The sequence below is a fragment of the Chenopodium quinoa genome, unplaced genomic scaffold (genome assembly GCF_001683475.1).
Source record: "Chenopodium quinoa cultivar QQ74 unplaced genomic scaffold, ASM168347v1, whole genome shotgun sequence".
In the NCBI taxonomy this organism is placed as follows: Eukaryota; Viridiplantae; Streptophyta; class Magnoliopsida; order Caryophyllales; family Amaranthaceae; genus Chenopodium; species Chenopodium quinoa.
Window position 1 is genome coordinate 6,523,517 of NW_018744633.1, and position 127,700 is coordinate 6,651,216.

At 35.2% G+C, this 127,700-nt stretch overlaps 15 protein-coding genes and 2 pseudogenes across 18 annotated transcripts; 8 read left to right on the forward strand and 9 right to left on the reverse strand.

The window, feature by feature from the left end:
• Positions 1-2,232: 2,232 nt before the first annotated feature.
• LOC110701340 (cyclin-dependent kinase G-2-like) lies at positions 2,233-5,993 on the reverse strand. Its single transcript, XM_021878988.1, has 2 exons — positions 2,815-5,993; positions 2,233-2,534 (listed from the first exon to the last, which is right to left on the reverse strand). Exon 1 carries the CDS (start codon positions 5,614-5,616, stop codon positions 4,090-4,092), a length of 1,527 nt encoding a protein of 508 aa, XP_021734680.1. The 5' UTR covers positions 5,617-5,993; the 3' UTR covers positions 2,233-2,534; positions 2,815-4,089.
• A 1,879-nt stretch (positions 5,994-7,872) lies between these two features.
• LOC110701341 (ubiquitin receptor RAD23c-like) lies at positions 7,873-9,979 on the reverse strand. Its single transcript, XM_021878989.1, has 5 exons — positions 9,804-9,979; positions 9,212-9,382; positions 8,643-8,683; positions 8,498-8,548; positions 7,873-8,373 (listed from the first exon to the last, which is right to left on the reverse strand). The coding sequence occupies exons 1-4, from the start codon at positions 9,867-9,869 to the stop codon at positions 8,500-8,502; spliced, it is 327 nt and encodes a 108-aa protein (XP_021734681.1). The 5' UTR covers positions 9,870-9,979; the 3' UTR covers positions 7,873-8,373; positions 8,498-8,499.
• A 4,436-nt stretch (positions 9,980-14,415) lies between these two features.
• On the forward strand, positions 14,416-23,151 carry LOC110701342 (T-complex protein 1 subunit gamma-like). The gene is made up of 13 exons (XM_021878990.1): positions 14,416-14,623; positions 15,642-15,703; positions 16,192-16,264; positions 16,861-16,928; positions 17,190-17,259; positions 17,635-17,703; positions 17,797-17,868; positions 17,983-18,056; positions 20,550-21,212; positions 21,292-21,417; positions 21,849-21,953; positions 22,039-22,113; positions 22,536-23,151. Exons 1-13 carry the CDS (start codon positions 14,599-14,601, stop codon positions 22,722-22,724), a joined length of 1,671 nt encoding a protein of 556 aa, XP_021734682.1. The 5' UTR covers positions 14,416-14,598; the 3' UTR covers positions 22,725-23,151.
• Positions 23,152-37,881: 14,730 nt separating this feature from the next.
• Positions 37,882-39,464, forward strand: LOC110701344. The gene is made up of 2 exons (XM_021878994.1): positions 37,882-38,692; positions 38,781-39,464. Exons 1-2 carry the CDS (start codon positions 37,900-37,902, stop codon positions 39,401-39,403), a joined length of 1,416 nt encoding a protein of 471 aa, XP_021734686.1. The 5' UTR covers positions 37,882-37,899; the 3' UTR covers positions 39,404-39,464.
• A 91-nt stretch (positions 39,465-39,555) lies between these two features.
• LOC110701345 (protein MAIN-LIKE 1-like) lies at positions 39,556-41,546 on the reverse strand. The gene is made up of 3 exons (XM_021878995.1): positions 40,400-41,546; positions 39,894-40,319; positions 39,556-39,798 (listed from the first exon to the last, which is right to left on the reverse strand). The coding sequence occupies exons 1-3, from the start codon at positions 41,150-41,152 to the stop codon at positions 39,658-39,660; spliced, it is 1,320 nt and encodes a 439-aa protein (XP_021734687.1). The 5' UTR covers positions 41,153-41,546; the 3' UTR covers positions 39,556-39,657.
• Positions 41,547-42,742: 1,196 nt separating this feature from the next.
• Positions 42,743-49,150, forward strand: LOC110701343 (chloride channel protein CLC-c-like). Of its 3 annotated transcripts, XM_021878993.1 has the most exons (9): positions 42,743-43,080; positions 43,847-44,131; positions 44,541-44,741; positions 44,958-45,135; positions 45,787-46,049; positions 46,310-46,579; positions 46,941-47,653; positions 47,741-48,069; positions 48,462-49,150. In XM_021878993.1, exons 2-9 carry the CDS (start codon positions 43,917-43,919, stop codon positions 48,549-48,551), a joined length of 2,259 nt encoding a protein of 752 aa, XP_021734685.1. In that variant the 5' UTR covers positions 42,743-43,080; positions 43,847-43,916; the 3' UTR covers positions 48,552-49,150. The 3 variants fall into 3 exon arrangements, with proteins under 3 accessions (XP_021734685.1, XP_021734683.1, XP_021734684.1); XM_021878991.1 differs by having other exon boundaries at positions 46,941-48,069; XM_021878992.1 differs by lacking the exon at positions 42,743-43,080 and adding an exon at positions 43,541-43,659 and having other exon boundaries at positions 46,941-48,069.
• A 490-nt stretch (positions 49,151-49,640) lies between these two features.
• LOC110701347 lies at positions 49,641-53,816 on the reverse strand. Of its 2 annotated transcripts, XM_021878997.1 has the most exons (6): positions 53,591-53,816; positions 53,212-53,381; positions 51,229-52,144; positions 50,210-50,619; positions 50,035-50,104; positions 49,719-49,953 (listed from the first exon to the last, which is right to left on the reverse strand). In XM_021878997.1, exons 3-6 carry the CDS (start codon positions 52,014-52,016, stop codon positions 49,890-49,892), a joined length of 1,332 nt encoding a protein of 443 aa, XP_021734689.1. In that variant the 5' UTR covers positions 52,017-52,144; positions 53,212-53,381; positions 53,591-53,816; the 3' UTR covers positions 49,719-49,889. The 2 variants fall into 2 exon arrangements, with proteins under 2 accessions (XP_021734688.1, XP_021734689.1); XM_021878996.1 differs by having other exon boundaries at positions 49,641-49,953; positions 53,212-53,816.
• A 6,492-nt stretch (positions 53,817-60,308) lies between these two features.
• On the reverse strand, positions 60,309-63,192 carry LOC110701348 (putative pentatricopeptide repeat-containing protein At1g12700, mitochondrial). Its single transcript, XM_021878998.1, has one exon. The coding sequence runs from the start codon at positions 62,934-62,936 to the stop codon at positions 61,065-61,067; it is 1,872 nt and encodes a 623-aa protein (XP_021734690.1). The 5' UTR covers positions 62,937-63,192; the 3' UTR covers positions 60,309-61,064.
• Positions 63,193-68,124: 4,932 nt separating this feature from the next.
• On the reverse strand, positions 68,125-69,726 carry LOC110701349 (probable carboxylesterase 18). Its single transcript, XM_021879000.1, has one exon. It carries the CDS (start codon positions 69,411-69,413, stop codon positions 68,364-68,366), a length of 1,050 nt encoding a protein of 349 aa, XP_021734692.1. The 5' UTR covers positions 69,414-69,726; the 3' UTR covers positions 68,125-68,363.
• Positions 69,727-72,619: 2,893 nt separating this feature from the next.
• Positions 72,620-75,381, forward strand: LOC110701351 (putative pentatricopeptide repeat-containing protein At1g12700, mitochondrial). Its single transcript, XM_021879001.1, has one exon. It carries the CDS (start codon positions 73,200-73,202, stop codon positions 74,994-74,996), a length of 1,797 nt encoding a protein of 598 aa, XP_021734693.1. The 5' UTR covers positions 72,620-73,199; the 3' UTR covers positions 74,997-75,381.
• A 12-nt stretch (positions 75,382-75,393) lies between these two features.
• Positions 75,394-79,197, reverse strand: LOC110701350 (annotated as a pseudogene).
• A 2,623-nt stretch (positions 79,198-81,820) lies between these two features.
• LOC110701352 (putative pentatricopeptide repeat-containing protein At1g12700, mitochondrial) lies at positions 81,821-84,105 on the forward strand. Its single transcript, XM_021879002.1, has one exon. The coding sequence runs from the start codon at positions 81,933-81,935 to the stop codon at positions 83,718-83,720; it is 1,788 nt and encodes a 595-aa protein (XP_021734694.1). The 5' UTR covers positions 81,821-81,932; the 3' UTR covers positions 83,721-84,105.
• Positions 84,106-84,200: 95 nt separating this feature from the next.
• On the reverse strand, positions 84,201-94,697 carry LOC110701355 (annotated as a pseudogene).
• On the forward strand, positions 90,082-91,675 carry LOC110701353 (mediator of RNA polymerase II transcription subunit 15-like). The gene is made up of 2 exons (XM_021879003.1): positions 90,082-91,082; positions 91,171-91,675. The coding sequence occupies exons 1-2, from the start codon at positions 90,210-90,212 to the stop codon at positions 91,444-91,446; spliced, it is 1,149 nt and encodes a 382-aa protein (XP_021734695.1). The 5' UTR covers positions 90,082-90,209; the 3' UTR covers positions 91,447-91,675.
• Positions 91,792-93,614, reverse strand: LOC110701354. The gene is made up of 2 exons (XM_021879004.1): positions 92,434-93,614; positions 91,792-92,335 (listed from the first exon to the last, which is right to left on the reverse strand). The coding sequence occupies exons 1-2, from the start codon at positions 92,816-92,818 to the stop codon at positions 91,860-91,862; spliced, it is 861 nt and encodes a 286-aa protein (XP_021734696.1). The 5' UTR covers positions 92,819-93,614; the 3' UTR covers positions 91,792-91,859.
• Positions 94,698-97,317: 2,620 nt separating the features above from the next.
• On the forward strand, positions 97,318-99,415 carry LOC110701357 (putative pentatricopeptide repeat-containing protein At1g12700, mitochondrial). The gene has a single exon (XM_021879005.1). The coding sequence runs from the start codon at positions 97,430-97,432 to the stop codon at positions 99,167-99,169; it is 1,740 nt and encodes a 579-aa protein (XP_021734697.1). The 5' UTR covers positions 97,318-97,429; the 3' UTR covers positions 99,170-99,415.
• A 2,834-nt stretch (positions 99,416-102,249) lies between these two features.
• On the forward strand, positions 102,250-111,449 carry LOC110701358 (CCR4-NOT transcription complex subunit 11-like). The gene is made up of 12 exons (XM_021879006.1): positions 102,250-102,525; positions 103,581-103,691; positions 105,321-105,407; positions 105,565-105,618; positions 105,794-105,939; positions 106,046-106,196; positions 106,276-106,413; positions 106,998-107,069; positions 107,155-107,228; positions 107,333-107,474; positions 109,601-109,679; positions 110,931-111,449. Exons 1-12 carry the CDS (start codon positions 102,379-102,381, stop codon positions 111,026-111,028), a joined length of 1,299 nt encoding a protein of 432 aa, XP_021734698.1. The 5' UTR covers positions 102,250-102,378; the 3' UTR covers positions 111,029-111,449.
• Positions 111,450-127,700: the final 16,251 nt, after the last annotated feature.

Genomic DNA, 127,700 nt, shown 5'->3' on the forward strand with positions numbered 1-127,700 from the left:
TCTTGCGAAAACCGGATGCTCGAAAGTCTTGAAAGAAGCAGCCGGTATCAGAGCTTCTCAGGAAATTTTTGAAAATAAAAAGTGCGGAGGAAAGAGGTAGCCACCCTACTTATAGAAAGAGGCAGAAGGCGAACAGTCACTTGCACGAAAATTTGAAATTCAAGAGGGGGAAGGCAGACGAGCCGTCACTTACCCCGTGCACCCTACGTCTGTCACAGATGACACGTGAGTTTGCCACATCTCATCTGTGAGGGGCAGATGTTTAGGGTGAAAATACCTAAGACACGTGGCCCAATAAATGCTTGACACGTGTCAATCTTTCAGCAGTCTGCAAAGGCCCATTTCCTTTGCAGACACGTGTCTCTTATACCCTTATTGAGGTACAGTTCTCCCTTACTATAAATAGTAAGGGTAGACCTCATTTATGAGGGACGGACATTAATTGCAACCACAACAAACCAAACAAAGCCTAAACCTACTGAAACGCTCTCGAACCGAGAAGCTTTTACAGTTCTTATTCCACTTCGAAAAGATACTAACTTAATCTTCGGAGGCGGAACTCCCACCCCCCATCCGGAGTCTCCGTTACTTGTGCAGGTACAGGTGCAAGAAGGAAGTCGGCTAGGTGCAGGTACAGGCGTAAGAAGGAAGTCTGCTAGGAAATTGTAACTCTCCCGAAGGACACAGAAAACCCCCAAACAGGGGGTAAAATGAGAACGAGGGGTGGGTAAAAAAGAAAAAGGAGGAGAGAGAAATTACTTTCCCCTCTTTGTTGTTTCCTGTGAAAAAATGACCGGCGCCGGACCGGAGCAGCAAATTTTGTGGTTGATAAAAGGTAGTATAATTGGAGGGCGGAGAAGGATTTTCAAGCTCTTTAAACATCTTGTTTTGGTCACGAGAGACGATGAATTCACCACCGGTGTGCAAATTTACGACTTTCTCCATGAAAAATGGTGAGTTCTTTGTTTGGTGTTGTCGAAGTTCGAAACAATTTGGATGTGAAGGAGTTGAAGATGACGACATTAATTGTTTGTCGGTGCTCTGTTATCATTAACGTGTATACTGTTATTTTATTTTGTATACTATTAATTCTTATTTGTATACGTTATTGTTGAATTGGTTTGTATACTTTTTGGGTATATGATTATTGTAGGTTTGACTATACTGTTGTTATTGATTTTTATACTACTATGGTTGATTTATATACTGTTATCATATGATTTTATACTGTTATTGTAGCTCTGGATATTATTATTACATATTCGATAGCGGTGGTGGTGAGGACGATGTAGTAACCCACCGGCATTGTTGTTGATGAAGACGAAGATGATGATGGTGATGGTGATTTCTCTCTCCTCTCACTTAAAGGTTTTCAAATTGATTTTCCGGTGAAAATTCTGGTCGAGATACAAACTAGCCTTGAGGTCTTCGAATTACAAAGGAAAAGAGGTGAGAATTTTTTTTTAAAAAAAAAAGGTTTCCGGTGGAGAAAGAGGAGCGAGAGGGGGAAAGAGGAGAGAGAAGGGAAAAGAGGAGAGAGAGTATTTTTTTACAGCTGGTAACAAAATAATTACTGTCTAAATATTTACTTGAAAGTACATTTTTGCCCCTAAGTATGAACCAAAGGAGTCCATACCTGGTAGTGGTCTATCATGCCTCATCTTAACATTTGGTTGGTTTAGATTTGTCCTTCATTGCCCCTGTACATTCTTGCTCTCTCACATAAAGAGGCATAAAGATTAAGCAACTCTTCTTTGGCCTGGGAATATTCTTGAAATTATTCTCACTTGCATAAAATAAAATGTAAAATGTATTGAACACTCATTTAATGTTCTTCTTTTGAAATTTCTTCAGATCTTTGTTTTCTATCAATCCAATTTCCTTTTGCCTAAAATTTTCAGAATTTTAAGCACTTTTCGATGTACTTATTTAATCCACATAACGTATGATATCTCCAATTTTTTTCTTGAGATTTTAAGTCATTGCCTTATGTTGCATTTGATTGAGATTTTTTAGAGCATTACTCCGTAGTAAACAATTATCACTACGACAAATGAAGGCATTTTTATACATGCGTTAAATTAATTTGGTTTGTTAAATTATCTATAAAACGAATAAAAAAGGAAATAGTTTAGGCAGGAATGCGGGCTACTAAAAGTTTAAGAGGAAAAAATATAATGTAGGTTATTGCTTTATACGAATAATAATATAGATGGATAGATTTCAACAAAATGCAAGTGTACCCTAATTGTCATGCTGTTGTGTTGATACATCTTCTGACAATTTTCACTAAACAAATAAATGGATGATTATTAATCTACATCTCAGATCAAATCATGCTTTCCATGTTCTTATAGAAGATTCATACAACACATGATCACTCGATAACACTACACCGGCACATGAAATTGATTCAAAAACATTGTTGATTTAACACGAAATTGATCATCAGGTTGCCGCAGCAAAGATGAATTTGGTGAAGATGATTCGATTGAGTGGTGTCAAAAACGGACCAGCATCGTATGCTTAAGCACCTACAAGATAGTTGATCTCAGAGATAAAATAAGTTGAATTCCAAAATATTTAGGTCAAGTCGAAACTTGAAAATTGGAGCAGGCAAGGATAGCAAACAATGTTGTATTCATCTGTCACCATGGACATGTGAACTTATTTAGCAACTAGAAACAAATACTAGTATACTACCTACATCCGAAAATAATAATCATGTACTTTAGAATTAGTAAAATCCTTGCATTATTAAAGGTTAAGGCAATGTGAATACAGAGTATTATACTGCATGTTTTTAATACTCACAATTCTTCGGTCTTTCCGGCTCATGCTAACAGTTTCCTCAGTCTTTCAGGCTCACTCTAACACAGTTCCTTCAGTCTTACTTGCACATTCAGAACTGCCAGTGACTTCAGACCCCTAAACATCTGATACAACAGAAGTTACCACTCAAAAGAAGAAATCATCATACCAAAGTTAATACATCGTACACACGTCTAAAGCGTGGTTAAAGATCACATCCTTAAGGACATTATCTCTGCTCAGATGATCATGTACTAGTAGCAGATTACATATGACATGTTACAACAATCTAAATTATGCTCTTTTTTATATTGAGCATCAATACTAACATCTTGCATCTAAAAATCAAGTTTCACAACCAATAAATCAGATAAAAGTTCAACCTTGACCACCTGTAAGATTGAGCATGAAGCCAACTGCAATACACTATGTAAAATGGCACACCGTTGCTAGGACATCTGTACCCCAGAAAAAGTATAATCTTCTCACAAATGCAAAATATTTATTTATCAACCACCAAAGCTACATGAAGTACTTAAAAAGCAAAGGAAAGAGATGAAGTACATGAAGTACTCCCTCACCAACGACCATAAATGAAGTACCGAGTATTAACTCATTCTATAGCTTTTCAATGTCTCGTAAAGCTCCAATACAGCAGCAGAGATATGATCAAACTTCAAACACATACAAGGACAGCCAGTTATGATTGTAAGACAGGACCACAATACACAAAAAAGTAGAAGAGAAACAATATACCCCAACTCCACAAAAAAAACATGAATACTAAAAAGATGTTTCTCCACCGAGGCATGAAGAAAATTGTTTCCAGTATAGTTGATTTGAGTGCAGTAATTCCTTGCTAAAATAAGTGCACTAAACAATAAAAATAAGCAAGATGGCTTAAGAAAATAATCACCGTAAAATGACAATCTTCATGATAATGTACATGGAAATAATAAAATAGATACAAAAGTTTCTCCAAATCACAAGCCAATGAAAGAAAGAAGGAAAACAAAGATATGATCAAATAAAGAATTGTTACTTCACACCTTTGTTATTAATTCAGCCATGCAACTCAACTTTACTTCATGAATTGCTTCACAAAAGTCATATAACCCTACAAGGTGGAAAAATATTATATCCAAACTCAAAAATTAATCACATACATCAACAGGTTCCACACAAATGTAACAGCAAATTAGATAAGATAAGAGTACTGCTGCAGTCCCTTAAACGAAGCTCTGCCCGACATAATCTGATTACTACTTGTGTAGAAGCCTACAATACCGGTGGGAAAGTAGGCATGAACTCCTTGGAATTGGGAAGAGGAACTTCCTGAAACCAGCAATGATTAAGGGCCTCTTTCGCTGTTATCCTCTTCTCAGGGTCATATGTTAATAGCCTGCTCAACAAGTCAAGCCCCGAGTTAGACAGTGTTGGAGAGCCAATAAAAGATGCACAGGGAAACTTTTTATGCAATAGATTGTATGGTTGGTGAACAGAGTTGAGCTTAACCCCAGGCAACTTTGAGTAGCCTTCCCAAATATTGTCATTAGGTGTGCCCAACAAATTGAATATCTTACCAATCTGCTCAAACTCAGTTTTTCCCTCAAATAATGGTTTGCCAGTCAGTAGTTCAGCTATTATGCAACCCACTGACCACATATCCACAGCTGTTGAGTATTCTTTGGCTCCCAGCAGAAGCTCGGGAGCCCTGTACCAAAGCGTTACCACCATAGAAGTATACGGTTTCAATGGACTACCATACTGGCATGACAATCCAAAATCACAAATTTTTACCTCTCCCATATTATTAAACAAGATATTTGCAGTCTTTAAATCTCTATGAAACACCCAATTATCATGAAGATATTCAACACCCTCCAAAAGTTGAAGCATCAAGCACTTCACTTCACTCTGACTAAAAGGCCGCCTCCTTGACTTAACCAATGCCCTAAGATCATGTTCCACATAGTCCATCACCAAATAAACATTATCAAACCCATCAATGCCATCATCCACCACAACTTCTCGAACATTCACAATGGAAGGATGGTTCAATAACATATGTATTTTAATCTCCCTCAAATAACAAACAGGAAATCCCTCATTTCCCTTCCCCAACTTCATCTTCTTTAAAACAACTATCTCTCCACTCTTCTTATCCCTTGCTTTATACACAACCCCATAACTTCCCTCATTAATCTTACCAAGGTTCTCATACTCAACCACACTTCTACAACCTCGAGGCACAATCCCCCTCCCTCCCCTAGACACTCCACCCTCGACACCCTCATCGAAATCATCCAAATCCAATGTAACACATTCCTTAACATGATCACTTACACCAAATTTCATACAATCATCACCATTTACTCTCATCACACACTCACCAGCTAACTCCTCCTTTTGAATCACCCCGCTCGCACGACTCCACCTCCTCTCCTTCACTCCCTCCGCTTTAATAACAACTCCACCCTTCTGTACCCAACCACACTCATCAAAATCATGATCAAACACCCACCGAGACTTCGATAATTTCGGTACACGACTAATAATAATACCCTCTTCATCAAGATCATTACATAATTTCGGCCTTCGAGGAGCAAACTTCCTCCTCTTTCGAAGCGAAGAAAGCACAACTCCATTACCAATTTCCTCACTATAATCGGTTTCAAAGTTACCCCTTTTTCGGCCATACTTATAATGAACCCCATTATTCTGAGAACTAATGTTACCCCCATAACCAAAACCTTGACAACAATTAGAAACTTTCCTCAAACTACTAGCTTTTCTTGCCGACATGATTACAAGCAAAAAAAGCTCTTAATTATGAAATTGTAAATTGTATGATAATAATTTGCTTATACAATGAAATTGATCAACAAAAGTCACAAATTTGGAAAATAATACAGAAAAAATAAGGCATAAAACCCTTAGAAATTTACAATATTTGGAATTCCTGGAATTCTTACCAGAAGGCGTTCGTGAGTTCAGCAGAGATTGATTGAGGAGAACGCAGAAGCCGACCAAGCCGTATTTATATAGTTTTTGCCCCCCAAAAAAACATGGGTCGGTGAAATTAAATGCCTTGGTGATCAAGTCAAATTGATTTTAACTTAGGCCCCTCTAATTTCATCTTATTTTTTTGCGCATTAAAATTATTTTTATTTTTATTTATCTTTTACTACAATGAAATTATTTTTACTGATTTTTTTAAGTTATTGATTTTAAAATAGAAATTAATTTTACTAAATTGAAATTATTTTAACTAAACTGAAATTATTTTTATTGAATATTATTTTTACTGAACTGAAATTATCTTTTAAGGTGAAATGAACAGGGTTTTAGTCTATTAAACCCCAAAAAAATGATTAATAATATTTTAGCATGTATGTTGATGCAGATATTTGATCAGTATGGAGTAATATTTATAATTATCAATAAGTATAAATTATAGTAAGAAAATTAATAATCTATGTATTGAGAAGACTTCAACAAATACTAACAGATTATGTTTTTTTTTTCTTATGTATAGATAAGAACCATTGGTCAAAGTAGATAAAATGATCCGTACTAAAAGTATTAATGAAGCACTTATTAAAATGTGGAAGGAGTACTTTGTATTACCTATTTTAGGGTGTGCTTATTCATTTAATTTCAATTTATATATAAATAAAAAAAAACAAAAAAAAACAAGGTTTTAGTTTTAAATTAAACTTGAGTGACCTTGGAGTAAGACTAGAGACCGTAAGATTATCGTGAGTATGAGGGTGAGTTTGGAGTGGGTCTCAAGGGACATCCGGCATTTTTATGTCAAGTTCCTTTTTATATTAGTCTAAAAGGTGAGTTATTGATTGTCAAACTCCTAATCAACTTTTGCTTGAATATTATATGCATGTGAAAATACTGAAAATAGTAAGAGAAACATGCTCTTCTTTGATCCACCCACAGTACATGGTAACAAATCATCATTAATTTTTGAATTATACCCTTCAACAATGTAATTTAGTAGGGAATGAGCTTAGGTCTAGAGAGTTTTTTTGCGAATTTGAATTTTCATAAAAAAAAAAAAAAGAGGAGTACTTAAAAGGCATGATAGATGGCTTACATCAAGTATGCAATATTGGGTTATGTTAAATCTGAAGAGCAGGATCAGATAGACTGTGATGATTGGCCTCGTATTTTTGCAATTACATGTTGGTGGCTTTGGCGCAGAATAAATGAGCGTAGCTTTCGAAGAGAGGCTGATATTCCCATGGACCAACTGAGCTACATAATGGCTCGAGTTGGGGACATTCGTCGAGCTTATGAAGACAAACTAATGGGAATTCTTCTAGCAAAGAGAAAGAGGACTGAAGCTCTAATTAGATGGGAGTTCCCTAAGGAAGGTTAGGTTCTTCGTCTCAACCCGGATGGTGCGTCGAAAGGCAACCCGGGGCCAGCTGGTGCAGGTGTTTTTGATTCGTGGCCATCTAGGTGAGCTATATGAAGTGTTTGCTATGAATTGTGATGTATGTTCTTGCACCGAGATTTTTGCTGTTCTTCGTGGCCTTGCCATAGCGTGGAATGGAGGGCACCATAAAGTGCAGCTTACTGCTAATTCGGAAGTCATTTTCTGGATGTTGGGGATCTAATCCCAACCAACTCTCCTTTTATTCACTTGATTCGCAAATGTAAACTCTTGATTACTCGACGTGATTGGGAGATTACGATTGGACATAGCTTCAGAGAGGCCAACCAAGTTGCCGATTGGTTGGCTAATTTTGGGTTGACGCCTAGTCAAAAGTCGGTGATGTTCGTGGCGATCCCAAATTATCTTCACGCCATTTTATTGGAGAACCTTAGGGGTGTGTTAGATGAATGGTGTTAAGGTCTAGTAGTTGGTAGTTTGTTTGTTTCCTGCTTTCGTCTTTCTTTTTTGCTTTTCTTTGTTTGTTTTGTTCTTCTCTTTTGGGGCTTGCCCCTGGTATTCACAAAAAAAAAAAAAAAAAAAAAAAAAAAAAAAAAAAAAAAAAAAGGTATAAAGCTTATGTGATTATAAATGTACAAGTAAATCAATAGGAGCACGAAGTGGATTTTTCATTTTTGACAGCATACAAGTTGTAAATATACATAAGTGATTCTCCAAAATTACAGTCCTAGAGTGAGTGACCAAGATAAGCTGCCCAGATAGAGAAAATAGTAAGAGCAAACTTAATCATCTTCAGTAATCAGTACCCAAAATGACTTAGGCCAAGCAAAAAACCAAGTCTATACATCATTCATTTACAAAAAGCTCAGCATCCACATACAGAGTTGCCCTCAGTTTCGTACCAACCCAATCCACGTAACCCGGCTGTCCTATAAGCAAGATCATAACAAAAAACCAGCATATTCACCTAAAACAATCTCTTTACTTGACAATGGATTTCGTATTCACAAGCCTCCCATTCAAATTCTTCTTCCGAGTGTATACTTTAATGCCAAGTCTTGGGTCCTTGCACATAGAAAGACTAGTTCTTGCAACGAAATTCAAATCAGCCTTCCTAGCTAATAGCATTTAGTTTTGGCGGTTTTGGCCTGCACAATTACAGAATTCCACCAATCCAACCCTAGTTCAGTACTTACCAGAATTTCACATGATACAAGTCAATGATAAAAATGCATTCGAAGCTGAATAGAAAAAACAAGAGGGTAGACAGACATTCACACAACAGACGAGATGACCGGAGTAACTGGAGCCGGAGAAGACGAACTGCAAATTAAAAAATCACACACAGCAATAAGCAAGCTATTACATAACATGCATATTTTCAAACAACTAGACAACATACAAGAGTATAACTCACCCTGCTGCACACGCCCATACTTGTTTGGGCATCGAAATGCGCTACAAGCCAAAACATACAACCGTGTTAAAAAAACAGCAAAATATAAAAATTATGTTGTGAGGAACCCGAAATGAAAGATCAAGAAGCACAGCAAAAGCTATCAGACATTAGCAGCAAACACAAACAAAAGAACCTGATGCCAATACAAACATAATCCGGCTTTTATGAGGTGAACTAACAGCATCAACATTGTATAAGTAACCTATGGGAAAGAGGGACGTGAGGTTGATTGTCATTACATAGCTCGGGCTGTCTATTTGAAGTGTGCTCAAGGTTTAAAGGACAACTGCATCAAGGCTATATCAAACATTGCCATTTCACTATTTCGTTCTAACTTATTCAAAATGAGAATGTTTTACAATAACAATTGCTGCATTATGGCCTATGCGTATTTCATAGTATAAATCAGGCATGGACTAAGATAGTTCCCTATAACAAGCAAAGCACAGGCATAGAAACCATAAAATTTATGCAATTACTACCAATTAAACGTTACTACTATATCAGATTAATTGGTGAATACCCACCATTTTCGGAGCGGAAAAAACACCAATTTTTCCATCTTCCACAACGTTTAGTTCCCGCAAAGTGCTACGTTCACACATCAAATACTGTCCCCGGTTAACAAGAATTTGAGTTCCAACAGGGAAGTCATCTGCTCCAAGCACATCTTCAATTTTTTTCTTGAGATCGGGAATCTGAAACAAGTTATGGCCGGGTCAGAATCACAATTAAACTTGACAGAGATTGAAAGCACCATATTCCAATCAAACAATATGCATCGATGCAGAAACAAACAATATGTGATTAGAATTAGATGGTTTTATTATTCTAACTTGAATAGGATTGTCATTAGGATTATCATATAACTCAAGTAGTCCTTGAGATCAGATAGAGAATAAGATTCTATTTTGTTTTTTGGGTTTAGATTCTACTAACAACTACAAATTCCAAATTCAAATAAACTATCCATTCATCAAATTCAAAGTTGCGCCAATTTGCATTAAAAACAACTAATACACAATTTTGCTCAGATTCATCAAACAAAAAACACTAATTTCATCCACAAACAAATAAACATGAAATTTAATTCCACAATAAAACACTATAAAGGCAGACCTTATCATCAGGGTTGACTTCATTCTCCAATCGAGGTCTTCCTAACCCCTGGATTTTGATCTTCATTCTTTCTTTCTCTCTCTTCGGAAAACAAACCCTAATCACAAAGCCAAAGAGAAAAATTTCGTGGCGTTTGGAATGTGGAAATGGGAGTTTGAGGATTAAAACATGGGAATGAGATTTGGAATTGATTGTTGGGAATATATAAACGCAAGTACTAAATGCAGTACTGTAGACACCTAAAAATGTCTCCCCAAAATCAAACCCGATGATGAACAACCTTTCACCGCCATTGTTGGTCGGGTTGAGTATTTAATTTTTGGAGTGCTTAAATCCATATTTCCATTTCATAAATCAACCCAATTCCTAGCCCATTTCCCCAAACCATAACTTATTTTCCTCTTTTCGTGCCTTTAAACCCAAAATAATTCATTTCGTGTCCTTTAAAATCATTCATTTCGTGTTCTTTTTATAAAAATGTTTGATCCATTTTATTTTGGTCCATAATATGGGTCCAATGATTAAATATTTGGATGGGGTTTGAAAAGAGCTTTCCAAAGATATATTATAAGCCCAAATCCGAGTTATAACGAATAAGTTATGGCCAAAATATTAAACTGAGCCCAAACCGAACCTAAGCCCACCTTATCTACGACCCAATGATCATGTGGAGAGTCCAAATGATTTAATCCAATTCCTAAACCAATTAGGATTAATTTGGAAACTTCTATAAGTTTCTAAAATATCTTAGTTATCCTTTTTGAAAAGATAAGATTAAATATTTGAAATTGAATAAAACTCCTTTTTTTTAAAATCTTATTTGTATCCGAATTGAAAGACGTTCAAAGATAGACAGATATTATTTTCTTGTCTTATAGTTTTTATCCAAATTTTTTATGGTTGGATAACCCTTGAAATTATCTTTCCAATGATATATTATAATATCAATTCCGAGCTATAACGGAAAAGATATGAATTAAATGTCAAACTCAATCCAAAACTGACACTGTCTCACTATTTCGTCCATATCTTTTATTCTACAAAATATTTTAATCTGTATCTAATTGGGTTATAAAGTAGACTTCAATATCTTTCCAACAATATCTTATTCATTTTATTCCGATTTCTGGATCAAAAGATATGATAAAAACAAAAACCGCAAAAAGTGTTGTCTATCGCAAGAGTTTTAATCCGATTCGAACTCGATCTTTTCTTGATTTTGATTCTTCGACCCTCTTTTTTTCCCTATAAATAGAGGTCATATCACCCCTTTTCCAAAGATCAACAAGTTTGATCATCAAATAATTATTTTCTCCCTCTTTAGCCTAAATACTAGTCATCCTATTCTCTCATAATACTTCCCCTACGTACTCCAAGGAGTCCATACAACACCCAAAGTTCTATACTTAAACCAAGGTGTGAAAGGTACAAATAACTGAGGGTTTGGACCAAATTAACTCTACTTTTTATTTAATTTAATTTAATAATTTTAATTTGCATTATATTTTTATTAAAGTTACTAATAGTTTATTCATGATGTAGCAAATTAAAGGAACGCGCGGAATGTGAGTAATTAATTAATTTAATTACTCTTATTTTATTTTAATATTGCTAGCATCATGATTAGGTTATTTTATATTTGATTTAACTTACAATATTATTGTTAAATTGCTTCCAATATTAATGGTAATTCTATTATTTTTATGATCACCATATTGCATGTTAAAGGGAATATGTAATTGAAAATCACGCCTAATAAGATAATTTGGACGACCGGTTTAGGTTCCTTTTTAATCTTGTTATTAATTCAAGTGATCACTAATATTTTAGAATTTATGTTGCATTAATATTCAACCAATTTAGCTTAATAATAGTTTGGAACGAATTGAATATTTTGTTTGTATGCCTTTGAGATCGCTGGAATCACTTTTCACTATAAGAATCGAGTAGAGGCCAATACGGGCGAATGTGACTCCATGACTCACTTCGTACCATCATCCCCGATCCTCCTTTCGTGGTTCCGAACCATATGGAGTTAGTAATCTCATGGATTATAAATGGGGTGTAACCTTCACGAGTCAATCGTTGTTGCCTTCGTTGTCCCTTTATCGTGGTTGCCTTTTATGATCCGTGAACGGTTTACAAGTTCCTTAAAAACTTGTTGGCGGCTCCCTACTTTCCTTATCCCTAATCGTATTATGTCAATTCCCACTTCCTATGAGTGCCAAACATATTCACAACATGCTTTTACGTAGGCGCACTCTCGAGCGACGCCTACAAGTACAAAATAACCTAAATGTAGAAATTAATTAATAATATGAAAATAATAAAATGACTGAAATACCCTTTTCCAAAACGAAAAACTAATTTGCCATTTCACCCGGCTTTTTGTTTTTACATTTTTTATTTTGCAATTCATTATACTTGCCAATTTTTTTCATTTCATTCACCATTTTTTTTGCAATTAATTTCATTTCACCATTTCATTCCCTTAAAATTCTTCAATTTGAGCCCTAGAGACGAAAGAAGTCGTTCACCGCTCATAAACCATCCAGTCTTAAGTTTTTTTTCGTTTAATTTTTTTTGTTGAATTGTTATAATTTTTCATTATAAGTACCCCGACTTTGTTTTTCGGGGGTACTAGAGACCCCCGGAAATCTTAGCCGGGGGTACTGAAGACCCTCGGAAATCTTAGCTGGGGGGTATTGGAGACCCCCCGGAAATCCTAGCCGGGGGGTATTTGAGACCCCCGGAAATTGTATAAGAGGGATGCATGCTAGAGGCCTTCAAAAATCTTAGCCGTATAAGATGGAAATTTTATGTTGTTTGATTGTTCATCTATTACAGCACATAATTTTCATACCTCAAAAAAATATTGTAGTGCACTTCATTATTGTCTAGGAATTTGTATAGTATTGAATACTCCGTATTAAATTGGATACAAGATTGAATACGTTAGAATATGGTTGTAAATTAAACAGTTGAGATGATTATATAGTTAGGAGTGTAAGTGATTTAATTTTAATCATTTAAAAAAGTGTAAAGGATTAAGTTAAAACAAGGACAAAATTGGAATATAATATTTTTTTAAAAAATAACTTATTATGCATTTAGGTAAATTTGTCCTGCATTTAGTACTTATGACAATACTTTGTTTGGATAGTAGACGAGGAATAGATAACAAAAATACAAAATTACCCTTACTCATCTTTCTTCTCCATTCTTTTCATTAACGACAAAATTGTCATTTTCTACTTATTCCCATTCCCTCTCATTTATTACCTACCCTGTTTAGGTAATAAATTGGTGGGAATTCACCCCATTTATTCCCAATACCATTCCCTTCATTATTCCCAATCCCATTTAACAAACAAGAGATTTTTTTAAATTTGGAATTAAAAATCACATTTACACCCTCAATTCCCATTTACCAAACACCCCCTTTTTGTATAAGGTAACTTCAAATATAAATTTAGGTTCAAGGGATAAACCCATCATTTTTTTTATTCCCTTATTAGATTCATCTTGTTTGAACCTATTTTTCTTTAATAAGGTAAAGTTCTAAGAGCATCTTTAAGGGTGAACATTTTAATAGTTCACAATGAGTGAACAAATAAGGTGGTGGCTTAATGGCAAACTCTTTAATTGTTCATGTTGAGTGGTCATGGGTTCACTTGCATGAATTAATTCGCTGTGGGCCCCACCAATATTTTGGACTGATATTCATGCAAAACGACGTCGTTTTGCTGTTACATGTTGCAAAACGACGTCGTTTTGCTGTTAAAGGTCAGAAAAAAATAGAAATCAGCGTCTGGGAGCGCGCCACTTGGCCCAGCCGCTGCTTGACACGTGTGTACTGTTTTAAATATATCCGTTGTAATTTTACAACGGATATATTTTACAAAATACAAATAAAAAAAAAAATAAAATTACCAACGACTCTATTTTTTTCCCCCTCTATAAATAGACACCCATATTGATATACTTTTTTCAACTTTGAAAATTCATTTTTTTCTACTATATTTTTCTCTTCAAAAATCCCCTTTATAATTACCAATATTATTATTATTTATACCAATATTAATATTATTATTGTTATTATTATTTTTAATTAGTAATCACGATTAAAATATTAGTTTTTTAAAAAGCTGATAAAAAAATGCGATAATTTCTTAATTAGTAATCACGATTAAAATATTAAATACGTCAATTAATTACATTGACATCGGGTTAATAAATTATAATTATGAAACAAAAAAGATTATATTTACAAAAATAAAATAAGGTGGGGTAGGGAGTATTGATGATGAACCATTGTTTAGTGTTCATTGTTAAAGTGAATATTGTAAATGGTTTGTTGGGTTGATGTGGATGAGAGAGAAATGGTGATAGTGACCCATGAACCATTTTTTTGTGTTCACCAATAATAATGCTCTAAGATTCAAAGGACACGTAACGATATGCAAAAGAAATTTACAATTTAACCTATTTTTCTTAGATTCAAAGGACACGTAGCGATATTCAAAAGACATTTACGATTTTATTTACCCTAAATGAATGAAGTGTCCAAAGACCGTGAAGGGAGATCCAACATGACCTAAAACTCGTAAAAAGTTTAAACGACAAAACTTCGAGGGTTTTCCATTTCATAATTCATATAGAGAGAGGGAGGACACAACATTGAAGGACACAACATTGAAGAACACAACTCAACACTCTTCACACTCTCTCTATAAACCAAATCCTCTGTTTCTCCTCCCAAATTTCTGAATCTTTCTCTCTCTAATCAGAAATCATGCACGCACCAGTTGTCGTTCTCAGTAAGCATTCTCTTTCTCTCTCTTCCGATTGATTTCTTCGTTTTTCACTTTACAATGTTCGTTAAACCTAATTTCTTGACCAGATTTTTATTAGTTTTTGTGATTTTTTTTATGTTTAAATTAGTTCCTTGTTGCAGTGAATGTTGCTGAAAATGTGATATTTGAGTTTGTTTTGAATTAGGGTTTTGTTTAGGGTTTTTGTAATTTTGTAAAAGAAGCGGTTTTGTTGGATTGTTACAAGATCTGATCTCGTTTGTTTAATCATTCAGTTGATTGAATATGATTGTTACTGTGAATGTTGTTATTTTGCAGTATAGTATTTTATTTTGGTTGATTTCATGGTTCGTGGGAAGGGAGGCGGTTTATATGCTTTTACAATAAGGCTATGCTACTTATTTATTCATAATTGATTATAAGAGTTTAATTGGTGTGATTTTGCTTGAGTTAGTTGATGAAAGATGGGAGGTTTTGGTATTTTTTTAGTTTTAAAATTGGTTTCGAGATCTTGTATGTGGTTTATAATTTATGGTGTAATGTGAATTTGGGTTTTGTTTTTTGTTATGCGGGTTTTGTTGGGAATTGAATTTGGCAATGGATTTCTCTAATTCCACTGTCATGATATGGTGTGTATTGAAATTGCTTTGGATTTCACTGATAATTGCTCTTCCAAGGTCAAATGTAGTTGATAAGATTGTTTTGGACTGATAATATTGCATGGAAGTACTTAAGCCTGTGCATTTAGACGTTTGCTTGCTATATTAGCTATTAGGGATGGTGTTGTTAGTTTTGACGATGCTAGAGCTAAAGCTGTAGTAAGTAGTAAAACAGGCCATATCCCTCTGAAAAAGGAAGATAAACAAGTCAGATAATACCTAAAACCACTACCCAATGGATATATTAAAAAACATTGGATAAAGAGACTTGATTGTTAGGTTTGAGCATTATTGAATCTTGGTTATGTTTTAGTTTTCTTTATTTTCCTTCTGTTGATTTATTTTCATTTGCCCTTAAATTGCAGAGGATTCCACAAAACGTGAAAGTGGTACCAAGGTCCATCATGCTAATATTCGAGCAGCAAAGGTAACAATCAGACTCTTTTTTATGGTTATTGCTTTGTTTCCTTGATCCTTCACCACAAGGATTTCCGTTTTGTCTTGCTATGTTAGTACTTGTCCCTAGCTTTTTAAATATCCTCTGTTGTTTGAATTTTTATCACACTTCATTAATCCTATGATTATGTGTGTCAAAGTGAAATACATGCCAAATGCCCTGTTAACTTATGCGAGCTTTGAACTCATAATAAGAAACCCTATGTGATATATGTGGCCAATTTGGGCAATCTCTGTAGTAATCAATAGTGTAGCTCCTCTTAGTCTTGTGTCAGGTATAAAATAATTTCTTTCGAATGTTCAAACTTTGTGTTATCAAGTTTCCATAGGATCACTTTTTTGCTTCTTAAGGTTCTTGATGGTTTTGTTTGAAGGGTTTCAGTCATTATTATCTGATGTTCTGACTGTAAAAGTATGTTTCCTGACTTTTCAAAACATGTGATATGTTTATTGTGACAGGCTGTTGCTGAAGTGATTCGAACGACATTGGGTCCACGCTCAATGTTAAAAATGCTCCTTGATGCTGCTGGAGGTGATATATCTTTTCTGCTTTAGTACGGGTAGAAAAGTTGATGTTTTTTTTATCATTTAGATTGCCGTCATAGTTATTTGTTTCAAAATGTTGTTTCTGTATATTACCATTGCTAGCTTTGTATCTTTAAGATGAAAGCATAATTTTGACAGGGATTGAAGGTTGTGAAATGTTATTTACTTCAAATATTAAGAATTTGTTTCAGTAAACATCTTTTTATTCATTAACCAAAAGAAACATATTTTTTTATTCTTGGGGAGGAGGGAATTAAGGGAAGGGTGAGTATTGCTTGGTGTAAGGCTCTGCATTCTTCATATAATTAGGTCATATTCATTTATTGTATCTTTATAGAGAGATCAGCAATTAGGTCATCTGTCCTATATTATGTTGGAAGAAAGGTTGGAAAGAAGTTGAATCATTTGTTTGGTATGATTTTGTTGTTGCGCCTTCGTGTTGGTGGTAAAGGGTTTCAGACCAAAGATAACACCTTTTTTTTTTCCTTCTGCAAAGTTCAGATGGCGATGACCTGTGTAGTTTATTGACTCATTTTGGCCTTTGCATTTAATTTGCTCTTCATGCTATGTTGGTGATTGCAGGCATAGTCGTGACAAACGATGGGAATGCTATTTTACGTGAATTAGATCTTGCTCACCCAGCTGCCAAGGCATGTACTCTGTCTTTCATCTCTTCACCCCATTAAATAAAAGTAGAAACTGTTACGTACATTCCAAAGGACACACATGATTCTCATTGTGTGCTGGTTGAGTCTAGGGATAGCCATATGATGAATATCATTAGTCCACCATTTGTTTCCTTTGTCAATTTGGTTTATTCTAAAATCTGGCATCTTGTGAAATTTATGAATTTTCTCATGACGCTTTATTAGTTCCTCTCCACTAATATGTGTTTTCCATTGTAATAATAGTCAATGATCGAACTTAGCCGAACACAAGATGAAGAGGTAGGAGACGGAACAACTTCTGTTATTGTTCTTGGTAAGTAAAGATTACTCCTCACTTCATCGCTTAATTTGGGTTTGGGGTACTATAGGCAAACCAATGAAAGCAGTGGTTCTTATTTTCTGCTTGTGGGTCCAAGAATTATAAGCAGCGATTGAAGAATATTTATTATTACTTTAATTGTACTTGTTATATAGCAAGTAGAGGCTTGAAAGATCTGAGCTTGCATACTACCCTGTGCTTTCCTATAAACTTTGAATTGTCTCTACCTGATTCGCTCGAATTGATCCATGTTTTTTTGATGATTTGGAAACAATTTGGATGCACTTTTGCCTCCGCCCCTCCCCTGGTATTCCATGCATTCCCTATAATTATTGAAAATTCAATTCTTGGTTGAAATTTGTGTTACAGCTGGAGAGATGCTTCATGTAGCTGAAGATTTTATTGATAAGAATTTTCATCCTACTGTTATTTGCCGAGGTATTAATTTGCTGGTACTCTCATATATGCATTTTCTGATACACGATTATGTTGTGGAGCATTAAAATTAACTCTGAATTTGATGTTTCTTAGCCTACACCAAAGCTCTGGAAGATGCAATTGCAGTTATTGACAAGGTCGCAATGACCATTGATGTGAAGGATCGTATGTTCCTGTAACTCGTGATTTTGTCTCATTTTACATATCATCTATATGTGCTTTTACCTTTTCAATTGGTTATGGTGCTTTTATGCTATCTAAAAGCTTGGATTGATGCAGGTGCTACTATGTTGGGATTGGTCAAAAGCTGTATTGGCACAAAGTTCACCAGTCAGTTTGGTGATCTGATTGCGGTGAGTTATCTTCCTTTTGTATTATGTTCGTTTCTTTTGTTTCCTGGATTGAGGCAAAAACAGCTGGTTGTCTTAGCTGTTGCACATGACATTACAACTTTCCTTGTAACTCATGTCTCAACTATCGTTAGGGGGCCTGTGCCTGTGCCTGTGCCTGTGCCTGTGCCTGTGCATGGACATGAGACACCTAGCTTCTTGTACTTGTGTGTAGAGGTTTTAATGGGGCCAATTTTGCATTTCAATCATACTACCTTCATTCCTGAAAGTTTATTTGCTTCCGGTTTAGCCGTTCCTAAAAGTTGCTTACACTTTACTTTATTCCAATTTTGGAAAACATCTTTCCACTGATTCTTTTATATTTTTTTCTAACATTTTCTTGCTGTCACCCACCATTTAATGTTCTCTCTACTACTTTGTACACCATTTTCTAACTCTCACTAACCACATCAGCACTCTCTCACCGATCACATTTATTTGTGTGCACATAATAACCATGAAGAACTTTTGGGATCAGAGGTAGTATTATATTGTCTCTGAGTGCTAATAGTCTGCTGTGAGATACACTGATAGATGGTCAATTATGCCTTTTTTAAGGAGAGAGGGGGGGGGGGTGTTTGTAGCTTTTATAGCTGTTATTGGCAATTGTGCTCATTATCTGATCTATGTATTCGTTCTGTTTTTCTTTGTTACTGTAAGATATCTTCTTTTTGTCATCCTTGAATTGAATATTAGTACACTGTATTTTCTAGTAACTTCATTGTATACCTGTTTGTTTTGGAGGAGTTAGCCTCCAACATTGGATGATATCCTTTGTTTTGGGATGGTGCGAGGACAATCCTTGTTTAGGAAAGTTTGTGTGTATGCAGAGAAGCTGTTTATCCAGTTGCATTAGTTTTTTCTAATTATGGGATGGTTGAGGACCCGGAGTATTTTATACTTCCTATTTAATGATAATACCTGGCTACTTTTAATGATAATTGGGGTGCTTAGATGAGAGGGTTGAGACGCATTATATCTCCTTGAACTCCACTCTTACTGGACATTTGATTTCAGATATGCTGGCTTACTCTGTGAGAACCCCTACTGAAATGTAACTTATGTAAGTTAAGGACTAAACTTAAATTTGTATGATCTAACCTATTTGCAAACAAAGAGGAAGTATAAGCTACTCTCTCAAAGCTTCCCCCTTTTACCTTGCTATCTGAAAGTTGTCTCTTCTTCTTAGCAATCCGAGCCTTCGTCTGGAAATTGTTTCCTCTTTCTATTAATCCAAGACTTTGTTTGGTAATTGTCTCCTCTTCGTCCGAGTAATCTAAGACTTTGTCTTCTTGCTATCCCTTAATCCCTATAGTTGGTCATATTTTAGGACTTAATTGTTTAAAATAATAGATACTTCCCGTAAACATACTTTCTTGCTTTTCGTAAGTATTCCAGCTAGGGTCTTGAATCTTTATCTTTAGTATTAGAAGCCCAAGGGTTCATAAACTTTTGACTTAATTAGAGAATTTGGCCTTGTTTGTTAAAGAGCTTTTTAAAGAGGTTTTAGCTTATGTTGTCCAATTAGATGATTGACCAATTAGAAAAGCTGATTTGGGTGTTTGGTAAATAGCTTATCAAAAGAGCTTTTTGGGCTCAAAATGCTCTTTTAGAAAAAGCTCATTGTAAGAGCTTTTTAAAATTATCTTATTGAACAATTAGCTTTTTATCTATTAAATACGCTAAAACAGCTAACAATTAATAGCTATTTACTAAACACTTTTACACAATCATCTAATTATAACCAAATCAGATAGTCAAACCAGCTAGCTAGTCACCCAACAGGGCCTTTACCTAGTTTTTGCAACAATAACCTTATAATTTTTTTTTTTTTTTTTTTTTTTTTGGAAGAACAATAACTTTATGAATTGGAGATGTAGATCATGTAGCATGGCTATGAACTTTTATTTTTATCTTATTATTTTCTTTTTAAAATATTGTTCATAAAGTTGGCAAAATCGGTATTATAGGAGGGATTCTAACTAAATTTTGGAGTGTTAATAGTGTAAATAAAAGTTCAAATGTTGCAATATTTGTGGAACGTAGAGAGTAGTTTGTAGTAATTTACAAGAATGTTTGGAGATTGGTTGAACCGGTGAAGAAGTTAACACTATACAGCTATTATTAGCTGGTGGTAAACAATTTTGTAAGTATAAAAGTAGTTTTTGTTTATTTTGTCTGGATTTTTTATTAAAAGAAATTTCACTTTTTTTTTTTTGATGAGTTTGGGTCTACCATATCCATATGAATTCATACTCTCATAGAGATCTCATCCAATCACCCTTTAACTTAAACAATCATAACAAGTTTTTTCTTTATTGATGTTATGGCTTGGCGTGAACTTGTCATTATTTAATTTTTTCATATGTTTTTGTTTCTATCCTTGAAGGAATAAGGACAAACCTCTTGATACTTTAGGCTTTTAATAATTTTAACTGTTCCTTACATGTGTTGTAGGATTTAGCAATTGAGGCCACAACAATAGTTGGTGTGGACCTTGGCCAAGGTCTGCGAGAGGTGGACATTAAGAAGTATATTAAAGTTGAGAAAGTGCCTGGAGGTCAATTGGAAGATTCCCAGGTGCTTAAAGGGGTGATGTTCAATAAGGATGTGGTTGCTCCTGGAAAAATGAGGCGGAAGATCCTCAACCCACGTGTCATTCTTCTTGATAGTCCTCTTGAATACAAGAAAGGTGAAAATCAAACAAATGCTGAGATAATGAAAGATGAAGACTGGGAAGTCTTGCTAAAAATGGAAGAAGAGTACATTCAGAATTTGTGTGGACAGATACTATTGCATAAACCAGATGTAGTGATCACTGAAAAAGGGCTAAGTGACTTGGCATGCCATTACTTAAGCAAGGCTGGTGTTACCGCAATTAGGAGAGTGAGAAAGACGGATAATAATAGAATTGCTAAGGCATGTGGGGCTGTCATTGTTAACAGGCCAGATGAATTGCAGGAGTCGGATGTAGGTACTGGTGCTGGGCTTTTTGAGGTCAAGAAAATTGGTGATGAGTTCTTTACATTTATTGTCGACTGCAAAGATCCAAAAGCTTGTACTGTGCTATTGAGAGGTGCTAGCAAAGATCTGCTAAACGAAGTGGAAAGAAATCTCCAGGTAACGCAATAGACTATTCTTTTAAAGGCTTAAGTTTGCATTAAGGTATAATAATAACTGAAACATTCCCTTAGTACAGGATGCAATGTGTGTGGCAAGAAATATCATAAAAAACCCAAAACTTGTTCCTGGAGGTGGTGGTACAGAGTTGACTGTATCAGCAGCCCTGAAGCAAAAGAGTGCATCCATCGAAGGCATAGAAAAGGTGACCCTCTCTTCCTGACTCTACTCCTCCCTCTTTTACTTGAACAATAAACATAAAAGTCTAAAATTGTATTCTACAGCCTCACTACTTCCTCTGTTCTTTTTTACTTGACCTGTTTCTTTTATCACGCTTGTCAATGCACAAGTTTAACCATCAATAATTTTAATACTCTATAAGTAAAAATTATAAAAGTTATATATTGTGATAGTACTTATTTAGATGATTCTAACAAGATCCTACATGAATATGTTTTTCTTTACGTATAATTCACAAAAGACGGTCAAAGGTGGGTCGGTGAATAGTGTAAAAGTCAAAGCGGGTCAAGTAAAAAAGAACGGAGGAAGTATGTGTTAAAGAAATTTATGACATTAACCTGGTGGCATAGTTTTGCTATAATTGTAATCTTTCTTTCTCTTTTTTTATTGCAACAGTGGCCATATGAAGCAGCTGCTTTAGCCTTTGAGGCTATACCCCGAACACTGGCCCAGAATTGTGGTGTAAATGTTATAAGGACTATGACTGCTTTGCGCGGAAAGGTCAGGATTCAATAATTTTTAAAAAATTGTCTGGATTGTAAGAGATATTAATGAATGTTGATTGATTTGATCTTTAATTGGGCAGCATGCAAATGGTGAAAATGCTTGGATTGGCATAGATGGAAACACTGGCGAAATTGCAGATATGAAAGAAAAGAAGGTATGTTTGTGTACGTTGTGGTGTAACATTTTGTGTATTTTATTATCTGTGTTTACTATCTTGTTATTTATTTTATGATTGAGCTATTTTGTTGTGGTATTGATTGTGTTAATTATTGTTGTGCCATTGATTTTATTTTAAAAATCATGTCAATGGTTCTTTTTACCATTTATCAGTTTCAGGAAAATGTGTTTTTTTTTTTTTTTTTTTTGAAGCCACGGGAAAATATGATTGTCAACTCTGAAGTTGGGTTTAGTTATTATTTCTGTTAAAAAAAAAAATCAGAACTGAATATCTTGGTCTTTTTTTTTCACCTAGTAAGAAGCTTGCTTTAGAACCAGACATTATTCAACTTACGGCTGAATAGGAAATTTTTTTACAGTTATTTATTCATGCTATTTCAAATGTATTTATTTTGTCAGATATGGGATTCATACTCAGTAAAGGCTCAGACTTTCAAGACCGCCATAGAAGCAGCCTGCATGCTTCTAAGGATAGATGATATTGTTAGTGGCATCAAGAAGCAGCAGGCTCCTGGAGCACAAGCTCCGTCTAAACCAACTGTTGAGCAGGCTGATGATGCAGACAATGAACAAATGATTCCAGAGTGATAGTTTTAGGATGAAGTGCTACTTTAATATCACTTTTGCCCCTGGGATCATGTCACCTGAGTATGGACTTTCTAACCAGAGTGATAATATTTCATATGATGCTCGGTGGAAGGTTCTTCGAACCTAGTGGGTGTAAACTGATCCCTCTTTGTATGTCTTTTGGTTTTTCATTTATTTTTGTTTTGAGTTTTTTTTTTTTTTTTTTTTTTTTTTTTTGTGCAACTTAGCCATGGATAGGTAGCCCATCTTCTTTTAACTACTGTATTATTTGTAGCGGAATTGTTTTCAGAATCAGTCTCTGCAAATCTTTTCATTAAATTTGCAAGAGCTTTCTCATACGGATGCCCAATATTGCTTATATGCAGCTTATGAGGCAAAGGTTTTGAATTAGTCAGATGTTTTTAAGAGATGATTTCTGTTTGTAGTCCATAAGACCATAACTTATGTCCTCACTTCTTATTTATCCGGGTTGGAAATTTTATTTACCGTAGTACAGTTTCTTTAATCCAGGCGTCTCCATTGTTGCAAACTTGCAATTAATTTGCAACTTTACTAAAAGGAATACGTTTCGATTAGAACAATTAACTAAGGAAATGTATTGAAACTTGAAAGGTATCTATCATTGCATGATATCCCCACCTCTTTGAATTCCATTCAAAAAGGCATCAAGCAACAAATCTCAACCGTATCTTATTTTTTATGGAAATAATATTGATCCATATCATGTAAATTTGAGTAACTGTTTTTGTACTTCTTTACACTTTAGATAACAGCCAAGTGATTCCATTTTGTTCTATACGACTATACGTCAATTTATGGCTGTTCTTATTGCAAATTTGCAATGCGATGTTTGCGGAGTCTTCAACAAATACATAATGAGAAAATGATGCATATTATTAATTTTACGGTATACTTTAAAATTTAGCTAAATCTTGACTCTTGAGTGGTTTTCCTGTACACTAACCCCTTATACTTTATGATTTGGCATTAACCGTTAGAGGTTTTATACATAGAACCGTTAATGCCGGTAGAGGTTCTTTTCAAAAATTAAAAAACGGAATTAGATTTTAAACCGAAACATATAAATTAGTTTATTTTTTTAATACTATTTGTTGAAATCACTCCTAATCTTAGATGAGTACATTGATGTTGAGAGAAATATAAATACCATGAGTACATACATATTAAAAACATGATACTCGTTTTAGAAATAAATAAATGTTCTTCTTAGCTAGACAATTTCTATTTTATACGCGTATTAATTGTCACATTAAAATTTCGATACATTATTGTCTGCGACTTTAGGTGTTCAAATAGGCTATATAAAACTATAAAAGGGGCTATTCAAAAAAAAAAAAAAAAACTATAAAAGGGTAGTATTGGTTAGATTTGAATATGTATACAATTAGGAATGGATTTATTCATTACCTTAAAAGGACATCCCGATATTTCAATGTATAATTTTTAGGTAATCTTTATTTGGGTCATTTAAAGTGTTTTGAATGAGTTTGATACGCCAATTCTAGCTATAGTTTGCGGAATTGTCAAATGTGTTTATAGAATTATAGTTAGCTAATCAGTGTGTACAATTTCAAAGTTATTGTTTCACCAAATTCTAAAAATGTTGGCTTATATTACCTTCATTAACTCAACCCTACCACGAACATTTATGACGGCATATAATGAATTAATGATCATTTATGGTTCCAAACGACATTATATGACCCCGAGGTGTTTCAATTTTTTTTTTATTTTTTTTACTTTTTTTCGCCCGGAAATAAAAATTGCCGAAATGTTTACCATGGTCCCTAATAGATGGGAGACCGATTGAGTTGTTGGAACCATCCTATTTGCCTTTACATGGCCAATTTACTGGCTTACAACTTGCACCGATTTAATTAACTTAAGCCTACTACGAACATTTATGACAACTTATAATGATCATATATGGTGTCAAACGAAATTATATGACCCCGAGATGTATCCCGTAAAATCTCAAAACTTTTCGACACCGTGCCTCGAAACATCCCAAATTTCTCAAAAAGCGTGGATTTCATTTTGGAGTTTTTTTTTACTTTTTTTCAACTGGAAATAAAAATTGCAGAAATGTTTACCATGGTGCCTAATATCCTCCGAGAGTCCAATTGGGTGGGTGTTGCCTTTAAACACCCAATGTACCAGTTTACAATGGTCATTAACTCAAGCCTACAACGAACATTTATAAAAACAAATAATGATCACAAATGGTTCCAAACGGCATTATATGGCCCCGAGATATATCTCCTAGATTTTCAAAAAATTTCAACACCGGGCCTCGAAACTTCCGAAATTTCTCAAAAAATGTGGATATTAGTCTTCAATTTTGGAATTTTTTGACTTTTTTTTCCTCGAAAATAAAAATTGATGAAATGTATACCAAGGTCCCTAATACCCTCTGGGAGTCCAATTGGTTGGGTGGAACCATCCAATTTGTCTTTAAATGGCCAATTTACCAATTTATAACTTACACCGATTTCATTAATTCAAGCAAACCACAAATATTTATGACAACATATAATATGATCATATATGGTTCCAAACGACATTATATGACTCTGAAATGTATTCCCTAAAATCTCAAGCCTTTTCGACACCTGTCCTCGAAACCTCCAAAATTTCTCAAAAAGCGTAGATATTAGCCTTTAATTTTGGAATTTTTTGACTTTTTTTCGCCCGGAAAAAAAAATTTGCCAAAATGTTTACCAGGGTCCCTAATACCCTCTGGGAGTCCAATTAGTTGGGTGGAACCATCCAATTTGTCTTAAACGACCAATTTACCAATTTACAACTTTTACTGATTTCATTAATTCAAGTCTACCACGAACATTTATGACAACATATAAAGATCATATAAGGTTCCAAACGACATTATTTGACCCCGAGATGTATCTCTTAAATCTCAAGCCTTTTCGACACCAGGACCCAAAACATCCAAAAATTTCTTAAAAAGCGTGGATAGCTTTCAATTTTAGAATTTTTTGACTTTTTTCGCCCGGAAATAAAAATTGATGAAATGTTTACCATAGTCCCTACTACCCGCTGTGAGACCAATTGGGTGGGTGGAACTATCCAATTTGCCTTTAAACGACCTATATTTACCGGTTTACAACTTGCGCCGATTTCATTAACTCAAGCCTACCATTAACATTTATGAAACCATATAATGATCATTTATGGTTCAAAACAGCATTATATGACCCCGAGATGTATCCTCTAAAATTTCATTTCTTTTCGACACCGGGCCCCGAAATTTTCGAAATTTCTAAAAAAGCATGGATATTAGCCTTCAATTTTGGAATTTTTTGACTTTTTTTTCGCGTGGAAATAAACATTGCCGAAATGTTTTCCATAGTCCCTAATACCCCCGGGAGTCCAATTGGGTGGGTGAAACCATCCAATTTGCCTTTAAACGATCAATTTACCGGTTTACAACTTGCACTGATTTCATTAATTCAAGCCTACCACGAACATTTATGACAACAAATAAAGATCATATATGGTTCCAAACTAAATTATATAACCCCAAGATGTATTCCTTACTATTTCAATACTTTTACACACCAGGCCCCGAAAACTCCAAATTTCTCAAAAAGCGTGGATATTCGCCTTCAATTTTTGAATTTTTTGACTTTTTTTCGCCGAATGTTTATCTTGAACCATAATACCCTCAAGGAGTCTAATTTGGTAGGTGGAACCATCCAATTTGCCTTAAAAACGACCAATTTATTGATTTACAACTTGCACCGATTTCATTAATTCAAGCCTACCACGAACATTTCTGACAACATATAATGATCATATATGGTTCCAAACGGCATTATATGACCCCGAGATGTATCCCCAAAATCTTAAGGCTTTTCGAAACCGGCCCCAAATCCTCCAAATTTTCTCAAAAAGCGTGAATATTAGCCTTCAATTTAGGAAATTTTTTTACTTATTTTCGCCCGGAAATAAAATGGATAAAATATTTACCATGGTCCCTAATACCCACTTGGATTCCCATTGGGTGGGTGGCACCATCCAATTTACCTTAAAACGACAAATTTACCGATTTACAACTTGCACCGATTTCATTAAATCAAGCCTACCACGAACATTTATGTCAAAATATAATCATATATGGTTCCAAACGGCATTATGTGACTCAAAGATGAATTCCCTAGAATTTCAAGACTTTTCGACACTAAGTCCCGAAACCTTAAAAATTTCGCAAAATACTTGGATATTAGTCTTCAATTTCTGGAAATTTTTGACTTTTTTTGCTCAGAAATAAAAATTGCCAAAATATTTACCATGGTCCATAGTACCCTCCGAGAGTCCACTTGGCTGGGTGAAACCATCCAATTTGTCTTTAAACGACCAATTTACCGGTGTACAACTTGCACCGATTTCATTAACTAAAGCCTACCTCGAACATTTATGACAACATATAATGATCATATATGGTTCCAAACGGCATTATATGACCCCGAGATGTATCCCTTAAAATTTCAAGGATTTTTGATATCACGCCTCGAAACCTTTAAAATTTCTCAAAAAGCGTGGATATTAGCCTTAAATTTTGGAAATTTTTTTTACTTTTTTTCGCCAGTAAGTAAAAATTACCGAAATGTTTACCATGATCCCTAACACGATCCGGGAGTCCAATTGGGTGGGTGGAACCATCCAATTTGCCTTTAAACAACCAATTTACTGGTTTACAACTTGCACCGATTTCATTAATTCAAGCCTACCACGAACATTTATGACAGCAAATAATGATCATATATGGTTCCAAACGACATTATATGACCATGAGATTTATCCTATAGAATTTCTAGACTTTTCGACACTGGGCCCCGAAACCTCAAAATTTATCAAAAACCGTGGATATTAGCATTCAATTTTGGAATTTTTTTACTTTTTTTTTTGCTCGTAAATAATAATCGCGGAAATGTTCACCATGGTTCCTAATACCCTCCGGTAGTCCAATTAGGTGGGTGGAATAACAATCCAATTTGCATTTAAACAACCAATTTACCGGTTTACAACTTGCACTTATTTCATTAACTCAAGCCTACCACGAACATTGATGACAACATATAATGGTCATTTATGGTTTCAAACGTCATTATATGATCTCGAGATATATCTAATAAAATCTCATTTCTTTTTGACACCTGGCTCCGAAACCTTCGAAATTTCTCAAAAAGCGTGGATACCATGATCCCTAATAACCTACGGGGGTCCAATTGGGTGGGTGAAACCATCCTATTTTCCTTTAAACGACCAATTTATCGGTTTACAACTTGCATCGATTTCATTAACTCAAGCCTACAACGAACATTTATGACAGCAAATAATGATCACATATGGTTCCAAACGACATTATATGACCCCGAGATGTATTACCTCGAATTTCGAGATTTTTAGACACCGGGCCCCGAAGACTCCAAAATTTCTTAAAAAGTGTGTATATTAGCCTTTAATTTTTGAATTTTTTGACTTTTTTTCGCCCGTAAATAATAATTGCCAAAATGTTTACCATGGTCCCTAATACCCTCCGGGAGTCCAATTGTGTGGGTTTGTGAACCATCCAATTTGCCTTTAAACGGTCAATTTACCGATTTACAACTTGCATCGATTTCATTAACTCAAGCCTACCACTAACATCTATGACAACATATAATGATCATATATGATTCCAAACGGCATTGTATGAACCCCAGATGTATTCCCTAATTTCTTAAGACTTTGCGACATCGGGCCCCAAAACCTCCAAAAATTTTTAAAAAGCATGGACATTAGCCTTCAATTTTGGAATTTTTTTACTTTTTTTGGCCAGAAAATAAAAATAGCCAATATGTTTACCATGGTCCCCAAAATTCTTCGGGCATCCAATTGGGTGGGTGAAACCATCCAATTTGCCTTTAAATGACTAATTTACCGGTTTACAACTTGCACCGATTTCATTAATTCAAGCCTACCATGAACATTTATGACAACAAATTATGATCATATATGGTTCAAACGCCATTATATGACCACAAGATGTATCGCATAGAATTTCAAGACTTTTCGACACCGGGCCCTAAAACCTCCAAAATTTCTCAAAAAGCGTGGATATTAGCCTTTAATTTTGGAATTTTTTGACTTTTTTTCACCCGAAAATAAAAATTGCCGAAATGTATACCGTGGTCTCTAATACCCTCCGGGAATCCAATTGGGTTTGTGGAACCATTCAATTTGCTTTTAAACGGCCAATTTACCGATTTACAACCTGCAATGATTTACCGATTTACAACGGTCAATTTAATTAACTTGCATCGAACCCGACTTGAACCGAATTCGACCCAAACTTGTTACTAACCTGACCTGAATTCAACCCGACCCGTTCCTAACCCGACACGAATTTAACCCAAATGTTACAAACTCAACCCGAAATGAACCCGATTTGTTATTGACCTGACGCAAATTCAACCTTACTTGTTATTGATCTGACCCGAATTTTACCATACCTATGACTCACCCAACCCAAAAATTCAACCCGATCTGTTACTAACCCGACTCGAAATTAACACGACTTGTTATGGACCCGACCTAAATTCAACCCGATCTATTACTAACCCGACTTAAAATTAACATGACTTGTTATTGACCCGACCTAAATTCAACCCAAATTGTTCCTGGCCCGATTTCAAATCACCTTAAATGCAATTTAGACCACCTTATTATTGTTGATCAAAGCATTTTGTCTAGGGAGACCAAGTCGGTCCAGGCCAGCAAAAGAAAGGAGCATCATCCTCAAATTTAAGAGTTAAATTTAGTATATATTTGTTGTATGGTCAAAGGAGATAATTATCTTCCTAAATTATAGACTATAGTTCCCTAGTATATTGCCATATATATTATAGTCAAAGAAAATAATTAGCTTGATAAAAATGATAATTATTTATTTATAGTTAGTTGAATCCGAATATGACCTGATTTGGAAATGACCCGGCTTGATTGTAACCTGCAAATTATTGACTTGAACATAACCCGAATTGAATCCGAGAATGACCCGACTTGGAAATGACCCAACTTGAAAATGAATCAACCTGATTATAACCCGCAAATTATTGACTTGAACCGAACTCGACTTGAACCCGAGAATGACCCGACTTGAAAATGATCCGACCTGATTATTATCCGCAAATTATTGACTTGAAACAAACCCGACTCAAACCCGAAAATGACTCGACCTGATTCTAACCTGCAAATTATTGACTTGAATCGAAGTCGACTCGAACCCGAGAATTACCCTAACCCGTGAAAACCCGAATCAAACCCAACCTATTGTTCACCCGACCCGAATGTAATCCGACCTGTTATTAACCTGACCTAAACCCGACCCAAACCCGGTAAGAAGTATGACCTGACTCAAGCATGACCCAACCCAAACCCGACCCGTATAGGTTATGGAATTAATCTGAGTTGACCCGACCCACTCTTACCCGACCCAAACCTCACCCGTTTAACCGAATTGAGAGCTCTAATGTTATCAAATACTCCATAATATCTTTGTCAAAAAAAAAAAACTCCATAATATCTAACTAGAACTGGCTCAATATTTAAAATTTTAACTTTCGATATAGTTTATACAATGCATAATTAAAGATAAATACTTCTGTTTATGATCAATCAACAAGTACACAAGAAAACGAAAAAAAAAAACAGAGAGATGTATCCACGTTCCACGAGCCACGACATATAGAAAAAGGCAATATTAAACGTTTAGTAATTTTTATACGTTGTAATGTTGTATATATACTTTAATTAACGAAGAAAGATATAGATAATCTTTCCAATTTAAATAAACATTTAGTTTATCTTGCACCATTTTTTAACACACTCGTACAAATTTATTTTGTTTAATTCTTAAAGCATTTTCTTCTGTAATGATCTGTATATATCGATTTGCTCTTGATAATGTTTGGAGGGATCTTGGAACGTAAGAATCTTGTATATCTGATCTTATTGTTAGTGGAATAATCAATAATGTTAAGGCAATACACATGTGCCAATACTTGTCATGTATCTATAAATATATATACTCACTCTTTTCTTGTTCGTCTCATATGAAATACATACTCCGCTTAAGGAGACCAAAAAACATATACTCACGTGATAGATGTCTTTTTAGATTCATCTCAATGTACTATTTTAAAATATTACCTTTATGTTTGAGATATTTAGGATAATGTTGATCAAAACATACGCTAGTAAATTCTCCGTCCGTTGTTAAGTTAATTATATTATTACTTATATATGAAGTGTTATGATTTATTTTGCAATTTACATACTACTCAAACTAGTTATTTCATCATACACATTTTATTTTGAAGTATTAAATATCTTTCTTTATTTAATACTCCTTATTACTTTAGAAAAGTATGATAAAATCACACGTAAATAAGTGTAATTAATAAATATATTTTATTAATACATTCCTCTTTTAGCATCTTATATATAGCCCTAAAGACTATATACGGGGTATAACATTTTTCTTTAATTAATTTATGCCATATTTGTTTTGCAAGGTCCACTACTGGCCGAGGTATCAACTACTAGCTAGTATGGGGATTGGGGAATACTAGATTTTAATTTTACACAATCAACACTAATTAATTCGGGTGTAATTTTATAGCTTTAATTTTTTGTATTTGTTAATTAGTGTTGCATGTACGTATACGTATCTTTAACTTAGAATTTTAATTTAATTTTTGTTAGCTTTTATTTTGTGAAGGATATCTCTAACTTAGCTTGAAGCTAGTGGCCTACGGTTTTTTTTTTTTTTTTGAAAGAAAGGCCAATGGCCTACCTAAAGCAACTCAGCAACTATTCGCAGAACAATAATCATCATTTGTAGCAAGATAGTAATAATAATAGTTTCTCCATTTTAACATTCAATTGTATGTATGTATTCATTATATTTCAAATATCTATTGTCGCGTGTTTGAACTATATAACTAAAACTCTTTGAAATCTCAATTAATTTAAAATTCAATGCATGGATATGTCACAACAGTTTATTATTTGTGTGCATATATATAGATTTCAATTTTCAACCGTATACTATAAACAAATAAAATAATGAAATGTTGCATAATTATTTCATGAAAATAGTAGTTTTAAAGTGACTATAGTCGTAGTAACGTGTACTATGTATTATTTCAAACAGGAGAGACGACTAAATAAGGAGAATCACTCAATTGAATACAACGTAGTATAAAAGATACGTGTAAAAGAGAAGTTATTACTACATACTTTGAATTGATATAAGTATACACTTATCGTTAAAAGATTGGTTTAATTAAGTAACTAGATTCTTAGATGATGCAATTATTAGTAAGACATATTGCTACTTTACATTACAGTCCAAAAAATGACCCTAATTTTTGGAGACATATTTGATGTTTTCAATTGAAAAATAGACATATTATACGTACTCCCCCTTTCAAAAAACAAAAAAAAATGTATAAAATAAAAACATCATTTAGTCAACATAAATGAAATTAAAGTTGGTTTAATGATAACCATCTCATGTGAAGCTGAAGGTTGCGTCCCAATCTATCTTACTATGAGTACTATAGAGTGTCTTTTTCCTTCCATAATTTCCAAAGTTTCTCCATAAATGCTTTTAATTTATATTTTTTCACGTCTAATATGCAAATTAAATAGAAGACCCTGTTCACTTCACTTTAAAATAATAATATTCAGTAAAAATAATTTCACTTCAGTAAAAACAAATCCTATTAAGCAGAAATAATTCCAGTTCAATAAAAATCAGTAACTTTAAAAAAGAAATAATATAAAGGAAAATCAATAAAAATAATTTCAGTTCAACAAAAATAAGTCAAAGTGAACGGGACCTTATACGGAGTATTTCTTACAGTTGCGGATTATTTTAGGTAGAGAAAAAGAGTTGATCAGACGGTTAATCAAGTATATCAAGTTCAAATTCAGATAAATTTAGAAAAGTGCAATTAAATTAGATTTTATTTAAGTTTTTACATAAATAAAACACGAGTGAATAAAACGCTCCTTATTAAAACCGACATAATTAATTTAAACTCGGGTAAATTTATACATTGACTTACACCTCGAAAGGAAAGTGACAGCCAAAATGGTGAGGGCAGTTCGTTTCTTGAAACAAACACAAAACAATAAGGCACATGAACTCATGTTCGTGAGATATCATCCACAAATAAGACATAGGCTGCCAGCTTAGTTCCTACAAACTATAATATTAATGCAATTATTACATTCTTTATTTTTAAATTTTATGGTACGGCCAAAACTTCAGGTCTTCTATTTAGATCAGATTAATTAACATAATCTACATGCTGGAAAAAGTATACGAGTATATAATTTAATCAAACTAGATAATGTCATTTTACGTCAAAAAAATAAAGTATCTAATGCCATTTGCATTCAAGTTAGGTTACAACTAAATCACCTGTAACGTGTGAGGCTAAGATCGAGTGAGCAATTTTTTATTTTTTATTTTAATTCAACTATATTATACTCGTATTTAGGTTGTGTTTTGTTCACCTTATGTTTACTCATTTAATAAGAGTCGGCCGGCCAGATGCTCAAGTTCAATTTATAACTGATATAATTTCTAATAAAATAAGAGTTAATAAAATTAGATAAGATAAGCTGATAAGTTAATGAATTCCGGCAATAACTAGGATCACCGGCTAATAAGTTCAATAATAATTATTTTTTTAGGGCGGTAAGTTTAGTCTACTTTATGTTATTCAGGTAATTATAAAAAAATAATTAGAATATTCAATTTTCCAAAATGAAACACATGAAGATGAAGGTGATGATGAACACATGGATAACGATTTGCAAGGGGCTCTCCTGTCTCCACGGCATGCACCCCTTCCCTTTTTCCAAAAGCCTAAACCTTTTTTCACATTATTCAAACACTCCACATACCTCACGAGTAAGATCAAACATTTTGAAATTTATAAATTATACTTACATTGTTTTTAGTGATTATTTCATTAAAAAAAACACATTTACTATCTCCGTTAAATATTAGTTGCAACTTTGGGTATTACTCCGTATTTGTGAGATAAAAAATATTCTAAACTTGCAACTAATATTTAACGGAGATAGTATGATTTTGTAAGACCTATTTCAATTTGTACTTTTCGAATATCAAATTTTTACTCCATAATTTTATGGATAAGTTTATCTTTGGACCAAATTAAATTATTTCTTCATTTTTTTTCCTAGATGTGGCATTTTACTGTACAAGTTTACCAACGTATAATCTTATTCAAATTAACCAAAAATTGTTTGAAATTATTTTTCTAAACTAAGACTTGTTCTCTTCAGCTTAATTTCAGTTCAGTTGTTAATTTTTTTCTCTCATAAACAATTAATTCGGTTTATTTCAATTCATCAAAATAGATCCTAAGTGAAAGGTGAACATGAACTGGAAAATTAACAATTAACCACCCTAGTTACTACTATGGAGCATGTATATTGCAAAATAATTTTTCCTCACTATTCTGCTTTGATAGTATACATGACTACGTTGCTAAACTTTGCTACAAATAGCAGGACCAAACCTTGTTACAAGACTTCCAACCAAAGCTTTTACTTTATTACATACCTTTTGTAAATATTCTACTTTATTTATTTATTTTCTTTAATTTTTAAAGTCCATTAATTAATTTTCAATTTCTCTTAATCTTTAAAATTAAATTTACAATTTTCCATCTTGTCATATTATTGTAATCAATAATAATGCAGCTTACATTATATTACAACAAGATAGAGTATAAAACATATTCATGGGTTTTAACCATCAGCTTAAGCTTTTGGTTAAGTTGGTCATCTAACATGGTATCAGAGCCAACATGACACAGAGTTCACGAGTTCGATCTCATCCACCCTCCACCTTTGAGTAGAATATTAAGTGCATCCACACTTTAAGCCGAACGGGTTTTTCGCATGAGAGGATACGATAGAGTATAAAACATATTCTTAGGTCTTAACCATTAAGTTAACCTTTTGATTGAGTTGCTTTTTAACATAATGCGAGCACTCAATTTGTTTTTAGTCATTGAAAATTTAAGCTCTAATTAATAATATTAGCTAATTTCTACTCCGTACAATTTATGTTTAATAAATAACTTTAGACCATCTTTATCTCAAATACGTATATTCTTAGCTTTGCCCTACGTGAAATTGCTTTCTTTGTACGCATATTAAGTTTTTTTTTTCATATATATATCCATGGTTTTAAATTTCTAGTTTTAAATATATTTTTGACTTGCCCCATCTTGGATATGAAACGATCAATTTACTAAAAGAATAAATTAGTATCAAAGTATTAAACTTATTCATTCAAAAGTCCAAATATCATACAAAAAAATTAATATATGTACATATCTATAATATACTTCATTCGTTGAAAAAAAAAAAAATCATAATTAAGCTAATAAGGTAGAAGAACAACAATAAAGTATAGACGCCCACCGACCAATATGTAGCATCAATGCATGATAATGAGGATATGTTTTATTAGGAAGAAAATTAATTTTGTGGAATTATTGTAATGTTTTAAGAGAAAAAAAAAAAGATGAAATCAGTAATTATTGTTCAAAAGATCCTATTCTACTACTTACTACGGAGTAATATTACATTGATATTAAATTCAATGTTAAAACAATATTCATTATAAAGGATTTAGATTATGATTGAACAATTCAAAAACAATATTCATTCATTTCAGTTCTATTCAGTTCAGTTCAGCTCAATTTAGTAGATATGAACAGACCCTTAAATTCCTTAATGGAAATAATAATGCAATTAAGGGATTGAGAAAATTAATTTAGTAGATATGAACAGACCCTTAAATTCCTTAATGGAAATAATAATGTAATTAAGGGACAGGGAAATAATAAAGTATAGACGCCCACCGACCAATATGTAGCATCAATGCATGATAATGAGGATATGTTTTATTAGGAAGAAAATTAGTTTTGTGGAATTATTGTAATGTTTTAAGAGGAAAAAAAAGAAGATAAAATCAGTAATTATTGTTCAAAAGATCCTATTCTACTACTTACTACGGAGTAATATTACATTGATATTAAATTCAATGTCAAAACAATATTCATTATAAAGGATTTAGATTGTGATTGAACAATTCAAAAACAATATTCATTTCAGCTCTATTTAGTCAGTTCAGCTCAATTCAGAAAATGTGAACATACCCTTAAATTCCTTAATGGAAATAATAATGTAATTAAGGGACAGAAAGTACGTATTAATTTAACCCTTTATCCTAATTTGGTGATGAGTTAATAGGATAACATTTTCATGTCCCATCTAATAAACATCCTCCAATTATTTATTAAAAAAAAAAGCATGGTATTAAGGCTCCCCATAATCACAAGTGATTTCCAACAAATTCACAAGCATCATGTTCTTCTAAACCTTGAATTACATGTTCTCTCAAATTTTAGGGATTTGTTAAACATCGCCCGCGTTTTTCTACATAAAGCCCACATTTTTTAAAAATGTTGACATTATTGCCCTTGTTTTAATTTTTACCGAAAATAAAATTTTTCACTCATAAAAAATGTGGAGCAGGACTGGATCGCCGAGTGAAACCGAAGAGCCCTCAACGTCGGGTAGATGCACCGGAGAGACGCCGTTGACGCCGGAAAAGGAGGTACGATGCCATCTAAAACCACGAATTGGCGGCTGGCGTCCTGCCGGGACGCCGTGACCGTAGTGGTGGCGCCTAGCCAGGACGCCGCCACCGTAACTCTGGCGCCTGGCCAGGACGCCGCCACCGTGGCCGTGGCGTCTGGCCAAGAAGCCGCCGCCACGGTGGTGGCGTCCTGGCCAGGCGCCACCGCCACGGTGGCGGCGTCCTGGCTAGACGCCACCGCCACGGTGGCGGCGTCCTGGCTAGGCGCCACCACTATTTTTTTTTTTTTTTTTTTTTAATTTAATTTAAAATTTGTTTATTTTTTTTTTTTTGTGTTACAATTTTTTTCTTTTTTTTTTGTTTTTTTTTTTTGTTTTGTTTTTAATTGTTTTAATTTGTTTTTGTTTTTAATTTATTTATTTTTTATTTTTTTTTTTACAATTTTTTTCGTTTTATGTTTTTTTTTTGTTTTTTTTTTTTGGTTTATTTTTATTTATTTAATCTAAAGTTTTGTTTATGTTTTTTATTTTTGTGTTTTGTTTTTTTTTTTTTTTTTGAATACTTTTTGTTTATTTCTTTGTTTGTTGTTTATAATTTATTATTGTTTTTGCTTTTGTGCTAATGTTGTGTCAAATGTATTAATTGAATCTACTCTTATGTGATTATATTTATATGTTATTGTTGCAGGATTATGGTGGAGACGGAAATGATTATAGTGGGATTTTTGTACACGATGGTCTGTTCGAAGATGCTCAACAAGCGGTTGATTGGGCGAAACAGGTTGCAATTAGATCAGGTTTTTGTTTAGTAGTAGCAACTCATAAATCTCAACGGGATGGTAGAATGGATCGCATTTTGAGATGCGACCGTTATCGCAAAAGGGAGGAACGAGATTTCAGTCAAGCGATTCGGTTTGATACAAAGCGGAAAGGTTGTGGGTGTCAGTTCAGAGTAAAGGTTCGACAACAGCAAAGGGGTGACGGTTGGGAAGTGAAGAGTTACGGTAAATGGGGGTATCACAACCATGAGATGATCGCATATGAAGTGGGTCATCGACAGTTAAGTGGCCTAAGTCCTGCTGCGAAACTAATTGTAAAAGAAATGAGTGATGCTCAAGTGAAGCCTGCTAAAATATTAGCATCTGTGTTGGAGAAATTTCCTGAAGACCAGCCAAACCGAAGACACATCTACAACGTCAGACATAAATTGAGGTTTGAACGGTCAGAGGGAAGGAACCCTATACAGCAGCTTCTACACCAGGCACAAGCACGTGGTTACCTGTACTGGTTTGAATCTGATGAAGACACATCGGAGGTGACTCATTTGTTCCTTGTGCATCCTGATTGTGCTGATATGATTTCGTCTTGGCCATCTGTGATTCTGATCGATTCAACGTACAAGACAAACAAGTATAAGTTTCCACTGGTTGAGATGGTTGGGATGACTCCAACGAACCAGAACTTTTTGATTGGTTATGCAGTTATGAAGGATGAGACGGTTGCGAGTTACCGTTGGGTGTTGGAGAAGTTGAGAAATTACATCGGCCCAAGTGTTCAGCCATCGGCCATCGTCAGCGATTGTGAGGGAGGTCTCTTTGCCCCTATTGATACTCAGAGGAACGGCATCAAGAACTCTCTCGAGGACTCCAGACGGCGACATGGCACGATGTATAGCCATTTCATATTTAAGATTCTCCATGGTCGTGTGTCACACTACTGCTTGGGGTTGATTCTGAGCGAGCACACCAGGATGAGGGAGTTGGGTGATGAAGTGGCTATTCGGTGCGGATGTGCTATATCGGTGACTCATGGACTACCTTGTGCATGCACCATTCACCGCGTAATTACGCAAGATAGGGCGTCGTTACATGTTGATCAGGTTCATCCATTCTGGCGGACGCTCGTTATCGGAGAGCATGCTGTTCCACAGACAGTCAACCGTGAACAGGAGGAGTTGGAGCAGTTTCGTTCGATGTTTGACCAAGTGTCCTCCAGCCACCCTTCAGTCATTCGTAGTGCTACCCACGTACTTCATGACATGTTCAACTCGTCGTGCTTGGATCATGAGGAACCTGAGGGGGTCGAGCGACCACGGGGCCGACAACCACGGCGGGAAAGGAGTGCGTTTGAGTACATTCGTGGTCGTGGTCGTGGTCGTGGCCGTGGTCGTACATCGTCATCAAGTGGTAGTCAAACATCTTCGTCGGTGAATATGCCCGGCACCGGTACGGTACTTTAGTTTAATTTACTTTTTAGAGTGTTTGTTTAGTTTTCTGCTAACTTGTTAATTGTGTTTTTTGATGTGTGCAACAGGCAGAATGGACATTGAACATTTTCCATATAAAGACAGGATCCCTAACATCATGATGCCGTTCCTGGACGGGTGGAATGATGTGGTTGCAGATGGTAACTGTGGATTTCGGGTTGTGGCTGATGTGTTTCAGATGGGTGAAGACAACTACGGTTTAGTGCGTCAGTTGATGTACAGTGAAATCGCCTCAAACCGAGCTGTTTATCGCCACGTGTACGGACAGGACTTGGATAGGTCTCTGCAGCGTATCCGGTGGGGAGGAGGACGTTGCGGTCAAAATCATTGGTTCGACGCGCCCCTTGATCTCTTCGCCGTTGCAAACATCTACAAGTGTGCAGTGATGCATTTCGGCCTTGGTTTGCATGGTCGAGCTTACTATCCGTGTACCACGGTTCTGCCTTGGTGTTCGCGTGAGACCGTCACCAGACCGGTAAGAGAGGTTGCTATTGGATTTCTGGGGCCGTCATACAGACATTTCATCCGACTGGACCTGTCACCCGATTTTCCGGTCCCACCGATTATACCAACGTGGTACACCATTCGTACAGCAAGCGTAGAGGGCTGGGATGCGTTATATCATGACCGGGTGCAGCAGTGGAACAATCTAGTTGCCTTTTCTATGTGACCTAATATTGCTATTGCTATGTTTTTCCCATTTATTTAATTTTCGGATTCTAATTTTCGTATTTAGTTTTCCCATTTAAATGTGAACCTGTATTTAGTTTTCGTATGCCCACTAATTACAACTTAAAATAAAAGTTATAAAAACTAAAAATATAATGTCAAATTCTAAGAACTTAAAATAATAATTATAAGAACAGATAATGTTAACTTTTACAAACAACTAGGAAAATGTTTTATAAATGCACTGCCGACATATCAATAATCTCTCTGTGACGCCCACTGCCACTGCTCAAGGGCCCGTTCCAGTTCATCAATAACAGCTCTGCCTGTTGCAGTCGTCATGTTGTCCCTCTCCTCAAAAAGTCTGTGTCCCAACTGCGTCATCTTTCCCATCCACTACACATAACAAAACACATAAAATTCAATAACGACGTATTATGAGACATATTATATGAAAAAAAACACAACTACAAATGTTTTATGAGACGTACCGCATCCACGGCAGTGGGCGGTGGCACATCATCATCATCGGCGTCGTCGCCGTGGTGGACGTCTCTGATCAACCTCGGGTGCGAGTGCCGGTTGTACCACTCCATGTAGTGCTGGTCACACATGGCAGCCACCCCAGTTGGCGGCCGCTGCAACTGCTCAATCCATATGCGGGCAACCATCGGAAACTGCTCCCACGTGCCAATCATGCTTGCCGGCCATTGGACGACGTACTCCTTCAACGACGCAGATCGGACGGCCTTACTGGGCCATGCTGGTGGAGGAGGAACAACTTGGACATATCCAAGCTGGCGAAGACAGCGCTGCGGCATGTACGCCTCTACGATCTCACGATACTGAATCAGTCCCGTGTAGAGGGTCCTGGGTACCCTATTACTAGGGTTCTGGCCGAAAGGCATCCAGTTCACCTGCACATTTTTTAAAATTAGTAAGATTCGTACAATAAACACATCAAACTATAAAAGTAGAAATAATTTAAACACTTTACCTCTAATGGGGACATCCTGTCAAGCAATAACCGTATCGATCGCAGGCGGTCAATGGACTTCTTCTCGACACGCGGACTCCACGCACAGGCACGTGGCTGGCCATCCCCAATAGGAACCGGGTCGCGGTGTGGTCGAAACGCCGGGAAATACTCGTATATCCACGTCTGTAACAACGTCATACATCCAGTGATACCTGCCGCATCAGCCCGGCTCGAGAATCCTAACTGGCGATACATGTACGCTAATGTAGCCGACCCCCAAGAAAACTGGCCTACTCTGTCGGGCTCACACGCGTCAACTATGTCGCGTGGCCTGAGCTTGTTTCCGCTCTTATCCGGAAACAAGGTACACCCGAGAAGAAGAAAAACATATGCAGCCAGCTGTGTGTCCTGCGTCCTACGTGAAGTGGGGTGCAAACATCGCTGCAAAACTGCTGCGATCTTAACACCGCCGTGATCCCACACACCAAGTGCCGCTGTGTACAGCGCAGCCCTATCCACCGCCAACAGCTCCGCCAATAAATCTGCCTGATCCGCATCTGTGACAACAGATGCTCGGTTTCCCTCTACGGGAATCCCAAGGATGGCCTCGACGTCATGCAACATGATCGTCATCTCACCGAACGGAAGGTGGAAAGAGTTCGTGTCCGGCTGCCATCGCTCAACGAAAGCCGTGATCAGCGTCGAGTCAATCCTCTCATGCATGGTGGCAGGAAGGTGGCTCACTCTAGTGGCCCTCAATCGGCCGACCATCTCGCTCTCCTCCGGCCAAGCCTCAGCCCAACTACACAAGAAGTTACAAGTCCTCTCCCGGGTTTGGCATTTCAAAATGCCGCTATCCAAAGCCCGCTCTTGGTCCTCCCAAATACGGGTAGCGATGTGTCCTAGAAAGCTAGGAATCACACTCCCGTCTATAGGTCCCCCAGCCACCTCGCCCCTCACCACCCAAGAATCATTAACGGCCCTCGACCGTTTTCTGCTAACCGCAGACACAGTGGACGCAGATGATGTGCCAGATCTACTAACAAATCTACCATCTCTACCCTTACGCACGTCTACCCTACGCGTCTCATACACATCATCAAGCCTCTGACTGAATGGACCGTAATCATCATATGGTCCACTCTGATCGTCCACATCCTCATCTACATCCTCCTCCTCCTCCTCCTCATCACCATCATCATCTTCATCATCCTCAGAATAGTGCACCCGTTCTCTACGAGCCGAGGCCGAAATACCACGGGATCTAACGTGTCTGGGCCCCGAGCTCTCCATTGAGTTCATCGTACTTCTCATAATGTCCATACTCTTCCCAGCCCCAGAACGAAAATACGATGCCTAACACAAAATAACAACACATGTAATATGCAATATAAACATGTAATATAAACATAAAAAAAGTAATTAAAATAAATAAATAAAACAATATACATATGATGGAAAATAAATTAAAAACATTACAAAATATTAACAACCTAAAAATAAAAAAATTAATAACCTAATAAATAAATAAATAAAAAATTGGAAAAAACAAAGCAAAAAAAAAAATTACCCAAAAAAAACAAATTGGAAAACACAAAGTGAAAAATATAAAATTATAAAAACTTAAAAAAAGAAGAACATCAAAATTTTAAAAAAAATTTATAACAAAAAAAAGGGAACATAAAATTTTTTTTAAGTAAAAAAACTAATTCAAAAAAAAAAAAAAACAAGAACAATAAACAAGAACATAAAATTAAAAAAAAGAAAAACAAATTTAAAAAAAAATCAAAAAAAAAATAATTATTTTCGAAAATTAAATTTCAAATTTAAAACCAAAAAAAAATTAAATAAAAAAAATAAAAAGGCGGCGGCGCCTAGGCCAGACGCCGTGACGGTGGCGGCGGCGTCTAGCCCAGACGCCACTACCACGGCGGCGGCGCCTAGGCCAGACGTCGGTGCCGTGGTTCTGGCGCCTGGGCCAGACGCCACCGCCACCGTCACGGCGTCTGGCCTAGGCGCCGCCGCCGTGGTAGTGGCGTCTGGGCTAGACGCCGCCGCCGTGGTGGTGGCGTCTGGCCTAGGCGCCGCCACCGCCTCCGACCTTTTTTTTTTTTTAATTTTTAAAACACAAAATTAATAAAAAATACCTTCTCGCCGGAAAACCGCTGTCCACCCGCCGCATGTGCCGCCACTTCCTTGCCGGGCCGCCTCGACATCGCTCGGAAAGTTTTTTAGAGAGAGAAAGTGGAAGTAGAGAATTGAGAGAAGAAATTGTGTTTTTTACTTTGAGGGCAAAAGTGACAATTCACTCTAATTTTGTGGGCTTTATGTGGAGATTCGCGGGCGATGATTAGCAATTTACAAATTTTATTACGGAGTACCCCACATTCTTCATTTGTTCTGCACAATCAAACAAGATTGTCTTCAGCTATTTAGGATTTACTATTCCCGAAATTTTCTCTCTCCAATCTCTAAATGCCAGCTTGTCTTCTATTTCTTCGTTAAATACCACATCTCTATTTTGAGTTGCCAATTTTTATTCTAAATCATCAATGATTTGCTTGTGAATTTTTCTTTTCAATTTCCTATAATTTCATCTTTTACAGTCATAATTGCTGGATTGGATTTGTTTTTCATTGGGGTTGCTTCAATATCACTCAACTTTTCTGGGTGTTCTGAATTCTGCTGATTGATCAGAGGTATGTTTAAATTTTCAGTTTTTTTTCCCTTCAAAATTCAATCTTTTTCATTTTTTATTAATGGGTTTTTGGTTAATTCAGAAAATCATTTCTGGGTTTTTTTTTTCTGATGAAGTTTTTATCTTCATTCTCCCTCCAAAACTCAAATCTTAATTAATTTGCTAATTTGTATTTATATTCTTGTTTATGGGTAATTTCATGTATTATTAGAATGTTTGGATTTATGTTATTAGTTTACTTGAAATATAAAGCAAGTAGAAGTTGACTTGTGATCGTCATCTAAGATTTTGTAGATGTTGGTATGATTTGATTTGGTGTTGTTCTTAAATTAATATGGTTGTTGACTTGTTGATGATAAAAAGCTTATGCACTTTAAGCAAGTTGCATATGATTACCTTACCTGCTAGAACTTTTTAGAGCATCTGTAAGCTCTTTAAAGTAATATAAATAAAAATTGATTAGTTTTTAAGTAATTTTGTTGCCTTGAATTTGGAGCCCATGTCTCAATTTTATGTATGTAGTCTTTTTTATAGTAATGAACTTGCCATCATGATCAACTATAATCTAATCAGTTTTATGGTATGTTTAATTCATTTAGAATGTATGATTACTTTCAATTTGAATTACCTATGCTGATTATGCATTGGTTTCTGGCTGTGTTTGACTATGAATGTGTTGCATGATGAACAAGTTACATTTGTTTTGCATTGGCCATTCTGTTTTCTTGTTTGTTAATTGAGCCTTGTAATCTGATGTATGTTCTCAGGAGGACTCTCAAATATAGGAACCGGGTTGTGGTAGGAAAGTGATCCTATACATACTATAGCTACTTGGGTATGGAGCCACATAATAATGATGTGAACCACAATGATGAAGAGAATGATGTGGAAAACCTTGGAGAATCGGATGGCCGGGAGGAAGAGAAATGGTCATCCTTGTCGGAGAGGAACATGTCAATGAGGATGCCACTTCTGAGAAAAAGGACAAATACTACCTCTCAGATTGCTGTTATCGGTGCCAATGCCTGTCCCATCGAGAGTCTTGACTATGAGTAAGTAAAATTCTTTGATTACATACTATAGTTACTACGGTATATACATGTAAGACACATAGTAATAACGCGCAGACAACCTTTACAATACCTAACAAGTCAAATCATTCAGTGGCTTGTGAAATGTATTGCTTGTTTTATTGCTTCTCCCCTCTTTATTTCCTTGGTATTACATGGCTAGTCATTCTTGTTGATCATGAGATGGAATGATGAGCAGAGTTTTTGAGGTTTATGGTTGACAACTACCAGACTGTTAATTCTTTAATCCTATGTTACTTGGACATGGAGACAAGGATCTGGTAATTCATCGGATTGTTGATTTACTATACAGTCCAGCGTTCAGACTAGCACTTGCTTTTGATTGCTGCTATATAGTTTCCTTATTTTCCATTTTTATCTGGCATTTCAGGATGATTGAAAATGAATTGTTTAAGCAAGATTGGAGAGGAAGAAAAAAGGTTCAAATATTTCAGTATGTGTTCCTAAAGTGGGGATTGGCTCTCCTCATTGGTCTTACTACTGGACTTATTGGCTTCTTCAACAACATTGCAGTTGAAAATATATCTGGTTTCAAATTGTTGCTCACTAACAAACTCATGCTTCAGGGAAGGTAAGTTTCATTAATACGCGTACGTGTCTAATATTTTTTTTTAAAGAAAATACATGTCTAATATTGAACAATAATGTTCCAGTTAGTTTAATACCTCAACTTTCTTGTGCTAAAATTGTTACCATTATTAAAAATGCTACATCAATTAGAGATTGAAAATTTTACTCTGGTTCTTATATATTGTTTATTGTTTTATGCATTATGGTTCTAGTACAGTTACTTCAAGGCTTTTCTTGCATTTGCTGGATTGAATATAACTTTTGCTGCTGCTGCCGGATCACTTTGTGCCTTTTTGGCTCCTGCTGCTGCGGGATCTGGTATCCCTGAGGTCAAAGCCTATCTTAACGGTGTTGATGCTCCCTCAATCTTGGCTCCTATCACACTCTTTGTAAAGGTAAATGACTCCCTCAATATCCTGAGGATTTTTAATTTTGGGGGGTGGGGTGAAGAGTGACTGAAGATATCTCACTTCTTTCATGATAAAGTCTGATGATTAGTGATCAAGAATTGCTTTTATGCTAACACTCCTTCCTCCAAAGACGGAGATCTTCGTTTTGATAATATTTCTATTTATGCAGTTTATATGATAAAATTCTTAATCTTTATCCATACCTGCAAAGAAAGAACGGTTCAATTATTTTTTCTGTAAGGCAATTTAATTATAAGTTGAGTGGTTATTACTCAGTCTCTCTAAAGAGGCTAACTAAAGAATTTTTAAGCATATGCTCTAAAATTTAGCCAACTGGATTATGATTTATGAATCATTACCAGAAGATTTTTTTAATTTTATGCATGAACAGTCAGGAGGTTTCTTTCATGTGATTGTTTATGAACTGACTAATACATTCCTGAACTTGAAGTGTTTATTCCCATCTGTATAAAGTAAATAAATTTCTAGTTTTCAGCTCTTATGCCTTTACTAGAGAAATTTTTCTTTGGTAATCAATGTTGTGAATATTTAAAAATACTAATAGTGAAAGTGAGTCAGTTTGGCATGAAGAGATACTAGTTATAATTGTTGATTCACTCAATGTTTCATGGTCAGATCTTTGGCTCTGTTCTTGGTGTTTCTGCTGGGTTTGTGGTTGGTAAGGAAGGCCCTATGGTTCATACTGGGGCTTGCATTGCCAATCTACTTGGTCAGGGTGGCTCTCGCAAGTATGGTTTGACTTGGAATTGGCTCAGATATTTCAAGAATGATAGAGATCGGCGAGATTTGATCACCTGTGGTGCTGCAGCTGGAGTGGCTGCTGCTTTTCGTGCTCCTGTTGGTGGTGTGCTTTTTGCCCTTGAAGAAGCAGCCTCCTGGTATGCTTACTCTTGTTTACCAGCAAAGTGATTTTTGTTCAATTTGAATCAGGAATTTGATGTATCATATAAGGTTTCATGTGATAGCTTAGCATAGAACAATGTATATAAAATGACTTAAAGCAGATAACTATAAGCAATGAAATGTTATGAAGTCTTTAAGAATCTATCAATGATATTTTGGTCTGTTACTCCAGAATTTTACAAAATTGGCTGTTTTATATATATTTTATTTACCCATTCATTTCGACATATTTCAGGTGGCGGAGTGCTCTTCTGTGGAGAACATTTTTTACCACAGCTGTAGTTGCCATAGTTTTGAGAAGCTTTATCCAATATTGTTGGAATGGAAAATGTGGTCTGTTTGGTCAGGGTGGGCTAATCATGTATGATGTTAGTAAAGAGGTATCAAGTTATGGTAGTTATGATATCCTGGCTGTTATATTTCTTGGAGTCATCGGAGGTGTTATGGGTAGCTTCTATAATTATCTTGTTGACAAGGTCCTCCGCACTTACAGTGTCATTAATGAGTAAGTTATTCTAATTGTCTGTCTACGAATATGCTTTATTTTAGGAATTAACCATTGTGGTATGTTTTAAATAGTGTAATGTTTTAATGTAGTAGGCCTTTATTCTATAGAAACTGGAAATCTTTAAAATTTTCCTTATGAAATTCATGGGGTTCTAAACTTCTAATGATTACTTAAACATGAAGCTCGAGTAATAGAGATTGCAAAACGCATATGATCATTTTAGTGAATTTAGTCTGTTGATATTTTGAAGGCACGAATATTACATGCACTATCATTGACAATGCATCTGTCTGTAGTATATTATGTAGTTTTTATATGATAGAAAACTTCTAATGCCCCCGTGTCTAATGCCTTGCAGAAAAGGTCCATCCTTCAGAGTTTTGCTTGTTATAATTATATCTGTCCTGACAACATGCTGTGCCTTCGGCCTTCCATGGCTCGTAAGTTGCACCCCATGTCCGACAGATTCAGCAAACGAGTGCCCAACTATTGGTGAAATTGGGCATTACAAAAGCTTTCAATGTCCTTCTGGATCCTACAATGATCTTGCTTCTCTCTTCCTCACCACAAGCGATGATGCTATACGCAATCTTTTCAGCAACACCATTATAAGAGAATTTCAGATGTCTTCACTCTTCATATTCTTTGTTACAATTTATTTCCTTGGGATCGTCACTTATGGGATTGCAGTACCCGCAGGACTATTCATACCTGTAATTTTAGCTGGAAGTGTTTATGGTCGTATTGTAGGTAGAGTCTTTCACTCTGTGTCAGTGCTTGATACGGGTCTATTCTCTCTACTGGGAGCTGCCTCATTTCTCGGGGGAACAATGAGAATGACAGTCTCTTTATGTGTGATACTGCTTGAGCTTACCAATAATCTATTACTGCTTCCCCTTGTGATGATAGTTCTCCTCATATCTAAATCAGTGGCTGATTGCTTCAACCGTGGTGTATATGACCAAATAGTGAAACTAAAAGGGTTGCCATATTTGGAAGCTCATGCAGAGCCTTATATGAAGCACTTGGTGGCCGGCGATGCTGTTTCTGGCCCATTAGTCACTTTTTCAGGTCTGGAGAAGGTGGAAACTGTTGTACATGCTTTGCAAAGTACAGGGCATAATGGTTTTCCAGTTATTGGTGAACCACCTTTTTCAGACTCACCCGAGTTGTGTGGATTGGTTCTGAGGTCACATCTGCTTGTTTTGCTGAAGGCAAAGTATTTCTCCAAAGAGAGGAGGCTTTCGGGTAGAGATATCTTGAAGAAGTTCTCTCCCTCTGACTTTGCTAAGCCTGGGACGGGGAAAGGGCTCAAGTTGGAGGATATATCTTTAACAGAGGAAGACATGGAAATGTGGATTGATCTTCATCCAATAACTAATGCATCTCCATATACTGTGCTTGAGACTATGTCGTTGGCCAAAGCTATGATTCTCTTCAGGCAACTTGGACTGAGACATATGTGTGTTGTACCAAAGAGTCAAGGGGTAAGTTATTACTCGTATAATTTTTATTTATTTTTATTTATGAGTTATTGAGTTCCGAATCCCCCCCCCCCCCTTCCCCTTTCTCTTCTCTTAACTAGTATAACTACTATTTTGAGCTTCATTGCTTGTTTAAAAGTATCTGTATGCTGTGCAATCTAACTGTGTATTAAGAGTATGTTGCTGATATTTTGACCTTTTTTGGAAATCAATTGTTGTTGGATCACTTGGCTTGTGTGACTAGCTCGCATTGTTATCAGTTTGTACAAGCTGCTTGAGTCAGCTTTTAGTATTGTCCTGACTTGTTAAACTTGTATTGTTATCCTACATTCCATAAATTACTAGTATAAAAAACCAAATTAAGTATGTGTCTGATGCTCCTTTTCTTAATGCAGAGACCCCCAATTGTTGGAATTTTAACGCGACATGATTTCATGTCTGAGCATATACTCGGACTCTACCCCCATATGAAGCAGCACAAGTAAAATTATCCATGGAGGGCTCAATGTCCGGTGGATATTCTGGTTTCTTATTTATACAGCTATTCTTTTTTCCCATCCCCCCCCCCCTTCTATTTGCTGAAGCATGTGAAGTCGCGACTTTTGAAGTTGGTTTGGAATTAGGAGACATCAAGTGTCTGCCCGGAATTTAGAAGGAATGCATTTTCATGCAAGGATGACGGTTGATTGGCGGCTCGCACTCCTATATCATGTGAATATTCATCATATTTCTGTTACTTCAACTTAGGAGTGTTAATATTTCATCAGAAAATAGGCTCCTATCATCATGCTTATGGCATTATATTAGTTGGGATTTTTTTTTTAGTTTTTTACATAAGACTGGAATGTTAATAATGAAGTTTTGTTTTCAATTTTCTGAGGGGTAGGGATGATTCATCCATATTCACAGAATTTATACCTGAAAATTTTACTTTGATATATTTTTTATATTTTATGTAAATTTCAAGACAGAATTGTCTAAAATAGTTAATTACTGGTATCTTAATGTCAGTGCCTTGTTATATACGGAGTAGATTGTTTTCGTGTTATGTTTATGGTATGTATGGCTTTCGAAGTTCAAATTATCATCAGTGGTTCTCCGGTTTAGTCTCTTTTGTTAGTTGTGTTCTTGATGCTTGTCGTTTGCTCTTGTTCTGGCAAAGAATACGGAGTACATTTGTTACAAGATCAGAGATTGCATGGTCAAATTTCTGTTAATATAATCAATTCATTAGCCCAACCTTCTCTAAGCAATCCTACTGTTTTGTACTGCAATGTTCTTAAATCCTTATGCAACATGAATCAGTCTACCTTATTGCCCTCAATCGTTTTCTTGCACCTTGATTCAATGGTTTCATGTACGTTCATCACTTCTCTATATTGGTCCTATTTCTTCACTAACCTCTCTTGTACCTGGTACAATATACAATACCTAAGAATCGCCCTTGTTGAAACTTGAATGTAGGAAATTTAACTCTATACTGCTGCTAAACTGCTAAGCGCGTTAATCAGTATGGGTCAGTATTCACCTTTCTGGCCCGAAATTAGAACTTTGAATACGGAAAAGGCAGAAAATTGAATTGAAGAATGAACTAGAAACTCAAATTATCAAAAGAATAAGGAATATACAAATTAGCTTTTACATTATGAGGGGGAACACATATAAATTAGCCTAACTAACTTACAAACAAAACAGAATTTTCAGGTATAAAAAATTTAAAATACTAGTATGCCATGTCACTGAATCCAAGTAACTGACATGAATGAAGGTGTTTATTGGAACACTGCAATCATTTAGGAGGCTGTTGTAAGATAGAGGACCCTTTAACTGAGACGGAATTTAGGTCGGACCATAATTGCTCCTGGCCTTGCTTCATCAAATCGATACCTGCAATGTCAAGCTGCCATTTTATTACAAAATACAAAAATTAGCATTGGGGTTGATATGCAACGAGACACGCAGACTCACCCATTGTCAGCAAGGAAGGTCCTCACGGCGGTTGGAAGTGCAGCCCCACCCCGGCTATGATTTCCTATGCCTGCCAATGAAGAGGCCAACTTTAGTAATGATGCAAAAGCAAAATTAATTTGAATTTGCAAGCTGTGGGATCCATACTATTTAGAGAGGTAATTGGCAGCTATACCTGTTATGATTTCCAACCATATTGGCTTCAGCCTATTTAATGCACGATTGTCTGGCTTTTCCAAATTATTGCAGCCATCAGGATATGAAGCACACCATTCTTCCGTTTTGGTCCTGAATCTGTTTGGAAGTTCTGAGGACCTTGAACCCTCAGACAGCATTTGGGTCTCAATCATATGCAGGCGTTCCTTCACTGCTTGGACTGCTTCTGACGCATGAAGACCATGCAAGTCCAGCCTCCAGATTCCATTATTCTCATTTCGTATGCTCAAAATATCACAAGCAGCCTTTGCGTTTAGACTTTGTGTAGCTTCCCATTCCTCCCGCGCTTTTAGAGAGAACTGTTGGGCAGAGATGTGATCACCTCTTAAAAACGAGTTAGTTGCTGCCTTGGAATGACGTGCAGCAGCCCTGTTGAGAGAAAAATGATTTACATTACATATAAGTAGAAGTATGATTGCTTATAATTAATATGCAAACACTAAGCTACATATAGATTTCCCTAATTGATACGGAAACAAGAATGACAAGTTATTAGATTGCAAATAAATGGTTTAAATCAAACCTAAAAAAAAGCCTTAACTTCCCTAACCCAATTGGTTAGTACAAGATGAAGCTCTACTACAGAGTAATGTAGATTTACTTGATTCGATTATCGGTAATGCATGCTATGACTCTCATAGTTATACAACTACACCCAACAACAGCAGATATTACTCTTAGACAGAAAATAAAACAACATTCCCCAGCCATTCTAATGTTGATCACGGGAGATTTTTTTCAAAAACTGAAGCCTATGACATCCAAATAATCAGAATTCAGAAAAAACTGCTTTAGAAAAGGACATGTTCAAAGCTATCTCAATTTTGAAGCTACTTTTTTTTTATATATATTATTATTAGTACACCTTATGTGACTTATCCTTTTAAAACGATTCAAATCAGAAAGCAGATACACATACTTTGCATACAAAATTAACTGAGCATTATTAATGTGAATAGCAAGTATAGAAACCCAAACCTCATCATCTTTATTGCATCTTTACGGCTGCTTAAGTACACATCATCCTCTTCCCACTCAGGCTCAACAGGCACAGATGTCAACTGACCCAGCATTGCATTGGATTCCATACAATCATCAAATAGCTTTCCAGCAGAAAGAGTAATATCATTCGTCACATTTTCGAAGTTATTACCAACACATGGCTTCAGAACAGACCACGTCGTGGCAGATTCAGACATATGTTTCAAGGAAGCATCTCTTTTTGCAGGTATCAATTTTCCATTGGTCACTGGTTCCATATTACTAAAGCTAGAACTTTTCATTACAACATTCTCATGTTCCGGTGAACTCTGGTCATAAACCATGGCTTTCAAAAAGGATGACGCTTTGTCAAAGTCACCATCTGCAGCAGCAATTATATCCTTAATCAAACTATCATCAGCCCAGTCGAATAGCTCTTTAAGCTGTCTAGAGACCAAATCGTTATTGTTGTTCAGAGAAATCTGACTGATCTGAGGCCCTACAGAGCTATTAATTCCAGAAGACTTGCCATTCAAGTCTTCTTTTAAAGGAGCTGGAAAATCTAGTGAAGGCAGTATAACTGATGAGAATGATTTCACTTGGCGTTGCTCGTTTCTTGAAAATGTTTTTTCAGGTTGAACTGTACCAGAAAGTGAAGGAAACGCCTCATTACTAGGCCGGTCATCAGGATTGTCGTTCTTCCTTTGCTGCTGGTCAAAAGCAGCCCAACCAGAAGTCTTCCCACGTCTCTGAGACATCTTCGGATCACCCTTGCTCGCAATCATATCAGTCAAACTCTCAAACCAAGTAGCAAGGATCTATCCGGGAGCTGATTTTCCCTCCACAAACTAAATAATACCCTTGAAATAAATAGCGCCTCTGATAAGTCTCCGCTTTCTACAACAATAAAAACCTGATATCCGACACACAACACACAAAAACGGACTTTAAAAACTTGCATTATGTTGTATAGACAGATATACGAATTCGACAGGTGCACTACCAAAATCACAGCATATGATCATTAGTTCTGGTAGGAAATCCCAACCATTCCCAATTGTCTATTTCCAACTTCAATAGAGTTTTTCAGTTGACATACACCCATTGTTACAAACTTGATTCATAAATCCATACCCGGTATTAGACAAACAAAACACGAACACTGAAACCGCTAACTCAATCAGTTTAGAGCAAAGCCAATGGTTGCCCAAATCAATGGTGGTCATCAACTTTTTTATTAATATCTCTCTCTTCCATCTCATCTATGCCCAATTATTTGCCCAATTATGCCCACATATACCCATTGGTTGCCCTCTAATTTTTTATGATCATAATATTCATCACTAACTAAGAAAATAATAATAAAAAAATATACTCCACTCATACCATGACAAGTGGCACACACATATTGTTTGCCCACCCTTTGCCAATGGTCATGGCCATGACCTGGTCATTAGATTTCTCTCTCCTAAAGTATCATCTTTTGAATTTTTAAATATTTTTTTTCTTTCTCTCTCTTGATGCCCACCTTAAATGGGCAACCATTGGCTTTGCTCTTATTAAGATGAAACCGCTAAACAACTAAGATAATTTAATAAGCTGTTGGTCGATTTTGAATTTTTGATAACCCAATTAACTGGAGACATATACAGCACTAAAAAAATAAAAATTGATACAAATAAACTAATCACACATATAATCAAGCTTAAAAGATGAACACGATTACACGAATCAACAAATTTTCTATAACTTTGATTAAATAAACAATAATTAAACTGACAAAAGATTAATATTCAAGAAATTAGCTCAAATTTGACCAATCAAACAATGATTAATCTCAGAATTAAACACCCCATCACCAATTTCCAATCAAACAAATTTAAAAAACTCATAAACAAAAACCCCAAGAATTGAAAACAAATTAAATTGAAAATTTGTAATAAAAATTAACAAAATTAAACATTGTGGATGGATAATTACCTAAAGGACGTCAAATAATCACCGGAAAATACTATTTCGGAGAACTAAACTGGAGGTAACGAAACCAAGGGGTAAATCTGGAAGAAAGAGAATTGTTGAAATCAGAAGCGTTGAAGATGGAAGGATCGGACGGCTGGGAAGCAATGGAAGAAGCTGACGAACATCTGAAGCTGTAAAAATCCATAAAAATCAAACCTTGAAATTGTTTGTTGAACTGATCAAAAAAATATAAAATTGTTTATTAAAAGATGAAGAGGAAGAAGAAGGAAGGAACCCAGAAAGAGGAAAGGAGGGTTTTTGAAGAAGTGAATTAGATTTGATTCGTTGGGTTATTTTCAAACACAAACTTTATTGGGAAAATGGAAAAGAAAAATTCAACCTTTCGCAGTTTTTCCTCACAAAATCCAACCTTCAATTTATTCCTTAAAAATCCAACCTTTATACCCCTACTTCTCCAATAGAGGTCTATTACCTGTTGATGACCGAATTTTTGTAAGTGCTATTAATAGGTTAATTATTTTTTTAATTATTAAAAAAAAAATCAGAAATCCCTTTCCACCACCACCACCTTCCCCTGCCACCACTCCTTCTCCCCCCTCCCTCCCCTGCGCGCCCACCAAAACCCAACGCACACCACCACCACCTTCCCCTACCACCGACACACACACCCAGCCACCAACTCCACCGCCCAGCCACCAACTCCAAACCCAAGCCCCGCAAACCGCCCAGCCGTAACTACACCTCCCTGAAACCTAGCCCCTAAAAACCCACCATCGATTCCCTGAAACCTAGCCCCTAAAAAACCCGAAACCCTCCCTGAAAACTATCCCCTAAAAACCCCGAAACCCTCCCTGAAACCTAGCCCCTAAAAACCTTCCTACCCGAAACCCTCCCTACCTGAAACATCCTCGAAAAACTACCCTTCAAAAGCCCTACCCCTCCACGAACCCATATGCGCCTCCCAAACCCTCGGATTTCTTGGATTCGCAAGCCCCCTGTAGCCGAGGGTGAGGGCTGATCCATGGAGGAAGAGGTGAGAGAGAGATAGAGAGGGAGGATGAGAGTGAGGGAGGGGAGGAGAGGTGAAACGGCGGTGATGAGTGGTGGTGGCGAAGGTGGGGTTGGTGGTTTCAGTGGATGAGGTGAGAGGAGTGAGAAAGAATAGGAGTGAGAAGGGAAAATGCAAAAATAAAAAAAAATATTAAAAAAAAAACTTTTTTAACCTGTTTATCAGGTCACAATTAAAATGGACCTGTTGAAGAAACAAGGATATAAAGGTTGGATTTTTGTAAGAAAAAAGTGCAAAGGTTGGATTTTTCTTTTCCATTTTTCCAACATTATTTTAATTTATTTTTATTTTTAAAAATTGCCTATTACTACTCTATTAGTCCCAACTCCCAAGTCTCCTAACCTAAGTCCTAAATATGTAGAGGTGATTAAAAAAAAGGGTCGGGTTTGTGCATAAAAACTTGTGCCCAAACCCGCAAAAAGTATCAAGTTTATCGGGTCAAAACGGACTTATCAAGCTTTTCCCAAATTGGGGTTGGACTTTGATTTAAAAATGTCTTTTAAGCCTTGTCCAAACCCACACAATTAACTTAGAGCACTCTCACTCATGGGCATTTTTTTGCCCATGAGGAGAATTTAATGAAAATAAATGAAATTTTGGCTTCCCACTCATGAGCATTAGAAAAAATGCCCATCAGGAAATCCTCAAATGTCCATAGCAATGGCAAAAATTCATTGCTACAGTAATGTGGGCCATGGTACCAAATCAGCCAAAAAAAAAAAAACTACACATATATTAAAGATAATGTAATGATAGTAATATTTTAGGAGAGAGAGTGGTGTGGGTTTTTTTTTTTTAGCCCATAAATGTGTGAAAAATGCCCATGAAAAAAAAAGTGGAAAAGAGGAGTGAGAAAGTGGGTAGAGAGATAATGTCATTTTTTTAGGGGAATTCTCTTTGATAACCACAAACTTTTATCTTTTCTCAGTGATAAAGTCAGAAACTTTTAATTATCAATGGTAATCACGAATTAATATTATTGAGCAAATGGTAACTTAAGTTAAATATTTATTAATTCTTTAACCATGGTTTAGCTACAAGATTGCAAAAAGACACAACTATCCCCAAAAACAACCACATCTCCCTTCCCCTGATTTTCTTCCTTTCTTCTTCCAACATCAATCAACAGAAGACCGACCATAATCAACAGAAGTAAACGCAACATCGGAGGAACCCTCACACTCAAGGCTAACCAAAGGAAACCGCCGCTGAACACGACGATGACTTCGACCGGAAAAGTTGATCAACAAGGAGAATAGTAGGACGAAATCATCTTCAACCTCCCTGTTCATTTTTCTGCAAAACCCAAATTTTTGTTTGATTTATTAATTTATGCAGATCTTAATCTTAAAGCTCGAAAAGAAAACACTGGATGATTCGAAAGTTCAGCAACTGAAGTAATTCGTTGATCTCTGCAAATCTTATCCTTCCATTCTCGAGCAGGCGACGACATTGATCCAAAAAGGATCGAAATTGCCGAATTGGGGTTGCTTGATTGTTTGCGAATTGGTGAAGAGTGGTGGCCGAAATTGAATAATGTTAAATAATTGTATAATTAATTTAAATTCAATGATTACGTTAATGTAGGTTTGCTCATTACTCGTTATTGGTGTGGCCGGAATTGGGAATTGGGTTCCCGTTCTATTGCTTTATTGTTTGCGTATTGTTCGTTAGTGGAGGCGGTTCAGGTGGTCTCTACAGCGGCGGTTCAGGTGGTCTCTACAGCGGTGGTTCAGGTGGGCGGCTGTGGTGGTAGTTGGGGCAGTGTAGAGGAGAAGAAATAAGGGGGAGAGAAAGAGGGGAAATAGGGGAAGGGGGTTTCTTCGGTGTGCAACAGCACAAGGCTGCGGTGGTCGGAGGTGGATTTCTCCGGCGGGGGATGTGGCTGAGACGCCATCTCCGGGACGGGGAAGGGGCTGGCGGTTGGCTGGTGGCTGTGTGGTTGGGGAGGGGTTTGGATTTTTTTTTTTGTTTTTAAATAATTTGAAGGGTACTAATGTAAATTTATTGTTACTTAACCAAGATTAACCTTGGTTAATCATTTAAAAATATTTTTTATTATTAATTTTACCATTTGTTTAGTAATATAAATTCGTGATTACTATTGATAATAAAAAATTTCACACTTTACCACTGAGAAAAAATAAAAGTTCATGATTACCAGAAAGAATTTCCCATTTTTTTATTTGCCCATGAATGAGAGTAGTCTTACGATGATCCTTTTCAAAAAGATCTTTAACATATTTTTAGCTAGTTTGACTTTTTAATAGTACCACGTGTCTATGTTTACATTAGGTAGCATGAAAACCTAGGTACGGAGTACATCGTTGGCTACATATGGTGTGATGGTTGTAGTGGTGGAAAGAGAAGGGGGGGGGGGGGGGAGAGAGGAGAGATTATGTATATATTTTAAACAAATCACTAATGTTCAACACGTTGCAATTTTAACCGGATTAATATTATGGGCCCAATTATTAAGCAAACAACGATCTTTTTTTTTTATTTTTTTTTTAAGACAACAAACAATGTTCTTGTTCGTCATAGCTTTTATGTTCCATCCCAATATATGTTGGTCCCAAATTCGAACCATTATACAAGAGCGCCTACGTAGGAACGCAATTTGGTCCAAAATAATAAAAGGAAATTTTGAATTTTAACACCAGAAAAAACAAGAATTTGATTTTTAACACTACTACCAAAAAAAAAAAAAAAAAAAAAAAAAAAAAAAAAAAAAAAAAAACTTTATTTTAACACCACCAAGATTTTAAAAAATTGGCTTTCACCACCACATAACTGATTCATGGATGGAATCTGTTAATAGGGCTCACGATGTCTACATGTCAACATATAATTGGTCCAAAATAATTAAAAAAAAATTAAAAAGACAAAAACCCTAAAATTACCCTAGCCAAATCAAAATATATTCCATCTCTTCCAAGTTTCATTGTACATGAGTACATGACACTAAAATCACAGGATGTTTCTACAGTTTAATGGTCTTCTTTTCCCATCAGAGTAAGGAGGAAGAGTAGTATCCTTCACGACTCTCACCCCTTCCTCCTTCCTTCCACTGGCTTTTGCAATATTTTTAGTCTGTTCTACCAGTATAATAACTCGATATCTCCTAAAGTCCTTCATGGCCGTTGCTACTTTCACCCTTGTCTGCACATCATCAGTTCTACAGTTTTTAATCACATTGCTCAAAACCTATTCACAAACACAATTAAACACATGTCAAAAAGACCAATAATTTAAAGAACAAAACAGTCAACTAATAAAAGATTTTTAGACCAGGAGGAGAAATTAATTGCTCCAGGTACTTTTGAGTGGACTTGAAGCATATTGGATGGCACTACAGCAGTTGGAAGTACAGTTGATCAAGGCCGCATCATACCCCATATCCACCTCCACCACCTCCAAGAGCCTCTTCTTCATTTCAATCTAGCTTTTTTCCATTGTGGATCTGTGCCAATTGCTCTCTCTCAGCTACATACTTCTCGTTTTCTCAATTTCTTGGTCCTGCATCTTCTTAAACTTGGCTGCCTCCTCAACCCTGCAATGAAAGGGAAAAGAAAGTTGCTTCTTCCCATTGTGGATCTGTGCCAATTGCATCCTCTCAGCTACATACTTCTTGTTTTCTCAATTTCTTAGTCCTGCATCTTCTTAAACTTGGCTGCCGCCTCAACCCTGAAATGAAAGGGAAAAGAAAGCTGAAAAGTGTATGCTAGTGATGCTACTACATAATTGCAATATGCATGTCAGCAAAAATTTGTTACAAGCCAAACTTTACATAAAAGATAGACAGGCTTCAAACTTTTTCTTACAAATTACAACATTATGAATAACCAGGACAGATAATTGAGGAAAGAACAATGTAATCACCTGAGTCTTTTGAGTGAAATAGACACATCTCAGATAGCACCACAGCTACAAGGTCCTTGCACAAACAAACGAGATTTAAACCATTAGGTGCTTCGGAATATAGACCTCTACTTTGTTAATGCTGTCATGTGAATCATGCTTTACCTTAGTGATGAGAGTGTTGTAGACTTGCAGGAAAAAAGGCAGCAGAGAATTGAGCTTTGCTCATGGCCAGGATTCTTTTGGTTTATTCATGGTTATAAGCCTTTTAACCTCTGCCTCCACCAGTTTTGGCTCAGACATGTCAGTTGGGTGCCAATAAGGCTATACACACCAGCCAACAGAAGCAATGGCTGCAATATAATCACATTCTATATACTGTGCTTTGTATTACATACAAGGAGAGAATAGAGTCAGAAAAAGGTGCCGTATCATTTATCAATGCACTTACATTACTTTGCCAAAAAAACAAAATGTACTTAAATTATGTTGATGCAACTATGCAAGGGATTCTAGTAAGAAGAATTTAGCTACAAGGAAACCAACAAATCTTACAAAATAAAAGAAGTCTCACATATTTAGCAACCCTTACAAATCAACAGTAAGCACTAAGCAGTATATTCATTGTATAATTGTACAGAGAAATCAGAACAAACAACAAAAATCTATAACGCAAGTAACTCACTCAAATTGGCCTAAATAAGCATGTGTTGATGAGAAGAATAGACATTCAAGCATTTAGATGATTGGATATACTAACATTTCAAGTAAAAGGAAATGTGGCAATTAGATAACAATATCAGCCGAACAATTTTACTTCAATTCTACCAAGTTTTAATACATCTTCTAACTGCAAGATAATACGAAAAATTCTCATTGCATTCTTTTTAGCAATATAACTGATTGATCAATACTCGGCAAAAAAGAAGTCATCCTGTACTTATCATGGCATTAGCATGAGACTACAGAATTTGCCTTCCGTAACATGCAAGCATTTTTAACCTTAGCCACTTGGAGTCAGTTGCTAAGTGTGCCGTCTCTAAGTTTAGAATTCATTTCTGAAAGGATCACAATGGTAATGGAATAAACATATTAATACTCTAGAAGGGGGGGGGGGGGGGGTTGAATAGAGTATGGGCGTTTTTCGCAAAACAGAAAATGTCAAGGCCTTGAGATCAGTTACAGGGCGGAATAAACTGATCTCTGTTTTACAAATCAAGACTTTGAAAACTATTTAAAGTAAAACAGTTAGTAAGCAGAAGGTTATAAACGTTTGTTTTGGATTTTGTTAAAACTGTTTAAAACAAAGAACGAAAGCAAGAATAAGGCAAAAATAAAAACAGAAATAAACACAAGGAATTGTTACGAAGTTCAGCACAAAGGCCTACGTCTCCGCCTAGGGTTGTCCAACCCGTAGGATTTTAACCAACTTTTATTTCTTCCCTTAGAGTTCTAAAGCAACCTAGAAGATCTCACTATCTTCTCTCCGTAGTACTTCCCACTACACCTTAAACACTCAAATCCTAGAAATAAAAGCTAACACACTCAAACAACTTCGAGTATTATAATTTTACTACGAAGTGTATCACTCAAGTATTACAAAGTTTAGCACAAGTGAACACTCGTATTTTTCCCTCACTTTTAAGTAATGAAAAGTAGTAAACAATGAGAGAATTAAAGCTCTTAGAATAGCACAAGACTTCTTGAAAAACTTGGATAATGAAACCGGCTGATCTTCATGCTATTTATAAGGCTTTGAAGCTGACTTTAAAACGTTGCCAGCAGTCTCTGGGTCTTCAACAAACTCCAGAAATTTCGAAGCTTTCAAATTCAAACTTCAAAGCTGCTTTTAAATTCAACGTTTATCTTCCAGCTAGAAATCTGTTACAGCATACTTAGCTTCCTAAAAACCAGGTCAGCAAGCACAAGTAACAGCAATATTTATCTTAAACAGAAATCTTATCATATTCAGAAAAATTCAACAACCAAATAAGATAAATAATAAGCTAGATAAATAAATACATTTGACAGAAAATATTATCTTAGAAACATAAAGATAAAATAAAATCAGTTACTTAAAGAATAATAAAAACATAAACATGCTTATAGCAGAATATACGAATAGGTTAGCATACTTAGCAGGATATATTCGAATATAACTTGACAGAATCATAAAATAAGCTAAGATAAATAAACTAAACATATTAGCATATTAAATAAACATTGACTATTCATTTTGACTTCCATCATCCAATATAAAACTAAGTAGGAATATAAACGAAACAACAAGGGAAACAACAAGATGGAGTCATCAATTTCCATTAACAAGTTATAGCTTTCATACTCTGCAATATCATTAACTATCAAACCATCAATAATATTCCTAAAGATATCCACACAACAAAGAAAATTTCCAGCTGAGAGTATCAAACTATCAATAATATAAGTAATACTCCCTCCATCCCTAAATTAGAAGTCTCTTTCCAATTATTATGTGAATAATAAATGCTAGAAAGAGGCTTTGTATTAAGGGACGAAGAGAGGATTGAATTTCAATTCAGGGGTTACATACATAAAGCTTTCATCCATCTGCAAGAGAGTTAAAATGATGGGTAATGTGGTTAAAAACCCATCGTAGCTGAGATTATACACTTCATAGGACAGAAGGCAAATGAGAGAATGTCAATTTTGAGGATAATTGCCAACAAAGCCATAAAGTTTAAAGGCCTCAAACTATATATAATGAAAAGAGAACAATACAGTTGGTACAAAGAATATTAAAATCAAGATGAAGCTTCTTATAATTTTTATTACTTTCAAGTGATACAAAAGTAATGGTCAACTGTAGAACAGCCACATACCTGATGCACAAATTTTTCCAAAATCTCATGGTTGTAAGTATTGAAACCATCTCAAATTCAACTCAATTGATGAACTTTCGCAGCAACTCCTTATCACGAAACAAAAGGCCGGTGAACAACGAGAATGTGTCGGCGTCAGCTTCAAATCCGTTGCTAACCATAATATCTCGATAGTGTAAGGCATTTGGAAAGTCATTGTGTTGAATAAATCCTTTTATAACCGTGTTATAGGTTATACCATCTGGAAAGCAGCTCTTTTCTTCCATATTAGTGAGAAGTTGAACAGCTTCACTCATGAGCCCTTTCTTGCAGAAGGCTTTGACCATTATATTGTATGTTTTAACATTAGGTTGCAGACCTTTTGTTACAAGATCTGAAAAGAACTTTGCTGCATCTTCAAGTTGTCCAGCCTCACACAAGTTGTCTATTAGGATATTGTAGATGACAACATTTGGCTTAACACCATTATCCTCCATTTCTTCAAGCAATTTCACTGCCTCATCAAGTTGCGCACTTTTGCAAAGGCTGTCAAGCAAGGAGGCATAGGTGACAACATTTGGAGTAACTCCGGCAGCTAGCATTTCCTTGAACAATTTACGTGCATTTAGGATTCTATTGGCTTTGCACAGTCCATCAATAAGAGTGCTATAGGTAACAACATTAGGTGTGATATCTTTCCGAAACATCTCTTGGAAAATGTTAAGGGCCTTGTCAATGTTTTTAGCCTTGCAATATCCATTAATCATAGTGTTGTAACTGAAAAGGTCAGGCTCACAGCCATTTTTTGTTATGAGATCAAGTAGGTTCTCTGCATCTTCCATCTGACCACGCAGACAATATCCATCCAGTAAGGCAGTATAAGTAATGATGTCAGGAGTCACACCTTTCTCAATCATGTGCTTTAGAATGGACTGAGCTTGATCAACACAACCATCTTTACAAAACATGTCAACCAGCATGCTGTAGGTCTGAACATTTGGTGCTATGTTGCTGTCTAACATCTCGGTCAGCACACGCTTAGCCTCATCCCCACAACCGGAATTGTAGAGGCCTCGAACCAAGGAAGTAAAAGTGACAACATCGGGTTTAATGCCCTGAGTTTTCATGGAGGAGAACAGGTCCAGGGCCTGTTGTAACAACCTGTCCTTACAAAGACTATCGATGATAGTGCTGTATATAACAATGTCAGGCTTAAAATGAGATCGAGATTGCATTTTGTTGAGCAAAGTGAGAGCAGACACATTGTCGCCAATCCTACAAAGTCCTTTGACAATAGTACTATACGTAATTAAGTTGGGTTGGAAACCAAGCTTGAGAATTTGATTCAACAAATGAGCAGCTTGGGGAAGCTTATCAGAGTGAATATTGCCATTAATTAAGGTGTTAAAAATGACAGAATCAAGGGGATGACCAAGCTTAATGATTTTACCAAGTAGAGAAAAGCCGAAATCAATTCTGCCCAGATGACAGTAGCAATTGGCAAGAATACCAATGGAATGCATATTGGGTTTAATACCAAACAATTCAAGCTGCCGGAAGAGAGAGATAATGGTGGAATGTGGATTAAAGCGCTTCAATTTAACAATAGCAGTAAATAACTGATTGAAATACATGACAGAAGGAAGAGGGCGCAAATTAATCATTTGATTATATAGAAAAAGGGGGGTTTTAAGATCGGAAAACCCTAATTTGGATTGTTGAGTAATTGAAGTTAGAAACAACTGACGATTTTGGAAAGAAGAGAAAAGTCGAAAATGGGAAAGAAAAGAAGGGGAAAGAGAAATACCGGCATTAAAGAAGAAAGCAGAAGCTTTAGAAGGAATCATCATCATCATCATCATCCCTGAGTTTCTCGCAATCTTGGGTCTCCTACTCCACTTTGTTGCTTTTGAGTCTTTGACAGCCTTCGGTGTAAAATGGGTGGGAAATCTCATTTTGACTGTACGAAATAAATTATTCGTAGTATTTGGATGAGTTCTTAAAAAAAAAAAAATAAAAAAAAAAAATAAAAAAAAATTACTTAGTAAATACGGTTGCTACAAACATTCCTAATACTCCATCGGTTTTAAAATACTGGTTCCATTTCTCCGTGTGCAGAGATCTAAGAAAAACTGAAGAAATAATAAAATATGGAGGTAATGGGGTAGGGAAAATAATAAAAAAAACTCAAAAAAAAAAAATAAAACAAAAATAATGGAGAAAATTAGAGGAGAGAGAATATGGAATTAATAAATACGGAGTAAATATTTATGTTGGGTCCACTAGATGAGAAAGATTGATTGAATATTTTACCAAATAAGGAAATATAATAAGAATGTAAAAATGGCTGAGAAAGGAAAAATGAGCAAGTATTTAAAAACAAAACGACTGTAAAATATGTGTGAAAATTTTAAGGTCGGCTGGATGTACCTTGCTTGGTATAGACAAAAAAAATGTGTAAAGAACATATACGTGTTTTGGTAAGAACATAAAACTATTTTGTAAAGAACATCCAATTTTATAATTTTTATTTTTATACTCCATCCGTCCTATAATATAGTTCTTGTTTGTATTTTTCCACAGTATTTAAGAAACAGGAGGAAAAGGCGAATAATATACATTAATAAAAGTAAAAATACAATCGTAAACAAAATTTAGGGAGAGAAAGTATAATACATGTGCAAAATTTAAGGGTAAATTAAGAAGTACAATAAATAAAGTTAAAAAATTTAAAGGTATAATAGACGTTACATATTATCCAAAAAATAGAAACAAGAACAAAATTTTAATTCTCCTAGATAGGAAAACAGGAATTATATTATGGGACAAGTGAGTATCTACTGTGGCGGACCCACGAAAGCACAAGCGTATCTAAAAAAAAAAGTGTTCAAACATATCGCTTATTTAAGATAAGTGGTCCGCTTTCCATGTTAAATTAAAATAATAAAGACATGTTGTCTTAAATAACAATATAACATGTCTCTTTTAGGCTGCTATACTTGCTGCTTCCATGTTAAAAGAAAAGAGAACTGTTATTTATAAAACAGGTCTCTTAGGGTTCGTTTGGCATCACTATGGTTTATGTTTTTTGGTTTTTTTGTTTTCTTAAACCATATAATATGTGTCACATAATGAGTAAAAAATTATTCAAACTTATTAAAATCATGATAATTTTGAAAACTGGCAACAGAAAAGTGGAAACACCTTTTTCTTATTTCTCGTTTCCTGTTTTTGGTTTTTAGTTTTAAAAAAAAAAAAAACAAAAAACGATGCTAAACAAGCTCTTAGATTTTGGTTTTTTTTTTTTTCATTGAAATAAATACTTTTACTTATAACTGTACATTTTTTTTAAGACTCTCATTAAGTTATAAAAAAAAAAAAAAACTGTAAAGTAGTATAATATATAATTTTGAAATTATAAAATGTATATATTTATACTTTACTTTTTTAATCACCATACATACTACATAATACAAAACATAACAATAAAAAATTAAAATGAGTAACTTATTATTCTTAAAAACTCCTATCTACACACTAGTTTGTTACTCCGTAATTAACAAGGATAATGATACAACTAATTTAAAAGGAAGCAATAATGATCTACATGCAACAATACAAGGTCCACAAGATGGTTGGGGGAAGACTTTTGAGTTTTGATTGAGTAGTTTCGGTTGCATTTTCCATCCATTGGTCCTACTTTGTTTACTAGCTACCCGCACCAGTGGACCACTGACAAAAGTGACAAATCCAAATTCAATCCATGAGTCATAAGTCCAACTGTTTTCGTACTCCGTCAAAAGAAACGATTAATAATATTACGGCGTACTTGTAATTATTTTCAACGTCAACGTGTTACACGGAGTGTCGGAGTAAAATTCATTTCATCTCTATTCAGTTCAGTTCAATTCAACACAGTTTAGTAAATTAGAATAGCCTCTTGGACCGTTGTTATTGAAATTGATTATCAAGTGGTTACTAACCGCTTGTCAAAAGGGGCCACCCACCTCACTGATTTGGATGCAACTCTTTTGGATGCTATGCTATGAGGCTGATAATCTTGCTAAGTACATTCCATTTAATGTTGAGCAAATTTGGGAGAAATATGTGCCAAATGATGTCTCCTTACGTACTCATGGATAATCTTATATATTAATGAACTAGATTAGACCCGTGCGATGCACGAATTACAAAAATTATTGAAACAAAATAGCTCATTTCTATTATTTATTTTATTGTACATACTTATAAATTAAATCATAAAAGATATGAAACTATCATCATAAATTACATGAGTAACAAAATATAAAAATAAAAGCATATTTCTAAATAGCAATTTATTTATTCCAACCAAAAATAAATTTTATTTGTTTATTGACACGGTCAAATTAAAAGATTGAAATGAAAATGATTAAAAATAAAAAATAACCAATTCAAAAAAAAAAAAAACAAAATATATATGACATCATAAGTCATTTGGTAGGGAAAAATTTTCAGAAATTTGAGAGAGAAGGTGATGTCAGCAGATTTTTGTTTTAGTTATAGTTAATAGATGATTAAGCCTTGTGCTCCCTTTCATAAAAAGAAATAAATTATAATAATAATAATTCATGTAAAAAAGATTAAATAAATCAAATTAAACAACACCTTTACGTGATTATTGATAATTAATTTTGAAATATTATTCATTATTATGTACTCGTATACAATTGTACACCATTGTTTACTCTATTATACACATCATTATGCACAGAATTTCTTGTTTATGTGGAACTAAAACAAACATGCAATATAATACAAGTACTTCGTAAATATTGTTCAATAATTTTGTATGTGTGGTATATATATAAATCTAGATGTATAACAGACATCTTAGATAACGTGAAAGTGATAAATCAGGAAGGGACATGTTCTCCTCACATGAAACAAAGAGATTTGGTCTGATTTTTATAAAATTTAATTAATGCAGTGTATACTGTATAGTTTGTTTGTTTTGTTTTTTTTTTTGGACAAGATGTTTTTAATACAACCTCCGTTAATGGTTATCTGCAACTTTGGAATTTTTTTATACCTCACAAATAATACCCCAAAGTTGCAGATAACCATTAACGGAGATAGTATATAATCAGTCTCGAAATTTGTACGAGTGTACATGTTACTGATGTTTATTAAAAACCCTTGCTGTTGTAGGACGAAGTAGGATGTAGGACTATTAATCATAAATGTCAAGGAAATACTCCCTCTGTCCCTAATTGATTGCCCCAAACCACAAATTCACTTTATTAAGCCTTTGGGCAAAAAATGGTGCACATGGGTTGGCACAAATATCAATGAGGAGAGAGATAGAGAGAGTGGAAGTGGGAAAACATGCCAAAAGTAGTATAGGGCAATCTTATAGGGACACTTTAAAAAAAATAGAGCAAATAATTAGGGACAGAGGGAGTAAGGAGTATCACCTTGTTTTAAATTTATTCATAAAAAGTGTCATGAAATCTACTTGTCAATTAACAACATGCACCTCCGGCTCCACGTAATAGTCATAATTTTCATAAATAGTCACTTTCTCTTTTAAGGGGACATGCCATTATCTTTGCGCTCTCTTCCTTAAGTGGGAAATCCCAAAGAGTCAATTTTCACCGCAACTTCCAGAGAAAAAATGGATATTATATTACAAAGATAATATTATAATAATGGTACCAATTATATGGATGTATAAAATACTTTTATGTTGTATACTTATATGCCAAGTGTACCATCATTTGTTCCAAAGTTTTATTTTAGGTAAGATTAATATTAAACTATGTGAAAATTAAGTCATAGTACTATCTCTGTTCCTAATTGTTTGCTCCACTTTCTTTTTTAAGGTGTCCCTAAAAGATTGCTCCATATTATTTTTGGCATGTTTTCTCACTTGCACTCTCTTTATCTCGCTCCTCATTGATATTTGTGTCAACCCATGTGCATCATTTTTTGCCCAAAACCTTAATAAAATACATTTATGGTTCAGGGCAAACAATTGGGGACAGAGGGAGTAGTAATGCACTCGATGTGTAGTTAGGACAAATAATAATAATTTTCTAACAACATCAATTTAAATTAAATATAGTTAAGATAAGTTTTAAACTAAAATAGATTTTGATAAATTTTGGTCAAGTTATTAAAGCTCAATTTACAATTTTAAGATAACTTCATCTTTACTCATAAAAGTGAAAATAAATTCTGATTTTAGATAAATAAAAATAAGATGAATACACAGCCACACGCACTATAACAATATAAATTTATCTCTCTTATAAACACTACTAAACCTAACTACATACAGTAGTATGTACAATTATTTTGTAAATTTTGATTTTTCTAATCTCTCCAAGTCTCCATAATTTGCAATTCTTTGATTTATCTAAGTTTATAAAGCATATATGTTCTCAATGCGTGGGAGGTTCGAGAATTATTGTTTACGGACTACTTTACTTCATATATATGCATCTCTCTTGTGCATAATTCTCATAAAAAATGTCATAATATTCTTCATTCAAAAATAATTTTATTCTTAGTGGTGATATACATAAGCATGCCTAATCTAATGGGAGCGTACTATTCCATGCGCGATTAGAATTGAAGCACCATAACATTCGTGTTTCGTGTTTAAGCTACTTGTAATCATTAATCAAGCTAGTCCTTTCAAACTGTTTGCCTAATTAGACTATGTGTGATATAAACTTTTTCCCTGTATTTTGTCCCTACCAATTAAAAGACGCACTTTCTATTTTAAGTAGTAATCAAACATTATATCAAATTAATTTTCTTTAGAATAGAAAACCCATTGAAACAATTATTAATTCATAGTAGTTTTACACTATATTCTCGACTTTAATCATACACTAGTACACTACTGAGTACTGACTACTCCATCCAACATACCCTAATCCTAATAAATTTTAAGCAAACTCCAATTGATCTCTCATCAATTTCGAACCGTTTCATCATCACTCTAATCATCATTATCAATATGTTCTTGTAACTTCAAAGTAACATATATCTCAATTATTTAAAATCTTCATCTAAAAAATTCACATAACATTATAACAAAATAGAGAAATTTAACAATATAACTATTAGATTATACATGGAACCACACAAAAGTTAATCAACAACGAGTTTAGGTTATCAAACTAGAGAGTATCTCCATAAACCTAAACGACTTGACATGCCATTAATAATTACGAAGCATTATATATATATAAACCCTATACATAATAATAGGTTTATATGTATTAATCTTTTTTTTTTCTTTTTTTCCAAATTCTGAAATCAATGAACATAATACACAACTAAATTGAACCAAATAAAGATACTAAAAAAATAATAATAACAAAAGCAGCTCAAATTTTAGTTCGCCTAACTTTAGAAATTTGGTTGTTGAAAAACTCCTTAACCTCAGCAAACAACAACTCAGCTTCAGGCAATTCAGGAAAAACGTAAAAAGCATGAATAGCACTAGAATATTCCACCAACTTCACATCTTTCCCATTTCTTCTCAACCACTCATAATACCTCTTTTGCCAATCCTTCAACGGGTCAAACCCGCCCACAAACAACAATGTGGGCGGGTATTCGACCCGACTTATATCTATTGCATTCGGCCCACTTACATTCACGGCCCAATGATCACAGTCCAGCCCATCTGGTAAAAACGCCTTCCACAACCACTGGGTTCGATCCATTGACACAACTGGCGCACCCTCGAGTTCGATTTCCGAGTTGACTCGCTCTTTCCCGCCGAAAAAGGGTTGGATGTTGACGAGTCCGATGACTTTGAGGAGAGTGAAAGTGGAGGATGATTTCGCGTAGTTTACGGCGAGGTGGTGTGCGAGGTTACCGCCGGCGGAATCTCCGGCGAAGAATACGGTTGACAAGTCAGCTTTTTCCGGCCAGAATGGGAGGTTTTTCCGATTATCGGGGTTGTCGAGGAATTTAAGGACGGCGAAGGTGTCCTCGTATTGGGAAGGGAATTTGTGTTCCGGTGAGGGGCGGTATTCGACGGAGCAAACGACGGCGTTTAGTTTGCGGGCGAAACGACGGCAAACGGCGTCGTATGCGTTGGAGGCGGCGCTGAGGAAGGCGAAACCGCCGCCGTGGAAGAAGACGATGATGGGGAATGAAACGACGTCGGATTTGTGAGGGACGAAGAGGCGAAACCAGAGATTGTTGGAAGGGTCGAAAACGACGTCGTGGGTTGAGACGGAGTTGTAAGGGGTGGGATTGGGTCCGACGCGGCGGTCTAGAAGGTTCATGAGGATGCGGTTGATTGTGCCATCTGTACGGCGGACAATGTCGGTGGCGAAGTTGATGGCTGTGACTTTGACACGTGTTTTGAAGGGTAGTGAGAGAGATTTAATGGGTGAGGGTGTGGTGTTAGTGGTGGTTGCCATTTGAGGAGAGAGAGTGGGAGTGGTTGAAGAGAGAGAAAGAGAGTGGTGGGAGAGAAGAAGGAAGGAAGGAAGAGAGGGAGAATTTATATGTATGAAATTATGAATTATGAATTTGAATTATGATTGTTGGATTTTTATGGATAAATTATTGGGTGATAGATTTAGCCAGGATTCTAGTGTTGGTTTATGCAACTTGACTAGTGTATCCGGATGCACAATGCTGAGTTATTGCTAGTAGATTTTAATTTTACTCGTAACGCTTATGGAGAGAGATTTGTTTAAGGTGATGGGGATTGGAGGTAAACCGCTCGTTTATTTCACTATATAGGGATTGAGTTCGTGACTAGGTATGGAAGGGATTGGATAGATATGATGAGTTTTAAAAAAACAAATTAAATTTTAGTTGAATAGGATGAGGTAGTTAAAAAGTAAGTAGGGGTAATTTTGCCCCTAATTCGATATTCTAAGTATAATACATATCAACCATGAGAAAACACTTGTTATATTCTTAAATATCTCAGTCTCCTATATTTTCGAGATCTAATATTATTACTATTCCTTATCCTAAAAATTGCATATAAAATCCTTTATTGATTAAATTAGGATGGAGTGTTGATATAAAATGCGTATAAATTTACACGTTAATTGGTGAGTATAATTATTGTTTCATTTAACCAACCTAATATTTCCACTTTTGACTGATAAGGGTGCATATATTGATCGTTTATCTAAATAATTAAGAATATGGTGAGGTAATAATGTGATAATAATGAGGAAAAAGATATAAAAAAACATTAGAAACTACAAAAAGTATATGAAAATCTTGTTGAACTAATTAATAAATTAAGGGTTTTCCATAAATTAAAATAAAACATTAATTTACTCCGTTCCAAAAATAATGTTTATTCCATGAAAGTCTAAGGAGGAGCGAGGAAGCTACATTGCTTGTAACCCTAATCTGGAGCATTAACTGTAAATATAATAAGTTAATGATGATGGTTGTAGTATGATTATTGGGAGTTGGTTTGAAAGATGAGAAAATAAATGAAAAAAAGAAAGAGTAATGGGAGTTGGAAATTGTTGGTTGTGATTTCATGCAATTGTATTCGAATCTATTTTAATGGAGTCCTACTATACATGTCATGTATTATGTTGGTGCACATTTCTTTTCGATGCCAACCAACTTGAAGTCTTTAGTCTCAAAAAATCTTCCCAAAAAAGAAAATAATACCTAACTTTTAACCCTTACCTTTTCATGTTATAGATAGAAGACTTTGCAGTAGTAAAACTTTAAAAATTAAATCCCATCCATGCAATGTAGGCATGTAGCTAAATAGACACTTCTAAAGATCTAAGTCTCTAATTACCTCATCAAATTAACCATTGTGTTGCAACATATGTTGAAAAAATATACTTCTAGTATTTAAGTTTGATATGGAGTGAAGAAAAATTTACTTGGCCTGGGGCTCACTTGGGGTCGGTCAGGGCCTATCCTTGGTGGTTGTTCCGCCTCAAGATAGACAAGCTTGTGGTGGATGTTAGTTGTCGTAGTAGTTAATTAATTAATTATATATATTAGTTTCCGATGCTTGAAATCGTTTTCATTTGTGACATGATACTTAACCGTACCATTAACTTTTCATATTAACTCATTGATATACAAAGATACAATACAACAAATCCTAGGTTGAATGAATAAATATATAAGTGAAATTAAATTATTTATCTTTCAAATGCTACTTCAAAAAGTACCATCACTTTATTTTGTTGTTATTATTATTATTATTTATTTATTTATTTTGAAATTGACACACCATTTATCATGATGGTGAACAGTGAACTGGTGACAAGAGTATGGCGTAAAATGACAAAAAAAAAAGTAACACATGAAAATATCAATTATATTTATTTATTTTTAATAATAAGGATGAAATTTGGCATGATTTCACAACAACAAAAAAAAAAAGGGCATGAAATATTTTAAAATTATGTAGTAAAAAATGTAAGGATGGGAAGTGGAGTCGTATTAGCTTTAATTTGTAGCTAGGGAGGTGAGTGATGAGTCTTGTTGGCGTTTTGTTCTTCTCATAGTTTAAATTGAATTTTTCTTTTGACTTGCAGCTTGTTAGTTGTATAATAATCCCTTTTTATTAAATTGGTATTATTGCCAATTTGCTACCTCTTTTATTGGTTTGTTTTTAAGAAGGTAGAATTCATTTGAACTACTTGTTTCTATATTTGTGAGCCTTGTGTTAATGATAGAATAAAATTGTTAGTTGGTCCACTTTGATGAAAAGGAGGTGACTTTGGTGAGTGAAGGAACGGGTGGGATTAGAATTGGATGCTGTAATTCTGTAAAACTTGTCTTGTACGTACGAAACTAGTACGTAGTAATTTGACTATTTATTCCAACTTTAATCATATTAGATTTTCCTAAATTCGACACATGTTACTTCATTTTCTCCATTTGATAATGGATATTGTTTACTCCTCTCGATAAGTGTTACATTTTGATTTTTTTTTTTTTTCGCTGTTCACTTAATGGTTTTAAATTGATTAACTTACTAATATATAAAAACAAATGTTATTGTATAATACATTGTTGGATTTGTTATATTGTATACTTCCATAATAAGGGATATCAATTTTTCACTTATACACATATTATTTTGCAAATGCAAGACTCTCATCTCATGTAGAGATTGGGAAGTTGTTGTTACTCAATGCTATAGGGAGGCAAATCGAGCAAATGATTATTGGTTGGCTAACTATATATGTCATGACAACGAATTTGAGAAGAGTTGAAATCAAATTGAGGAAAACAATGAAGAACTTAACCCTAACCAATTAAATGACTAATGATTAATGAACAACCCTACCCAAATAAAATTATTGTTGACGGACTACAAAAAAATGGAGCAAAATGAAAACATGACGGAACCCAACGTTTTGTTGCGTGGACATCGTTGTGTGGCCCCAATATACCATGTCATGATGAAGAAACTACATAAATACCCCCGATTTAAGCAGGCGGAATATCAAGAATGGCCCTTGATTTACTTGGTATAGCATTGTGTATTTGTGTACATTGTGTTCAAAATTATGCACATCAAATTTGAATCATTTTTTTTTATTTTTTTTATTTTTGAAGAATATTTTTTTTTTATTTTGCACATTTAGTTAAAAAATTATGCACATAATTTTTTTTTTTTTTTTGCACACTTAATTATTATATAATAGTATATGTTCAACGTTGTCTAATTTATAGTTCAATGAGGTCATTTATTAGTGTGCTAATAAAAATTATTTCAATTTCCAACGATAAATTGATAGGTTTTAGTTGTAAATATAGAAGTTTCCAATATTTAAATTTCAAAAATATTAAATATGATAACTGTACAAAATAAATAAAAAAAAAAAAAGTTGTCATCATCACTGCATTTGGCGAGAAAATTTTATTTGAGAAAGTGACACGTGGGCAATGGTAATGTCAGCTACTTCTGCTTTAGTAATACGGAGTAGTAAATAGATTACGGATTATACGAAAATGATACTCCATGATAAACAAATTTTCGATTTTGTCTACTACTCTACTTGATAGCTGAACGCCTGAACTTATTTTCTGTTGATAAGAATGCACTTCCTAAAAAGGTGTATAACAGAGCAAAGAGCTGTGAGGGGGCTGAATTGCTGAAAGCCTGGAAGTGCATTTCCTAAATACTTCACCAAAAGGCTGTCAAAGCAACAAAGTGGAGTAGGAGACCCAAGATTGCGAGAAACTCAGGGATGATGATGATGATGATGATTCCTTCTAAAGCTTCTGCTTTCTTCTTTAATGCCGGTATTTCTCTTTCCCCTTCTTTTCTTTCCCATTTTCGACTGTTTTCTTCTTCCCAACATCGTCAACTGTTTCTAACTTCAATTACTCAACAATCCAAATTAGGGTTTTCCGATCTTAAAACCCCCTTTTTTCTATATAATCAAATGATTAATTTGCGCCCTCTTCCTTCTGTCATGTATTTCAATCAGTTATTTACTGCTATTGTTAAATTGAAGCGCTTTAATCCACATTCCACCATTATCTCTCTCTTCCGGCAGCTTGAATTGTTTGGTATTAAACCCAATATGCATTCCATTGGTATTCTTGCTAATTGCTACTGTCATTTGGGCAGAGTTGATTTCGGATTCTCTCTCCTTGCTAAAAGACTTAAGCTTGGTTATCCCCTTGATTCTGTCATTTTTAATACCTTAATTAATGGCTATATTCACTCTGATAAGCTCCCCCAAGCTGCTCATTTGTTGAATCAAATTGTCAAGCTTGGTTTACAACCCAACTTAATTATGTATAGTACTATTGTCAAAGGACTTTGTAGGATTGGCGACAATACGTCTGCTCTCACTTTGCTTAACAAAATGCAATCTCGATCTCATTTTAAGCCTAACATTGTTTTATACAGCACTATCATCGATAGTCTTTGTAAGGACAGGTTGTTACAACAGGCCCTGGACCTGTTCTCCTCCATGAAAACTCAGGGCATTAAACCCGATGTTGTCACTTTTACTTCCTTGGTTCGAGGCCTCTACAATTCCGGCTGTGGGGATGAGGCTCATCGTATGTTGACTGAGATGTTAGAGAGCAACATTGCACCTAATGTTAAGACCTACAGCATGCTGGTTGACATGTTTTGTAAAGATGGCTGTGTTGATCAAGCTCAGTCCATTCTAAAGCACATGATTGAGAAAGGCGTGACTCCTAACATCATTACTTATAATGCGTTACTGGATGGATACTGTTTGTGCGGTCAGATGGAGGATGCAGAGAACCTACTCGTTCTCATGGCTGAAAATGGCTGTGAGCCTGACCTTTTCAGTTTCAACACTATGATTAATGGATATTGCAAGGCTAAAAACATTGACAAGGCCCTTAACATTTTCCAAGAGATATTTCGGAAAGATATAACACCTAATGTTGTTACCTATAGCACTCTTATTGATGGACTGTGCAAAGCCAATAGACTCCCACACGCGCATAAGCTGTTCAAGGAAATGCGGGATCATGGAATTGCTCCAGATGCTGTAACCTATGCCTCCTTACTTGACAGCCTTTGCAAAAGTGCTCAGCTTGACGAGGCTGTAAAATTACTTGAAGATATGGAGGATAATGGTGTTAAGCCAAACATTGTCATCTACAGTATTCTAATAGATAACTTGTGTGAGGCTGGACAACTTAATGATGCAGCAAAGTTCTTTTCAGATCTTGTAACAAAAGGTCTGGAACCTAATGTGAAAACATACAGTATACTGGTTAAAGGCTTCTGCAAGAAAGGGCTCACGAGTGAAGCTGCTCCAGTGTTGAGGATAATGGAGGAAGATGGTTGCCCCCCTAATGATGTTACCTATAATACAATAATCAGAGGCTATATACTCAATCATGACTTATCAAAAGCATTATATTATTGTGATCTTATGGTCAAAAAAGGATTCAAAGCTGATGCAGACACTTTGTCATTGTTTGTTGGTCTCTTGTCTTCTGATAACTTAAGTGACTCAAACAAGGACCTGCTAAAGAAGTTTATCAGCTGAATCTATCTGATTTGTATATTTGACAAACAAAGTCATCTATGTTGTTATGTCCTCCATAAGGCCTTGAAGGTATTCTGTGGAATAAAGTCAAAGCTGTTGTGCTGTGCATTGTCCTAAGGTTTGATGCTTCTTATCCTGTCTAAAATTGAAACTTTTAAAACTGAGATCAGCATCTTTAGCTTTGGTTTGTTGTTTTGAAAGTAGAATTGATTTGAACTACTTGTTTCCGTATTTGTGAGCCTTGCGCTAATGATAGAATAAAATAGTTAGTTGGTTTATTTTGATGGAAAGGAGGTGACTTGGTGAGTGATGAAACAGGCAGAATTCGAATTGGATGCTGCAAAACTTGTCTTGTATGTAATTTATAACTAGACTTTTAATCCAACTCTGATCAAGATTTCCTGAATTAGACTCAAATTCTAACTCAATATTATTTTATTTTCTTAACAAAGCACTATAGATATATACATGTGTAAAGTTAAGTTCAGCTAGTACTCATTTGTTCTCAATATTGAGTATAGGCTTGACATCCTTATGCATTGTTCTAAGAATTGTAGTAACTTGCTCTACCTGTTCTTCACTTGAACAAGATGAAAGAAGAACTTTTGCAGTCCCTCCATCAGGAAAACACCCAGCATCTATCATTTGTTCAAATATCTCTAAGCTCATCTTGTACTGCTTCTTTCTCGAATAAGCTCCTAGGCGCGATGTCCATGTCACAACATCTGGTTTTAATTTTTTATCGCCGAGTGAATGGAACAGCTGCTCCATTTTCTCAAAGTATCCAGCTCGACCATATAAGTTTATTAGTATATTGTAAGTACTTATATCAGCAGCTACATTGGGTTCGTCCTCCAATGCACTCAAAACTTGTTCCATCTTCTCAAATTGGCCGAACCTACCATACAAATTCATCATGCTATTCATGACATAAGTGTCTGGTTTGATACCTGACTTCATCATCTCATTTACAAAATCTTCACTCTTGGCAATGTCCCCTGCTTTCGCGTAGGCACATAGTAACAACATGTAGGATTTCATGGTTGGAGTCATGCCGAGTTGTTGTAGCTGCACGAACACACCTTCCGCATCTGAAAGCATAGTATGAGGATATTTTTTATCCAAGTAGAAATTTAACACCAAAGTAGACTCCCTTTGTTCCTAATAATTGGCCAAAATTCTAATTCAGGTAATTTGGTCTCATATAATTGGCCACTTTTTAAATTTAGTATGTTAAAAAATTGAAATTTTAGACATTACCCCTCAAGCATAAACAAACACTTTGCAATTTGTTAGAGCTAATGTTTATATGTATGCAACCATGTCTGACTCGAGCTCTTAGAAGTAGTATGATGGCAAATTATGTTACCTTCAACTAGACCAGCTCTACCATAGGCATCTACCATGATGTTATATGAGGCTCTATCTGGCTCACAACCCATGTGTTGCATCAATGAAAATATCTCTGCAGCGCCATAAGGATACCCTGCACGACTATGAGAAATCGAAAACAAAGGGGATAAATTAGTTAGACTCTACTAGTATCATCAAGTTAAAGACATAACAAAAGACCGCCTTACACGATGTAACAAACAATCCAAAAAGTTTGGAAGCATATAAATAGATACTAACTTGTAAGCTTCCATCAGTGCATTGTAAGACTAAACATCAGGCTCAAGGCCAGCCTCTTGTAGCAACTCAAATATCTCTTCCGCTTTCTCACATTGTCCATCCCTTGCAAATGCATTGATTAGTGCAGTGTAAGTACAGATGTTTGGCTTGCCTTTACGAGTTCTCATCTCATTGAACACCTTGAGGGCCATATAAGATTTATTTGCCTGCATACATAATGGCCATTTATTTGTAATTCGATCTGATCAGATTATGTCCGACCTATACATTTGATCGAATAACAATGCCAAGAAACAGAATGGGTGTTTCAGACTTTCTGTAACTGATTGCAGAAACACTGCACAAAATTGGCTTACAGTATGAATTAATGATATTGATCAAGGTCCAAACAATACGCGGCTGCATGCTGATGGCTAATATAAAAGATAGTTCCTATGAGTATTAAGTTCTGACTAACCTTTCCATATAAATTGATTAGCATTGTATAAGTTTCAGTAGTTGGCTCACATCGTTCCTGCTTCATCCTCTCATATATCTCAATCGCTTTTGTGTTGTTTCCTCCTTTTATCAATCCTTCAATATAAGCATTATACACAACGGCACCTAAGAAATCCAATCAAGAACTTCATTACAGCAAATAAGAAAAAATTACAAATTTTGTGTAAGCATGTTGTCCCTAATTTTACTTAGAAAATTTACTAGTGTAAACTATGCATTATTTTTTAAGGATGGATCAAGAAAAGTAAAAGGTTATTTTCTTCTATGCTACATAGCAGAAAACATGAGCTTTATGGCAAATTTTTACCATCAAGAGTGGATATAGTATCAATCATTCATGTTCTGTCAGCATACAGTTTTAAAAAAAACAGGCAGTATATAAGAACATACTCGAGGAAAGGCCATATTTTCGCATCTCAGAGAAGATAGCTTCAGCTTTAGCAAACAACCTAGAAGCACAGTAAGTCCTCAGCATAAGTGCATAAGTATCTTCAGTTGGAATGCATCGAGCCTCTAGAAGTTCTAAATACACAGCTTCTGCCTTCTTATGTTGTGATTTCTGTCCAAAAGCATCAATCATCAAATTGTAACACAGAATGTCTGGTTTGAAGGAACTCCGGTGCAATATCCATTGACACAGCTGCAAAAAAGTCAAAGTGTCAAACTAATCATAAAAATAGCTATTCAAGGGCTAAAGAAGGATCTTCCTAGCTTCGATACCATGTCAAAGAACCACTCTGTCAAAAGATTAAACCGAAGCTAGCTACATTTAACATGACACTATACAAAAGAACTGATGGAGGTAAAAAGTTTCCTCACCACCACAATTTCATCCCATTTTTTGTTCAAGCGTAGTTGTACAGCTACATTTACAATATCATCCCAAGTGGTATGTGTTCGAGGAAGGGTGTCAAGCACGGTCCAAATTCTATCAATATCTTCATTCTGTTCTACAAGTTCCAGAATTTTCAGAGCAATTGGGCTAAGCACTGGGAAAACACCATCAATAAATCCAGAACCAAATTTCCATCCGCGTCCTCTTAATCCTCCACCTGATTTTGAATAACAGATTACCAAACTTAAGATAAAAGCTCATCACATATAGTTAAAAAATGGGTGTTAGTGCTCAAATCATTGCTATGCTTTACAAGTACATACATCGTTTCCTAGACAACTTTTTTCGATTGAACCTTCTGAACTTGTCTCGTCTGTCAACATATGTGTCCTCATGCTTCAACTTCTGAGGAACCTCAACATCGGAGCATTTTACTTTCCAAGCACTACGGTTGTTATACCTTCTTAGATCCATATATATACTGCACAATTGACATAAAATTAATTACATGTTAATTATGATTCTATACTATTTCACACTAACATCAAATTAAAGATCACTGGACTGTACAAAAGACTAGGCCAACTTGAATGGTAATTAAGGATATGATCAAATTTGTCCACGCTAATCTTATCTAGTTAAATTCATATGGAGTATAATATAGTGCAAATACTAACCAAGTTTTATATATTTCGTCTTTTATTTGCATTCTAATGATTTTTTCAATACATTATCTAGTCTCCATTGACTTCCAAACATTACCGCAAACTGTTTAATAGTCACGTTGATAGTATAATTTGAACTCGTAAGGTGACTAGTTGACAACTAAACATTCACCTCATGATATAGTAATTGGCAGCCTGGAATTTCCATCTGGTACCTTTAGTAGGCAATGAGCCACGAGTGAGAGAGGTGGTGATGGGATATCCGACAACCGTCATCGGTGCTCTTACTTTGACCTTAGATCAGCTCGTCAATTCTTGGTAGTAATACTAACAGTTTGCAGCAACATGTTACTTCATTTGCTCTGTTTGAGTGTTTGGCGGGGAGAGGGATAGTGTTTTAGAAACTCTCTTTTAACCACTTACCCAATGCATTATCTATGGATTTTGTCCACTTCATAAATTCCAAAAAAAAAAAAATAATAAATAAATAAAGGTACATGTATTTATCAAATCAACTAAAAAAATAAAAATTGGATACAAATGTAATGTTCACCATTACTAATCTACCATTTTTTTTTTTTTTTTGAAACCTTACTAATCTACCATTTATTGTGCAATAAACCTATCAAAAATTGGTCTGACTTAAAATCTTGTCCTTCCATATCTAGTAAGTATTCCTTCTGTTCCTAAATTTTTGCTTTTTTGCCTCGTTGCAAAATGTTGGGTCAACTTTTATAAACTTTGACCATAAAATACTCTTAATCTATAAGTGATAATATAGTCATGCGAGATCTTGTTTGATGCGCATCATTGTACATTTTATTGATATTTAGTTTTTATAATTTTTACACGTATGAAAATGGAGATATAACCGTTTTAAAATGTTGTTGGAGATAGCGAAAAGTCAAATGGGGCAAAAAATTAGGAGCGGAGGGAGTATTACGGAGTAACATGTACTCTTCTTCAACAAATTCCTCTTTATTTGTTTATCATAATCGTGACCTTGATCAACACTCCTTACTTTTTACGTACGGAAAGATATAATTGACTCCGTGTTTTTAAGTATTACAGGACTGACACGTAGTTTTAGGCAATTTAATTGACTTAAATAAAATAAGATGTAATTGGGGTACTTGGAGTATTAAAAAATTTTAAAAGAAAGATAATGGGGTTAATAGTTTATTGAAAAATACCGTGAAAGGAAAGATATAATAAAAAAAAAAAAGTAGCAATGAGTTTGGGTGTAGACCATGAAAGAAGAGATATATAATATTTTAATGTAATTTTTTGCCAAAAAAAGAAGTTTAACACTTAATGAAACACGGCCGAATTTAGTAAGCGTAACACTTACTTCGTATTAAAACACGAAGGGATAACTACGGTTGTTACTTAATTTTTTGCAACTTTACGTATTATGAAGTCTAAAAGCATAATCATGAAAGAGCAGCCTAAAAACATACTGTTTCAATGACAAATGTCATACGGAGTACTCTTGTAGTACTCCTTCCGTTTTTAAATACTTTCTCCATTTTCTTATTTGGAAAGCCTTTACGATATTTAATTCATTTTTCTCACCCAGTGAACCCAATATAAATCATGTTTTATTAATTTTATATTCTCTTCTCTCCAATTCTCTAACCTGTTTTTTTTTAGTGTTTAGAGAGGTACAAATTGGTGAGGTAAGAATCAATTTCAGGATCTCCTAGAATCGGGTGGAAAACTCTAACCACTTGAGTTATTCCCCACTCGACCACTCTCATTCTTTCAACTAATTACCTTCATATTTTATTATTTTCTCCTATTTCTTCACGAAGAAATGAAGTAAGGGCCTGTTCTGATTGACTGAACAGAGCTGAACTGAACTGACCTGAACTGAACTGAACTGAACTGAATTGATCTGAACTGAACTGAACTTATTAATTAGTGATTTTTAACTACGGATTAGTAACTTTGATTATTTATTGATTATTTATTCTATACATATGTGTATATACAAATTTACATATTAAAATATTTACGAAAAATATACTATATAATTATAAAATTTATGGAAAATATATTAAAAACTTGAAACCTCTAAACATTTTAAACACATATACTATTTAATTTAAAAATAAAATAGTATTATGACAAAAGAACACAAAACACTTACATGTATCTAACTCATTTAAACAAATTTTTTAAAAAAAAATATAACCATTTGAACAATGAATTGTATCAATATTATTATTATTATTATTATTATTATAATTAATTATTGATTATTATTATTATTATTATTTATTGATTATTATTATTATTATTATTTATTGATTATTATTATTATTATTATTGTTATTATTATTATTATTATTTATTGATTATTATTATTATTATAATTATTATTATTATTATTATTATTATTGTCGTTGTAATAAGAACTTAAAAGAATGAAATTTGGCTTTATATCATTAGCAATATCATTAGACATAAATTAAGAGCTGAACTGAACTGAACTGAACTGAATTTCAACGGAAGAGAACAGACCATAACTATCTCTTCAAAAAATTTTAAAAAAATAATAATAAAAAATAAAATAAAAATAAAATAAAATGGGGGAGTATTATTAGTATTTTTTTTAAAGAAGGGGGAGTATTACTATAACAAATTAAATCTTGTTCATTTCTGAGATCACTTGTATTTTCTTCGAGCAATTTTCCACAATAATGCTAGAATAAAAATAAATTCCCTTTATGCATCGATTTGGAAACTAATTCCCTAGATACCATCCATGTAGGATCGGCGTTGGGTGTGATTTTTTTCACCTTAAAACCGCTAATGACAATAGCGGTTATAGCTTTAAAACCGCTACTATCATTAGTAAAAGAGACCGCTTATTTCAATAAACAGGTCTCTTTTCTTCTTTCACTTTTTTAAAAAGGTAAGGAGGCAAAGAGACCTAACAATAAAAAAGGAGGTCTCTTTTCTGAAACTATGTCTTAGCCAACACCAGAAAAGAGAACGCCCACATTATTACTGTTAAGTTCAAAGAGACCTAATTTCATTAATAACTGGTCTCTTTGCTTTTTTTTTAAAAAAAAAAAATACCAAAACCGCCAATATTGCTAGCGGTTTTATCCAAACCAAATACCAATCCTACATGGACGATATTTTGGGAATTTGTTTTTAAATGAGTGTATAGTGGGAATTTATTTTTGTTTTAACATTATTGAGTGAAATTGCTCTATTTTCTTCCTTATAAAAAAATACACATTCAACAAAGGGGGGAATTGAAGAAGGAGGTCGAAGGTTGCGAGAAGTTCAAGGATGATGATGATTCCTTCTAAAGCTTCTGCTTTCTTCTTTAATGCCGGTATTTCTCTTTCCCCTTCTTTTCTTTCCCATTTTCGACTGTTTTCTTCTTCCCAACATCGTCAACTGTTTCTAACTTCAATTACTCAACAATCCAAATTAGGGTTTTCCGATCTTAAAACCCCCTTTTTTCTATATAATCAAATGATTAATTTGCGCCCTCTTCCTTCTGTCATGTATTTCAATCAGTTATTTACTGCTATTGTTAAATTGAAGCGCTTTAATCCACATTCCACCATTATCTCTCTCTTCCGGCAGCTTGAATTGTTTGGTATTAAACCCAATATGCATTCCATTGGTATTCTTGCCAATTGCTACTGTCATCTGGGCAGAGTTGATTTCGGCTTTTCTCTACTTGGTAAAATCATTAAGCTTGGTCATCCCCTTGATTCTGTCATTTTTAACACCTTAATTAATGGCAATATTCACTCTGATAAGCTTCCCCAAGCTGCTCATTTGTTGAATCAAATTCTCAAGCTTGGTTTCCAACCCGACTTAATTATGTATAGTACTATTGTCAAAGGCCTTTGTAGGATCGGCGACAATGCGTCTGCTCTCGCTTTTCTTAACAAAATGCAATCTAGATCTCATTTTAAGCCTGACATTGTTTTATACAGCACTATTATCGATAGTCTTTGTAAGGACAGGTTGTTACAACAGGCCTTAGCTCTGTTCTCCTCTATGAAAATTGAGGGCATTAAACCCAATGTTGTCACTTATACTTCTTTGATTCGAGGCCTCTACAATTCCGGCTTTGGGGATGAGGCTCAGCGTGTGCTGACCGAGATGTTAGACAGCAACATAGCACCAAATGTTAAGACCTACAGCATGCTGGTTGACATGTTTTGTAAAGATGGCTGTGTTGATCAAGCACAGTCCATTCTAAAGCACATGATTGAGAAAGGTGCGACTCCTAACATCATTACTTATAATGCGTTACTGGATGGATACTGTTTGCGTGGTCAGATGGAAGATGCAGAGAACCTACTTCATCTCATGGCTGAAAATGGTTGGGAGCCTAATCTTGTCAGTTTTAATACTATGTTGAATGGATATTGCAAAGCTAAAAAAGTTGACAAGGCCCTTAACATTTTCCAAGAGATATTTCGGAAAGATATAACACCTAATGTTGTTACCTATAGCACTCTTATTGATGGACTGTGCAAAGCCAATAGACTCCCACACGCGCATAAGCTGTTCAAGGAAATGCGGGATCATGGAATTGCTCCAGATGCTGTAACCTATGCCTCCTTACTTGACAGCCTTTGCAAAAGTGCTCAGCTTGACGAGGCTGTAAAATTACTTGAAGATATGGAGGATAATGGTGTTAAGCCAGACATTGTCATCTACAGTATTCTAATAGATAACTTGTGTGAGGCTGGACAACTTGAAGATACGGCAAAGTTCTTTTCAGATCTTGTAACAAAAGGTCTGGAACCTAATGTGAAAACATACAGTATACTGGTTAAAGGCTTCTGCAAGAAAGGGCTCACGAGTGAAGCTGCTCGAGTGTTGAGGATAATGGAGGAAGATGGTTGCCCCCCTAATGATGTTACCTATAATACAATAATCAGAGGCTATATACTCAATCATGACTTATCAAAAGCATTATATTATTGTGATCTTATGGTCAAAAAAGGATTCAAAGCTGATGCAGACACTTTGTCATTGTTTGTTGGTCTCTTGTCTTCTGATAACTTAAGTGACTCAAACAAGGACCTGCTAAAGAAGTTTATCAGCTGAATCTATCTGATTTGTATATTTGACAAACAAAGTCATCTATGTTGTTATGTCCTCCATAAGGCCTTGAAGGTATTCTGTGGAATAAAGTCAAAGCTGTTGTGCTGTGCATTGTCCTAAGGTTTGATGCTTCTTATCCTGTCTAAAATTGAAACTTTTAAAACTGAGATCAGCATCTTTAGCTTTGGTTTGTTGTTTTGAAAGTAGAATTGATTTGAACTACTTGTTTCCGTATTTGTGAGCCTTGCGCTAATGATAGAATAAAATAGTTAGTTGGTTTATTTTGATGGAAAGGAGGTGACTTGGTAAGTGATGAAACAGGCAGAATTCGAATTGGATGCTGCAAAACTTGTCTTGTATGTAATTTATAACTAGACTTTTAATCCAACTCTGATCAAGATTTCCTGAATTAGACTCAAATTCTAACTCAATATTATTTTATTTTCTTAACAAAGCACTATAGATATATACATGTGTAAAGTTAAGTTCAGCTAGTACTCATTTGTTCTCAATATTGAGTATAGGCTTGACATCCTTATGCATTGTTCTAAGAATTGTAGTAACTTGCTCTACCTGTTCTTCACTTGAACAAGATGAAAGAAGAACTTTTGCAGTCCCTCCATCAGGAAAACACCCAGCATCTATCATTTGTTCAAATATCTCTAAGCTCATCTTGTACTGCTTCTTTCTCGAATAAGCTCCTAGGCGCGATGTCCATGTCACAACATCTGGTTTCAATTTTTTATCGCCGAGTGAATGGAACAGCTGCTCCATTTTCTCAAAGTATCCAGCTCGACCATATAAGTTTATTAGTATATTGTAAGTACTTATATCAGCAGCTACATTGGGTTCGTCCTCCATTGCACTCAAAACTTGTTCCATCTTCTCAAATTGGCCGAACCTACCATACAAATTCATCATGCTATTCATGACATAAGTGTCTGGTTTGATACCTGACTTCATCATCTCATTTACAAAATCTTCACTCTTGGCAATGTCCCCTGCTTTCGCGTAGGCACATAGTAACAACATGTAGGATTTCATGGTTGGAGTCATGCCGAGTTGTTGTAGCTGCACGAACACACCTTCCGCATCTGAAAGCATAGTATGAGGATATTTTTTATCCAATTAGAAATTTAACACCAAAGTAGACTCCCTTTGTTCCTAATAATTGGCCAAAATTCTAATTCAGGTAATTTGGTCTCATATAATTGGCCACTTTTTAAATTTAGTATGTTAAAAAATTGAAATTTTAGACATTACCCCTCAAGCATAAACAAACACTTTGCAATTTGTTAGAGCTAATGTTTATATGTATGCAACCATGTCTGACTCGAGCTCTTAGAAGTAGTATGATGGCAAATTATGTTACCTTCAACTAGACCAGCTCTACCATAGGCATCTACCATGATGTTATATGAGGCTCTATCTGGCTCACAACCCATGTGTTGCATCAATGAAAATATCTCTGCAGCGCCATAAGGATACCCTGCACGACTATGAGAAATCGAAAACAAAGGGGATAAATTAGTTAGACTCTACTAGTATCATCAAGTTAAAGACATAACAAAAGACCGCCTTACACGATGTAACAAACAATCCAAAAAGTTTGGAAGCATATAAATAGATACTAACTTGTAAGCTTCCATCAGTGCATTGTAAGCATAAACATCAGGCTCAAGGCCAGCCTCTTGTAGCAACTCAAATATCTCTTCCGCTTTCTCACATTGTCCATCCCTTGCAAATGCATTGATTAGTGCAGTGTAAGTACAGATGTTTGGCTTGCCTTTACGAGTTTTCATCTCATTGAACACCTTGAGGGCCATATAAGATTTATTTGCCTGCATACATAATGGCCATTTATTTGTAATTCGATCTGATCAGATTATGTCCGACCTATACATTTGATCGAATAACAATGCCAAGAAACAGAATGGGTGTTTCAGACTTTCTGTAACTGATTGCAGAAACACTGCACAAAATTGGCTTACAGTATGAATTAATGATATTGATCAAGGTCCAAACAATACGCGGCTGCATGCTGATGGCTAATATAAAAGATAGTTCCTATGAGTATTAAGTTCTGACTAACCTTTCCATATAAATTGATTAGCATTGTATAAGTTTCAGTAGTTACAGTATAAATTGCTTCATCCTATCATATATCTCAATCGCTTTTGTGTTGTTTCCTCCTTTTATCAATCCTTCAATATAAGCATTATACACAACGGCACCTAAGAAATCCAATCAAGAACTTCATTACAGCAAATAAGAAAAAATTACAAATTTTGTGTAAGCATGTTGTCCCTAATTTTACTTAGAAAATTTACTAGTGTAAACTATGCATTATTTTTTAAGGATGGATCGAGAAAAGTAAAAGGTTATTTTCTTCTATGCTACATAGCAGAAAACATGAGCTTTATGGCAAATTTTTACCATCAAGAGTGGATATAGTATCAATCATTCATGTTCTGTCAGCATACAGTTTTAAAAAAAACAGGCAGTATATAAGAACATACTCGAGGAAAGGCCATATTTTCGCATCTCAGAGAAGATAGCTTCAGCTTTAGCAAACAACCTAGAAGCACAGTAAGTCCTCAGCATAAGTGCATAAGTATCTTCAGTTGGAATGCATCGAGCCTCTAGAAGTTCTAAATACACAGCTTCTGCCTTCTTATGTTGTGATTTCTGTCCAAAAGCATCAATCATCAAATTGTAACACAGAATGTCTGGTTTGAAGGAACTCCGGTGAAATATCCATTGACACAGCTGCAAAAAAGCCAAAGTGTCAAACTAATCATAAAAATAGCTATTCAAGGGCTAAAGAAGGATCTTCCTAGCTTCGATACCATGTCAAAGAACCACTCTGTCAAAAGATTAAACCGAAGCTAGCTACATTTAACATGACACTATACAAAAGAACTGATGGAGGTAAAAAGTTTCCTCACCACCACAATTTCATCCCATTTTTTGTTCAAGCGTAGTTGTACAGCTACATTTACAATATCATCCCAAGTGGTATGTGTTCGAGGAAGGGTGTCAAGCGCGGTCCAAATTCTATCAATATCTTCATTCTGTTCTACAAGTTCCAGAATTTTCAGAGCAATTGGGCTAAGCACTGGGAAAACACCATCAATAAATCCAGAACCAAATTTCCATCCGCGTCCTCTTAATCCTCCACCTGATTTTGAATAACAGATTACCAAACTTAAGATAAAAGCTCATCACATATAGTTAAAAAATGGGTGTTAGTGCTCAAATCATTGCTATGCTTTACAAGTACATACATCGTTTCCTAGACAACTTTTTTCGATTGAACCTTCTGAACTTGTCTCGTCTGTCAACATATGTGTCCTCATGCTTCAACTTCTGAGGAACCTCAACATCGGAGCATTTTACTTTCCAAGCACTACGGTTGTTATACCTTCTTAGATCCATATATATACTGCACAATTGACATAAAATTAAGGTTTATTTTCAAAAAACCACCCAAAAATGTGTTGAATTTCTAACTAACCACCCAAAAAAAATTTTATTTTAAAATACCACCCATTAAATTAATTTTTTGCTCAGATTCCCACCCAATTTGAAAATCCGGTGGTTTTTTAGCTTGTGGGGCCCAGTTTAGTTATTTCCCTTTTTTGTTTTCCCTTTTCTCTCGACTTCACTGTCTTTCACTCTGTTTCTCATTCAATTCTCCCAACTAACCCTATTCAACAATCAAATTTCACTCCTTTTTTCAGCGAATTCCCCCTTTCTTCATAAATTGCTGTGCATTGTTCAATTCAGAACCCTAAATTCGATATTAAAACCCTAATTGTACTTGCAACAGGAATTAATCTAGAGTAATTGCTTGAAGTGGGGTTGTTTAATTGCAAAAAAGTCGCCATCTTTTGCTGTTTACTGGGGACTAGGAGCTTAGGTGAGGAACCTGACAATAGCTCAGTGCAATGGCGTCGAAAGAGGTAAGCAATTTTGTTGTTTGTGTTTAATGTTGAAGGTTGTTGGTTGTTGATGGTATATTTGCAATTATGTGGAAAGTTAGGGTTGTTTGTGTATTTGATTGAGTTATGTATTCTATTACTGTAATTGTTGTTGAATTATTTAATTAGGGATGTACTTAGGAGAGTGAATTAGGCGAATTGTTTACTACTGCTATGTGTAACAAAGTTGCATTTTTTGTGCATGTGAATTGTGTTGAAAGTGCATAATTTTGCTTTATACAATGAACAGGTTGTTGCTGATGTTGATTATGTAGCTGTTAAGGTTAGACTAGGGGGGGTGTTTGTGAACAAAAAAATAAAGGGGAAGACATTATGTGGGTATGAGGGTGGCTTTGAATATTGGAGGTACAAGTGTAAAGTTAGTGAGATGTCTGTGAACTTTGTTAGGGAATCTTGCATTTGGGGCTTTGTGAAGTTAGATATGCATGTGCCAAGGCTGTTCAATGTTTGGTATAAGATAAAGGGGAGGACTTGGTCAAGTGGGAAAAAGGAGATTGTGAGTGACAGTGATGTCCAAGGCTTGCTAGAGACAATAAACAAGGATAAGGTTGTTATAGTTTATTGTACTAGCCCTGAAGTGAGTATTGTACAACCCACCCAAAAAACAAAAGTCAAACCTAAGCCCAGTGAAGTGAGGAGGAGCCCTAGGTTTAAGCAGCAGTTGGCAATTAAAGACAAAGAGGAGGCAGAAAAAAACCAGCAAAGGGGTAGACAGGGTTGATGAGCATACTGAGAACACCACCACCAAAAAGAAACTGTTCTCTGACAGTGTGAAAGGGAAGAACAAATTGGGTGAAGAGGAAGGTACTTCTAGGCAAACAGGGAAGAAGGGAAAGGGAAAAGCAAAAGGGAAAAGGAAGAAGAAGTGTAAGAGTGAGGTGGACTTGGAATCAGACTTTGGATCTGATTCATCAAACTCTGATACTACCATAGAGTGGGAAGTTGGGGAAGAAGAGGGGGATTTTGAGGAGGGGGAGTTTCAAGATCTATATGACAGTGTGGGCAAGATATTAGCAGAAGTGAATGCTAGTATACAATGTGTGCAAGATGACAGTGATAAAGAGTTGCAGCTCCCTGAGTACAACCTTGAGAGTGAACTGTTGAGAAATGAGGTTGCTGTACAGAGAGAGTTTACATCTGACTCTGAGGAGTTGGATAGCCCTAGAGGTTCTGATGAGGAGCAAGACAATTGCCCAACTTTCCATCCACAGACTGACTTCAAAAAACCCATTGAATTGATCAAAGGTCTGAAGTTCCAGAACAACAAAATTCTGAGGAGAGTGTTAAGGGTTCATGCTATTCAGAATAGGTATGAGTATTGGTATTTGCACAATGACAGTACCAAAGTAACTATTCAGTGCAGAAGGAGGTGTCAGTGCAAGTGGAATGCTAAGAAGTGTAAGCTACCTAAGTGTACTTGTGTAGGGGGGAGAAGATGTCACTTTAGGGTAGTTGCAAGGAGGTCTGTGAACCAAGACTGTTGGAAGATTAAGAGTCTGAATTTGAAGCACAAGTGTTTCAGAGTTAGGAGCAATTTAAACCTAACTGCTGAATTTTTAGCTGAGAAGTACCTTGAGGATTGGAGAAGTGATCCAGGCTGGAAAATAAAGAGCTTCAGGAGGAGGGTGCTAGGTGACACTGGCATTGAAATTACATACAGCAAGGCTTGGATGGCTAGGGCTAGGGCTAAGTTGCTGATATATGGATCAGCAGCAGAGCAGTATGGTAAAGTTTGGGACTATGGGAAGGCTATCATTAAGTATAGCCCTGGTACTGTGTGCAATGTTGTAGTAGAAGGAGTTGACCAGCCTGAGCCTCCTCAATTCCTGAGAATGTTCATTTGCCTTGCACCTATGGCAAGAGGTTTCCTGTCAGGCTGCAGACCACTGATTGGAGTTGATGGGTGCCATCTCAAAGGCCCTTATCCTGGTCAAATACTAGTTGCAGTTGGTAAAGATGGCAATAATAACATATATCCTATTGCCTGGGCAACAGTTGAGATTGAGAACACACACACTTGGGTGTGGTTCTTAGAGAGTTTAATGAAAGCCTTGAAGGATGAAAATCAAGGCCTTGGTTTTACCTTTATGTCTGACAGGCAAAAGGTATACTCCTAAACATTGCATTTATTTTTATGTTATTCTAAAGATTCATTATTCTAAAGGCCTTGGTTTTTTTTTTTGAATAGGGTTTACTAGAAGCTATGGAGCAGGTGGTGCCTTATGCAGACAAAAGGTATTGTGTGAGGCATATATGGGCAAACTTCAAGCTACAATTTAGTGGTGCAACTTTCAAGGAGTTGTTCTGGTCAGCAGCTAGGGCAACGACTTTGGTATGTTTCTACATTGTTATGGGTGTTTAACTGATTAAATCTATGTGTCTGTGTTGTATATCTATGTGTCTGTTTTATGTGTTTTTATGTTGTCTGACTATGTGTATTTGATGGATGTGTGTGGTGTTTCTTGCTTAGTTTGACTTTGAAGTGGCAATGGAATCAATTAAGTTTTTGTCTGAAGAAGCATATGAATATCTAGCTGAGATCCCAGCTCAACACTGGTCCAGACATGCATTTAGTCCATTCCCAAAGTCTAACATGTTGCTCAACAATGTATGTGAGACTTTTAATGCGGTCATCAAAGAAGCAAGGGATAAGCCAATTTTGACTCAGATGGAGTGGCTTAGGAGGTACATGATGAGAAGGAACCATGAGAAATGGGAGAGTTATCAGGAAATGGAAGGTAAGGTTGTTCCTTATGTGAAGAAGACATTTGAAAGGATAGAACCTGCTGCTAGACATTGCATTGTGCAGATTTCAAGGGGTGATACTTATGAGGTAGAGTTGAACTCAGACCTAGTGACAGTTGATCTCAGCAAACAAACATGCTCATGCTACCACTGGGAGCTAACAGGCATCCCATGTGTGCATGCATATGCATGCATCATGGACAAGAGGGCTGACCCTGAAGATTATGTGGATGATGCATATCTTGTGTCCACTTATATGCTTGCACACAGGCACGAAGTGGCAGCTATGCCTGGTCCACATCACTGGGAGAAGGTGAAGCTGAGGCAACCTCTGCCACCAGCAGTAAAAATTCAGCCTGGGAGGCCAAAGTCAAAAAAGAGAAAGTTGGAGAAAGGGGAAGTGGTTGGTGGTAACCAGCAAGAGCAGCAACATTTGAAAAGGAGGAGCACTTGCAAGAACTGTGGGCAATTGGGACACTATGCTAAGACATGCAAAAACCCACATGTGGCTCCTGTTGCTGTCTCATCCCCAAAAAAAGAAGGAGGAAGACCTGCTGTGCACAGTGAATGGATGAATGACCAGAGGAAGAAGAAAGCAGAAAGAGCTTTGAAAGAGGTACAAAATATCCTACATAGCAGTGATTTAGGGTCAGATGTGTTTATTGAGAAGTGTCATCCTAATTACTGTTAATTTGGCTGTGCAGAGTGCCCTTGGTGGTACACCAGGACCCAACAGTATTGCTAATAGGAGGTTCCCTCAGGAAGAGCAGCAGAAGAAGCAGCACACTACTCAGCAGTCTCAAAGTCAGCAGACTCTGCATCAAGAGCAGCCTCAGAGTCAGCATCAGCAGAGTCAGCAACAACAGCAGACTGACCACCATCAGCTGAGCCAGCTCACTCAAGCATCAGTAACAACATCTCCCACTACCTCAGCCAGACCACCCAGAACCAAGATGAAGCCTCTTAGACTTAGGAAGTAGGCTGTTAGCTCAGAGCAGCCTCTTAGAATTAGGAAGTACCTTCTGCTGACCCATATATTTGATTTTGCCAAATGTAATTTGATGTGGCTGTATTTTTATATGAGCTACAAGACAGTTTAAGTATTAGTATTTTGGACATAAGTGGTTGGATTGTTAATTGAGTCCCTTATGTTTTGAATTTGACAATAGCACTGACATAGTGCATTATTAGTTGAAATATATGGGTCATTTTGCTGGTTTTTTATACCATTTGCATAGTTATTCAGTTGCTGGTTGTTTAAACCCATTGCATATTTATTCAGTTGGTGGTATTTTAAACTAACAACAACAATAAGACAAACTAAAACAAGTTTTTTTCATTGATAGCATAATAGTACCATTACAAATACTTTTGCTTTAACACCACCTCCCACTTAAACCATTTTATTCATTACAAGATAACCTAGGACAACCAACAAAACAGAACACAACACAACTAAATAAACTTGGAGCTTGTTGTCACAACCACTGCTTCTGATCAATTTCTTCCTATCACCAGTGAGGGCCTTGCATTTCAGTTGTAAGGTGTCAACCTCATTAAGAAAACACCTTCTCTGGCCAGTCAAGTCATCCACATCCCTTTTCAAAGAGTTGATTTCACCTTTCATCAACTTTTTGTCAAGGAGCAGTTGGTTAATGACAACTCTTTGCCAATCAGTACCATCTTCATTGTCCACCCATTCAAAAGCCTTGCACCCCCTTGTTTCAGTATTAGGGTCATATAACTTGCAAGCCAAAAATTTCCTCCCAGGGTTCTCATTTGTCCAAGAAGTCAATTTTGCTAAAGGTAATCCACAATTGCATTTCCTCTGGTTTGTGGGAGATGAGTTATTCCATGACATCTTCATCCCTGCAATACAGCATAACAGTACTCAGTTAGTTTAACAATTTACATCAACTAAACAAAGATTCAACCACATTAACATATCCTCAGTCACACATACTCACTGTGGTGGTTGCGCTCCATAATGAGGGTAACCAGGGGGGGCCATGTACCATTCTGTTTCATCCTGTACTCCAACATACAGTCAGCCAAAAACCCAGGATCATCTGTGGTCCCAACATGTATGGTGTACACCTCCTTATTAGGTAACCTCCTAATCATCTTGAACACATCCCCATCATCTTCTAAATTCCTAAACTTCCCTTTATACACATACTGGAATGTAGGGTGCAACAGTTCAACTGATCCTTCTAATGGATCATCCATCTCACGAAGTTGATCATCAAATTCTATAGCTGTATCCAACAAGTTACTTCTGCCTACTTCATATTCAATGTCTATAGTTACACTTAAATATTTAAATCTGAGAACAATCTTATTCTCCTCCATTTCTACCACAACAATTACAACAACAAACAAACACAAAGAACAAGGTTACAAATAAAGCAAACTTAACTGTAATTGAAAGGAAAAACCACAATTCAGTACTACCACATACCATAATTGACAAAATATCTCAATTAAATCGTGTATATGAAAAAACCCTAATTAATGAATCCCACAAATTCCCCCAATTAACATTTTGCAAGAACCCTAATTTTTCCAAATAATTAAGATTACCTTGTGCGAATTCAAGTGATGTCGTTGCTGCAGATGCAAATGCAATTAGAAGCAAGCTTAATTTTGTGTAATTTGGGGAAATATTTTGTTTAGGAGCAAAAATAAAAAAGGAATACACTTTTATAGGAAAAATCGGGGGAAGAAAACAAATAAAAGCATAAACTAGCCGTTATGTAGGCCCCACAAGCTAAAAAACCACCGGATTTTCAAATTGGGTGGGAATCTGAGCAAAAAATTAATTTAATGGGTGGTATTTTAAAATAAATTTTTTTTTTGGTGGTTAGTTAGAAATTCAACACATTTTTGGGTGGTTTTTTAAAAATAAACCTAAAATTAATTACATGTTAATTATGATTCTATACTATTTCACACTAACATCAAATTAAAGATCACTGGACTGTACAAAAGACTAGGCCAACTTGAATGGTAATTAAGGATATGATCAAATTTGTCCACGCTAATTTTATCTAGTTAAATTCATATGGAGTATAATATAGTGCAAATACTAACCAAGTTTTATATATTTCGTCTTTTATTTGCATTCTAATGATTTTTTCAATACATTATCTAGTCTCACCATCAATAAATCCAGAACCAAATTTCCATCCGCGTCCTCTTAATCCTCCACCTGATTTTGAATAACAGATTACCAAACTTAAGATAAAAGCTCATCACATATAGTTAAAAAATGGGTGTTAGTGCTCAAATCATTGCTATGCTTTACAAGTACATACATCGTTTCCTAGACAACTTTTTTCGATTGAACCTTCTGAACTTGTCTCGTCTGTCAACATATGTGTCCTCATGCTTCAACTTCTGAGGAACCTCAACATCGGAGCATTTTACTTTCCAAGCACTACGGTTGTTATACCTTCTTAGATCCATATATATACTGCACAATTGACATAAAATTAATTACATGTTAATTATGATTCTATACTATTTCACACTAACATCAAATTAAAGATCACTGGACTGTACAAAAGACTAGGCCAACTTGAATGGTAATTAAGGATATGATCAAATTTGTCCACGCTAATCTTATCTAGTTAAATTCATATGGAGTATAATATAGTGCAAATACTAACCAAGTTTTATATATTTCGTCTTTTATTTGCATTCTAATGATTTTTTCAATACATTATCTAGTCTCCATTGACTTCCAAACATTACCGCAAACTGTTTAATAGTCACGTTGATAGTATAATTTGAACTCGTAAGGTGACTAGTTGACAACTAAACATTCACCTCATGATATAGTAATTGGCAGCCTGGAATTTCCATCTGGTACCTTTAGTAGGCAATGAGCCACGAGTGAGAGAGGTGGTGATGGGATATCCGACAACCGTCATCGGTGCTCTTACTTTGACCTTAGATCAGCTCGTCAATTCTTGGTAGTAATACTAACAGTTTGCAGCAACATGTTACTTCATTTGCTCTGTTTGAGTGTTTGGCGGGGAGAGGGATAGTGTTTTAGAAACTCTCTTTTAACCACTTACCCAATGCATTATCTATGGATTTTGTCCACTTCATAAATTCCAAAAAAAAAAAAATAATAAATAAATAAAGGTACATGTATTTATCAAATCAACTAAAAAAATAAAAATTGGATACAAATGTAATGTTCACCATTACTAATCTACCATTTTTTTTTTTTTTTGAAACCTTACTAATCTACCATTTATTGTGCAATAAACCTATCAAAAATTGGTCTGACTTAAAATCTTGTCCTTCCATATCTAGTAAGTATTCCTTCTGTTCCTAAATTTTTGCTTTTTTGCCTCGTTGCAAAATGTTGGGTCAACTTTTATAAACTTTGACCATAAAATACTCTTAATCTATAAGTGATAATATAGTCATGCGAGATCTTGTTTGATGCGCATCATTGTACATTTTATTGATATTTAGTTTTTATAATTTTTACACGTATGAAAATGGAGATATAACCGTTTTAAAATGTTGTTGGAGATAGCGAAAAGTCAAATGGGGCAAAAAATTAGGAGCGGAGGGAGTATTACGGAGTAACATGTACTCTTCTTCAACAAATTCCTCTTTATTTGTTTATCATAATCGTGACCTTGATCAACACTCCTTACTTTTTACGTACGGAAAGATATAATTGACTCCGTGTTTTTAAGTATTACAGGACTGACACGTAGTTTTAGGCAATTTAATTGACTTAAATAAAATAAGATGTAATTGGGGTACTTGGAGTATTAAAAAATTTTAAAAGAAAGATAATGGGGTTAATAGTTTATTGAAAAATACCGTGAAAGGAAAGATATAATAAAAAAAAAAAAGTAGCAATGAGTTTGGGTGTAGACCATGAAAGAAGAGATATATAATATTTTAATGTAATTTTTTGCCAAAAAAAGAAGTTTAACACTTAATGAAACACGGCCGAATTTAGTAAGCGTAACACTTACTTCGTATTAAAACACGAAGGGATAACTACGGTTGTTACTTAATTTTTTGCAACTTTACGTATTATGAAGTCTAAAAGCATAATCATGAAAGAGCAGCCTAAAAACATACTGTTTCAATGACAAATGTCATACGGAGTACTCTTGTAGTACTCCTTCCGTTTTTAAATACTTTCTCCATTTTCTTATTTGGAAAGCCTTTACGATATTTAATTCATTTTTCTCACCCAGTGAACCCAATATAAATCATGTTTTATTAATTTTATATTCTCTTCTCTCCAATTCTCTAACCTGTTTTTTTTTAGTGTTTAGAGAGGTACAAATTGGTGAGGTAAGAATCAATTTCAGGATCTCCTAGAATCGGGTGGAAAACTCTAACCACTTGAGTTATTCCCCACTCGACCACTCTCATTCTTTCAACTAATTACCTTCATATTTTATTATTTTCTCCTATTTCTTCACGAAGAAATGAAGTAAGGGCCTGTTCTGATTGACTGAACAGAGCTGAACTGAACTGACCTGAACTGAACTGAACTGAACTGAATTGATCTGAACTGAACTGAACTTATTAATTAGTGATTTTTAACTACGGATTAGTAACTTTGATTATTTATTGATTATTTATTCTATACATATGTGTATATACAAATTTACATATTAAAATATTTACGAAAAATATACTATATAATTATAAAATTTATGGAAAATATATTAAAAACTTGAAACCTCTAAACATTTTAAACACATATACTATTTAATTTAAAAATAAAATAGTATTATGACAAAAGAACACAAAACACTTACATGTATCTAACTCATTTAAACAAATTTTTTAAAAAAAATATAACCATTTGAACAATGAATTGTATCAATATTATTATTATTATTATTATTATTATAATTAATTATTGATTATTATTATTATTATTATTTATTGATTATTATTATTATTATTATTTATTGATTATTATTATTATTATTATTGTTATTATTATTATTATTATTTATTGATTATTATTATTATTATAATTATTATTATTATTATTATTATTATTGTCGTTGTAATAAGAACTTAAAAGAATGAAATTTGGCTTTATATCATTAGCAATATCATTAGACATAAATTAAGAGCTGAACTGAACTGAACTGAACTGAATTTCAACGGAAGAGAACAGACCATAACTATCTCTTCAAAAAATTTTAAAAAAATAATAATAAAAAATAAAATAAAAATAAAATAAAATGGGGGAGTATTATTAGTATTTTTTTTAAAGAAGGGGGAGTATTACTATAACAAATTAAATCTTGTTCATTTCTGAGATCACTTGTATTTTCTTCGAGCAATTTTCCACAATAATGCTAGAATAAAAATAAATTCCCTTTATGCATCGATTTGGAAACTAATTCCCTAGATACCATCCATGTAGGATCGGCGTTGGGTGTGATTTTTTTCACCTTAAAACCGCTAATGACAATAGCGGTTATAGCTTTAAAACCGCTACTATCATTAGTAAAAGAGACCGCTTATTTCAATAAACAGGTCTCTTTTCTTCTTTCACTTTTTTAAAAAGGTAAGGAGGCAAAGAGACCTAACAATAAAAAAGGAGGTCTCTTTTCTGAAACTATGTCTTAGCCAACACCAGAAAAGAGAACGCCCACATTATTACTGTTAAGTTCAAAGAGACCTAATTTCATTAATAACTGGTCTCTTTGCTTTTTTTTTAAAAAAAAAAAATACCAAAACCGCCAATATTGCTAGCGGTTTTATCCAAACCAAATACCAATCCTACATGGACGATATTTTGGGAATTTGTTTTTAAATGAGTGTATAGTGGGAATTTATTTTTGTTTTAACATTATTGAGTGAAATTGCTCTATTTTCTTCCTTATAAAAAAATACACATTCAACAAAGGGGGGAATTGAAGAAGGAGGTCGAAGGTTGCGAGAAGTTCAAGGATGATGATGATTCCTTCTAAAGCTTCTGCTTTCTTCTTTAATGCCGGTATTTCTCTTTCCCCTTCTTTTCTTTCCCATTTTCGACTGTTTTCTTCTTCCCAACATCGTCAACTGTTTCTAACTTCAATTACTCAACAATCCAAATTAGGGTTTTCCGATCTTAAAACCCCCTTTTTTCTATATAATCAAATGATTAATTTGCGCCCTCTTCCTTCTGTCATGTATTTCAATCAGTTATTTACTGCTATTGTTAAATTGAAGCGCTTTAATCCACATTCCACCATTATCTCTCTCTTCCGGCAGCTTGAATTGTTTGGTATTAAACCCAATATGCATTCCATTGGTATTCTTGCCAATTGCTACTGTCATCTGGGCAGAGTTGATTTCGGCTTTTCTCTACTTGGTAAAATCATTAAGCTTGGTCATCCCCTTGATTCTGTCATTTTTAACACCTTAATTAATGGCAATATTCACTCTGATAAGCTTCCCCAAGCTGCTCATTTGTTGAATCAAATTCTCAAGCTTGGTTTCCAACCCGACTTAATTATGTATAGTACTATTGTCAAAGGCCTTTGTAGGATCGGCGACAATGCGTCTGCTCTCGCTTTTCTTAACAAAATGCAATCTAGATCTCATTTTAAGCCTGACATTGTTTTATACAGCACTATTATCGATAGTCTTTGTAAGGACAGGTTGTTACAACAGGCCTTAGCTCTGTTCTCCTCTATGAAAATTGAGGGCATTAAACCCAATGTTGTCACTTATACTTCTTTGATTCGAGGCCTCTACAATTCCGGCTTTGGGGATGAGGCTCAGCGTGTGCTGACCGAGATGTTAGACAGCAACATAGCACCAAATGTTAAGACCTACAGCATGCTGGTTGACATGTTTTGTAAAGATGGCTGTGTTGATCAAGCACAGTCCATTCTAAAGCACATGATTGAGAAAGGTGCGACTCCTAACATCATTACTTATAATGCGTTACTGGATGGATACTGTTTGCGTGGTCAGATGGAAGATGCAGAGAACCTACTTCATCTCATGGCTGAAAATGGTTGGGAGCCTAATCTTGTCAGTTTTAATACTATGTTGAATGGATATTGCAAAGCTAAAAAAGTTGACAAGGCCCTTAACATTTTCCAAGAGATATTTCGGAAAGATATAACACCTAATGTTGTTACCTATAGCACTCTTATTGATGGACTGTGCAAAGCCAATAGACTCCCATCTGCGCGTAAGCTGTTCAAGGAGATGCGTGCTCTTGGTATTGCTCCAGATGCTGTCACCTATGCCTCCTTGCTTGACAGTCTTTGCAAAAGTGGCCGGCGTGACGAGGCAGTGAAATTACTCGAAGATATGGAGGATAATGGTGTTAAGCCCAGAATTTTCATCTACAATATCCTGATGAACAACTTGTGTGAGGCTGGACAACTTGAAGATACGGCAAATTTCTTCTCCGATCTCGTATCAAAGGGTCTGCAACCTAATATTAGAACATACAATATATTGATCAAAGGCTTCTGCAAGAAAGGGCTCGTGCGTGAAGTTGCTCAAGTGTTGAGGATTATGGAGGAAGATGGTTGCCCTCCTGATGATGTTACCTTTAATACGATTATTGAAGGTTATATATTTAATAATGACTTATCAAATGCATTATACTATCATAATCTTATGGCTGGAAAAGGATTTGAAGCTGATGCACACACTTTATCATTGTTCATTGGCCTCAAACTTAAGTGACTCAAACAAGGACCTGCTACAGAGGTTTATCAGCTAAATTTCAGTTAAAATGTATGCAAAGATTTTGGACTTTGGTTATTAGAGTGTTTTTCTAAGAATTGTATCTATGAACCTCCTGATTGTATTTTCAGTTAAAAAATTGTAAGAAGCATCATCTTGATTTTAATATTCTTTGTACCTTCTGTATTGCACTCTTTTCATCATATATAGTTTGATGCCTTCAAGCTTTGATTGCTTTGTTGCCAATTAACCTCAAATTTGACACTCTCTTTTCTTCTGTCCTATGAAGTGTATAATCACAAAGTCGCGATGGGATTTTAACCACATCACCCATCATTTTAACTCTCTTGCAGATGGATGAAAGCTTTATGTAACCCCTGAACTGAAATTCAATATGTTCATTTATGTTATTGATACTCTGAGCTTGAAATTTTCTTTTTTGTGCATGTGGATATCTTTAGTAATAGTATTTATAGTGGTTGATATTGCGGTGCGGTTTGGTCTTAAATGTTTTGCAAAATTGCGGTTTGGTGCGGTCCAGACCGCACTCTGAATAGGGCTGGCAAAAATTGACCCGACCCGAAAACACGACACGAACCCGACCTGAAAATAGCGGGTTAGGGTTGAGGTTTTCGACCCGAAAACTTAAATGGGTTGACACGAACCCGACCTGAAATTTAAATGGGTTAGGTTAAGGTTGAAAATCCCAACCCGAAATTGACCCATATAACCCGAAAAAAATAAAATAAAAAGCCTAAATAGATCATCATACCAGCCCAAATTCAAAATGAGCCCACCTACTAACATAAAAAACCCTAACTCCTCAATTCTTTCTCACTTTCACTCAGCCGTTCTTATTCTCCTCCATTCTCTCTCTTAAATTTTCTCTCTCTTCATTCCCTAAAATCTTCTCCAACCTTTTTTTAAACCCTTAATTTCTATTTAATCCTTGGAATTCTTTTCATCAATCTACACTTCCTTGCGTTATCTCAATCTCTCCTTCATCAATCCAAGGTTGTGTTAATCCTTCGGCGTTTTTCCACCACCATCACATCACGCTTTCTATGCTTCATCAGCCTCCTTCGGCGTTTTATGTTCTTTCTATACTTTCTACCGCTCGATCGATCTAACAACAGCAGGCTGCAAGCATCAACCTCATCGTCATCAAACAATATCTAGATGATATTTCCGCAAATCATTGAAATTGGAGAAACGTTTATGTTTTTTTAGTTTTAGATCTTATGTAATGTAATTTAATTTGGTATTTTATTATCTAATTAAGACTCTTTCTAGAAGGGCAGCTGTTATATGTTTATGATCTACATTTTTAATTTGTAGATGGTATCAATTTGATTATTTATCAATGATTTTCTTTATAAAATTAAGATGTTAATATTTAAAATTGAAATGGGAAATATTAGATCTGAAAATTAAAGTAAATTCAAAATCGAAAAGAATGATTTTTAAAAAAAAAAAATCAGGTCAGATTCGGGTTGACCCGAACCCGAAAAAATCAGGTTAGGGTTGAGCTTTTTGACCCGAAAAGTTAAATGGGTCAGGTTCAGGTCAGGGGTATTCAACCCGAAATTGAATTGACCCGAACACGAACCCGACCTGACCTGATCCGTTTGCCAGCCCTAACTCTGAATAGCTCTACCTTACACTTTCTTTCTTTTTCTTACCTTATTAAAAAAAAATAGATAGATCCAATGAGAAAATATAAAAATAAATGCATAAATGTTAAAAGTCGTGAGGGTTGAGATTCGGTAGGGTCCTTCTCCTTAGCTTAAAAATATTACAAAAAATCATTTACCTATAATTTCACTTGATTTTTTATTACAAAAACTTTTGTATACATTCGGTTCACACTAATATTAGTGTACATCGAGCAGTATAAGGGTAACTTTAAGCCAATTTAGGGTAACTTTATCGAACATAATACAAGTATGTTTTTTTTAATAGAAAAGAAAAGTTTTATAAGGATAATAAAATTACTTTCTTCCTTAAAAGAAAAAAATTACTTTCAAATTTTCAACACTAAGGCCCTGTTCTTTTCACCTTAAAAAAAATAATATTAAGTAAAAATAATTTCAGTTTAGTAAAAATAAGTTTAGTTTAGTAAAAATAAGTTCAGTTCAGTAAAAATAATTTCAGTTCAGTTAAAATAAGTTCAGTTTAGTAAAATTTAGTTTTCTTAAAGAAGAATTATAGTAGAAAATCAATAAAAATAATTTAAGTTAAGTAAAAATAATATAAGTCCAGTAAAAATAATTTCAGTTCAGTAAAATTAAGTTCAGTTCAGTAAAAATAAGTTCAGTTCAATAAAAATAATTTCAGTTCAGCAAAATTAAGGTGAATCAAACAGGGCCTTAATAATTGAATTTTAGTCCTTTTAAACGTGATTTCTTAACAAATAAAGCATAGATTATTTTTATATTTTAGTCCTTTTTATTCATTTCATTTGTGTTTTTATTATAGTAACACTTTTTTAGTTTGGTTTGTGGTTTGGTGCGGTCCAGACCGCACTCTGAATAGCCCTACCTTACGCTTTCCCTCTTTTTCTTACCTTAATCCAATGAGAACATATAAAAATAAATCAATAAATGTTAAAGTCGTGAGGGTTGAGGTTCGGTAGGGTCCTTCTCCTTAGCTTAAAAATATTACAAAAAATTATTTATTGATAATTTCACTTGGATTTTTTATTACAAAAACTTTTGTATACATCCGGTTCACACTAACATTAGTGTACATCGAGCAGTATAAGTATAACGACTACCTAGGATCGGGAGGGAAGTTCTAACCACTTGAGCTATCCCTCACTCTCTTGAATATAATATAATTTTTTCTTTTTAAAATAGAAAAGATAAGTTTTATAAGGGTAATAAAATTACTTTCAAATTTTCAACACTAATAATTGAATTTTAGTGCTTTTAAATGTGATTCTTAACAAATAAAGCATAGATTATTTTTATATTTTAGTCATTTTTATTCATTTCATGAATAACTTTGTGTTTTTATTACGGGTAATACCTTTTTTTTTTTTTTTTTAAGGAATTACTGGTAATACTTCTACGAGTCTATTTTAGTTTGTGTAAAAATAAAGAGTTTCGAAACGCCTAAAAACCCAAATCATTTCCTCTCTTCTACCCTCCCTCCCCTTCTCCACTCTCTCTCCTCTGCACTTTCCGACGAACCCAAATTTCGCGACGATGATCAGCGTCGATGAATCGAAAGCGTTGTTTTCGCTTCTGAATTCAGAACAAAGGTCTTTCGATGAAGTTATGGCGGATTTCACCTCGAAATTCCCTTCATTTCTCCATTTCAGGATATGCACTGCTCTCGCCACACTTATCGAGGTATATATATATGTGTATTGTATTCATCCTATTCTTGATTTTCTATAGATTGAGCTTAATTTGATTTAGATTTTCGAAGTTTTTTACTAGGGTTTATTGTACTTTTCTTGGAACTGGAATTGTTGAACTTCTTTAGGGTTTGGATGATTTCTTCAACTTGTTTAGGATTTGGATGAGCAATTGAACTTATTTAGGGTTTTGATGAATTTTTGGTGAAATGGATGTATTTTGAATGTTAGGATTTGGTGCGATTTTGAACTGGTGAGTTGAAAAATTAATTGAGATTTTGCAGATATATGTGAATAACAAAGGAAGTAAACTCTTTTCGTCTATAATTGTGCAACTACTGAAGACATTTTGATCTCGGGTTTTAATTGTGTAAATAAGTTTATTTATTTTTCCAAATAAGGTGTGATGGTAATTCTCTCTACAATGATGGGTCGAAGATGTCGAATTTCAGCTAGTTTGTTTCTGTGCTCGAGTGTGATGGCGTGGTGTGCACAGTGTGTGGTATAATTGACAAGCATTGGGATGTCGAGTGTCATTTCAAACTTGAAGGATAACCTTTGCTTGAAGCTATTCATATGTTTTGTGATCCTAGGGCCCATATTCTGTATTAAATTGTTTTTCCCTTACTTTTATGTTATTCATCATTTGCTTGCATTATGCAAAGGTGTTCATCGACTCATCGTTCTTCACTGTAGATCAGACAAAAGGGATTCAGCTCAATTATTTAGACTTTCAACAAATCCATGCTTTGCTTCTGTTGCTAGTTAACTTTCACTTTTGTGGTGGAATTCTATATCACAGTTTGGACGTGTGGTATGGAGGCCTAAAGTTATTTCAAGGTTCTGCATTTTATGATCTATGGATTAGAGTGGAACTTTTGTGGTTTCTTAGATGGCCTTTTTTTCCATGTATAGTTGCATGATTTGTTATTACTCATATTTATCTGTCATTCATTGCCACCACTAATTTTGATTGTAATGCGCCTCATTTACTTGGGATTTGCTCAACTATTAAACTCACTTGTCTTGATGATTTTGTTATTGTAGGACAAACCCATGCTTCTTTCGAGTCAACGTCTATACGCATTCTGTATACTCTATCAGGCATATTCTTCTCAGCAATCTTCAGAAAATCCGTTTATTTCCCTTTTGGTCAATGTAAGTTTTTGTGATTCTCCTTTTCAAAGTATGTCTTGAATCTAGTTATCAGTCTAGTTGATATAAAACACTTTTATTTAAGGCTAAGAGACAGCTTATGTATCAGACTAGCTTTTGACACTATGTGCTAGTTTTTCTTTCTTTGGTTGATTGATTTTAAGTATTACTATGGAAAATTGGCAATATAAATGAGTTTATATTGCCCTTTTCCTTGTACAGATTCTGAGCAGTATTAAGCTGTGTAACAGTGTAGTTATTGTCTTTATTAAGCTCCCTCACATTTGCAAGGATATGCTTTATCTTCTGCCTACTAGTACCTGGAGGTTGGTTAGGAGAAAATAAGGCTTTTACTATAGTGCCTTGAGATTGTCTTGCATTGTAAGGCTTTTGAACTTACTGCAATTGTGATATTAGACTGCGATAGGCTGAAAGTTGCAAAACATCTGTATTGCCCCCTAAAAGTGGTTCATTTAATAGTTTTTGCAACTGCAACAGATGTGGAAACCCTAACTCAAAACATGAATACATGATTCCATGTTGCTACTGATTTGAGATAGTAAACCTTTTTTTTTTCTTGTGCCAACTGTTTATCTAAGGATGTCAACTTTAAAGCTGTACAGTTGCAACTTTCATCCTACCGCAGTCTAATATAAACTGTAAAGGTTTTGAACTTACTGCAATTGTTATATTAGACTGCGACAGGCTGAAAGTTGCAAAACATCTTTTTTTGCCTCTGAAAGCGGTTCATTTTATTGTTTTTGCAACTGCATCGGATGTGGAAACCCTTACTTAAACACATGAATACATGATTCCGTGTTGCTACTAATTTGAGAAACAGTAAGCCACCTTTTCTTGTGTCAACTGTTTATCTAAGGACGTCAAATTTCATTAGGAGTCGTACCTATTAATTTATCAAAAGAATTGTTAGCAATATTTTCCTTTTGCTTACAGTTCACACCATTTTGCCTTGACTTGTAATGTTATTGTTTTTGATTGTCTTTAAATGGTGCTGCCAGTGCCAGCTATTAACCTTTGTTCCATGAGTTGGTACCTTATATATATCATTTTTGCACAAATAACTGAAAGAAAGGTGCTCATTTTTTGAGGAATTGCTATACCAGACTTATGACCTGCAAGCTTTTCTTGATCTGATCTTAAGATCAGGGACTAAATTGTTTAAGAAATTCAGATGTGATACACTTCTGTGACAAATTCATGCAACTATTTTGGTTGCCGTCTCTCTATGGCTCTATGGATTTTTTTTTTTTTTTTTTTTTTTTTTTTTTTTTTTTTTTTTTAAGCTTTGGTTGACTTAGGGATTAGTATATTAATGTAAATCTGCAAAATTATTCATGTGACTGGTGACTTCCTCATCCTCTTGGGTTAGATTGTTTTAAGTCTAAGCAATATGCAGGCTACTGATTCTGATATTATTTGCACCTGTGATATTGTTACTTTCGAGTAGGATATTTTCCATTCACTCTTTGGTCTTCTTGGCATGAATTTCTGAAAGCAATTTTACTCCAATCTATTTTTGTGTAGTGTGAATTTGCAGTTAGCTCATCTATAATTTACTTTACTTTGTGCTACTAAATGTTTCCACCTTTCCCCCTCTTTTTTTTTTCCCAGATTGCATCTGAAGAAGAAGGTACCAAATATGAGAGGGCACTGATTCTCCACTTGTTGGGATCAGCTGGCAACGAGATTAACAAGGAGGTATTTTTAAATTATTAATCCTCTTCTTTTAGCATTTTGAGCTTGTTTTTAGCTCCTTAGCTATGAGTTGTGCTAGATAAATGAATAATGGTCCAGTGCATTAATCCTAAATATTTTCCTTTTAGTGATGCATTTACGATTTGGTTCATTGATGCAGGTTCTCAAACAATCCGCATCAGACTATATTAAAGGCTTTGATCCTTCATTTATTGTAAGTTTGAAAAGTTATACAATTAGGATCTTGTACTATTTATAGCTTAAATACATATTACCTGACATGTGATATCATTGAGATGCAATAACAAAGTCAAGCTACTGATTATAGCATTTTAACTTGTATCTTCTAATTGTTGATGAAATGTGTATTTGCTCCTTTCCTCTTCCAGACTTTCCCAGCTCGTGAACAGTTGCAAGAGCAATTTTGCAATAAAGTTCTTCCAGAGCCTTTTAACTGCCTATTTAAGAATGCTTCTGTCAAAAATGTGATTCCAGATCCAGATGTGCCACCTCAATGTGATGCAACTTCAGAGGAGTATAGCTTCTTGCCTTATTAGCATTGTTAATATCTTGAACTTGATACTCAGTTTGTTTGTCAAAATTTCCTTCGTGTCCTACTTATTCATGGATTCTTTTGTCAGATTTGACCTCCAACCTGGAGCCAAACCCAAAATAGGATCTGGTAATAGAGATGAAACAATAACTGGGCTATTACAAAATCTATCTCTAGAGGGGCTAGAACCTAAGTGGATGAGGCCCCTTCCACCAAGGTTTCCTCTTCAAGATGGGGAGGTTAGACCCTCAGTTTATTGAATTTGTTGGGGGTACCATTTATATGTTGTTGGACTTAACCTGTTTAAGCCCTTTACAGCTGGTTTGGCTCAACCCTGACAATAATCATGAGCTTTTATGGGATTATGGCATGTGTGCGGATACAAGTAGAGGAGCAGCTGTGAGAGATTTGATTGCAAAGGCTTTGAAAGGTCCACTTGCTCCTACGCAACAAGAGGTGCTTGATTATATAACTGAACTCTGACGGTGATAAAATGTTGTACAGTTTAGGTTTAGCATCCTTTTTGTGTCCTATTTATTGGACTATTTGCAAAATGTTTGATTTGTTGTATAGTTTTATGGTTGTTGTCAATTGTAATTTATCTTCCTTATCAATATTGTACTCAATACAGATCCATCTAGATTTCTAAAAATTATAGATCAAAATTATGGTTGAACAATTACTTGATTGTTCTGTATTGTGCCGTATTATATTTGTTGTTTTCCTTTATCCTTAAATGCTACTTACCATACACTATCTAGCATTGAAGGTGATCTCAGCAAACAAGAAAGGTTTTGTTGTCTGTAATGGAAATTTGAATTTATTTATTTTTTGGTACGTTGAACATGCAAGCAGTTACATTTTTAACCTCTTTAAGCTTGTGCACTTTTCTGTTCTCACTTATAAATGTTCTTTGTGAGTTATGAGTGAGTCAGCGCTCTAAAGTATATGTATTAAGTCTAAAGTTTCTATTTTTATTTAACTTTATAATTAATATTCCTCTAATCCTTCACTCATTATCTTCTTTTCCTTTTGGTTAGCAAGTTCTGGTGGAATTGGCAAGTGATCCTAAGCTGGTCTATCACTGTGGATTGACTCCAAGAAAGCTTCCTGTAATTAATTTTATGATTTGTCTTCATGCTTTAATGCAATGGTTATTACATTGATGCTAATAGGGAATTGTATCTTGCTTTTCAGGAATTGGTGGAAAACAATCCCCTCATAGCAGTTGAAGTTCTTATCAAGCTGATGAATTCACCAGAAATTTCAGAGTGCGTCTTCTTAATTTTGTTATTGTCTACTATCTTCCCCATCCGAACTCCACCTCCTGATTTTTTCCTTCTTTTGATTTCTTTCACTTCTTGGTTGAACGCAGCTATTTCACAGTTCTTGTCAACATGGATATGAGTCTACATTCTATGGAAGTTGTAAACAGGCTTACAACAGCAGTGGACCTTCCTACTGAATTTGTGCATATGTACATAACAAATTGCATATCCTCTTGTGAAAACATCAAGGTTAATTCCTTCACCTTTCTGTCAGATGTGTGTCTCTGCTTTTGGATGAACACTTATAAATGCCACTTTCTTTGAGAATTATAATTCTCTTGGTCCCTGGAAGTTCTGCTATCAATTTTTTTTATAAATGAAGGCATGATGGTTTTATACTAGAGCTAGTTATTTGCTAAAATTATTTCCTTATGACTTACTTTTTTGTGCGTAATTAAGGAATTGTTGATTCTGGTTGGATCTGTTTCTTTGTAAATTGGGTGACCTGGTTGGTTTATAGGCGTCGAGCTAAACAATCAAAATATAGTTGTGAATCTTGGTCATTTTTGTCTGCATATGCAAAAGCTTCTTTATGGCTTTGCTGCTGCATTGAGCAACATTTATCAAATATTGTCTTAAAAGCTAGAAGTGTATAAATTTGATACCTTGTGTTCAATTAAATTTATTCGTAGAAGCAAGGTGGTTTATCAAAACCTTACTGTTTTCCATATTGTGACTGAAGCTATTAAATACTCTGTAATAAGTTCATATCATTTTAGCATGATGCATGATATAGGCCAAACCAGCTAACTATGATCTCGAGGTCAGTTCTATGTTGGAAGTGGCTTTAGTGTGAATGAATGGTTGTGCATGCAAACTCAAGGCACTTTTTGGTAACCTTTGAATTGATTCACGTGGATTGTGAATAAAACCATAAATTGTGTCACTAATGTGATGAATAATTGCGTGGGCTCAGGTCTGTGTATTGGTATTTACTTGTTGGGCTGATTTAATCAGCACTCCTGAGGTTGTATTGAAAGGGTCTACCTTGTATTTTCTTTAGGTCTTTCATGCTTTGAAAAATACTTCTTCCATAATTTAACAATTGCCCAATTGCCTTATAAGAAAGTGAAACAGATATTGCAGCTTTTCCTTTAGAGCAATTCCAACATCTTTCATACTACAAATTACCCAATATACCCTTACGGATATTTCCAAAGCTCCTCATTTTTATGGGTTTTTGAGTTATACGCATGGTTTTTGTGGTTCCTCTCAACATTTACCCACTTAATTAATTTTATGCCTTTCTCGTGTTGCAATGTAGCTAGAGTGGAGGAAGTATCGTACTATGGTTCTAGTATTCATTACTTCATTTCTTAATCTTCTTCATACTTTTTTTTAGTGTCTTGGAATCTTCTTCAGTCTTATTTTTTGTATTAAGACAACATTTCAAATAACTTGTTCCTCTTCTCTTTTCATCACATCTACACGAAATTTCTCTGTCCCAACACACTCTCTCTGTAGACAATTGAAGGATAGAAGGATATGCACTATATAATGAAATTCACAAATGGTAGCATGTGTTTTCCTGTTAGCAGAAAAGGTAAATGTATTGTTTCCGAGTTCTGAGTAGTCAAATTTATTTTTATAAAAATTGGCATTAGTAGATGGTTTAGTTCTTTTTAAACCAATCATATTTATTTGAAATGGTTTTACCATCTTCTGAACCTGAGTACAAATGCTAGCCATATAAGTGCATTGTCGTTTGTCGATCCTGTGTGTGGGTGTGTCTGTGTTTCATGCACTACTATGCTACGACCTTGCCCTATATACGCTTTACTTGTCACAATGCCTTGTGGTCTGCAAAGATTAGCTGAACTTTTTTTTTTTTTTTTTTTTTTTTTTTGGGGGGGGGGGGTTTATTGATTTACCTCCTGTTCTGTTCTATTCCTCTATAATATAGATTTGTAATCATTGCTGAGATGGAAAAGAATAAGCCTTTGTCCCTCTTGATTTGGAATGTACCGTATCAATTCTATGCTGATTTTACCTTAAAACATATTGAACCCTGTTCTATTGTTATATTTGTCGATCCTCTCCTTCTCCCCAGTGCCTTCTGTTTTCTTTTGGGGTAGTGAGTAATTTGGCAGATAAAGTGCCCTTACTGATGCCGGCATCAGTCGTGGTATTTTTTGTGATCAATCCAACTTGCCTCTTTTTTTTTTAGTACTGCTCATGGTATTTTTTGTGATCGATCCAACTTGCCTCTTTTTTTTTTTTTTTTTTTTTTTTTTTTTTTTTTTTTTTTTTAAGTACTGCTACCAATTGTTCCATTTCAGAAAATGAATATCTGAGATTGGCTATTTGCTGTACAGGACAAATATATGCAGAACAGGCTTGTCAGACTTGTATGCGTCTTCTTACAGAGCTTAATACGTAATAAGATTATCAATGGTGTGTCCATCTTCTACCTCACTGCAATTTTGCACTCGTCTTGCAAGTTACTTGTATAGGCCTCACCCCTGTTTTCATGCTGAATGATTTATATTTGCATATTTATGTGCAAGTGCTACCCTATTTTACGCATTTCTCACCTAATTCTTGCGTAAAAAAAATGATTCAAAAATAACTCCTGCATTGGGCCACACATAGAATCATGGAAGAGGTGTGCTGCTTGACAAACATTTCATAAACTTTGGGAGAAAATGTTAGTTCATCTAGGACCTTGATGAACAATTTTGTGATTTGTGGGAAAATTTCGCCACTGTGCATGGAAACTGATACTTCGCAGATTTGCTTCAAGGCGTATGATTTTGTTAACATAATGCAATAAAACTTTTATCTGAAAGTAATTCTTCCCTTTATTTTTTAAGGGACAATGAAATAATAAATTCTTTATTATTGAAATCTAGATCTTTCTGTTTCTCTGTTTTTCTTCCTTCAGACAGAATCTTCGAAACAGCCAATTCATAAAAGTAAAGACACTTTCCACTTTTACCCATTTTGTTTGCTGACCTTCTGATGCTTTTAAAATAATATATTTCGTATTTTTTTAGTAATACAGTGTTATCTTCTTATTTACACAAGGGAAGGGAAATGTAAGGAGGTTATTGTGAAAGATGATAATGTAATATTATCTGTACTCAAATTTAAACTTGTTCTCCTGCTGATTAGTCCCATATTATACTTCACATTTGGGTTGGGCACATAGATAGTTGTTGACTGTTAAAACATCGGAAGTGACAAAAGGGAAAATAAGGTATGATAAAGTGTTTGGATAGAAAGAAAAAGATTAAAGATAGTTTGTGGTTGATAGATATATAAAGATAAAAGAGAAAGTGTCAGGATAGGCTGAGAGTGAAGATGAGAGAATTATATTTACTTTTAGATACTTAACTTGACAGGAAGCCCTCAAAAAAAAAAAAAAAAAAAAAAAAAAACAAAACAAAACAAAAAACTTGACAGGAAAAGTGAAGTTTAATTTGGTATTTCTTTGATTGGCAAGTATGAAGTTATTATGGTAACTGGTGATAGAATTATAGAAGTGAGTATCGAAGGGTATGGCTGTATTAGACCCTAAGAAGGCTTCAGATTGGGTAAATATGCAATTGCATGGTAGTTTTGTGGTGGGAGGGAATTTAAACTGGCAATCCTGAATTCACAGAGGGGAAATGCTGATAATTCTTCCTGTGATTTATTTTGCAGTTCAAGATCTCTTTATCGAAGTTCAGGCCTTCTGTATTGAGTTCTCCCGGATAAGAGAAGCTGCTGGTTTGTTCAGGTTACTCAAAACCTTAGAGTGATCTACGGAAGGTTAAGTGAAGTTATTTCATTGCAATTTATCATCTTGACCATCAATCCGAATTTTGTTTGATCATTCTTGTATATACTGACATTACCCCTCATAGAGGTTCTTTGGTCGTTGTATCCTTATCCCGATAGGCACAGGATTTTTGTTGTAAAGAGTTTAGAGCAAGAACTGTTGTATTTCAAGCTTATCTTTAGTTATACTGGAGAAATTGGCAATGCCAAATCATATTTTTTTGGCCTGCCATTGTTCCTAGGCGAGGTTTGGAATGACATCATTGCAGTTAAGATCTCAAAGATATGATTTTCCACTGTTTCTCCATTGCCCCATCTTGCCAACTTTAGTCTAAAATTTGGGGTTTTTATATTGAAATTATCCCCTCTAATAAAAGCCTCGGATACTTTCTTCTCTTCAAAGGATTGGCAATCAACCATAATGCAAAGCATTTTGGTCATTTGATTAAATGTAGAAGGTATCTTTTTCTATATAATTACGAGTATTCTGATTTTCGTTTGTAAGGTTGAACAATTGAAGTTCCTCCTCTAGATGGTTAGAAAACTTAAGTTTTACATGCATTTTTATATACATTAGTTTTTTTGTTTTGTTTTTTTTTTTTTCTTTTTTTTTTTTTTTTTTTCTTTTTTTCTTTTTCTTTTCCTTTTATTCCTCTTTAGGACCACAATTGCTTAGTAGGTTCACCTATTTCCCATTATCAACTTTTCTTCCCTTCAATTCTCCCATTTTTCTCTACTACTATTGTGGGCTTGTGGCCACTATCTCATTATTCTCTGTAACAATTATCCTTGGGACATTGGACATCGCTAACCATTGTCACTTCCCCTTAATAATATCTCATTTGCTAAGCTCAATTTTAATCTTTGATATACTTTTGCCATTTTTATTTAGATGACACGTTTAATTTAGGCACATATTTTAAAGAGAGGGAAAAGGATGTTAGCATGGGTATATCATGTACTTTTTTAGCTTATTTTATTAAATTTGTAGTGGGGCAAAAAAATTAAAAAAAAAAAAAAAAAACCTTCTCAAAAAGGATTATTTTATAATGTATCAGTAAAATTGTGATTTTTTTTTTTTTTTTTTTTGACACAAGGGAAAATGTATAATTAGATAAACCCCTCTTCAAAAAAAAAAAAAAAGAAAATAATAATAATAATAATAATTAGATAAACCCAAAACATTTAATACAATAACATTAATTTCTTTTAATTAATTAAACCATAGAAGATTAGAAGTTTGTACTTTGCTGGTTAGTACTTTGGAAAATGCTATACGTATCGCTTAGGGCTACATTTAAGCATTAAAAACACTCTTAAAAATTATTTAATTTAGAAAATCATGACAAAAACACACTAATTACACCGAGATAGCCCTAATTAGTGTATTTTTATCATAAATTTCAAATTTTATACTCCGTATAATTTTTAGGAGTGTTTTTAGTGCTTATACATAGCTCCAAGGGCTATGTATATCATTACCCTAATACTTTTTTTTTTTTTTGAGGGAAATTACCCTAATACTTAATAGTGTAGTATTCAAAAGTTGTCATTTTAGGAAGCAAGAGGAGGTAAAAAAAAAAAAAAAAAAAAAAAAAAAAAAAAAAAAAAAAAAAAAAAAAAACTTAAAGAAAATACAGTAAAAAAACTAATAACATTACAATTTTCCATTCTCTATTTTTTTTCCCCTTTTTAATTCCCGTTCTTATATTCGATCCGATCCTTTTCTTTTATCTGAAGCAAACAATTTTATTTTAAGTTCAGTTTGGTTGTATCGAAAAATTTGAGTTTTTCATTATTTTGGTTGGGTGCTTTAAACATTGTACTATCTGGTGTGACAAAGGCTTCTTTTTTTTTTTTTTTCATTTTTTTTTTAACAAGGAGTCAAGGACAAAGGGTTCTTGGAAGACGATGCAAGAAGCCAAGAAGCCAATAATTGAACATGCATGACAAATGAGAAATCAATTGAATCCCAAGTAAAAACTGAGATTTTATACTCGGTGATCATAATAGACGAGATTTAAATTCTTAGGCATCACCTAAAACTAACGTATATTAATTTTAAAACTAACCTAGTCAACATTTATATTGATTGGTCCTTTTTTTTTGTTATGAATTTAAGCCTTTTCATTAAGCATTCTTTCCATCACATATTAATAGTTTAGTTTTACTAAATAATGGATCTTGTATTCAATTGCATATTGTATGTTTTGATCGTTAACTTATTATTGGACTCTAAATTACATAAAAGTCGCTCATTAGTTGTGAAGTATCTCATTTGTGATTCTGGCAGTCTGAATCATGTTATATACAGTACGATACACTGCACCCATTGTATACAAGTTTTTTGCATTCTCACACTTATCTAATTAAATGGTTTAGTAGATTTTCTTGTTCCTTGCAATCTTGCTAATAGGTAAAGGGAAATGTATCACCTACATATCATGCAGACCATACTGTACGTTAATCTTCTAAAAAGATTAGGCTACAGAACCCAATTGTCATTTGTCCTATTGTATTTAAGCCAGCCAAAATCCATGAACTATTTTCATCATAATTAAACGTAATAATGTTGGATTAATAATAATGTTCAGATTCATGTATTAGCCACCTTAACAACGGGTACATTCGTTGGTACGGCATGATCATTAATTCATTATTATAGTCCTCTAAAATCTAGGTTTAATTAACATATATAATATAATATTTGTACATTATGGTACATAATGGTACTAATTATTTAATTAATTAAGGACGCATCTAAATCATAATGGATTATGTTCCTAATTATAATAACGATAGATTCTTTTGTACATTATTGTGCGCCTACCCTAAGATTAGACATCATACGTGGGCAATACTATAACTCAAGCTTCTCTTAATTTTTTATAATTTATAGATTAATTAACTCTTGATTTATGGATTTGATCTTAAGCACTAAGTTAACAATGTGTTAGTAATGATCTTCGGATCTTGTGGAAAGCTGTTTTTATTCTATTTTTAAGATTAAGATAAGATATTAAGACCAAATGCCTAAAATGGCTTTGTTTTATAAAGTTATATACTTTGCTTCTTACTACTACTTGATGTTTCCAAAATTATTTGATCAAATTTATTGTGAGACGGGTTACAAAATACAAATCTAAGACGGTTTGATTGTAAACGTAATTTTAGGATAAAATGGGTGTATAATGTATGACAAAGTCACTTTTTCTTCCTTTTGCAAGTATACTCGGTGATCCAAAGCCAATTAAACTCTAACTAATTCAAATTCAACGGGAAAACCATACTATTTTATAAGGTAAAATATTTCTCTTACTAGAAAATCCAAATACTTAGGGTTCGTATGGCATTGCTGTAGTTTTCTGTTTTTTTGTATTCTAAAAGTATAAGAGATGTGTCCCATAATGAATCAAAAATTATATAAACTTATTAAAATTATGATAATTTTGAAAACCGACAACAGAAAAGTGGAAACTCCTTTTTTCTTGTTTTCTGTTTTTGGTTTTCAAAAAAACAGGAAACTGAAAACCAAAATTGATGTCAAACAAGCCCTTATTGATCTCATAAAATTATAAAAGTCATCTCATATTCTACAAATTAAAAAATATGTTTAAAAAATATGTTATGTCTTATTGTGCTCGTATGTCTTAAAGAGTTGAGTATGTAAAGGCACACAATACTCATTAATAGAATAATAATGCTATGTATTTTTATTATATCAAAATACTCCATATATGCTTATTTTCCATGGTGTAAGTAAAGCATTTGAGAGTTTATAATATATATTGGTTACAAAATTTAATTGAAAATTTTATGCATTACAAAAAGAATGCATATTATAATTATATTTTTATTATTTTTAAAATTTCAAATGTAAAACATAATCTATGTATTTTATTTTCCGAAGTGTAACAACAGTAAAAAAAAAAAAAATTGTTCACACCATACACTCGAATGGCATATGTGTTTTGTGACTTTTGTCATAAGTTTCCACATTAAAGTACCAATTTGGCAATTTGATATATGTATTCAATGCTTATTATGTAAACATAGTAATAAAGTTTGTTGTTATTTAATTTGATGAAATTCATTCTTTATGTAACCAAGCATGAGAAATTTAATTAAAACTTTGGTTAAATAAAATAATTAACGTTAAAATATATACCATGAAACTTGAATAAAGATCGAAGCACGCAAAAATTAAATTGTAAGACATAAATGAAGCATATGATCAATCAAATTTCCACCAAGAGTATACTATTATATTCAATTAGTTTCACTAATGTCAATAAATCGACTATACACAATTCGATATGATAAAAATATCAAACGATACACTTCACAAAATAATTTAGCATTTGGATAATATGCCTAATAAAACCATTCTAATTGAGATCAAGAGTTTGTATAACTCTCTAACTCTTTCTTCCAATGGTTCCATCACTTGCTCTAATGCCCTACAACTTGTACGTAGATCATCGATTTCGAAATTTCTTTTTTGTGACTTCACTTGTTCTTGTACAAATCTAGCATCCATCACCATCTTTTCCAATTCATTCATCATCCATGGAGCACACTTTTTTCGCCTTTCGGCCTCATCATTCAAAGCTACTTGCAACTCATTCAAAGAGCTTGACCATGTTGTAGACAACTTTGACCTTGACTTTAGAAGCCCTTGCCTAGATTTGAATGATAAGGCTCTTTGAAAAAGATTGCAACTCATTGATGCTACTTCTCTTGAACCACTTAGGGCTTCATGCAATTCAAGATCTTGTTCGCCTTGATAAACATGAGTTGTCTCTTTTCTTCCCATTAGACGGCATAATTTAGGGCTACACTTATCTAGTGCCGCACATTGTGCCTCGACTTTACTACACTCCTTAAGTATTTCTTGACTACGCCCTTCTATTGCAAGAGATCTCACAATGGATTGTAATGTATCGTCATACTTGTGAATCACGTCTATCTTTTCTACCAAACCATTACAAGCATCGAGCAACTCGATGTTGTCTTCTAGGTAAGATTCTATTGTTTCCTTATCCAATTTGGATAAAGTTACATTACTAGCACTTTTGATCACTTGTTCTTGTGCTACCTTTTGTGTTAAAATAGTAGCATCAAGAACCTCAACTAACCAACTAGCACTAGCATATTCACACTCGGATGCTCTAAGAGCATTAAGCTTTTCTGTGACTTCTTCTGAGAATTGACTCTGTGCAGGCAACGGTGTGACCATCGACAAATTAGTCGATCGCCTTACCGTTGGTAGCCTTGATAAGCTTCTAAGGAAGGATGTAGCTCCCATTTTTTCTTTTGTCTTTGAATGTTTTTCCTCCTATGGAATGTATTTGAGTTTTTTTTTTTTTAAAAGTTTAGCTTGTTTGCTACCAAGTAAGGTATGTCACCTAGCTTATATATACATGCATAAAAACCTTATTATAAGAAAAAATAATTGGTGCTCCTTTCTAAAGGAGCCAAAGGTGGGCCCTCATTGGTGGGTTGTGCCCATTGGAAGGGTTTAAGGTGGACCAATTATCAACGAGAAATAAGGATTTTAAGTGGGTCCCACCTTAACTAAATTATTGGGATTGATGATTAAATACTAAATGAGCTGTATTGAATACTGTGTTCCTTCCAAATTGCGCCACGTATCAAATTAGCATGCCCTTAAATTTGGATGAACCATGCATCACCCTGCCACCCGTTACAAAAAAAATGTCTTGGTATTACAACCGTATAAAAATAAAATACCTTATACTAAAATTTAATTAAAATTTTAAATTAATTAGTTGTGTAATTAGTTTAATATAGTTAATTAGTTAGATCTAATCCTATGTCGTGGACATTGTAAGAAAAATGACCTCCACATGGCATGCAAATGAAACTGAGCATGGACTTATGTTGTTTGGCTGTTTGCCACGTTTTATTAATTTGCATGATATGATCAAATTTTTTTGATATAATATAAGGTTGCATATAATATAATCGTATAATATATAGTATAATCGTATAATTTTTTTGATATAATATAAGGTTCCATATAATATAATCGTATAATTTTTATGATCAATTATGGAATGGGGTGTGATTTGTGCAACGTACAAATAAAAAAGGGTTTTCTTAATTTGGCACTTTATTAATAGAATTGGAGTATTAAATTTGCTATAATTAGCTGGAAAATTGGTATCTGGTCATTGAACTTTGGATACTATGAAATCATGTGTTCATCATCAATGTTTCTATTTGTATATATAATAATAGGATTATGAATTTTATAATCATCGTCAAGTAGGGTACTTTTACCTAGAATATATGCTAAGGACTAAGGTGGGTAAGCTGAAGATCTGAAGTTGTGTACTACAATTTCTTTAATATATTTTAATAATATGGATGTTGATTATTGTCCTTAAAGAAAAGCGGTTACTATTGTGAAATCTGTAGCTACGTAATGAATCAACTATTTCAGTCGATACTATCCAGACATATTTACAGATAAGTTATAAGAGTTTGTTGCAAATTTTGTATCCGACCTTGTTGGAACACAAAAGACACCCATCTAGCAATAATTGATCACCCCTTTATAGAATGTTAAGTGTTTCTGCAGAAATCCGACAACCCGAATTCAGGATCCGAAACTCGAGTATATAACCTGTTCTGCTCCTATCGGTCAAATAAGAACCTACACAAAGAGAAAAGATGAGCTAGCCCCGGGGTGAATTCGGGGATAACCACTCCAAAGATTAAATCAGTAAGTGTTTATAGAAGAGAAGTGATTTAGAGAGAGAAAGTATCATAAAATGCTACCTTGTTTATGAAGTAAAATCGGATTATTTATATGTTTACTAGGTGACAGATGGCAGTCTAATAAGTAATGTAATTTCTGCCACGTGTCAATTGTGAGCGCGACACGTGGCAGCTACCTATATGCTGATATGTCTACTTTATAGGAACGCCGATATCAACAAAGGCCATTTATGGATCGAATTCAATCCGTATGTCGGTATGTCCAACCATATCGGCCCATTATGATTTCCGTTATGTAGACATTTCCCCATACAACTAATATCGGCCCATTATGATTTCCGTTATGTAGATATTTCCCCATACAACTAGCCCCCCAAGTGAGGACGTTCGATCAGATGATCTAACGTGGTCACTTATTCTTATATTTAGGCTGGGAGTGAAAAAACTTCGTTTTTCCCCCCAAGTAACCTTGTTTACCGTTGGCAAACAAGGTTTACTTTAACTATATTTAGGCTGGGAGCGAAAAAACTTCGTTTTTCCCCCCAAGTAACCTTGTTTGCCGTTAGTAAACAAGGTTTACTTTAACTACATTTAGGCTGGGAGCGAAAAAACTTCGTTTTTCCCCCCAAGTAACCTTGTTTGCCGTTAGTAAACAAGGTTTACTTTAATTAAAATGGTTTTAAATTTTAAGCGGGAAAATTATATAAAGTAGAGGACACGTGTTGATGATCTAACGATTTATTTTTTAAATTAACTATTTATGCTAACCGTTAGATTTCTGACTAGGTGTCGTATCAAACGTCACCTTTTCAACTTCCTTTTTAACTTCTCTTCTCTTTTTTTTTTTTACTTTTCACATTCACATTTCATTCACTAAAAGTTGCGAATTTTACCGGAGAAGGCTTTGGGATAACCGCAATTGGGTCTGGATTTTTCGCATTACTGAAGCATCTGATATTCTTCTTTGCGTCGTCGTTGCCATCAAGTAGCTGAAGGTATTTTAAAGATTTCAATTTCAATTTGCATGCGTTGGAATACATTCGTTGTTTACCCATTTTTTAATTTTTAGTTGGTTTATTAAATGTCCAATAATAATTCTGAAGAACAAAACCCCCCTTAGTACTGTTAGGCGACGTCTTATTAGGCAGTCTTTGGGAAAAGATCTCGGGCATAAACAAAGTGGAGTTTCGTCTTTGTCTGATAATATTGACGATCCTTTTCAGCCGTTATAAGAGATAGAGCAAAAGGAGGCTTTTTATCGCCATAAAATACTAGCAAAATTGTGAAAAGGCACGACGCCCTATAAACCCTAACATTCCCGAGGAGGTTGAGGTTCTTGAAATTGAACCTGTTAGCATCCGGTATCATTTGCGGAGTTTTGCCGATAAACTTGATTTTAATCAATACGGAAGTAACGTCGGAAATATTAACATCAGAACCTCTGATATGCCGAGATCTAGGCCGACTGATAACCCATCTCAGACCGCTGAGGCTGAACCAAGCTCTAGGCCTGAGGCAAGTAAAAGGCCTGGCCAAGCACAAGTTATAAGCTCCTCTAGCTCCGAGTCTGAAAGAGATTCGAAATCTCCTGTTCATGATTCCGCTATCAAATCTGTATTAAATGATGATGATGATAGCAATGAAGAAGTAAATCAAGGTGGCAACGCTGAAAGCCCTGAGAGAGCCGAAATGACTGATATAATGGCCCAAGTTACTCATGAAGAAAGTTTAGATGAGGAGTATGAGTCTGAAACTGATGAGGCTGATTTCCGACAACCTCTTATCTTACCTTCTAACAGTAAAGTCGCTGAAGCTAGTGTTAGCAAGGTTTGGTTGAAATTAGCCGAAGAAAAAGAGTATTGCCGTAAGGCAAAAAGATTTTATGGTTTGTCGGATAGGTATGAGTTAATACTCCCACCACCTTCTGCCACTGTTCTTGATTGTCCTGATGGTCATATCGCCGTTTATGCTAAACACTTTGAATTCGGCCTCCGATTTCCTCTCCATCCTTTTATTGCTAAAATTTTTAAGGCATGGAATGTATGCCTGGTACAAGTTACTCCTCCTACTATTCGCGCTGTCATTTCCCTGGTTTGGGTGTTGATATATAAAAATTTTCCATTAACCTTGAATTTGTTTAGGAGGTTAATAACTTTGAAACGTGTTGGACAATCTGAGGGTTGGTGGTCGTTGTATACGGCCTCTCACAAGTTTACCGTAAACCCTAAGCTGTCAAGTTGTAAAGGTTGGCAGGATAAGTTCTTTTTCATGAGTGTCCCGGAAGATTTTCCTATCAGGAGAACTTTCTTTCGGCCTCATCCTCGTTTTGGCCATATTGCTGAAAGAGAGCTTGGCCCTCAAGAACAGAAGGCCTGTGATTACTTTGATGCCGTTAGGGTCAATATTGATGTAAAAACTTGTGTTGTTCCGAAAGTGTGGCTGCCAAATGTAAAGTACATTTTGAACAACGCACCACTATCTTATATCGGTTTATGTCGGACTAACAATTATGGTACTAACCTTATAAATTATTGTCATCCTTTATATTGTCAGTATTTACGCATTAATATAGTATTTTTGTTTGTATTACTTATGTAGATATGGTTTTTAATGGTTTATACTTGTTGATAATCTTTGATATGTAGGCCCGCACAAGTTGGACAAGACAGCCCTCGGCTTATCATCTGACGGCAGACGAGTGTTGTTCCATTGTCCTCCATCTCCGAGACCGGCATTAGAAACCTTCAATTCTTTCTGCTCGCGTGCCCCTACACGTAATCCTAAAAGAAGAGCAGAAGAGATGGCTGACGAGAATGTGAGGAGAAATCAGCGTCTGACCTCGCTGGCTAACAGACGCGGTGGTATCGTTCCTTCCATTTCTACAAGGAAGGAAGATGGGCCGGAATCAAAGCGGTCAAAGACCGACATTGAACAGCCAAAGGCTCCATTGCCACCTAAAACTTCTGCTCCTGAAAACGCCGATAAGGTGTTTGAAGACTTGACTGCGTCTCCCATTCCTCAACAGGTAATGGATTTGGTATATAAAAATTTACTTGTTATAACGGCCGAAAATAAAATTATTATTGTATTGCTATCATTATTTTTATTATTTTTTACTAACTCGTTGTATATTAGGAAACCGTTCCCATTTCTGCTGAACCTCAACAGGTTGGTCCTGTTATTTCTGACGTAAGTGCTCCCGGTATCACTTATCGGGGCGAACAGTGGATCGAACATGTTGAAGGAAAGATTCCTGATGAGGTTCTAAATAGAGTAAGGGCTCCTAAGGGTCGTTCTCGTGATCAATGGCGGCCTGAAATGGACGTCTTCCGCAATGAGTCCATTTTCACTGATGATCCACTTCGAGGTGGAAATCTGGGATATCGGCTGTTACGAAATGTTTCAACTCCTGTTGATAGGCCGTCTGGACAAATCGGCCCAGTTGCAGCTCAACATATGCATGATCTAATGAGGGTATGCTGTTATAATCCTTTTTTTTTTTTTTAAACACCTGGCTTATTTCTTCTACATTGTACTTGTTTATAGGCAGTTGCTTCTGGAACAGAGTTGGTTGAGATGTATAGGTTTTATCAAGATAAGTATCATCAGAACACATCTAACCAACAATCTCTGGAGACAGCTTTGAAGAATGCCAAAATGGCTCTTGATGGAATTAAGGTGATAAAGGCAAAAGATGGTGCCGAATTGGCTACTCTGCGCAAGAAAGTTGAAAACATGAAAAATCTTGAAGAGGAGATAAAAGATCTTAAATCTCAGCTTGAAGATAAGAACGTTGTAAAGGATCAACTTTCCATTGCAAAGAGTGATCTTTCTAAGGTTAAAACAACAATCAGCAGCTTAGAAGGTCAGCTGCAAAAAATAGAGGCCGATAAACCTGGTATACGGCAAAGAGCGGTTAGCCGCTATTTGTCATCGGCTGAGTTTTGTAGTAAATTACAAGATCGTTTTGATGGTGGTTGGACTGCTGCTCAGAGGTGTGCTGCTCATGCTATCGGTCTAAAACAAGAAGACTGGGCTAAGATTGAAGCAGCACTTAATAATGATGCTCACAAGACACCTTCTAGTTTTGAGCAACAAGAGTTCTCAGACGCAGATATCTTTAACCTTGCTCCTTCTGATGATATCGGTGTTTCTGATCCTAAGATTTTGGATTCTCCGGAACCCGAAAACAAAACAGCTTAAAGGGGCGGGCAACCATCACCGTCATCATCTTGTGGCTCTTGTATTATCGGGCCTTACTCATTGTAATTTCTTTTTTGATTATGTACTTTTTAGAAAACTTTCTTTTGACAATGTTGTTTTATCGGCATATACCCTTTTGCGGTGATGTCTGTCGATCTCTATTTTAGCTTTGCCAAAGAATTGCTTCCTTCACGATGTTATGTTTGTATACCTGTTATGTGATTCTCGTAAACACTACAACTGTGTTAGTTTTAACTTCTATTTAATTTCTATTGCTTTTAATCACTCATTTCGGAATCAATTTACTTTAAATAATTCTTCCATTATACTTATAAGTATAATGATACCGACATAGCCCCCTGTTAAAGCTGTAATATCAGGTTTATATCGGGCATAGTATAACCCCTCATTCTTCCCCGCATAGTGCAGACATCATTTTCATGATGTATGTACTTTCACAATTTTTTATACATACGGCGGTAGTTTGTTTTATAACTCATTGGTCACTTGTGCAACTATACAATAGTTTCGCAAGTACCCTTATCAGCTATCATGTTCAAGCTGCGTCTCATATCGGCGCATACTATATAGTGATTTGGCCGGGATATTATATTGAACCAACAACCTCGTGATTTAACGAACACAACTGATCAGGTTGTGAGAGCGTTATCATCACGGAAGTGGTTTTTAGCTGTCCATCCCAATTAACGGTGATCTGTTAATTGGAGGATGCCTTTAAACTCAAATTGTAGAGTAGATCATTGTTTCTGATTTTATTTATCACTATTATCATACAAAATACTTCGATTGTACCTTTACATTATACATAATATTTCTTAAGAACTGCAGTATTCCAGACATTCTTCAGCGGCTTTCCGTCTTCAGTTTCCAGATAAAATGATCCTTGCATAACCATGTCTCTTATTCGATATGGACCTTCCCAGGTAGCCGTTAACTTTCCATCTTCATTACCCTTTCCTGTTGCTGATGTTCGTCTCAATACTAAATCTTCGATCTCTAATGGCCGGTGGTTAACCTTCTTATTATAAGCTCTTGACATTCTGTTTTTGTATGCGGCCGATTTAACTGCTGCTTTTTCCCTTACTTCTGGCAAAAAGTCTAACTGTTGTCGCAATAGTAGATCATTTTTCTCTTCACAGTAATGTTGTATTCTGAATGTCGGCATACCGACCTCGGCTGGTATAACGACTTCTGTTCCGAAAACTAAGTGGAAAGGGGATTCTACTGTTGCTTCTTTAACTGTTGTTCTATTTTCCCATAAGATTTCTGGAATCAAATCTGCCCATAACCCTTTGGCATCTTCGATCTTTTTCTTTATTGCCATTACTATCTGCTTATTAGCTGCTTCTGCCTGGCCGTTCGATTGCGGATGACAAACTGTCGCATATGCAAATTTGACTTTGTAAATTGTTAACAAAGTTTTTACGGGCTTGCACTCAAACTGTGATCCGTGATCAAAAACCATTGCTCTCGGAAGGCCAAATCTTGTAAAGATATTTTTCCAAATGAACTTTCTAACTTCTGCTGCCGATATTGTTGTTACCGGTTCTGCTTCGATCCATTTGGTGAAGTAATCTACACCCACCAGTAGGAACTTTCGATTTCCAGTTGCTGACGGAAAGGGACCAACTATATCCATCCCCCACTGCGCAAACGACATTGGATTTAATATCGGCGTCAAATCATTTGGTGGCCGGTTCAGGATAGGTGCAAACTTTTGACATTTTTCACACCTTTTAACATAATCGGAAGCATCTTCATTCATTGCTGGCCAGTAATATCCTCGTCTCATTATTTCCCTTGAAAGAGCTCGTCCTCCTAGGTGATTTCCGCAAGTTCCTTCATGAATCTCTTCTATTAACTTTGTAGATTCCTCTGCTGTTATACACCTTTGTAATGGGAACGAGAACCCCCTTTTATAAAGTTGGCCCTGGTACAGTATGAACCATACACTATTTTTTTTTTATTTTCCGAGCTTCTTCTTTCTCTATCGGCAAAGCCCCTGTCAGTAAGTATGTTAGAATTTTGTCATACCATTGCTCCCCCAGCTGAATACATTGAACTTCCTTTGCCGATTTGTCTATACTTCTCTGTTTCAGAACTTCTACCATAACAGTTCTTTCCAAGTCATTAAAACTTGAACTGGCTAGCCTTGCTAGAGCATCAGCCTGGGAATTTTGTGCTCTCGGCACCAATTGAACTTCAAAATGTTGCAGCTGAGCTGTAAGCTCATTAATTTTTTCCAGATACTTTATCATCGCCAATTCTCTTGCTTCATACTCCCCACGAAACTGACTAGAAACCAATTGTGAGTCGGTTTTGAGGACTAACCTCTTTGCTTCTGCCGCTATAGAGAGCTGAATACCCGCAATTGCTGCTTCGTATTCAGCTTCATTATTCGTAGCTTTGAATTTAAACTTTAAAGCATACTCAAAAACCTCTCCATTCGGGGCTGTTATCACAATACTGGCTCCAGATCCCATTGAGGTTGCTGAGCCATCTACTGATACCTGCCATGTTCCCAATTCTTCCTCTTCATCATTATAAGAGGTTTCTACAACAAAATCTAATAGGGCTTGTGCTTTTATTGACATCCTGGGTTTGTAATACAGCTCGTATTCCGATAATTCTAAAGCCCACTTCAATAACCTTCCTGATGTATCCATTTTCTGCAATGATTTTTCCAATGGATGATTTGTAAGAATTTCTATTGGATGTGCATCAAAATAAGGTCGTAATTTCCTAGCAGCAATTACGACAACAAAGGCCATTTTTTCAATCACTGGATATCGTTGCTCAGCAGCATTAAGGACATGACTGACAAAGTATATCGGCATTTGCTGTTTGGTCCTCTCAACTATCAGGACTGAGGCCACTGTTTTTGGCGATGCCGATATATATAACTATAAGTATTCTCCCGGCTCTGGTCGTGCAACTGTGGGGAGAGACTTCAAATGGTTTCTTACCACCTCTAGAGCATCAGCTTGATCTTTCCCCCATTCAAATGTCTTGTTTTGCCGTAAAACTACAAAAAAACGGAAGTGCTTTATCTGCCGATTTGCTGATGAAGCGCGTCAAGGCTGCCATTCTTCCTGTCAATCTCTGAATGTCTCGAATTGATTTAGGTTGTTTCATTTCGAGAAGAGCGTTAATCTTATCTGGATTTGCATCAATACCTCGCTCGCTAACCATAAATCCTAAGAACTTTCCAGATCGGACTCCGAAAACACATTTTTCTGGATTGAGCTTCATCTGATATTGCCGCAAAGTTGCAAAGGTCTCCTTTAAATCCTCTATGTGATCTTTTTTCATCTTGCTTTTTACTATTGTATCATCTACATATACTTCAACATTTCGGCCCTTCTGATTTGTAAAAATTTTATCAACCAGCTTTTGATATGTCGCACCAGCATTCTTCAGCCCAAACGGCATTGCCTTGTAGCAGTATACCCCGGCATCTGTTATAAAAGTCGTTTTAGGCCTATCCGCTTCATTAAGGCTAACCTGATGATATCCAGAAAATGCATCTAAGAAGCTTAGCATTTCATGGCCAGAAGTCGAGTCTACCAACCTGTCTATCCGAGGTAACGGATAACAGTCCTTAACGCAAGCTTTATTCAGACCCGTAAAATCCACGCATATCCGCCATTTTCCGGTTGGCTTTTTAACCATTACAACATTTGCCAACCATTCTGGATAAGTTACACGGTTCTATAAATCCTGCCGCTAACAGCTTGTTGACTTCAGCTTGAATGGCTTCAATTTTTTCTGTGGAGAAGTTGCGCTTCTTCTGCCTTACTGGTCTGAACCTTCGGTCCACATTGAGCTTATGCTCCATCACTTCTGGGTGTATGCCTGGCATATCACTTGCCGAGAAAGCGAATACATTCGCATTTTCTCTCAACAAGCTGATCAGATTGCACCTCATTTCAACGTCCATATCAGCCCCCACCTTAACTGTTTGACTTGAATTTCCTGGTCGGAGCTCTACTTGCACTGTTTCACCTCCTGGCGATGGTCTCGGCACAGTTTCCGGCCTAGAATCAAAATTTTCCATTGACAAATCTCGCACTGTTGGTTCTCTTGCCCGCTTAGGGTTGTTTGGTACTTCTCCTTTCTGCCCCGGATTTTTTAACGCCGTGACATAGCATGACTTTGCCATCACCTGTCCCCCATGTACCTTTTCCATAACCCCTCTATTTGACATATAAGCAATAGTTAAATGATAAGTTGATACCACTGCCTGGATGTCATGAATTATCGGCCTTCCCACAATTGCATTATACGCCGACGGTACATCCACTACTAAAAATTCAGCCATCGCATCTCTTGCCGTTGTACCATCTCCGAGTCTAATAGGGAGAATTATACTTCCTTCTGGCCTCACTGTTGAACCGTTAAACCCAATCACCGGATATGATACCGGCGTTAAATATTGTCGGCCTATCATCAACTCATTGAAGGCTTGCATAAACAGAACATTTGCTGAGCTTCCTCCATCAACTAGAACCCTTTTCACATCGGCCCCATTAATCTTTGCTATTAATACAAGGGGATCATCATGAGGAAACACTATTCCTTTTGCATCTTCTTTGGTGAAGATTACATTCGGAATTTCAGACGGCTGTGGGCGATCAGCAACATCTAATGCATTAACAATGTGCCAATACTCCGACAGGTGCTTCCGTGCTCCACTTATGGTTCCTCCGTTAACTGGTCCACCAGTTATTACATTAACTCTTTTTCTAGTAGATGACGGTGGTTGTCCGCCTTCCCCCTGTCGGTTCACTTGACCTTGTCTTTCTGGCCGGTATTCTATCTGCTGGCGTTTTGGTTGCCTATATTGTTGTTGCTGACTTTCCCCAGATTGCAACCGATATTGCGTAAGGTGCCCCCTTCTTATTAATTCTTCGATATTATCCTTCAACTGCACACAGTCCTCAGTGTAATGCCCTACATCCCGGTGGAACATGCAATACTTCTTGGTATCCCTTCCTTTTGCTTTCATCGGCACAGGTCTCACCCATCCTTCTCGGTTCAGATTTATAGAATATATTGCAGCCCTTGGTGCATTTAGAGGCGTATACGAATTATATCGCATTGGTGCTTTGGTTCCTCTGACCTCTTGGCGGCTTCCTCCTCTTGCTGTCGTTGGGTTCCTTGACCTTACAACCCCTGAAGATCCCCCTTTCGACATAGGGTGAATTTTATCAGTAAAACTTATTCGGCTGCTTGTCTTCATTAATTCTTTACTCTTAATATAATTATGAGCTTTATTAAAAGTTGCGGCTAATGTTGGCTGATTTTTTCGAGTTAGGTATCTCTTGAACTCCGAATCATTCAGACCATTCATTAGTGCCATGACTGCTATCTCCTGCTGCAATCTTGGAATTGTATTAGCTTCATTATTAAACCTCCTTATGTAATCCCTTAAAGATTCATCTGCTTTCTGAGTAACAGCCATTAACTCTCCAGAAGTTCTCTGCCGAACACTATTACTGACATACTGCCCTACGAACATTTCGGCTAACTGCTGGAAACTGTGAACTGCTCCATTTTCAAGATTATTAAACCAATCGGCTGCTGCTCCAACCAAAGTAGTGGGAAACACCTTACACCAAACGGCATCAGAGTTGGTGTATAAAATCATGTGACCCTCATACGAGGTTATGTATCTTCCTG

Excerpts from the sequence above, each read along its gene's own strand:
- LOC110701340 (XM_021878988.1), bottom strand. The coding sequence starts at position 5,616 with ATGTCGGCAAGAAAAGCTAGTAGTTTGAGGAAAGTTTCTAATTGTTGT.
- LOC110701341 (XM_021878989.1), bottom strand. The coding sequence starts at position 9,869 with ATGAAGATCAAAATCCAGGGGTTAGGAAGACCTCGATTGGAGAATGAA. Across the intron at positions 9,383-9,803 it reads AAGTCAACCCTGATGATAAG|ATTCCCGATCTCAAGAAAAA; the intron begins GTCTGCCTTTAT and ends AACTTGTTTCAG. Across the intron at positions 8,549-8,642 it reads GTATGGGCGTGTGCAGCAGG|TTCGTCTTCTCCGGCTCCAG; the intron begins GTGAGTTATACT and ends TTTAATTTGCAG.
- LOC110701342 (XM_021878990.1), top strand. The coding sequence starts at position 14,599 with ATGCACGCACCAGTTGTCGTTCTCA. Across the intron at positions 16,265-16,860 it reads GCTCCTTGATGCTGCTGGAG|GCATAGTCGTGACAAACGAT; the intron begins GTGATATATCTT and ends TGGTGATTGCAG. Across the intron at positions 16,929-17,189 it reads TTGCTCACCCAGCTGCCAAG|TCAATGATCGAACTTAGCCG; the intron begins GCATGTACTCTG and ends TTGTAATAATAG.
- LOC110701344 (XM_021878994.1), top strand. The coding sequence starts at position 37,900 with ATGGTTGGGATGACTCCAACGAACCAGAACTTTTTGATTGGTTATGCA. Across the intron at positions 38,693-38,780 it reads GGTGAATATGCCCGGCACCG|GCAGAATGGACATTGAACAT; the intron begins GTACGGTACTTT and ends TGTGTGCAACAG.
- LOC110701345 (XM_021878995.1), bottom strand. The coding sequence starts at position 41,152 with ATGGTCGGCCGATTGAGGGCCACTAGAGTGAGCCACCTTCCTGCCACC. Across the intron at positions 40,320-40,399 it reads ACAGGATGTCCCCATTAGAG|GTGAACTGGATGCCTTTCGG; the intron begins GTAAAGTGTTTA and ends AAAAATGTGCAG. Across the intron at positions 39,799-39,893 it reads CGCCCACTGCCGTGGATGCG|TGGATGGGAAAGATGACGCA; the intron begins GTACGTCTCATA and ends TGTTATGTGTAG.
- LOC110701343 (XM_021878991.1), top strand. The coding sequence starts at position 43,917 with ATGGAGCCACATAATAATGATGTGAACCACAATGATGAAGAGAATGAT. Across the intron at positions 45,136-45,786 it reads CTATCACACTCTTTGTAAAG|ATCTTTGGCTCTGTTCTTGG; the intron begins GTAAATGACTCC and ends TTTCATGGTCAG. Across the intron at positions 48,070-48,461 it reads TTGTACCAAAGAGTCAAGGG|AGACCCCCAATTGTTGGAAT; the intron begins GTAAGTTATTAC and ends TTCTTAATGCAG.
- LOC110701347 (XM_021878996.1), bottom strand. The coding sequence starts at position 52,016 with ATGATTGCGAGCAAGGGTGATCCGAAGATGTCTCAGAGACGTGGGAAG. Across the intron at positions 50,620-51,228 it reads GATGCAATAAAGATGATGAG|GGCTGCTGCACGTCATTCCA; the intron begins GTTTGGGTTTCT and ends TTCTCTCAACAG. Across the intron at positions 49,954-50,034 it reads ACCTTCCTTGCTGACAATGG|GTATCGATTTGATGAAGCAA; the intron begins GTGAGTCTGCGT and ends TTGACATTGCAG.
- LOC110701348 (XM_021878998.1), bottom strand. The coding sequence starts at position 62,936 with ATGAGATTTCCCACCCATTTTACACCGAAGGCTGTCAAAGACTCAAAA.
- LOC110701349 (XM_021879000.1), bottom strand. The coding sequence starts at position 69,413 with ATGGCAACCACCACTAACACCACACCCTCACCCATTAAATCTCTCTCA.
- LOC110701351 (XM_021879001.1), top strand. The coding sequence starts at position 73,200 with ATGATGATGATGATGATGATTCCTTCTAAAGCTTCTGCTTTCTTCTTT.
- LOC110701352 (XM_021879002.1), top strand. The coding sequence starts at position 81,933 with ATGATGATGATTCCTTCTAAAGCTTCTGCTTTCTTCTTTAATGCCGGT.
- LOC110701353 (XM_021879003.1), top strand. The coding sequence starts at position 90,210 with ATGGAATCAATTAAGTTTTTGTCTGAAGAAGCATATGAATATCTAGCT. Across the intron at positions 91,083-91,170 it reads CAGAAAGAGCTTTGAAAGAG|AGTGCCCTTGGTGGTACACC; the intron begins GTACAAAATATC and ends TTGGCTGTGCAG.
- LOC110701354 (XM_021879004.1), bottom strand. The coding sequence starts at position 92,818 with ATGGAGGAGAATAAGATTGTTCTCAGATTTAAATATTTAAGTGTAACT. Across the intron at positions 92,336-92,433 it reads TATGGAGCGCAACCACCACA|GGATGAAGATGTCATGGAAT; the intron begins GTGAGTATGTGT and ends GCTGTATTGCAG.
- LOC110701357 (XM_021879005.1), top strand. The coding sequence starts at position 97,430 with ATGATGATGATTCCTTCTAAAGCTTCTGCTTTCTTCTTTAATGCCGGT.
- LOC110701358 (XM_021879006.1), top strand. The coding sequence starts at position 102,379 with ATGATCAGCGTCGATGAATCGAAAGCGTTGTTTTCGCTTCTGAATTCA. Across the intron at positions 105,619-105,793 it reads GCTTTGATCCTTCATTTATT|ACTTTCCCAGCTCGTGAACA; the intron begins GTAAGTTTGAAA and ends TTCCTCTTCCAG. Across the intron at positions 107,229-107,332 it reads AATTCACCAGAAATTTCAGA|CTATTTCACAGTTCTTGTCA; the intron begins GTGCGTCTTCTT and ends GGTTGAACGCAG.